This window comes from Erpetoichthys calabaricus, chromosome 6 (genome assembly GCF_900747795.2).
Source record: "Erpetoichthys calabaricus chromosome 6, fErpCal1.3, whole genome shotgun sequence".
Lineage (NCBI taxonomy): Eukaryota > Metazoa > Chordata > Cladistia > Polypteriformes > Polypteridae > Erpetoichthys > Erpetoichthys calabaricus.
The window spans coordinates 6,979,260-7,123,438 of NC_041399.2; the positions used below are offsets into that span (position 1 = coordinate 6,979,260).

The window sequence follows — 144,179 nt, forward strand, 5'->3', positions numbered from 1 at the left end:
GCCGTTTTTATGGGCTGACGAGGCACTGGGCTCCTGGCAGATGGCACAGCGGCCTCTCACGGTTCGGCATCCTCCTCCTTCAGCTCCTCCAAAGGTGTTTGAAACGCCTGATCCTCCGCTCCTTTCTTGTCTTTTTTTTTTCCATACTGGGAAGACTGGAGTTACAGGGAATATTAGATAGGCGGAGACTGGTCAGAAACCCAAGTGCTGGGATCATTGATAATGGATACCATGAGGGAGGCTGCACAGGGCCAAAGTGGGGACACTGCTCTACCCTGCCATGTTTAGTTATGGGTTAAAAGGACCTTTGAACACTTCCGGCACCATAAAAACCATTGAACAATTGGCAGTAGTCGTAATTATTATGATTTAGGAGTCCCGGAGTGTCTAACCTGCAGTACCACTGGTGCAGATCAGGTGATGCCCACAATGCCCTTTGAGTCAGAAAACCGTCACGCAACCAGAGGGCAACGGGGCTTTCCTCTTAACCACCGTGGCCAGTCGTGGCCAAAAGTTTTGAGAATGACCCAAGTGTTGGTTTTCACAAAGTCTTCTGCTTCAGTGCTTTTAAATCTTTTTGTCAGATGTTTCTATGGTATACTGAAGTAGAATTACAAGCATTTCATGAGTTGCAAAGGCCTTTATTGACAATGACATGAAGTTTATGCTGAGTCCATATTTGCAGTTCCGTCCCTTCTTTCTTTTTCAAGACCTCTGCAATTCGCCCTGGCATGCTGGCTGTCAATCCTGACTGATGGCAGCTGCCCATTCTTGCAAAATTAATGCTTGGAGTTTGTCAGAATTGGTGGGTTTTTGTTTGTCCACCCGCCTCTTGAGGATTGACCACAAATTCTCAATGGAGAGTTTCCTGGCCATGGACCCCAAAATTTCAATGTTTTGTTCCCCGAGCAACTTAGTTCTCATTTTTGCCTTATGGCCCGGTGCTCCGTCATGTTGGTCACCAAACTGTTCTTGGATGGTTGAGAGAAGTTGCTGTTGGACGATGTTTTGGTCCCATTCTTCATATATATATATATAGTGACAGATAGAGGGCGCTGTCGTCCTCTTGAACCATCTGACTTGACTCCAGACACCAGGTAAAAGTCCAATAATTATATTTATTCGGACAATACAGTGCACAAAGCACCCTTCTCTCCACAATACTTATATAATACACAAATAATCAATTAATACAATCCTCCACACTCCCAAACGCGTTGCCACCCTTCCACCCAGCTCAGCTCGACGTCTGGGATTTCCCATAGTCCTTTTATAGTCCTTGACCCTATAAAAACTCTTCTTCTTCACCCCGGAAGCACGTCATTCTTCCTGTCACTACGACTACGATGTACGTCCGGGTTATAGGGAACATAATAGTCTCTGGACCTTCCTGCAGCGTCCCCTGGAGGTTTCCCTGGTATCCAGCACGGCTGTGATGAAAAACTCCACTGTCCATGATGCCCTGCTGGAACCTCTATGTTGCATGAAGGGCTCCATCCTGGTGGCCTGAGGTTATTGGCCGGGATAAAAGGCCGGCCATGTCTCACAATATATATATATATATATATATATATATATATATATATATACAGTATATATATTGTGGAGTATGGCCCAGCCACAGACAGACGGACATCATTGGTTCACCCACAACACGTTTATTTACAAATATATACAATAAGGTGCACACACAACCCCCTAAACTCCCCCACAAGTCCAGGCCTCACAATCAAATGCCTCAATCTTCAGGCCACCTCCTTTCCTCCTCCAAGACCTTGTCTTCCTTCGCTCCTGACTCCAGCCCACAAATGGAGGGAGGTGGCCCCTTTTATGATCACCCGGATTTGCTCCAGGTGTCTTCTGATAAGCTTCCGCCGGCACTCCCTAGTGTGGCGGAAGTACCGGCTCTGCACCCGGAAACACTCTGTGTGTCCCTGATCCTCTTCCCCCCCGCACTTCCGGGTGTGGTGGAAGTGCAGAGGTCCAGGGTTCCGTAGGGATCGGGGTGCCCCCCTTGCGGTGAGCACGGGCCCCTACAGGGCTGAGCTTCAAAGCTCTGTACCCATGGTCTGCAATGCCACCAGGGTGGTCACACCTTCGTGGTCTGGAGGAGGCGTAAGCCCTCCTCCGGTCCTCTTGGTCGTCCCAGCTGGGTACCACCCCCAGCCACGTGCCACGTCACATTAGGACATTGCCAGGCAGGTGGTGGTGGCATACAAACTACTGAGTACGATTTGGAGTTGGTGCAATGAAATATCGACAAAATGGACTCGCCTGCCTGCCACATCATCATTTTTTACCTTTGAATTCAACCCTCTGTTGGTTGATCATTTTCATTTCCATCCTTTCGTTCCTCACACATCACCATATGAGTCCATAGCAGTAGAGATAGCCAGCAGGATTGAGATCTGATGTGTTTTCAAAGTGTTCCTTTTATTTTTTTGAGCACTTTAGACATTGGAATGTGGGGTCCTTTGAAAGCTGAAACACCCCACTCATTTAGTAAATGATAACAGTCTGTCTGTCAAATTGTACAAAATTAAATGAGGACATTGAAGAAAGCCAGGGGAATTTGTCTTGGGGCATGTGGCATCTTCGAGGGAAGAGAGAAATACATTGCAAAGTGATGTTGAGGTATGCAAAATGGCATTTTAACAGTAAAACATTGCACTTTATTTTAGTGAGAAAAGGAATTATTTCAAATAAATGTATTTTCTTAAAATTTTACATTAATGTCCTCCATCCAAAAAAATGGGGCTGAGCTTAAAGGGTTAAAACTGAAAGCGTCTGAAGTTTCTGCCTCTGAGGTTAGAATGCGGTAAATGAGTAACAAACACCCCTCCAGAAAGTGAGGATAAACTGATGGGAAAACCTATACATCCCTTCCTTCAGAGATTCATGGGAGGATCCACTAAAAACCGATCTTCTCAAAGTGGTGTTTGGAATAATTGGAGAATCAACGAGAGTCAGAAATGACCGGTGGCTTTAATTGATTGGAGGAGGTGATAAAGTTCTGCATTTTAAGAGTCAGATGATGTGATATATTAGATAAGGTGATGACAATTACTAAAACGTATAGACGGAGATGAATTGTTTAATTGATTGCTCACTCCGTGGACTGAGACGTGTCTGCAAAACTCTGTGCAAATAAAGAAATGTCCCACATTCTCTTCTGGACTCCATGACTGCCTTCTTTGAAGACAGAGGAAAGTTGTTTTCCACGACACCATCACCATACGTCATCACTGGAATGGCACCATACAAGTGGTGAGTCGCTCCTGGTTTCCTCCTGTGATGGAAACCGGGATGTCAGAGAGCCCCAATCCCCTAAACACGATGACACAGAGTCCCGGGTTCACATAAAGGATGGTCTATTAATCAAATTCTTCCACAAAGTCGCACAAGTAATTTCTCCTCACAATATCTCTGCCCTCCTCCAGTTGAGTGTTGCTCCATGTCCTCCCAGCTCTGACTTGCCTGGATAAGAGAGTGCAGTTCCTTTTGTCAAGGACCCAGGAGTGCTTCCGGTGCCAGGGTCACATGGAAGTCCCACTTATTAGGGAGTGCACCTCCCTGCAGAGCCCCCTCTTGCGGCACCCATGGTCCCCAGCAGGACTACATCTCCCAGCATTCCCTGCTGGTTCCCAAATGGGCTCTGACAGAGAGAGCTTCTCTCATCTCATGTCCTGAGGGAAGAAACCTGTCAACCTGTCCCCTGCAGCATCTTTCATTCCCAATGGGCTGTCCGTTCATCTCCTCCGGCTGTTACTTCCACGTCCGGCTTCCTTATTTCTCCTGGCTGGGATGCCCGTCCAACCCATATGGCATTTACACTTCACACACGATGCTTAGAATCATTGCCAACCAGTTCAGCGTTGGTTTCATCAGACCCAGGGAATTCTGTTTCTTATAATTCCAAAAGTCATTCAGATGCCATATATTGTTATATTTTTGGCAAACACCAAGTAGGCTTTAATGTGTCAAACGACTCCCCTGATGATTGGAGTGTTGCAGTGGTGTTTGTCCTTCCGGAAGTTTCTACCATCTCAACTTGGAAAGCTAGGGGGCACCACAGAGCCCTAAACCCCACAAACAATACACAAAAGGACTCCCAGGCTCAAAGCAAATAGGATTTATTATAAGAATTGCTCAGTATAACAATTGTACATGGCAACTCTGCTCTCCTCTTTTCTCCGCACTACTATTCCCCCAAGTGTTGCCCATCTCCACTCGCAGAAAAGGCAGTGCTGTCTTTTACAGAGAACCCGGAAGTACTTTAAGGGCCAGCACTGAAAGCATTTCCAGGTCATATGGAAATCCCAAAGAATAGAGAACGTAAGCACCCCCTAGCAAAACCAAAGGCCTGCTCTACTGGACTACAATTCCCAGCATTCCCTGTTGGTTTCTTAATGGCCACCTAGTGTATGGGAGAGAGACAATAAGCTGGATATTGTTGTTCTCCCCTATCCTTTCATATAATGGGCACCCTGACTAAGTAAGGATTTCAAATAAATTCCGGTTGGTAGGCCGGTGGTCCCAACGTGTTGTCCTTTACACTACACATTAGGTTCCTGAAGCTTAGCTAGAGTGATCATTAGGTTTTTGGTCACTTGTCTTATTAAGGTCCTTTTCTCTCAATTGCTCAGTTTGACCAGCTCTAGTAAGAGTCATGGTTGTTCTAAACTTCTTCCATTTACGAATCAAGGGTTCCACTGTTCTCTGGGGAATATGGTAGAAATGTTTGTGCTGCGTTCCCCAGATCTGTAACGCAACACAATCCTGTCTCCGAGCTCTGCTGGCAATTCCTTTGACCTTGGTTGGCCTGGATTTTGCTCACCTGTGGGACCCTCTAGAGAGAGGTGCGAGCATTTCCGAATCAGTCCAGTCAGGGCTGGCTGAAGGGTACATTGCACCCCTTGGTGGACTGAGTTGCAAGTGCCCAGAGAGAACCTTCCAGAAATAGAATTCTTGTTTAAGATCCCTACGGTCCAATCTATAAAAGAAATTGATGAAGATGAAGTGGCGGGGGGGGGTCCCCCTTTGGAGATCAGTATATGAAATCAAAGAGCGTTCCTCACGATTGCATATAATGGTGCCCCATTGAGCATGGCTAGAGCCAGCCCCAAGTCCCATAAGCTGAATAGACCCCAGGTGGACCCCAAACATGGTGTAGAAACATCTCAGTGATGATCAATAGAGGGGAATACGCCTGAGCCGAGCCATTTGTCAAGCATCATAGCAATGGGAGATTTTAGTTTTTTATTTTTAATAAATTTGCTAAAATCCCGTTTTCACTTTGTCACTCTGTTATATTGAGGATTGACTGATGATGAAGGAAAATGAATTGAAATATTTTAACAGAAGGCTGCAATATTAAAAAAAATGTGAAAAAGCGAAGGGGGTCCGAGTACTTTCTGAAGGCGCAATAGCTGAAGTCACACGCGTGTGCTTGGAGAGCAACCTAAAGGCTGGAGTGAGTGTAATTTACCTCCGAGACATGAGGGGGCGCTGCTTGATAACGTTTTCTCTTCTCCTATCCCTCCTGCAGAAAGGAAGATTGACACCTCTCCAACTGTGACGTCACTTCCGGGGTCAGACCACCTGGACCCGCCTCTTCCTCCCAGAATCCATCCTAAGAGAAAACGACGCCATCTTGTGGAAGACGTCAAAAGACGTCTCAACCTTTTGATGCCTTTTTACGTAACTTTAATCTTCGGGGTTTGCTTCCGGGGGGCCCCAGACCCCTTTATTTGTGCTCTTGTCTCGTTTACACTAATTTATGAATTTTTTTTAGTATTTTCGGCTCCTAATTTCAGCATTTGTTTTTCTCTAGTTTTGGTTTCTTTTAATTAATATTGATTCACGCTTCATTGAGGCTCTCATGGTCTTTTCCTTCGAGTCTGTCACGTAATCGTCGTGTTATGATGGCCCCCCTTGCTTAATTAACCACCCAAGTCAGACTTCATATCAGACTCACACAAAAAATGAAGTGTACGGCGTCTTCCTGTCTGCATCGTTTTATCAGATTCATCTCTTTTGGCCTTTGATATCTGCCAGCAGTTTACTTTTGGCACACAATACCAAACTGAACTGGGCATTCCTGCCATCTTATCAGGTGGATTTAGGCAAAAAACATTTAAAAATGCCCATGGCCTTGTCCCAGGGGTGGGCAGCACCAGTCCCGGAGTGCCTCAGTGGCTGCAGGTTTTGGTTCCAGCCCAGTTTCTTAATGAGAAGTTAATTATTGCTGATGAAGCACTTAACTGCTCAAGTGACATTTCGATTTCTATTTTTGTGGTCTCGCCTGTTCAAGTTCCCCACCCGTAATTGCTTTAATTGCCTGGAGACAATCCTGTCTGGGAGGTCTACAGACAATTCCTTTGACTTCATGCTTGGTTTGTGCTCTGACATGAACTGTCAACTTTGGGACCTTCTATAGACAGGTGTGTGCCTTTCCAAATCATGTCCAGTCAACTGAATTTACCACAGGTGGACTCCAATGAAGCTGCAGAAACATCTCAAGGATGATCAGGGGAAACAGGAGGCACCTGAGCTAAATTTGGAGCTTCATGGCAAAGGCTGTGAATACTTATGTACATGTGCTTTCTCAATTTTTTTATTTTTAATAAATTTGCAAAAATCTCAAGTAAACTTTTTTCACGTTGTCATTATGGGGTGTTGTGTGTAGAATTCTGAGGAAAAAAATGAATTGAATCCATTTTGGAATAAGGCTGTAACATAACAACATGTGGGAAAAGTGATGTGCTGTGAATAATTTCCGGATGCACTGTATATTATTTCATAAAATTTAATTTATTTAAAGTAGATGAGGACCTCATGATGTCCCTTTAGCACAGTCTGTCATCACTTTCAGTTTCATTGCCTGGTTTAGTGGTCTGACAAACCGAAACTCTAAAAAGCTCCATCAGATTACTAAGCCTGCAGCTAAAGTTTTTGGGACTGATGGAGATGATCTGGCAAGTGTGTGTGTGTCAGAGGACAACACTACAGAAACTGGAAATCATCTCAACTGACGACAGATGTCCATTACATGGCGAACTTCACTTCAGTACATCAGGCAGAAGAGTCGCTTTGAAAAGCCACCCAAGTCGCTCCTGAAGTTCTTTTCTTCCTCGTGCCATTTGACTTTTTAATAAGGAATATCAGAGATACTGCGGTGGGCTGGCACCCTGCCCGAGGTTTGTTTCCTGCCGTGTTGGCTGGGATTGGCTCCAGCAGACCCCCGTGACCCTGTGGTTAGGATACAGCGGGTTGGATAATGGATGGATGGATGATTAAGGTTTGATACGTATCCTGTAAAAATGCACTCTCAAACTACCTGAACTTAACCTGTCTTGTCTTATTGTGTTTTGTTTCATTTCTTTCTGTCTTGTTCTTCAATGAAGCTGAGATGTTTTCTTGTGTCAACCTGACTAAATAAGGCAGCCTTGAACGTTGAGCCTCCTGGGACTTCATGACATGACATGTTAGGGTAGCCAGACTGAAGTCTTTCCTGCCGTTTGTCAACTGGATTTCACTTCTCAGTCAGCTTTTCTGAAAGGTGGAACAGGGTTCAGTGGGACACATGTGAGGGACATTGTGAGTCTTGTATATCATTTTATCAAGTGGCCCTTTTGTTTAATAGCAGAAGCACTGCCTTTCACAAACTGGTTCTAGCCGGCTTCATTTTTCCTAACTGCTCAGCAGGGGTCATTAAAACAGAAGGTGGAAAAGCCCGGAGCAGAGCAGAACGAACTGCCGATTCCTTCATCCTGAGCTTGTTGTGTCAACACGCTTATCAGTGTCACTGCCAGCCGGTGCTGCGAATGCCAGGCCACCGATTGCTGAGAAACAGCTTCTCTACCCAAACTAGGTTTATCACGCTGGCAGGCCTGAGTGCTCCGAATTTTGGGCACATTGCAGCTACAAAAATAGAATTCTGAAAGCATTCTAACCCCTTCACTTTTAGAGATTTTGTCAAGTTGAACCCTTGTGCTGAAATCAACTACATTCTTTTTTTTATCCTCCCCATCATCAGACAACATTCATTACCCGAGAATGTGAGAAAACGAAATGTGTGTGTGGTGTCATGGTGAGCCTCGGGTAGGTCTTAATCAGCCTGAGCTTGGAAAAAGTATAATAAACTTAGGAAATGTGCAGATGATATGCAAATTGGAGTAATGGCAGACACTCAGGGGGCAGCAAACCAATTTGAAAAAAGACCCCGAAGAGCTCCAGGCCTGGGTGACCTCGTTGGAATTGAAATTAACATAGAAAATGAAAGCATGCGGGAAAAAGCAACCTTGAGCACGAGAAAGGTGCTATATAAATGAAATGCATTATTATTGTGTATATTATTATTATTACAGTAAGATGGGAGACCCAGATCTACAACTCTGAAAAGGATTTAGGGGTTTAGGATCCACACAACATTGACTTTCATCATCTAAGCAACATGCTGAAGCCATTAAACAGGCAAATAAAATGTTAGGTTATGTCATGAAAACTGGTGAATTTAAGTCAAGGGACGTGAGACCACCTGCAGTCCTGTGTGCAGTTCTGGGCACCACCATACAAAAAAGACATAGCAACACTATAAGCTGTGCAGAGGAGAGTAACCAAGTGCCTCATGGGAATTAAGGACACGTCCTACTGTGACAGAATTAAACCTGCTCAGTCTGAGCAGAGGCGACCTCATCCAGCTCTTCAAAATGGTCAAAGGCATCGATAAAGGACAGTCAGCAGCACTCAGTCATCTTAAAGTTGAAACCCACACTCAAGCCTGGAGGCTCCGTTTTACACAAAGAGCTGTGGGAATCGAGAACAAACTACCAAGATGTGGAGCTGAAGCCGAAACCTCAAGAACCTTTAAGAAGAATCAGAATAAGATGTTGGGACAACTGAACTATGAGCTAAATAAATGGGACTGATGGACTGAATGACTCCTCTCGTTTGTCAAATTTCTTATGTTCTTATGTTCTAATCCGGTGTCATGGTGAACCTCGATTAGGTCTTAATCAGCCTGAGCTTGGAACAACTCCTCTCTGATCCTACTGCTGTCACTAATGATAAAATAACTTAACCCTTGGCTTTTAGGGGAAAGCTCAGCTGTATTCTTTAGATAGATAGATAGATAGATAGATAGATAGATAGATAGATAGATAGATAGATAGATAGATAGATAGATAGATAGATAGATAGATAGATAGAATGTAATATTAATATAGTAGGCAGGATTAGATAGATAGATAGATAGATAGATAGATAGATAGATAGATAGATAGATAGATAGATAGATAGATAGATAGATAGATAGATAGATAGATATTAAATTTGGTATAGTCGGCAGGATAGTGTTATCTTCATGATAGATAGATAGATAGATAGATAGATAGATAGATAGATAGATAGATAGATAGATAGATAGATAGAATGTAATATTAGTATAGTAGGCAGGATTAGATAGATAGATAGATAGATAGATAGATAGATAGATAGATAGATAGATAGATAGATAGATAGATAGATAGATAGATACCCAAACACGCAGATATTTTTTAAACTTACACTTTTACTGTAAAACGTCAGTCAAAACAATATTTGGAATTAACTTTTCGTTAATATCGCTTTGAATTTTGATTCCGTGTTTGGACTTTCATCATGACAACACCACGTATAACTGCCCATGACTGAATTTCATTTCTTTCTCTCTAATAAATTAAATGACTTTTTCGAATGTTTGACCCTGTGACTTGTTAATTGTCAAAGCAACAGCTCTTCTAATGGGAAAATGCAAATGTCTTAATACGAATGGCATATCAAGATCTCCTTTGGTGTCCAATGTTAGATGGACTACATTACCTTTCTTGTCGCCTGTTAAAATTTTGCATGTCAGAATTGTTCGACCAATTTTGAATACAACTAATCTTATCCCATTGCATAGCCCATCACTCAGACATAAATTCCGCAATAACATTATGATACGTCCTTTTTTCTACAGTGGTTTGTGTGGTAGAAGACCACATGGTGTAAAAAGGTTGCAGATATTCTTCATGATATTGTAAGTTGATGTTTTCATCTCCCACACCATCACCACCAACTGTCGCAGTAGAGGCTATTGATACGCATTTAACCAATCTTACGTGTAACCGATTCAAAATTTTCGCGTTAATTCATTTGACTTCATCGTTTTTCGGTTCTAGGATTGCCTGTGTACTCATTTTTTTCTGTTGATAACCCTTTAGGATGAAATTCTTGAGATAAGAATAAAATTTTTCTGCACTGCAAAAAATGAAATCTTAACAAGCCAGACAATCTTGAAAAGAAATAATAGATCTTGTTTTTTTATTTTAAGAATAACTGACTTGAGTAGATTTGTATGTGTAAGATATATAATCTCATTTTTAGAAAATTTAACAAGTTAAACTTTCTCACTATATTGGCAGATATTTTTACTTGATTCTAATACCTTTTTCTTGTTTTTTATTTATTTTTTCTCATTTTTTCACACTGATTTTTTGCAGGTATTAGAATCAAGTAAAAATATCTGCCAATATAGTGACAAAGTTTAACTTGTTAAATTTTCTAAAAATGAGATTATATATCTTACACATACAAATCTACTCAAGTCAGTTATTCTTAAAATAAAAAAACAAGATCTATTATTTCTTTTCAAGATTGTCTGGCTTGTTAAGATTTCATTTTTTGCAGTGTGTTATCTCAACAAAACAAATTTTCATTTTCTTGACATCTCGATAAAATGATTCTGTTATCTCTAGTAGACAATTTAAAATAAAAATGTTATTGTCCATCATTTAAGAAGACACTTAGCAAGGCTTCAGCTGTATAGGCGTTGTCCTGATGCCAGGAGCAGGTTAAGTTTAATTTTCTCGAGATCACAATAACATTTTTATGTTATCTCAAGAAAACAAATTTTTGTTTTCTCGATATCTCGATAAAATAATTCCATTATCTCGAGTAGACAATTTAAAAGAATAACGACATTGCACGTCCTCTCTCGGCTTTCCGTACAAATGTTTGTATTTAGGTGATTTAGTTAGCTGAAGGTTGAGGAACCAAAGGCGCCAGGGGGGCTTGCCCCCCTATTAAATAAATTAATTAATTAATTAAATGGGACTGATCCTGATGCCGGGATTGTTTCATGTTTGTCATCTCAACTTCCCTTCTTGTGTTGAACCTGCTTTTGTTTTGTGCCACCCTTGCTGTGTTTGTGTGTCTTCGTTGCTCAGTCCATCCTCGGTTGTGACTATTGATATCCAGTTAGGAGGAGACAGGAGTATGCCAGCTGTGGACAACCCGGGCATCACAAGCAGATCGAGTTGCCCTCACCTTACAAGTGGGTGGCACGATGGCACAGTGTGTCTCTTGTATTTTGCTCCAGTTACCTCTCATTGACCTCAATGAGCACAGACATCAATGACGAGAGCCTGGGGAAGTTAGAGATCATCAGAGAAGCAAACCCATCTCCTGTAACCCGGTGTTACCCTGCAGACCACCGGACAATACGGACTGAAACGAGATATCATGGTGGGAAAGGTCTGTTCCCACATATCACCCTGTCACACGTGTCACTGCTTATCTCTCTTTCTGTGTATAAAGTGCCTGACGACCGCTTCACCATTTTTCCCACATAGACATCAGCTCATAGTAACGAGTTCCTCATTTGACTTCCCCTTCAGTCCATCCATTTGTGAAGGTCAGTGAGGCGGATGGGGATTTGAGCAACTGATTAGCACCGGGACCTCACTGTGCTTTGGTTCCCAGCTGAGATGCTGGTGTGTGTGTATTTGGGAGTCTGACTGTTACAGTTTCAGAATTTGGTCTTATCCAGACTCCGGTTGAATAAACACGACTTTATGAACCTCATTTCTGTTCTGTGTGTGTGATTCTCACCGCAAAAAAAAACGATTTGTGAAGATAAGTAAAAAAAAAAAATTAAACAAGAGCCGAGAAACCAAAATTAAAAAAAAAAAAAACAACGAACTCGAACCAAAACCCTGAAATCGATATTTGAGGTAACTGACACTACTGGGGTAGCTCCAAATTGGTGTCCCTCTCTCTCTCTCATTGTAATAACAAAAATGGGGTCCCCTACCTGAAATAAAGGTGTTAACAATGGAGTCCCCGATTTAACGTTCCCATCATAGGCTGCATTAACGATGAGGATGAGGACAGGAAGCTTGTTGTGGACTTTGGCTTGTGGTGCTCGAAGAACCCCCTGCGACTCAACAAAACAACAAAATGGGCATTTCTGAGGATGTGTGGTGTGCCAAAGGGGTACTGTGTGTTAAAGAGGAGGGAGAACTGAAACTCAATTTATAACTCACTACTGAAAAATTGTAAAAATGGAAGTTATATATAGCAAGTAGTGCTCTGTGAACAACACATTAGAACATTAGAACAATCTGGACGAGAGCAGGCCATTCAGCCCAACAAAGCTCGCCAGTCCTGTCCACTCATTTCTTCCAAAAAAAACATCAAGTCGAGTTTTGAAAGTCCCTCAAGTCTTACTGTCTACCACACAACTTGGTCGCTTATTCCAAGTGTCTATTGTTCTTTGTGTAAAGAAAAACTTCCTAATGTTTTTTTTGAAATTTACACTTCACGAGTTTCCAACTGTGTCCCCGTGTTCTTGATGAACTCATTTTAAAATAACAGTCTCGATCCACTGCACTAATTCCCTTCCTCAGTTTAAACACTTCAACCAGGTCACCTCTTAATCTTCTTTTTCTTAAACTGTAAAGGCTCAGCTCTTTTAATCTTTCCTCCTAACTCATCCCCTGTAGCCCTGAATCAGCCCAGTCGCTCTTCTCTGGACCTTCTCTTGTGCTGCTATGTCCTTTTTGTAGCCTGGAGACCAAAACTGCACCCAGGACTCTAGATGAGACCTCACCAGTGTGTTATAAAGGTTGAGCAGAACCTCCTGTGACTTGTACTCCACACATCAAGGCGCTATATAACCGGACATTCTGTTAGCCTTCTTAATGGCTTTTGAACACTGTCTGGCAGTTAATAGATTCAAGTCCACTGTGACTTCTAAATCCTTCTCATAAGCTGGACTCTCGATTTTCAGACCCCCATTGTGTGTTCAAACCTCACATTTTTACTTCCTGTGTGTAATTCTTTACATTTACTGATATTAAATTTCATCTGCCACAAATCTGCCCAAGCCTGTCTGCTATTCAAGTCCTTCTGTGATGATATAACGGATTCCAAATTATCTGCTAATCCACCTATCTTGGTATCATCTGCAAACTTCACCATCTTGTTACTTATATTCCTATCTAAATCATTTATATATATTAAAAATAGCAGCAGCCCCAACACTGACCCCTGCTGGTCACCACTCTTATCATCACCCAGTTCTGATGAGGTTCCTCACTCCATCACCCTCTGCTTCCTGCATCTGAGCCAATTCTGCACCAATCTAAAAACATCACCCTGAACTGCCACTTCTTTTAGTTTGATGCCCACCCTCTCATGTGGCACCTTATCAAATGCTTTCTGAAAGTCCACATCAATGATATCATCTGCTCCACTCTGGTCGTATCCTTTTGTTGCCTCCTAATAGAATTCCAGCATGTTAGTAAAACACGACCTCCCTCTTCTGAGCCCAAGCTGACTGTTCCTAATATCTCCTGTCCTTGCCAGGTCTTGCTCAATCTTATCCTTAATAATTCCTTCCATTAACTTTCCTGTGATGTTTCACGTTAAGCTTAATAATAATAATTGTTTGCATTTATATAGCGCTTTTCTCACTACTCAAAGCGCTCAGCAATTGTAGGTTAAGGGCCTTGCTGAAGGGCCCAACAGAGCAGAATTCCTTTTGGCATTTATGGGATTCGAACCGGCTTACTGGCCTATAGTTTCCTGGATCTGCCCTGTCACCCTTTTTGTATAGTGGGATGATATTTGCCATTTTCTAGTCCTTTGGAATCTCTCCAGGAGCAATATATTCGCACTAATCCGAGAAGGAGGCCCGAGGGGAGGAGGGAAGCGTGATGTCAGGAGTAGGGACCCTCTTCACTGTCCTGTTTCACTACTACATGGGCAGAGCCGTGGGGGACGGCTAGTATTGTATATATCCATTCATCCATTTTCCATCCCACTGAATCCGAACACAGGGTCACGGGGGTCTGCTGGAGCCAATCCCAGCCAACACAGGGCGCAAGGCAGGAACCAATCCCAGGCTGGGCGCCAACCCACCACATACTGTATATATTTATAATATATAATTTATACAGTCGCGGGGCTATCAGCTTGAGCAGAGATGCCCAGACTTCCCTCTCCCCGGCCACTTCTTCTAGCTCTGCCGGGAGAATCCCGAGGCGTTCCCAGGCCAGCCGGGAGACATAGTCCATCCAGCGTCTCCTGGGTCTTCCCCGGGGCCTCCTCCCGGTTGTTCGTGCCCGGAACACCTCACCAGGGAGGCGTCCAGGAGGCATCCTGATCAGATGCCCGAGCCACCTCATCTGACTCCTCTCGATGCGGAGGAGCAGGGGCTCTACTCTGAGCCCCTCCCGGATGACTGAGCTTCTCACCCTATCTTTAAGGGAGAGCCCAGACACCCTGCAGAGGAAACTCATTTCAGCCGCTTGTATTCGCGATCTCGTTCTTTCGGTCACTACCCATAACTCATGACCATAGGTGAGGGTAGGAACATAGATCGACCGGTAAATTGAGAGCTTTGCCTTATGGCTCAGCTCCTTTTTCACCATGACAGACCGATGCAGGGCCCGCATCACTGTGGACGCCGCACCGATCCGCCTGTCTATCTCACGCTCCATTCTTCCCTCACTCGTGAACAAGACCCCAAGATACTTGAACTCCTCCACTTGAGGCAGGATCTCGCTCCCAACCCTGAGAGGGCACTCCACCCTTTTCCGGCTGAGGACCATGGTCTCGGATTTGGAGGTGCTGATTCCCATCCCAGCCACTTCACACTCAGCTGCGAACCGATCCAGAGAGAGCTGAAGATCACGGCCTGATGAAGCAAACAGGACAACATCATCTGCAAAAAGCAGTGACCCAATCCTGAGTCCACCAAACCGGACCCCTTCAACGCCCTGGCTGCGCCTAGAAATTCTGTCCATAAAAGTTATGAACAGAATCGGTGACAATCAGAATCGGGCAGCCCTGGCGGAGTCCAACTCTCACTGGAAACGGGTTTGACTTACTGCCGGCAATGCGGACCAAGCTCTGACACTGGTTGTACAGGGACCGAACAGCTCTTGTCAAGGGGTCCAGTACTCCATACTCCCGGAGCACCCCCCACAGGATTCCCCGAGGAACACGGTTGAACGCCTTTTCCAAGTCCACAAAACACATGTAGACTGGTTGGGCAAACTCCCATGCACCCTCCAGGACCCTGCTAAGGGAATAGAGCTGGTCCACTGTTCTGCGACCAGGACGAAAACCACACTGTTCCTCCTGAATCCGAGATTTCCAAAAGCTTTCTGGTCTGGCCTGCCGGTACCTATTAGCTGCCTCCAGAGTATGTTGTGAAGGTCATTCCCAAATTCCCATCAACCCTGTGATCTTTTATGTCTCCACACATCATAGGCCCAGAACCAGACACATTGACTCCTGGTAGCAATACAGAAAAGAGATTCACTATGAACGGCACCATATAAAATCTTTGGAATCAATTCCCAGATGAACTCTCTTTGCAATCCTGAGTGAGCTTTTCAAGCTTCCAGGGATCACAATGCTAAACGTGGAGTTGTGGTTGCTATGGAAACCACTATGGAAACCACAGGATCAAATCCACTTAAGCCAGTTCAGGGTTGTCAGGTCATCAAAGGACAACCCTGGCAACACTGGGCAGAAGGCTGGAATCTGTGCTTAAGTATATTGTACCACACCATACAAGAAAGTCACATTCATATGACATGTTAAAAGAGAGGAAACCGACAAAAGAAGAAGGTCTAGGGTACAATGTGGCCCCACCTAATGTAAAACAAAGACAAAAAAAATAGATGTTGTTAATAAAGATTTTATCAGCATCGTTTCAGACACAAGTCCAATATAGAACTGAACAAAGATGGCCGTGTTCTGTCTTTGTGGGTCACAGGCAGGAAGGGGAAGGTCCAGGTGGGCATTACAAAGGAAGTGACATCAGCGGTGGAATGGCAGTTAACCTTGCTTTTTTGCAGAGGGAGGAAGAGAGAAGGCATTAGAACACAGCGCCAACCCCTGGTTCAGAGGGAATTACCATCACCAGAGCCCTGTATGTACTCTATACTCTACTCCAGTGTTTCCCAAACTCAGTCCTGGGGGTGCACTGTGGCTTCAGTTTTTGTTCTCCCCAGATTCCTAATCAGTGACAACACCTGATAACACTGAGCTCACTTCATTAGCTGGGATTATTTTTCTTTTATTCAACATTCAGAAAAGCACAGCAGCATGAGTTTTACATTTATAAGACATTTAAAAATATTTCTGCTTTTGCTGTTGATTTAAATGCTTAACTCTCTTTTGTTGATTTCATTCTATTTTGCCATTTCTCTGTGCAGTTTTTCCCCTTCGTTGTATCTTATTAATGACAATTGAAAATGAGCAGAGCAGACAGGCTGGCAAACAACACGGAATAATCAAAGGCTGCAGCTACTTTAGCGTCAGACCCACTTATTAGTAAATAATGGAGGAATTAGACAATTAGAACAACTAGAAAAGTAGAATGAAAATCAAGATGAAAAAATTGTTAAAAAGAAAAAAATATTACATTATTCCCATATAACTGCTTGGTACATTTTAATATTATATATATATATATATATATATATATATATATATATATATATATATATATATATTTCTTACCAAACTTAGTTTTCTAATTTCTATATTGTTCCCAAAGCACAAAATCTGGGAAATAACAGTTCACTTCATTAGCCCAGGAGTCCAATTAAAAACAGAAGCTGGTGTGAACAAAAACCTGCAGCCACAGTGGGCCCCCAGGACCGAGGTTGGGAAACACTGATCTGCTCTACTCTACTCTACTCTAACTAGCCACGGTACCTGTCAGGTAATACAGGTAATAGAATAATTTAAAAATATCTGTGTATCTCTTACTTTATGTCTACCTTCAAGTGCCTTTCCTGTGTATTTGTTTATTTCTGAATGTATCTTAACTGGCCGTCCCTTTCTCAAGTGCATTTCCATAATGCCTGCTTCTCAATTTCTTTATATTTTCAAGGCAACTCTCTCTTAACGTGTCTCATATGACTTTACTCCTCTTCTTTCATCACCAAAGCCAAATTGACTAATCACACCAAATCTAAACTGACCAATCAAATTGCTCAGAAGGACTGGAAACACAGACCTTAGTGTCTTATACTATACTATACTATACTATACTATACTATACTATACTATACTATACTATACTATACTATACTACAGTGATCCCTCGCTATATCACGCTTCGCCTTTCGCGGCTTCACTCCATCGCGGATTTTATATGTAAGCATATTTAAATATATATCACGGATTTTTTGCTGGTTCGCGGATTTCTGCGGACAATGGGTCTTTTAATTTCTGGTACATGCTTCCTCAGTTGGTTTGCCCAGTTGATTTCATACAAGGGACGCTATTAGCAGATGGCTGAGAAGCTACCCAGCATACTTTTCTCTCTCTCTTGCGCTGACTTTCTGTGATCCTGACGTAGGGGGATTGAGCAGGGGGGCTGTTCGAACACCTAGACGATATGGACGCTCGTCTAAAAATGCTGAAAGATTATCTTCACGTTGCTATCTTTTGTGCAGCTGCTTCCTGAAACGACATGCAGCACGGTGCTTCGCATACTTAAAAGCTCGAAGGGCACGGATTGATTTTTGACTGAAAAACAAACTCTGTCTCTCTCTCTCTCTCTGCTCCTGACGGAGGGGGTGTGAGCTGCCGCCTTCAACAGCTTTGTGCCGCGGTGCTTCGCATACTTAAAAGCCAAACAGCCCTATTGATTTGTTTGCTCTTCTCTATCTCTCTGACATCTGCTCCTGACGGGCACTCCTTTGAAGAGGAAGATATGTTTGCATTCTTTTAATTGTGAGACGGAACTGTCATCTCTGTCTTGTCATGGAGCACAGTTTAAACTTTTGAAAAAGAGACAAATGTTTGTTTGCAGTGTTTGAATAACGTTCCTGTCTCTCTACAACCTCCTATGTTTCTACGCAAATCTGTGACCCAAGCATGACAATATAAAAATAACCATATAAACATATGGTTTCTACTTCGCGGATTTTCTTATTTCGCGGGTGGCTCTGGAACGCAACCCCCGCGATGGAGGAGGGATTACTGTATACTATACTATACTATACTATACTATACTATACTATACTATACTATACTATACTATACTATACTATACTATACTATACTATACTATGCATTGGCATGACATGAATTGCAAAGTAAATACATTTTACTACACCACAATATACTATGCTGCACTACACTATGGCATTCCTTTTAATATTATTCTAGACTTGCGTTTTCCACCCTGTGAACAGCGGCCTATTAATGGGGCGTGGTGGCAATGGAGGTGGGCTAACAGATGACCCTAGACAAAGCACCACCCAGCCCCCAAAGCTCCGCCGATTCCACTTGATTCACCAAGGAGAACCACCCTAATTTCCCCACTCAGATATTCATGCTAAATTCAAAGAAAGGGAAAACATCCAGATGGGTTGTGAACACAATGGCAAGTGAAAAGCTGGGATGTGGCACCACAACAGGTTGGGACACACTGTCCTAGTCTTTTTATTCTTATTTCCTATCCTATCTTATCCTATCCTATCCTATCCTATCCTATCCTATCCTATACTATACTATGTTATGCTATGCTATAATCTACTATCGTGTCCTATCTTATCCTATACTATACTATGCTATCCTGTCCTATACTATACTATACTATCCTGTCCTATACTATCCTGTCCTATACTATACTATACTATACTATACTATACTATACTATACTATACTATACTATACTATACTATCCCATCCCATCCTATCCTATCCTATCCTATCCTACACTATGTTATGGTATGCTATACTCTACTATCGTGTCCTATCTTACCCTATACTATACTATACTATGCTATCCTGTCCTATACTATACTATACTATACTATACTATACTATACTATACTATACTAATAATTTTAATAATTTTTTAATAATAATAATAATTTTTTGCATTTATATAGTGCTTTTCTCACTACTCAAAGCGCTCAGCAATTGCAGGTTAAGGGCCTTGCTTAAGGGTCCAACAGAGCGGAGTCCCTATTGGCATTGACAGGATTCGAACCGGCAACCTTCCGATTGCCAGTGCAGATCTCTAGCCTCAGAGCCACCACTATACTATACTATGCTATGCTATGCTCTACTATCGTGTCCTATACTATACTATACTATACTATACTATACTATACTATACCATACCATACCATACCATACCATACCATACCATACCATACCATACCATACCATACCATACCATACTATACTATACTATACTATACTATACTATACTATACTATACTATACTATACTATACTATACTATACTATACTATACTATACTATGCTTTGGTATGCTATGCTATCCTATCCTATGCTATGCTATGCTATGCTATGCTATGCTTTGGTATCCTATCCTATCCTATCCTATCCTATCCTATCCTATCCTATCCTATCCTATCCTATCCTATCCTATCCTATGCTATGCTTTCCTATCCTATCCTATCCTATTCTCTCCTATCCTAACTATGCTATGCTATGCTATACTCTACTATCATATCCTATCTTATCTTACTATACTTTATTTTATCCACGACTCCTATACTATGCTACACTACGGAATTCAACTTTATAACCTGAAGTATGTTTATGCTGAGATGAGTTCACATGTTAGTGGGGTGCATTAGTGAGTTCAGCCTTCAGATTAAACCGCCCTAAAACTCCATCAGTATAACTCACAGGCTCAGCAGGGCACCCTTGAGGACATTTCCATTGCCCAATCACACCAACTGATCTTTGACAGTCATAACATGCTGTAGTTTTGTTTTATTTTGTGTGATACTGCCGGACCTCTTCACACTCGAGCAAAGTGCTCACCATGCCAGCATGTGACATTATACTTGAAGAATGTGCAGGAGTCATGTTGATGGTGGCACAGTGACCTCAGATCACCGAGCCCAAGTGAGCGGGCGTTCACAGCTTGGCCCAGTATCGAGTGTCAGTCTAATGCTATCACATTTCCCACCTTAGAAAGCCAAGGAATGGCATGAGCAGATATAATTATAAAAGATGGCGCTCAGCCACCGCCTCCTCCAGCTGCTGGGGTTGGATTGCCGCTCAGGCTTCCAGGTCACTTTGGGCTTCTGTTAATCGCCACTAAGGGTGTCAAGGCTATGGTGCCTTTATCAATTGGGTGAAAGGTTCACCAGTGGCACCCGTGCTTAGTCACGGTGCCCCACCAGACCTGCTGCTGTGTAACATGAAGGCTGATTTCATTTTGTCTTCCTTATACCCTTTTAGTATTTCAAACCTTGAATTACAGGTGACTGGACACAGCCCTGCAGGCTGGCATGTTGGCCTTTAGCAGAAAGTAGGCACGCCAATACAAAATGCTGCAGGCGGCTCCACGTGTCCCGTGTCTTTGCTTTGGGATTACAGCACCTCTTCTTTTTTTAGAAAGGATTTTGTAGGGTGTTGACTTGGGCATTAGAGCTGGGCAAACACGTCGCACTAAGGCTGCATGACTCACTTGGCATACTGAAAAGCTCGCCACCCTGCGGCTTAACAGCTCTGCCGTCCATTGTGTGAACCGCTTAAACTGTTTATGAAATCTCTCATCGGGAAAGAGACGGCACTGACAGTGGGACAACGTCACCTGCCGCTTGATGGCTCCAGCAGCTGACACATTAAACTCGGGGGCAGCACGGTGGTGCAGTGACTAGCACCGCTCTGTCACAAAACTTGGATTGTGGGTTTCAAATCCACACTCCACACATCGCCTTGTTCTCCATGGGCCTATGGAAGTTCATTCAAACTTGGGCAGATCTGTGCCACATGAAATTTAACGCAAACTGTAATTGTAAAGTGTTACATGTAGGAAGTAATAAATGTGAGATCTGAAAGTACAAAGTATGAGAAGGACCTGGGAGTCACGGTGGACTTGTCACTATCTACATCCGGTCAGAGCACAGGCACAATTTAAAAGGGCGGAAAGGATGTTACCCCTCATTTGTGAAGTGCAAATGGACCACCAAATAACAGTGAAGTACACACATGGGGGGTGAAATGACACAGAATTATGGAAGCCGAGGGAGGCCATGCAATAACGTTTGTCAATTTTCATTGTTTTTCCAAGATAATTGAGAAAAGCAGACTTAACCTTTGCTCCGGACAAGCTTGGCTAACCCATCATGTGAAGTACCATGATGAAACGCAACGTGAACTGTGCTCAGATGTCCCCATCATGCACTCCTGCTAGTGGTGCTATCTTGTTAGTTGGCTTGCTGCACGTCTGCTTGGCGTCAAACTGCACTGTTGGCACATTTTCAGTCCCGAGATCTCATCTAATTGTTTTCGGTCACTAACTCCCCTAATGAAGTGAGCTGCAGCAGCTTCAGCTTGATTCTTAGTGAAGTTCACTTGCTTCGGCGTGAGAAGCCATTGAAGCATCCATTTCACTCCAGTGCCTAACTAAGGGTGCGGGTTTATCGTAGCCATCCAAGTGACAAATGCAATCTAGTCTGCCTGTTCGGGGTCTTTTGCAGAATGCCCTCTGGGACCAAACGTGAGCAAACTTCATACACAAGGGTCTCTAGTGACCCACAACATGGACGTCATACGTGTCCAGTAAGCTAAACGTTAGGCTTAACTGTGAGTGGATCTTTAGGAAACATTTGGATGTTTTCGATAATTATTCCATTATCTCAAGATAAAGTAGGTTTGGTTTCTCAAGAACTAGAGAAAATCCTTCCATTATCTTGAGAAGACAATTCCATTATTTTAAGACAATATATGAAGACAAATTTTGTTTTTTCAAGATCTCGAGAAATATCATTCCATTATCTCCTTAAGACAAAGTCATATTTTCTTAAGATTTCTCGAAAATCATTCCATTATTTTAACAGGATAAAATTTTGTTTTCTCCCAAAAATCTTCAATCCAAAAATCTCAAGAAGCTAAACATTGTTTTGGTCCGGATCTTGAGAAAATCATTTCGTTATTTTAAGAAGACAAAATTTTCATTTTCTCAAGAAAATCATTCTGTTATCTCATGAAGACAGAGTACCGTTTTCTTAAGGTAAAGTTTTGTTTTCTTGAAATTTCAAGGAAATCCTTCCATTATCTCATGAAGACAAAATTAGTTTTTTATCCAGATCTCAAGAATACATCCATCCACCCATCCATTTTCCAACTCGCTGAATCCGAACACAGGGTAACGGGGGTCTGCTGGAGCCAATCCCAGCCAACACAAGGCACAAGGCAGGAACCAATCCCGGGCAGGGTGCCAACCCGTCAAGAATACAGTCATATGAAAAAGTTTGGGAAGCCCTCTTAATTCTTTGGATTTTTGTTTCTCATTGGCTGAGCTTTCAAAGTAGCATCTTCCTTTTAATATCTGACATGCCTTATGGACACAGTAGGACTTCAGCAGTGACATTAAGTTTATTGGATTAACAGAAAATATGCAATATGCATCATAACAAAATTAGACAGGTGCATAAATGTGGGCACCCAACAGACATATGACGTCAATACTTAGTTGAGCCTCCTTTTGTCCTCTAGACGCTGTCCTCCTATAGCCTGTGATGAGTGTCTGATTCTGGATGGAGGTATTGTTCACCATTCTTCATACAAAATCTCTCCAGTTCAGTTCAGTTTGATGGACAGCCTGCTTCAAATCATCCCATAGATTTTCGATGATATTCAAGTCAGGGGACTGTGACGGCCATTCCAGAACATTGTACTTCTCTCTCTGCATGAATGCCTTTGTAGATTTCCAACTGTGTTTTGGGTCATTGTCTTGTTGGAATATCCAGCCCCTGTGTAACTTCAGCTTTGTGACTGATGCTTGAACATTATCCTGAAGAATTTGTTGATATTGGGTTGAATTCATCTGACCCTCGACTTTAGCAAGGGCCCCAGTCCCTGAACTAGTCACACATCCCCACAGTATGATGGAACCTCCACCAAATTTGACAGTAGGTAGCAGGTGTTTTTCCTGGAATGCGATGTTCTTCTTCCGCCATGCAAAGCGCTTTTTGTTCTCACCAAATAACTCCATTTTTGTCTCATCAGTCCAAAGCACTTTGTTCCAAAATGAATCTGGCTTGTCTAAATGAGCATTTGAATACAACAAGTGACTCTGTTTGTGGCGTGAGTGCAGAAAGGGCTTCTTTTCATCACCCTGCCATACAGATGTGCTGAATTGTAGAACGATGTACAGATACACCATCTGCAGCCAGATGTTCCTGCAGGTATTTGGAGGTGATCTGTGTGTTGTCTGTCACCATTCTCACAATCCTGCTCATATGCCACTCCTGTATTTCTCTTGGCCTGCCAGACCTGCTGGGTTTAACAGCAACTGTGCCTGTGGCCTTCCATTTCCTGATTCCATTCCTTACAGTTACAGAAACTGACAGTTTAAACCTCTGAGATGGCTTTTTGTAGCCTTCCCCTAAACCAGGAGACTCAACAATCTTTGTTTTCAGATCTTTGGAGAGTTGCTTTGAAGATCCCATGCTGTCACTCTTCAGAGGAGAGTCAAAGGGAAGGAAGTGCAACTTGTAATTGACCACCTTAAATACCTTTATATCTCATGATGGGACACACTGGTCTATGAAGTTCAAGGCTTAACGAGCTCATCAACCAATCAGCATTGAGCAGTGACAGGCATTCAAATCAGCACAATGACAAGGGGACCCACATTTGTGCACAGCCAGTCTTTCACATTTGATTTCATTTCATACAACTAAATACTGCGTCACGAAAAATGTTTGTTCAGAAAACACCGCAGTACTCCTAGGAAATGAAAGACATACCACTGTTATCTTTGTAGTTGAAAGGAGAGTCAATTATTATGCAGGCTGAGAGGGGCTCCCAAACTTTTTCATATGACTGTACTTATGCTATGCCCAGCGTGCCCATGCGTTAGGTTGGCCCTGCCCACAGGGCAGCTTGATCAACTGAGTTGAATGCTTTACGAAAACCAACAAAGGCTGCAAAGAAACTCTGCCAATATTCGCATTTGCCCTCCATGAGGACCCTCAGTGCCAAGAGGTGGTCAATGGTAGACTCCTCAGGTGAAAGCGGTAGAAGGTGGAGAATAAATAGAAGACAGAGCAATGGGGAATGGCACTGATGACTGAGGTGGGCTGCGATCTAAAATTCAAAAAGCTGACCAGAGAGATATGAAAACAAAGCAAGTGTAGGAAATGCCCCCTGATTCCAGCAGAGTGTCTTCACAGTCCTGGTTTCACTTTTCACACCCTTTTTCTTTTCTTGCTCCCGTTCTGCTCTTTGTGATTCCTTACGACGCGACGCCTGCACTTATTAACCAGAGTGGGATACAAAGACATGTTCCCGTGTGAGCTGACCGTTCCTTTATTCACACGTTTTCAAGCTGCATTTCCTCCTTGCGACTTTTTCGCTTTTACCGTAAGCCTCACCTGACTCAAAGTGAGCAGCACAAGGCCTATCCTGCACCCTGTGCCCTGGTGACTTCTTGTCTCTCCGCTTAGCTGCCTGCCTCTTTACATGCTTATCTACAATAAAACCGCCACAAAGAAAAAATGTTTGTAAAATGATAGAAATCTACAAAGCTTAAAAATAGCAGAGCAGGAAGCCGCTGAGAGACTCTGAGCTCCTGTGCACAGAAGCCCTGTGGGGGGACGATGAGTGAAGTGGGCAGCCAGTGACAATATGTTCATTAAGCTGATTGTTTGTACGGCGAAGTCTCAGCCCTGTGTACGGGTAGGGATCAGCACACCGAGGAGGGACGAGTTGCTAACTCGGGGAAGTGGAGAGCCGGAGCCCTGGGTATGCTGGGAGGCAACGTGCCAGCGCTGATTATCTTCATTAACGGCCCTTTTCAACCCACCGCAGTTTTCCTTTTTAATCGCTTATAGGGACGTTGCATAGTGTAGCGCCTTTCACAATGCCATCTCTAAATGGCAAAACCTGTTTAAAAGACAATAGAAACTGCAGCTTGTGACAATTTAAATGAGATACGCTTAGTCAGTCGCTTGGGTTGAAATCACAGGGTGGAGGCTTTATAAAGTCGGTGCCTTTGTCAATATGCACACACGCTGTCTCTGTGTATTTATTACATGTATTGGTATTAAACAAATATTGTGCATATAAAAAAAACATTACATAGACATGTAAATATATATTAGGAGGAGAATGGGCATCCCGGATGAGTCAGGGAGAAAGGCGTCACCTGTGCAATGACACAGACAGATTAGCTGGTGGAACAAATAAATTAACACTTTGTACCCGGCCAATATATAATAATGGACGGACCAGCAGAAGCCAGGAGTCAGGAGTTCTTCAATTCCTCCATACGTCAGGTCGGCAGAGGTCCTCACTTGGGAACCCAGTTGTGACACCCACAGGGGTGCTTGGGATATGGAGTCCAGAAGTGCAGCCCTGTTACGTTCCAATAGGGGGTACTGTCAGAGATTGGGGGGGGGACCTCCCTACTTTCATTATGAACCAAAAGTGATTCCCAGAAGACGTGGTATGGTCTCGAAAGCATTCCCGGGTCTGGCATAAAAGGAAGCAGCAGAAGCCAGGAGTCAGATGTTGTTCAATTCCTACATACGTCAGGTCGGCAGAGGTCCTCACATGGGAACCCAGTTGGGACACCCGCAGGGGTGCTTGGGATATGGAGTCCAGAAGTGCAGCCCTGTTACATGCCAATAGGGGGTGCTGTCAGAAGGGGGGAACCTCCCTACCTTCATTATGAACTGGAAGTGCTTCCCAGAAGACATGGCATGGTCTCGAAAGCATTCCCGAGCCTGGCATAAAAGGAAGCAGCAGAAGCCAGGAGTCGGATGTTGTTCAATTCCTCCATACGTCAGGTTAGCAAAGGTCCTCACTTGGGAACCCAGTTGGGACACCCGCAGGGGTGCTTGGGATATGGAGTCCAGAAGTGCAGCCCTGTTACATTCCAATAGGGGGTGCTGTCAGAAGGGGGGAACCTCCCTACCTTCATTATGAACCGGAAGTGCTTCCCAGAAGACATGGCATGGTCTCGAAAGCATTCCCGGGTCTGGCATAAAAGGAAGCAGCAGAAGCCAGGAGTCAGATGTTGTTCAATTCCTCCATACGTCAGGTTGGCAGAGGTCCTCACTTGGGAACCCAGTTGTGACACCCACAGGGGTGCTTGGGATATGGAGTCCAGAAGTGCAGCCCTGTTACATTCCAATAGGGGGTGCTGTCAGAAGGGGGGAACCTCCCTACCTTCATTATGAACCGGAAGTGCTTCCCAGAAGACATGGCATGGTCTCGAAAGCATTCCCGGGTCTGGCATAAAAGGAAGCCCGCTGCCACCCGGCTCTGACTCGTCCATTCTCACTCAACTGGAGGATGAAAGCAGGAAGATTCATTGGTTCCTTGTGATTGGAATTGTATTGTTGGATGATTGACATCTGAGGTTTGACCTGCGCAAGGGGCAAGAAAAGGTGGGTAACACCTGATGAGCCCCCAATTAGTGCAAAACGCTTGTCATGTACTCTTTGTATTATTTGGCAGATACTGTATCACATTTCTATGATTTGCTTCTCACAATTGAGAGGATGTGGTGCAAGTCTGCTGACAGGCCAACCACCCACAAGCTTTATCTGGTAGGTGACCACCCAAATAATCAGATTGCAATTCAGATCTGTATATATATTGTCACACACGTGTGATTAGGAGACAACTAAAGGGCATGATTAATAGTAATTCCATGCCTGACCGGGGGAGGCGAGGTGCACTAACTGTCTCTCTCAATCCCTTACAGACCATTCTCGGGAAATCCTGCCTGGTTCCGGCTCCTCCAATGATGTCACTTCCAGTTCTGGTACTGATGACATCACTTCCTCCACTTGTCTTTAAAAGCCTCCATCTTAAGGCAGCAATTCAGATCTGTTTTGGACTCACATGAGTAAAGAATTCTTGACAGCCAGGATATGATATACGGGTAGCTGCCCCAAACCTTTTCATGTCTCATCATGCTTTTTGTGACTATATATATATATATATATATATATATTGTGATGGACGGCCGGTGTTTCAGTCCGGCTGGGACACCCCTCAACAGAAGAAACCAGCCTTTTCAAGACACTACATCCCCCGGGACGCTAGATGGCAGCTCTGCTGGATAGAAATGGTTCCTCGGATTCTCGCAGAGCAGTATGGGACATGGAGTCCGTCTCTTCAGCCCTGTTGGGTGCCATGGGTGCCGCCAGGTGGAGCTCACCTAGAACCCGGGGAATATTACCGTGACGCTAACCTGGAAGTACTTTGGAGTCACGAGGATGGAAACCGGGATACTTGAAGAAGGCGTTTGACCCAGAGAAGGAATACTTCCGGGTCATGGACTTTAAAAGGATTGTGGGAAGGAGTTGGGTGGTAGAGGAACAGAGCTGCTGGGAGGCGTCACTTCTTACCCAAGCAACCACAGCAAAGGAGCTCCTCAATCATCTGACGACAGACAAAGCAGTCATAGTTGTTCAACCCACAATATTTTGGTGGAAACAGTTGTGTTTCTTTTTCACGTCAGAATTCATCCCACATAACACCAGTCGATGCTGTCCAGCTACGCTATCTCCTGTCACCACCTTACAGTCCCTAATCTCTTTCACATTGCATCTCCTACAGAGGACACAGACCACCAATGTGCACCTTCCTCCACTCTTACATGTCACCCTGTGCTCCTCCTTCTTCTTATCATTTGTATTCACCGCCGCCATTTCCATCCTTTTTGAAAAGTCAGCCAGCATCTGACCTTCAACATCTCTCTCCTTAATGCCTTACCTCTCCATCATTTCCACATCACCTCCTTTCCTCTGCAACCCGGTGGCTCCCGATCCTGCCACCCCTACAATGTTTTCCCTCTTTTAACCTCTGAATCCCTTCTTTCTGATCTTTTCATTTCTTTCTGTTTTGTTCCTTGTCCCGTGCTCTCTATTATTCCTTGACTGTGCAGGCTCTCTTTATGCAGTCTGATTGGGTGCAGATGAGGCCGTCAGCCCACTCTGAAATGTAAATGAGACCCTTGACTGATCCACTTGCATTTGCAAATGCAGGCACGATCAGCCAGGCACCTCAATCAACCCCAGAGCAGCACCATCCTGTACCCACCTGCATCTGTCCTGAACCTGCAAGCTCTTTAGTTCAAAACCTGCCCTACGTCACAGACCACTGAGTTCAGACTCCAAGTACTATCAGCAGGCTGCAGCCAGTACTGTCCTAAAAACAGCTGATGCTGGTTTTGAAAGTTCAAGATATGTGGATATTATGTGAATTTCCTCTTGGGATTAATAAAGTATCTATCTATCTATCTATCTATCTATCTATCTATCTATCTATCTATCTATCTATCTATCTATCTATCTATCTATCTATCTATCTATCTATCTATCTATCTATCTATCTATCTATCTATCTATCTATCTATCTATCTATCTATCTATCTATCTATCTAGATATACAAGAGTGACACAACAATGACAGGCTCCTACCCAAACAGCACTGAGTGTGTGGCAGTTTCTCACAAAAAATGAGATGACAAATGCCTGCCCCCCCCCCCCCCCCCCCCCCCCATAGACCGAATGAAGAGGGACCTTAAAGGAAAACTTTTCAGGATTTAGAGGAGGTCAGGAAGCAAATGACGGAGGCACTTAAAGGCTATCAATCTGCAAGAACAGTTTTAAACAATGGAAAAAGCGGTGGAACAAAGTGTATTGAGTCTCAGGGAGAGTATTCTGAGGGTGGTTACATTTTGGAAATGTTCTGAGAAGTATCTGATTTTTTTAAAAAAAAAACATTCTAATTATTTTTGGGTCCCCCTCATATATATACGCTGCTCAAAAAAATTAAAGGAACATTTTTTAATAAGAGTAGATCATCAAGTCAATGAATCTTCTGGGCTGTTGATCTGGTCACTTAAGTACCAGAGGGGCTTGTTCATCAGTTTCAGCTGCTTTGGTGCACTAGAGGGGCCACAATGAGACGACCCCCAAAACAGGAATGAATGGTCTAACAGGTGGAGGGAGAACACTGACATTTTTCATTCCTCATCTGTTTTGTCACTCATTTTGCATTTTGCTCCAGTCAATGTCACTACTGGTGGCATGAGGACATACCTGGACCATACAGAGGTGGCACAGGTAGTCCAACTTCTCCAGGATGGCACATCAATACGTGCCTCCCATTGCCAGAAGGTTTGCCGTGTCTCCAAGCACAGTCTCAAGGGCATGGGGGAGATTCCAAGAGACAGGCAGTTCCTCTAGGAGAGCTGGACAGGACCCCTCGTAGAAGGTCCTTAACACATCAGCTGGACCCACCGGTATCTGTTCCTTTGGACAAGGAGGAACAGTATGAGCACTACCAGAGCCTACAAAATGACCTCCAACAGGCAGGCCACTGGTGTGAATGTCTCTGACCAAACAATCAGAAACAGACTTCATGAGGGTGGCCTAAGGGCCTGATTTCCTTTAGTGGGCACTGTCGAGCTCGATTGGCATTTACCATAGAATACCAGAACTGGCAGGTCCACCACTGGCGGGCGCCCTGTGCTTTCACAGGCGAGAGCAGGTTCACCCTGAGCACATGTGACAGACGTGAAACGGTCTGGAGAAGCCATGGAGAACGTTATGCTGCCTGTAACATCGTTCAGCCTGACTGGTTTGGTGGTGGGTCAGTGATGGTCTGGGAGTGAGGCATATCCATGGAGGGACACACAGACCTCTACAGGCTAGACAACAGCACCTTGACTGCCATTAGGTATCGGGATGAAATCCTTGGACCCATTGTCTGACCCTATGCTGGTTCCTCCTGGTGCATGACTATGCCGACCTCATGTGGCAAGATGATGAAGGCCCCCACGCTCACTCGCCTGACCTCAGTCCAATAGAAACCTCTTGGTGGGGCATTATGGGCTATTCTTGATAAATTTCAGTCAGGTTTTAGAATAAATCACAGCACAGAAACTGCACTCGTTAAAGTAGTAAATGACTTGCGGGTAAATGCAGACAGAGGCCATTTATCTGTTCTCATCCTCTTAGATCTGAGTGCCGCATTTGACACCATTGATCATAATATTCTTAAGAATCGCCTTAGTCAATGGGTGGGCCTCTCTGGCAGCATCATAATTGGTTTGAATCCTACCTGGCAGGGAGAAAATTCTTTGTTAGTTGTGGTAATTACAACTCAAGGACACATGATATTCTATATGGTGTTCCACAAGGCTCTATCCTGGGTCCACTGCTCTTCTCAATCTACATGCTTCCATTAGGTCAGATTATCTCAGGACATAACGTGAGCTACCACAGCTATGCTGATGGCACACAGCTGTATTTATCAATAGCACCTGATGACCCCCATTCTCTTGATTCACTAACACAATGTCTAACTTGTATTTCAGAATGGATGAATAGTAACTTTCTCAAATTAAATAAAGAGAAAACCGAAATCTTAGTGATTGGCAATAATGGATACAATGAGGCTATTAGAAATAAACTGGATGCATTAGGAGTAAAAGTCAAAACAGAGGTAAAAAGCTTAGGGGTAACCGTTGACTGTAATCTGAGTTTTAAATCGCATATTAATCAGATCACTAAGACAGCATTTTTTCACTTAAGAAACATAGCAAAAGTTAGACCTCTTATATCATCGAAAGATGCAGAGAAATTAGTTCACACGTTTGTTTTCAGTCGGCTAGATTACTGTAACGCACTCCTCTCAGGACTACCCAGAAAAGACATAAATCGTTTGCAATTAGTGCAGAATGCAGCTGCTAGAATCCTAACCAGGAAAAGAAAATCCGAACACATCTCTCCAGTTTTGATGTCACTACACTGGTTACCTGTGTCATTCAGGATTGACTTTAAAATTCTGCTTATGGTTTATAAAGCCTTAAATAATCTCGCCCCGGCTTATATATCGGAATGTCTGACATCTTATATTCCAAATCGTAACCTCAGATCCTCAACTGAGTGTCTCCTTAGAATTCCAAGAGCAAAACTTAAAAGAAGTGGTGAGGCGGGCGGTCTTCTGCTGTTATGCACCTAAAAACTGGAATAGCCTGCCAGTAGGAATTCGCCAGGCTAATACAGTGGAGCACTTTAAAAAACTGCTGAAAACACATTACTTTAACATGGCCTTCTCATAACTTCACTGTAATTTAATCCTGATACTCTGTATATCCAATTCATTATAATAACTATTCATTCAAAATCTGTACTAACCCCTACTCTCTCTTCTGTTTCCTTTTCTGGTGTCCTTTTGGTGGTGGCTTGTGCCACCACCATCTACTCAAAGCTCCATGATGTTCCAACAATGATGGATGGATTAAAAGCCAGAAGTCTGTATAACCATCAGCATAAAGTGACTCCGTGAGAACCCTAACTACAAAGAGGACTATTTCATTTATGTTAGGTAGAATGCCCAGAGGGGACTGGGTGGTCTCGTGGCCTGGAACCCCTACAGATTTTATTTTTTTTCTCCAGCCTTCTGGAGTTTTTTTTTTTTGTTTTTTCTGTCCCCCCTGGCCATCGGACCTTACTCTTATTCTATGTTAACTAATGTTGTCTTATTTTAATTTTGTATTTTGTCTTTTATTTTTCTTTTCTTCATTATGTAAAGCACTTTGAGCTACTTTTTGTATGAAAATGTGCTATAGAAATAAATGTTGTTGTTGTTGTTGTTGGGTCCATCTGACGCCTCACACTGTCCAGGAGCTCAGTGATGCCATGGTCCAGATCTGAGAGGAGATCCCCCAGGACACCATCCGTTGTCACATTAGGACATTGTCAGGCATGGGGTTGGGGGGCATACAAACTACTGAGTACAATTTGGAGTTGCTGCAATGACATTTCATCCAAATGGACTCACCTGCCTATCTATCTATCTATCTATCTATCTATCTATCTATCTATCTATCTATCTATCTATCTATCTATCTATCTATCTATCTATCTATCTATCTATCTATCTATCTATCTATCTATCTATCTATCTATCTATCTATCTATCTATCTATCTATCTATCTATCTATCTATCTATCTATCTATCTATCTATCTATCTATCTATCTATCTATCTATCTATCTATCTATCTATCTATCTATCTATATGTGTGTGTGTGTGTGTGTATGTGTGTATATAAATATATATATAAAGATAAGGGCAAAATGGATTGGCCACAGAAAGCAAGTTACCAAGATAACAACCCTCTCTTACATCTACCGTCCTTTGGTTATTTTAATTTATTATAATTTACAGTATTGCTGTTATTTAAGTTTATTATCTGTATATTTATGTGTATTTTCTGTATCAGATTATTGTTTGGTTTCTATGTGTGGAGGTCCCTTGTGTTTTGTGATGGCCTCCTCTTGCATGTTTCTAATATTTGGCTGGCACTTCTGTTTTTCTGCGCTTGCACAGATTCAAATCAAGGGGTGGCACCAACTGATTTCCTGGAATTTCCGTGATTAGATAAAAATAAATTTGCAAAATAAAAAAAATATATATTCTCCTAATTATTACAAGAATGAAGATCTGTACCAAGTGCAGGTTGCACTCCCCTCTGCCTTTTTGTATTTTTTTTTTTTTTATATTCTAAAACTTTGTTGTTTTTTGTAAAAAATACATTCTGATCTTATCTGACCAAAAAAAAAAGAAAAACAACATCATGCATGCAACCCAGCAGGTTCAGACAAGCAATCAGCGACGCCTCTCTGCTTCATTTACTCTCGCAGAACGTCTCCTCCCCAGAGCTGACGTGGAGGCCATTCTCAGTACTGGGTCTGCAAAGCAAAGGCTCACCCACCGCTTGATCTTCAGGCCCCGACTTGGTTTTACTTCACCTTTCTAGATGACCTTGGCACGTGGGGGACAATATGGCCCAAAAGCACCGTTTTGTGTAGCCACTTTGGTGATGTCTGTTCTGAAAGACAATGTATAAAAAAAAATCAAATAATGGAATAATGCAGTGTGTCCCTGTTGTCACACACATGCACATAGGGGACAGATTAAGAGCTCTGGTGATTGTAATTCCTCGCTGCTCCAGGGGTTGGCACTTTGTTCCAATGCCTTTTCGCTTCCTCCCTCTGCAGACCGAATGATTGACACCTGATGTCAATTCCCATGTCCAATCGCCTGGACCCACCTCTTCCTGCTGGAAGGACATACGACTATCCATTCGGCTATTTTAAAATTAGTTCACTTTGGAGCTCACGTCTGAAAAGGCGTTTATTCAACTATTGTTCTTTTTCTTGTTTTTGCTGCCTTCCAGTTATACTGTGTCACTCACATGCGATTAGGAGACAGTTATGGGCTCAAATAAGTGCATGCTCCCCCCAGATGTCCTCTAACTCATTATCCTCTCCTCATACAGAACAACTGATGAACCCTCAACCTAAGACCACCTATAATTCCCAGAAGGCAACCTAGCACTACTTTCTGTTTCGGTCCCAAGAACCCACCTTCTCCTGATGTCATATCCGGTCCGGAGATACCACTCTACCATTACATCACTTCCTGCTGATATGATTGTATATGTCAGCCATTTTGTCAAACTCTTCAGTTCTGATTCGGACTCCCGCCTGTAAAGACATATTTCATAACCAGCAGTTTTCAAGTATTCCCGGGTTGGGGAATCTCCAACTCTTTCACGTTGTTTTGTGTCTTTTCTCACAATGGGGTCACCAGGGAGGTGCCCCAACTCTTTTATGTGGTCTCTCTGATCTCTAACACCTGATTTGAGGAAGTGGAGTGTGAGACTCGGGTTCCAACCTTGGCCTGTGACTTCTAGTTTAACTGTGAGGACGTCACCTCACCCATCAGGCTTCACATGTCACAAGTGAGAAGGCACAATATACTGTAGGATCATACAGGTAAATATAACTTTACAGTCTTCACATCTGACTCGACAGAGTGACTCAGAGGGACAGATTAACCATTCTCGAAATATGAAATAATCTATCTATCTATCTATCTATCTATCTATCTATCTATCTATCTATCTATCTATCTATCTATCTATCTATCTATCTATCTATCTATCTATCTATCTATCTATCTATCTATCTATCGATGTAATCTTGCCTACTACACCAAAATTATCTATCTATCTATCTATCTATCTATCTATCTATCTATCTATCTATCTATCTATCTATCTATCTATCTATCTATCTATCTATCTATCTATCTATCTATCTATCTATCGATGTAATCTTGCCTACTACACCAAAATTATCTATCTATCTATCTATCTATCTATCTATCTATCTATCTATCTATCTATCTATCTATCTATCTATCTATCTATCTATCTATCTATCTATCTATCTATCTATCTATCTATCTATCTATCTGCAGTCAAATTAAAATGTATGTGAACCCTTTGGAATTATCTGGTTTACTGCATGAATTGGTCCTAAAAGGTAATCTGATCTTCATCTAAGTCAGTGGTTCTCAAACTGTGGGGCGTGCCCTAGGGGGGCGTGAAGTAAAAAAAAGGGGGTAAGAATGTTGCCATGTGTGGCTTAATTTTGCTATTCGTAGGAAAATTTTAAACTTGTAGCGGTGTATCGGCAGCAAAAAATAGAGGAATAAATTTTATTAGGGTTTCAAAAAAACGTTAGGGGAGCGCGATTAAAACTGTTATGAAAACTCGGGTCGCAAATACTTAAAGGTTGAGAAACGCTGATCTAAGTCACAGGTACTGATAGACACAATGAGCTTAAGCTAATGACACATAAAACAATCTACTCTTTCATGTCTTTATTTTACAAACACATTCAACGTTCACAGTGGTAGTGGAAAAAGTAAGTGAACCTTGGGATTTAATACCTGGTTGACCCTTTGGCAGCAATGACCTCAACCAGGCGCTTTCTGTAACTACAGACCAGACCTGCACGATGTGAAGGGGGGGAATTTGAGCCCATTCTTCAATACAAAACTGCCTTAATTCTTCCATATTCTTTGGTTGTCTTCTGTGTATGGCTCTCTTCAAGTCATTCCACAGCATCTCAATAGGATTGAGATCTGGGCTCTGACTGGGCCACTCCACAAGGCTGAGTTTGTTCTTCTGAAGCCATTGTGCTGTGGATTTCCTGCGATGTTTGAGGTCATTGTCCTGTTGCATCACCCAGCCTCTTCTGAGCTTAAGTTGACGGACAGACACCCTCACATTATCCTGGAGAATTTGTTGATAAACTTGTGAATTAATTTTCCCCTCAATGATGGCAAGCTGTCCAGGCTCTGATGCAGCAAAGCAGGCCCAAATCATGATGTTCCCTCCACCATACTTTATTGTAGGGATGATGTTTTGATGTTGATGTGCAGTGCCCTTTATACACCAAATGAAGTTCTGCTTGTTCCTCCCAAATAGTTCAATTTTGGTTTCATCACTCCACAAAACGTGTTCCCAGTACCATTGTGGAGTGTCCAAGTGCTCTTTCAGCAATGTTCTTTTTTGATAGCAGGGTCCGGCCATGGACTCCTTTCTTGTCCAATGTTTTGCATATAGTTGACTCATCAACAGAGATGTTAGCCAGTTCTAATGACTTCTTCAAGTCCTTTGCTGTCAGCGTCGGTGCACAGCCATTTTAAGATCTCTCCAGAGATGGTCAATCGGATTCGAGTCTGGGCTCTGGCTGGGCCACTCAAGGACATTCACAGAGTTGTCCTGAAGCCACTCCTTTGATATCTTGGCTGTGTGCTTAGGGTTGTTGTCCTGCTGAAAGATGAACCGTCGCCCCAGTCTGACGTCAAGAGTGCTCTGGAGCAGGTTTTCATCCAGGATGTCTCTGTACATTGCTGCAGTCATCTTTCACTTTATCCTGACTAGTCTCCCAGATCAGGGGAAACAGGATGCACTTGAGCTCAATTTTGAGCTTCATGGCAAAGGCTGTGAATACTTATTTACATGAGATTTCTCAATTTTTTTATTTTTAATAAATTTGCAGAAATCTCAAGTAAACTTTTTTCACGTTGTCATTATGGGGTATTGTGTGTAGAATTCTGAGGAAAAAAATGAATTTAATCCATTTTGGAATAAGGCTGTAACATAACAAAATGTGGAAAAAGTGATGTGCTGTGAATACTTTCTGGATGCACGTTATTAAGTTTATTACAGAGAGAATTCACAGCACCTGCCCTGCACATAGAGATTTCACTTAAAATTCTTTTTGCCGCCGATAGATGGCAGCACCTGCCCTGCATTCCAAAATGGCGGGTGAGATGGTTGTCAGTCGAACAGTTGCATAATTAGGTCTGGACCACCCTGTAGTTCTAGGAGACTGTGTTTGTTCATTATTGGGACTGACATGAAGATACGACCATGTTTTATATGGGGATTAGACATAAATATAGATCGTTGCTAGGGGTTCACATACTTTTTACTTTGACTGTATCTACTGTAGGAGTAGGCCACCTCTACATCCACTCCCGGTAGCTGCTCTTTAGTGTGGCGAAAGTCAGCCATTTTTTTTTGGCATTGCTGACGTAAAGTTGCAAACAATTCTAAAAGTCCTCCAACTGCCTCCTCTCCTCTATCTCATCTCCCAAATCGACAGACCCCATAAGTCATGTGGGAATGTCTGCAGGTGACGTGGCCTGCTCTTCCACTTCTAGTCGGAGGTGCAGTAGACAGGCCCGTTCCTCGTGGTGCTCCAGTGCTACTCTCACAGTCCTTGAGTCTTACACACTGCCATCCAGATTGTCCATTTTGTGGATCATCTGCATGCTGTAATAAGGCGCTATAAAGCGCCCGACCCGGCACAGACTGACACACAGGCTTTTTAATCTTCTCTTCAGCCGTGGGGCATGCCTTTCCCATGTCCCACAGGCCCAACACAGTCCCAAAGCACTTAAATACAACACAAACAAACACTCTTCCTCTAGCACCACCACTCCTCCCAGCCAACCTCATCCTCTTCCTCCCGCTTCTAGCTCCTGAGTGGTGGATGCTGGCCCTTTTTTTATAACCCACCCGGAAGTGCTCCAGATGCTTGATCACCTGTTGCTAATTACACTTCCGGGTGGGGCTGTAGAGGTGTCCATAAAGGCTCCGGGATCCATGCAGCACACCCTGGTGGCCACCCCAGGTCCCCACAGGGTTGTGTGGAGAACTCCATCTCCCATGGAGCCCTGCGGGAAACTGAGGCACCAACGTCACCCAGGGAGGCTGCCACCTGGTGTCCCCGGGGGAGGTACTGAGGAGCCCATGGTTGCTCCCCCCGGAACATATGCAGCGGGCATGGGACCCAGCCGTACGTTACAATGCTTATCTCTGAGTTGACCCCTTAACCCCTGATGATAAGTTTCCACTATGAAAGTCACTCTATTAAGCACCATGCCCACGTCCAGTAGTTCCTTAAGTTGCTTTTGTGATCCACAGTGTTCAGTTCACCTGCAGCTCCCCTCACTTAAATATTTTTCGCTTCTGGGTGTCTGTAAGTGACATGGCCTATCGGTCACACTGGCTGCCCATTGTTTTTGAAGCCACTGTGATGCACAATAAAATCAAATTCTTTCATTTATGTGGCACCATTGCACAGTGGCCAGCACCCCAGGCCACCTCCCGAGTCCTGATTTTTTACAAAGGGCACACAGGCAGGTGACGCGACTTTCTCAGCTTCACATAGAAACAAGAACATCGAGTAAGAACACCAGAGCCTTTAAGGCGGAAACAGCCCTTACATCAAACCAATTATTAAACAATTACTCCTGGTGGTGTCAAGAAAGCAGCGACCTAAAGAACAACACCAAACAGCCTACAGATGTAATTAATGGTGCAGATAAGGACCGAGTCGGCCGGGCCTTTGGCAGACACACCTGTGTAATTAGAGTCGTTCCTAGAAAGCTGTGGCTTGACTTTGGTGGTTTCACTGTTACAACACGCACAGCTGTTTTGCCACCGAGAGCAACGTTGCTACATGTTGACGATTTTTCATACTGGCCTTTTTCATTTGCCCCGTGGGGTGTAACAGAGACGTCCCCTCACGGCTCCCAAAACAGCTACGGGACGAGACGGCTCCTCGTTGGACAAATGATGACTAAGCCCGCCGGCTTCTGTTTATTTCTGCTGCAGACAACCTTTACAAAAAGCCGTTTTGTGAAACGGAGCGTTCACGTGGCTCTGATTCGTGTCCCAGTTACTGTACGGCGAGACGATAAATCAATGTGACGGCAGGCTGTATGGAAACCGGGGCACAGAGGGGAAGAGCTTTCAAATGTGTATATCTCGAGGAGAAACAAGAGAGAAAGTTTAGCAAACCATTAAAATAAATGGGTAGAATTAAAATGTTTGGTTCATATCGCAGCACGTCTCGGAAGTGCATATGTGTATATTGTCACACACGTGTGCATGAGAGACAGCTAAAGGGCTCAAAAGAGGGCAAGTCCAGAGGGTGGCAGAATGCACTGATCATTTCTCTTTTTACTCTCTGCAGACCAACTATGGGAAATTCTACCTGGGACCGATGACATCACTTCCAGATCCAGGGCCTGATGACATCACGTCTGGTTCTGAGGCCTGATGACATCACATCTGGTTCTGGGCCCGATGACATCACTTCTGTTTGTGGGTCCAGATGATGTCACTTCTGGGTCTGGGCCCGATGACGTCACTTCTGGTTCTTGGGCCTGATGACACCACGTCTGGTTCCAGGTCCAGGTGTCGTCACTTCCAGTTCTGGGGCCCGGTGACATCACGTCCTGTTCCGAGGCCAGGTGACATTTTGTCTGGTTTTGGGCCCCAGTGACATCACATCCGGTTCTTGCCCAAATGACATCATTCCCCCTGTTTGGTTTTAAACCGCCGTGTTCTGTCATGCTACCTCAGTTCGGTTTTGGAGTCAAGTCTGTAAAGGCTGAATTTTTCATAACTTACCTTTTTCTTCAAACCAATCTTCTGCTTCCCCAATTTTTTTTGTGATGTCTTTTTGCTTCATTTCACAATATAGAGTAGCTGCATGTGGGGACATAAAAAACCTGAAGACTCCCTAGTGGTCAGTTCTACTGCACTGGTGAACTTGGAGAGGCGTCAGCTAACTCTTAAGAATGACCCGGTGCAGAGGACTTGGGCCCACCTGTGCTTGCTGCCCCTCTGGCTCTCGTAAGAAGACACTGACAATGCCATATGAGTCCTGTTAATACCTCCAGATGGACAATGTTTGTAGGGAAAACATGAAGCCCATGATGCATGTTGTTGAGCCACGGCATTTGCTTGTCCTGTTCTGGGGCCTGATAACATCATATCTGGTTCTGGGCCCAATGATGTCACTTCTGGTTCCTGGGCCTGATGACGTCATTTCCAGTTCTGGGGCCTGATAACATCACATCTGGTTCTGGGCCCAATGATGTCACTTCTGGTTCCTGGGCCTGATGACATCACGTCTGGTTCCAGGGCCCGATGATGTCAATTCCAGTTCTGGGGCCCGATGATGTCATATCTGGTTCTGGGCCTGATGACGTCACTTCTGGTTCCTGGGCCTGATGACATCAAGTCTGGTTCCAGGGCCCGATAACGTCACTTACAGTTCTGGGGCCTGATGACATCACGTCTGGTTCCAGGGCCTGATAACATCACATTTGGTTCTGGGCCCAATGATGTCACTTCTGGTTCCTGGGCCTGATGACGTCACTTCCAGTTCTGGGGCCTGATAACATCACATCTGGTTCTGGGCCCAATGATGTCACTTCTGGTTCCCGGGCCTGATGACATCACATCTGGTTCTTGCCCAAATGACATCATTCCCCCTGTCCGGCTTTTAAACCGCCATGTTCTGTCATGTTACCTCAGTTCGGTTTTGGACTCAAGTCTGTAAAGACTGATTTTTCATAATTTACTATTTTTGTTCAAACCAATCTTCAAGTATACGGGGTGGCTGCCCCAAACCTTTTTGTGCTGTCTTTTTGCATCATTTCACAATATATATATATATATATATATATATATATATATATATATATATATATATATATATATATATATATATATATATATATATATATATAGTAGCTGCATGTGGAGACAAAAAACAACCTGAGGATTCCCTAGCGGGCAGTTCTACTATATTGGTGAACTTGGAGAGGTGTCAGCTAACGTGGTGCAGAAGTTGTGGGCCCACCTTGTGCTTGCTGCCCCTCTGGCTCTCGTAAGAAGATGCTCACAATGCCATATGTTAGCCATATCGCTCAGTCCTGTTAATCTTTGTCTCGAGAAAATCCCCCCAGGTAGACAATGTTTTTAGTGAAGCCTTGCCCTCCGTTGCTAAGATGTTTCACTTGCACGTTTCTGAGCTGCGACGTTTGCTTCCTTTCGACGTTGCATCTCTTCATCGGCGTCATTAGCACAACGACATTGTTGCACACAACGTCTGCTGCACACAAACATTTAAATGGGACTCGGTGCAAGTCAAATTCAAACACTAATGCTAACAGTGCCTGAGACGTGGCTCTCCAATGATATCCAGCACCATTCATCATAAGACATTTGGACATGAACCCAGCATATGCAAGTGTAATGGGCTACAAATCAGCATTTTAAAGAAAAGGCAAATTTCCTGGAGAATTCTGCTACAGGTTATTGTTGAGGGCGATCTACATACAGGACATGAATATTTACCTGTCAGGCAGAAGACTCGCCTGCTTTGAATAATCAAACTGCTTTGATTGGTATCTCACCCACACACAATGTGATGATACAGAACTGCCTCCCTTTGAAAATGAACAAGTTCTCATTACTTTGGTTTCTAATCAGGTACTTCTTGGAAGCTGACAACGATACTATTGTTGAGCCAAAGTAAATGTGTTTGTACTGTTGTTCCGCAGAGGGAATTGGCATGCATTATTGTTTAACTGACCGTCATGTTGCTCTATGCAGATATTGAAGCATTTATATATTTCTAGGTAAAGTAGAACAGAGAAGTCTTGTATGAGACTGGTGACTGCTGCCTGCTTCTATTATGCCTTTGATGGCATATCACTGTGCCTACACCCTGTACTAACAGTGGCTTGTACCTGACGCAAGAAGAACATGAACATAATACATAAAACTCTATGAGCAACACCCTCCGAACCCCACCTCATCAATCCCACATCCACCTACCCTTCCCTCCATTATCTGTCATATACAGTGGAACCTCGGTTTGCGAGCATAATTTGTTCCGGAAACGTACTCGCAGTCCAAAGCACTCGTATATCAAAGCGAATGACCCCCTTAAGAAATAATGGAAACTCAGATGATTCGTTCCACAACCCAGAACTATTCATATAAAAATGATTAATACAAAATATAAAGTAAAAATACATAAAACAAATTAACCTGCACTTTACCTTTGACAAGAATCATGGCTGGTGTGAGTGAGTTTCTAAACTCTTGTGGGATTCCACCCAACGGGACGACACGCGGAAGAGCGTCCCAAAGCAATCGCAGTCTCCCAGCGCTGAAGCGGTTCGCCGTAAAAGCGAATCCGAAAAGATCGCGGACATGCTATAAACGCCTGCCATCGATGGGTGATACAAGGAACAAGGAACATTATAAATGCGCAGGGCACAGTACTACTTGGTCACGGCCCTGCCTGACTGCTGTGTCTGTGTATAGGAGAGCGGCAGATCCCGCTACAACAAATAACCGCGCTGTTGCTGATTCAAGCTGAATAAAGCTGGTGTTGCTAAAGTACTGAGACTCAGCTTTGTGTTTTGGGGTGCAAGACGGGGACTCGCACATCACAGCACACACACACAAATTTCATGTTTTCCTGTGTAAACATGACTAAATAAAGAAACCTAACCAAACCTAACCTAACACACACACATACAGTCACAATGCTGTAGTAAACAGAATACGCTCGTATGAATGTTGACTATATGAGTGAGGCACGCTGACTGAGACCGAGAATGGGAGACGATTACCCACAATCCCACATCGAGAGAGAGAGAGAAGAACCACCAGCTCAGTTGTGATCACAGACTTTATGAACTTCTTCAATGAGAAAATTAAAAATATAAGATCCCAGATCTCTGCATCACACTACAAACCACATGCTAGCTTAGCAGATCTTGCCTCACATTGCATTCAGCACTTCAGTAATTTTAATCCTGTAACTGAGCAGGAAGTCTTAACTTTAATTTGTAAAATGAAGCCCACTACTTGTTCCCTAGATCCAGTGCCAACAAAACCAGTAAAAAGTGCAATGGATGTTCTTGCAGCGCCAATTCTAAACATTACAAGTAAGCCCGCGATTCGCTAGCGAATTGGAAATCCAAGAATGGCAATCAGATTCTGTTCCGTCCGTTCTGGAGGGTGGGTGCGTCTGGAGAAATGTCATTTAATTACATACGCATATCTGTAGTAAAGCAGTCTTGTTTTGTAGAGACGTGATTCCGTTGGCTTTGCTGACACCGACTCCCAATTAGTTTTACTGAATCAGCCCGCAATCTAGCAGTTATCTTTGACTCTAGCATGTCATTTAAAGCACATATTACAAAGTTGTCCATATCATGTTTCTTCCATCTTAAAAATTTTAGAAAATTAAAGCGCTTTCTAAATAAACAGGATTCTGAGAAATTAATTCATGCATTTATTTCTAGTAGGATTGACTACTGCAATGCAGTGTTCACTGGATGTTCGAACTGTTCTTTATACAGTCTCCAGTTAATCCAAAATGCTGCTGCAAGAATTATTACAAGAATAAGAAAATACGAACACATAACTCCAGTTCTTAAATCCTTACACTGGCTCCCGGTTAAGTTTAGGGCAGATTTCAAAACATCAGAGCTGCTGATTAACTGTACAGACTGCATCTCTGTTGTTAGTCATTAGCACTAAAACATAAGTAATATGAGAGTTATAATTTGTTATTAACCCTCACCTATTGTGTTTCTCTTTTCGGTACTCAAATGTGGCACTTGGTGCCACGGCACACCTGCCAAGATGTTTTGCCTGCCTAAGGTACTGTACTAACCCCTACTCTCTCTTCTGTTTCCTTTTCCGGTGTCCTTTTGGTGGGGGCTTGCTCCACCACCATCTACCCAAAGCACCATGATGTTCCAACAATGATGGATGGATTAAAAGCCAGAAGTCTGTATGACCATCAGCATCAAGTGACTCCGTGAGAACCCTAACTACAAAGAGGACTATTTCATTTATGTTAGGTAGAATGCCCAGAGGGGACTGGGTGGTCTCGTGGCCTGGAACCCCTACAGATTTTATTTTCTTTTTCTCCAGCTTTCTGAAGTTTTTTTTGTTTTTTCTGTCCCCCCTGGCCATTGGACCTTACTCCTTTTCTATGTTAACTAATGTTGTCTTATTTTAATTTCTTATTTTGTTTTATTTTTCTTTTCTTCATAATGTAAAGCACTTTGAGCTACTTTTTGTATGAAAATGTGCTATATAAATAAATGTTGTTGTTGTTGTTGTAAGATAAGGTCATCTCTAATGGAGGATCACAGGAATCGTGGGAAAGAGGGGTCCTTTCATCGGATTGGCTGGCCCAGCGCTGTTTCAGCTGTGGAATGGCCAATAGGGGGAGGCAGCTTGATGGCTGAGGTCTCCAGGACTCTAAACAAATCCAAATCCTATTATGTGATGTCATCTACTGTTAAATTCTTCTAAAATTTTTATTTTTATACTGTATTGAGGATTTGTTCTAGTCTGTGTATTGTATTGTATTGTATTTACCCCATTCTTTTTGACACCCATTATCATGTCAAACCTACCTGGAAAGGGGTCTCTCTTTGAACTCCCTTTCCCGAGGTTTCTTCCATTTTTTTTCTCTTCTTAGAGCATCAAGGCTGGGGGTCTGTCAAAAGACAGGGCCTGTTAAAGCCCATTGCGGCACTTCTTGTGTGATTTTGGGCTATACAAGAATAAATTATATTGTATTGTATTGTTATGCCTGCATTTTTATCACTCTTTAATTTAATATTGTTTTTTATCAGTATGCTGCTGCTGGACTACAGTATGTGAGTTTCCCCTTGGGATTAATAAAGTCTATCTATCTATCTATCTATCTATCTATCTATCTATCTATCTATCTATCTATCTATCTATCTATCTATCTATCTATCTATCTATTATATAGTGCCTTTCATATCTATCTATCTATCTATCTATCTATCTATCTATCTATCTATCTATCTATCTATCTATCTATCTATCTATTATATGGTGCCTTTCATATTTATCTATCTATCTATCTATTATATATAGTGCCTTTCATATTTATCTATCTATCTATTATATAGTGCCTTTCATATCTATCTATCTATCTATCTATCTATCTATCTATCTATCTATCTATCTATCTATCTATCTATCTATCTATCTATTATATAGTGCCTTTCATATCTATCTATCTATTTATCTATCTTTTATATAGTGCCTTTCATATCTATCTATCTATCTATCTATCTATCTATCTATCTATCTATCTATCTATCTATCTATCTATCTATCTATCTATCTATCTATTATATTGTCCCTTTCATATTTATCGATCTTCTATATAGTGCTTTTCACATCATCAGTCTAAATGGAGGTTGTAACCAGTGACTACTCAGGACCCCTGACACCTGACTCCCTACATAAAAGTAAAGGAAGGCTCGGCTTGTCAAAATCAGAATTAGAATAATTTATTTATCACCAGGGAAAGTATTGAAATCATTGTCATTGTCATTGAGTTGTATCGCTTTCAGCGCCGTGGGGTGATCATATTTCATTCTAAGAAGGGAGGTTCTGCAAATACGTGGAAAACTTTGCAGAGTGTCAAAGAGATGCCCTGTGGCTTACCTTCACTTAGTTTGATTAGCTTGTTGACAAGAAAGCGGGCAACATGAGGAAAGCGTGCGAGGTGATCCTGTAATTAGTGTAGGAGATAAAGGCGTAGGCCGTGTTTGTCTTTGTTCGAGTCACCTTTGTAATTAGGATTGTTACACAGATGAAGAGAGTTGGGTAACTGGCTTGGCAGTCTGGGAACAAGTGGTTGGGATCTTCAGCCTAATCATTAGAGGAGTGTTTGTACAGTTGTGGTGGCCTGATGATCAGCGTTACTGGCTTTCGTAGTATCAGAGAGCCAGTCACGGCTCACACGGTGCATTTGGGTCATTTTAAGATTATAACAGATGATACTAATGAGGCATTATGGTGACACAGTTATTAGCATCTCTGCCTCACAGTTCCAAAGTTGTTGTTTAAAATGCTGTACCTCGTGGTTTTCTTATCACATCTCCAACATATTCACTTTTAGTGAAAGTGGCATCTTAAACAGCCCAAGTAAATTTTAAGTGTGTCATGCATTGGGTGTGCAGCCCACTAGTGCCACAAGAATGTCTCAGGTCAGGTTGGAGAGCAGGCACTGGTACAGCACATCACTGCACCCACCATACAATAAAACAGCTCAGAATCACAGTTGGCAACCACCCAGGCAAAGTCCCACCCTACGGAAATGACCATCTGTCTGCCACAGCCAGGTGTTACGTGGGCATCCCCTTGGCCTGGTCCAACTGCTTAAGCCCTCAACAATGAGGATCATGTGAGCCGGATCACCAAATCACACCACATGGCCAAAATGCTGTAAGTGATGCTCCCTCACAATGGAGGTCATGTGCCTCATTCGGGACTCTGTGAGCAACACAAAGGCAAACCAGTGGGAGCCAAGGATTCTCCGAAGAGACACAGTAGCAAAGGAGTCCAGTCTTCATCTCAGGTCACTAGATAGCGTCCATGTCTCACAACTATGTAGCATCCAGGACTCTAAAGACTTGGATCGTTGGCCTTTAACAAAGATATCAGGAGCGCCACACACTCCTTTCCAGTGACCTCATGACCCCCCATGCTCTCCCAATCCGTCTACTGACTTCTTAGGAAGAGTCACCAGAGACATGAATGTCACCACCGAGGTAAGCAAACCTCTTGACGAGGTCGCCACTCTCTCCGCAGACAGATACACTGCTGATGGCCGTGCCCAAGGGGTCACTAAAGGCCTGGATGTTGGTTTTTATCAGGACTCTCGCCAGCCTAGACATTCAGACACCTTGCTCAGTTTCTCGAGAGCCCCGCTCAGAGCAGCTATTGACTCACAGCATCGTCAGCAACGTCAAGATCAGTGAGTCTCTCTTCACCAACAGATGCCCCCCAGCTGCTGGACCGCACGACCTTGCCCAACACCCAGTTCATACAAGCACTGAACAGAGTAGGAGCAAAAACACACCACTGACAAGCCCCAGAATTAACTGGGAAAAACACAGAAGTTCTGCCTCCACTCTGCACAGCACTCACAGTAAGCAGTGTACAGGCCAGCCATGATATCCAGCAACCTTGAGGGGATCCCGCGAACCCTCAGGATGTCCCACAGGGCAGCTTGATCAACTGAGTCGAACGCTTTACTAAAATCGACAAAAGCTGCAAAGAAACTCTACCGATATTCACATTTGTGCTCCATGAGAACCCTCAGTGCCAGGATGCGGTCGATGGTGGACTTCTTAGGCGGTACGTGAGCAAGTGGTCACGGATCCTATTGAGGATGACTCCCTGGCACAGAGAGCAGTGTTATCCCCTTGTAGTTGCTGCAATCCAGCTGATCACACTTCCCTTTCCAGATAGGGACAACAAGTCCCGTTTTCCTGTCAGTTGGGTAGACGCCTGTCTCTCAAATGGAAGCAAAGATTGCTTGCAATGCCAGGAGGACAGTCTGACCACCAGACTGGAGAAGTTCACCCCAGGTATACCCCAGATCCCTGCAGCCTTCCCTCCCCTCAGCTGGTTCACCACCTGTGGAATCTCAATGAGACTGGGGGTTTCAGAGCTGATTGGAGGATCGGCCTCAAGAACTGTGGACTCAGAGATGTCCCAACGTCCTAGCCAGAGGATCAGCTTTGAACAAGTGCTCAAAGTAGCCAGCACAGCAGGTCACAACTGCAGTGTCATCCACAAGGACCGTTCCATCAGCCGCCCTGACAGCAATTCTCCGAGAATCGGATTCAGATGTGCGTAATGCTTCGATTCCTCTGTAAGCAGGATGTGGGTCACTAGACCACAGATGGTGTGTCACTTGCTGACAGATTCCTCTAACAAACGCCTCTTTATCTGCCCTCAGACCCCTCACAGCTGTCCTTCTCAGTTCCAGGTACAGAGTTGCCATCAACCCATGCAGTGCAACTCCTCTCGATGACATCCAGAGTGCCCAGCAAGATTAAACACCTCCTTCTGGGAACACCGGTAACACCAACACAACCCTCAGCAACCTTCAGGGTCTTGTCATGAAGGGTCTCCCACATCACATTAGGACAGCGGTTCTCAAACTGTGGGGCGCAAATGTTGCCATATGTGGTGTAATTTTGCTATTCGTAGGAAAATTTTAAACTTGTAGCGGTGTATCAGCAGCAAAAAATATAGGAATAAATTTTATTAGGGTTTCAAAAAAATGTTAGGAGGGTGTGATTAAAACTGTTATGAAAACTTGGGTTGCAAATACTTAAAGCCCGAGAAACACTGCATTAGGATAAGCAGTCGCACCCAAATCCATAAGTTCCTGTGTGGAATCTCATTAGAAACAGCCTGATATTTGAATCTGGTCAGGCCCAGCCTCATTCTTCAACTAGGTCGTAGCTTGCTGGACCTAAGATGGTAGCAACAACAAGTCTGTGGTCAGAACTCACTTCTGGAAACCCTGCAGTTCTGTAGGAGCCTCCAGTATCTACCCACGTGGATATGATTGATTTCCTTCACCACACCACCAGTATTGGAGTACCAAGTCCAATGATGCGGCTCAGGACGCTGGAACCAGGAACCAGCGATCCACAGCCCCTGACTCTTTTGCAAAGTCAAGGAATGTCTTGAATATCTTGGGGTCCATTCATTGTCAAATGTCTCATGTTTTATATCTAAGGGATTTGGAGAGATCAAGCAACATGCCGAGGAAATCTGCACAGGCACAAAACACCACAAGATAGGAATTGAACACGGGGACCCTGGAGCCATGATGAATCGATTCTAATCAATGAGCCTTTCCATTTCTACAGCTGACCCAACCAATAAAACAAATTAATTACTTTCTAAAATTATGCCTGTGAGCATTCAAAATGACCTGGCAATTGAGTGGAGACCTCTGGAGCTCTGAGCCTGTCAACGCCAGCCAACTGGCTCAACACGTAAGAAAGCCATGCAGGTGCCTGGAGCTGTGATGGAATTATTACAGCCAATGAGCCATTCTGCAATCATTCACAATAATATAATATAATATAATATAATATAATATAATATAATATAATATAATATAATATAATATAATAGTGTGTTCACTTCTTTCTCATTTTGCTATGCTGCAGCCTTATGCTAAACAACACATCATACAACACTCAACACCCCAGAATGACAAAGCAAAAATAGCATTTTAGAAGTTTTAACAAATTTATGAAAGAATAAAAATATGAAATCTCTCAACCACACACACACACTCTTCTCTCTGTACTTTGTTGAAGCACCTTTGGCAAACATTATGACCTGGAGTCTTATTACTTATGGTGGGACAAGCTTTGCACATTTGGATTTGGAGTTTTTCTCTATCATTTTTTGCAGGACCCCTCAAGTTCTGTCAGGTTGGACGGAGATCATCTGAGGTCAACTACTTTTAGGTCTCTCCAGAGATGTTCCAGTCTGCATTCTGGCGGGGCCACTTAAAATACACAGAGTTGTCCCTAAGCCAATCCTGTGTTGTTTTTGTATTATAATTAGGCTCATTGTCCTGTTAGAATGAGAACCTTCAGACCAGTCTGAGGTCTGCAGTGCTCCAGACCAGGTTTTCATGAAAGACTCTCTGCACTTTGCTCAGTTGAACTTTTCTCTAACCCTGTCTAATGTCCCAGTACCTGATGCGACCACCACCCTGCTTCATTATTAAAATGATATTTCACAGGTGATGATGAGTGGTGCTTGGTGTCATCAGTCCAGAGAATGTCATTTCTCATAGTCTCAGAGTCCTGGAAGTGCCTTACTGCAAAGTCCAAGTCAGCTTTCATGGGTCATCTGACCGCTCTGCCAAAAAGCCCAGGATTGGTAGTGGTGATCGTCCATCTGGAAGCTTCTCCTAGATAGATAGATAGATAGATAGATAGATAGATAGATAGATAGATAGATAGATAGATAGATAGATAGATAGATAGATAAATAGATAGATAGATAGATATTGTCTACCCAGACAAATGGATCAATTGGGAGAGAATGGCGTTGGTAACAGAGGTGACCAAGGACCTTATGGCCACTCTGACTGAGATCCAAAGATGGAAATGGAAGAAACTTCCAGAAGGACAATCACCACTGCAACACTTCACTAATCTGGGTGTAATGGAAGAGTTGCCAGGCATCACATAAAGGTCAACTTGTAGCTTACAAAACAGAACCTAATGGACTCTCAGACTGTGAGAAGCAAGATTTTGGGATCTGATGAAACCAGTATTGAATTATTTGGCCTCAAGTCTAAGCAAAAGGTCTTGAGGAGACAGTGCTCATCTCCTCATCAACACCACTCCAACAGTGAAGCGTGGTGGTGGTGGTAGCACCCAGCTCTGGAATTGTTTCTCAGCAGCAGGGGTTGAGAGACAAGGTAAGGAAAGCTGAACAGAGACAAAGTACAGAAATATCCTTAATGAAACTTTGGACTGGATTATCATTTTTATGCAGATGATACTCAACTCTATTTCAGTGTTAAAAGTGGAACTTCATCAGAGCTTTCTCAGTTCACAAGTTGCCTCAGTGAAATTAATACCTGAATGGAGCAGAACTCTTTAAATTTAAATTGCAACAAAACAAAATACCTGCCTCTACTGCAAAGAATCTTGGTGTCATTTTTGATTCCTCCCTCTCTTATTCCGCCCACATAAATCACATTAAGAAACTTTCTTACTTTCACCTCCGTCACGTATCTCGTGTTCCCTCCTTCCTCTCCTTCTCTAATGCTGAGAAACTTCTCCATGCTTTTATCACATCCCTCATCGATTATTGTAACTCGCTGCTGGCAGGTGCCCCTTCTAATCTCATATCACAGCTCCAGCTTATTCAAAACTCCGCTGCAAGAGTCCTGACACGGACCAGCGACAGTGAGCACATCACACCCATCCTGCTCCACCTTCACTGGCTCTCTGTGTCTTACAGGATTAAATATAAAATCCTACTAATAACCTACAAAGCCTTAAACGACCCTGCGCTAAACTACATCAGTGACCTTCTCCATCACTATGTGTCTGTCCGCCCACTAAGGTCCTCTGATTCTGGTAATCTTGTTGTGCCCCTCACTAATCTACACTCCATGGGTGACAGCAGGGCCTTCAGCTGTATAGCGCCCAGACTCTGGAATGACCTACTGAAATCAATCAGGTCAGCTGACTCCATTAATTCTTTTGAAAAACAACTCAAAACTCATCTGTTCAGTTTGGCTTTTAGCTCGACTTGACTTTATTACCCTTCTCTCAGTTTACCTCCATGTCATGATGCTCATGTAACCTGTGTGTGTGTGTGTGTGTGTCTGTGATAGACCATCAATTATGTTGTCTGTTAGGCTTTTCTCTGAATTTACTATTTTACTCTTCTTTATTTATTTATCTGATTTAGTACAATGCTATATACTGTATACCCTGCCATACTTTCTTAAACTCTGTGAAGTGCCTTGAGCATGGGAAAGGCGCTATATAAATTAAATGTATTATTATTATTATTATTTAGCTTTTAATTCTTAATTTATTTACCACCACTAGGGGTCAACAGTCCTAGCAGTAAAGCCCATTCGTCTCTTTCCCCAGCCACACTTCCCTACTCATACTGTGGGGTCCCAAGTCATGCCCAGATGATCTGGGAGATACAGTATAACCCTCCCAGCGACCTCTGGGTCTTCCCCGGGATCTCCTCCTAGCGGGTTGCGCCTGTCAAACCTCCAGAGGATGGCATCCGTATCAGATGCCTGAACCACCTCAATTGCCTCCTCAGCTTTTTATATATTTAAACAATTTGCAAAATCTATTTGTAAATAATGGCCCAGTGGCCCATTGGTTGTCATAATGCCATCAAAGTTCCAGTCACCTGAATGGCTGTCCTACGTCCTCAGCTGTGTAACTTCTGCTCATCGCTTGAATGCAACATTCTGCAAAGTGTTTTTCTCACGAGGCCGCCAATGAAACCCGCGTGGATTTGCAGATGCAAATATTGAAGAAGTGGCAGAACTGCAATGCCGCCACATTGTCTGGATTGGTTGGCACAACCGAAATCCAAAACAGCATGCATCCATTCATCCATTATCCAACCCGCTATATCCTAACTACAGGGTCACAGAGGTCTGCTGGAGCCAATCCCAGGGTGCAAGGCAGGAAACAAACCCATGGCAGGGCGCCAGCCCACCGCAGGGCACACACACACCAAGCACACACTAGGGACAATTTAGGATCACCAATCCACCTAACCTGCATGTCTTTGGACTGTGGGAGGAAACCCACACGGACACGGGGAGAACATGCAAACTCCATGCAGGGAGGACCCGGGAAGCGAACCCAGGTCTCTTTGCTGTAAGGCAGCAGCGCTACCACTGCGCCACCCCAAAACAGCATCTGAAGGCAATTTTTTTTAACGGGCACAGCAACATCCCACATTAGTCACTCTGAGACCAGTTCTACCCGTAGCGAGCAGCCCGCTGAAGGATTTTGCATACAGCCAAAAGGCAGGTAACCCACAGGTCTTCATCAGATGATGCAAAAATATGAAAGATCTCGTCAAAATAAGCAAATGGGATGTCTGGTCTCTTTAATCATGACAAATGACAATTATAATAAGCCACTGGCACTCCACAGTTAGGTCAGGTGTGGTGACGCTCCCCAAAGTGCCACAAAGGAGACATTGAAGATGAGCTGTAGTGTGGAAACTGTTATGTGGGAATGACCAGAAATAGTTGGCAAAGGGTGTTGGGGCACCAACCGGACAACCCCATTACATACAAAAAGTAAAAAAAAAAATATGGAGTGTATTGCTGTACGACAAAAAAAAAAAGCCATACGACATGCATGTCAGAAGAGGTCGCCCACCTGAAGATAAGCATCTCCGGCTCTGGCAGGTTCTTGGATGGGAGAACATCTTGGAAAAGCTTGAGTTGCTGCTGGAAGAAGTGTGGGTGAGGCCAGCTGGGGGCACTTACCCGGTAGTCTGATTGTGGATCCCAATGCCCCCCAGTGCAGTGACGGGGGACACTGTGCTGTAAATATGATGCTGTCCTTCAGATGAGGTCCTGACTCTCAGTGGTCATTAAAGATCCCTGGGCACTCCTCGCAAAAATAGTAGGATATGTCCCGATGTCCTGGCTAAACTGCCCACCATAGGCTAATCATTCTGCCCAAACAATCATCCCCTGTCTCTAATTGGCTGTCTCTCTCTCACCTCTTCACCCCCTAACAGCTAATGTGTGGTGAGCATAACTGCTGGGAAAATGGCTGCCGTCGCATCATCCAGCTGGATTCTACATATTGTTGATGGCTGAAGTGGCTCCCCACTGTGAAGTTGTGACGTCGTTCATTTTCCAACTCCACACCGAAAAATGGTCAGGGTCGTTTTGTAAATACTTCTCTTGTCCTACACTGAGGTGGGGCCAGTTCTGATCCCCTGGCTCAATTGTCCTCCATGACCTGCTCATTCTGCCCCCCTAATCATCCCCTGTCTCTAACTGGCTGTCTCTCTCACCATGTAACACCTAATAGCTCATGTGTGTGTGGTGAGCATACAGGCGCGAAAATGGCTGCTGTCTCATCAACGACGTGGACGCTACTGGTTGAAGTGTCTACCCACTCACTATGAAAAAAGCACTATATAAATATAACTGCCATTAAGAAGGCTAACAGAATGTCAGGTTATATAGCGCCTTGATGTGTGGAGTACAAGTCACAGGAGGTTCTGCTCAGTCTTTATAACACACTGGTGAGGCCTCATCTGGAGTACTGTGTTCAGTTTTGGTCTCCAGGCTACAAAAAGGACATAGCAGCACAAGAAAATGTCCAGAGAAGAGCAACTAGGCTAATTCAGGGCTACAGGGAATGAAGATGTTGTGTCTTGTCTTCATGTTACAGATGAGTACCCATCCCAGAAGAGATGCCAGCTCATTGGTGTTTTCTGTCACTTTATATAAATGAAGGCCAGTACTGACAATATCTGGAAAAACTTGTGTAACGTATAGAGTACAAGTCCAAGGAGGAACACACTGGTGAGGCCTCATCTGGAGTCCTGTGTGCAGTTTTGGTCGCCAGGCTACAAAAAGGACATAGCAGCACAAGAAAAGGTCAAGAGAAGAGCGACTAGCCTGACTTGCACATCAGACAGAGTTGGGCAGATTTGTGGCAGATAAAAGTTAATGTCAGTAAATGTAAAGTATGTGGACGATAGAGGTGCTGTTGCCCCATGAAACCCACCAGACAGACGTCCAAGATGCACTTATAGAAAGCACCAAGAAGAATTTTAATATCTTTCTTCAGATACAGTGCACAAAGCATCACACTCGCCACAATCCTCCAATAATCAATACAATAATCAATACAATAAATCAATCCTCCACTCCCAGCAGCTTAGTCACCCAACCTCCCAACTCCGGCTCTCCTTGATGGATCTTCACCAGTCCTTTAAATAGTCCATGAACCGGAAGTGTTCCTCCTGGGTTAAACGCCACATCATCCTTCTCAAGCAGCCCAGAAGTACTGCAGGCTTCCGTCCTCGTGACTCCGAAGTACTTCCGGGTTGTCGGAACCGTAGTAGTCCCCAGGTTCTTTGTGAGCTCCCCCTGGCAGCACCCACGGCACCCAACAGGGCTGAGGACATCCCAGGATGCTTTGAGAGAATCCGGGGAACTGTTGCCGTCCAGGGGAGCTTGCCACCTAGCATCCCGGGGGATGCAGTGCCCTGAAAAGGCTGCCTTCCTCCATTCTTTTCTTTCATTCACATCCTGGCTGGGCTGAACCGCTGGCTGTCCATCACAAGTATTACACATGAAACGTCCAAATGTGAGGTTTGAATACGCAATGGCAGGTCTGAAAATCAGGATTTAGGAGTCGCAGTGGACTCTAAGCTATCGACTTCCAGACAGTGTTCAGAAGCCATTAAGAAAGCTAACAGAATGTCAGATTATATAGCGCCTTGATGTGTGGAGTATAAGTCACAGGAGGTTCTGCTCAAGCTTTATAACACACTGGTGAGGCCTCATCTGGAGTCCTGGGTGCAGTTTGGGTCTCCAGGCTACAAAGAGGACATAGCAGCACAAGAAAAGGTCCAGAGAAGAGCGACGAGATTGATTCAGGACTACAGTGGATGAGTTATGAGGAAAGATTAAAAGAGCTGAGTCTTTATAGTGATGAAGGGGAGACCTCACTGAAGTGTTTAAAATTATGAAGGGAATTAGTCCAGTGGATTGAGACGGTGACTTTAAAATGAGTTCATCAAGAACACGGGGACACAGTTGCAAACTTGTTAAGGGTGAATGTCACACAAACATTAGGAAGTTTTTCTTTACACAGAGAACCACAGACATTTGGAATAAGCGACCAAGATGGTAAGACATTAGGGACTCTCAAAACTTGATTTTTTTTTGTAAGAAATAAGTGGACAGGACTGGAGAGCTTTGTTGGGCTGAATGGCCTGTTCTCGTCCAGATTGTTCTAATGTTCGAATGAAGAATTATTATTACTATTATTAGAGTGACTTTTACGACAATTTCTAATTAAAATTTTAAGACAAATGAATTCATAACGGCAGTAATTTCCAACGGGTTAACATCTTGCCATGTCTTCCTGCCACGATGAGGAAGTCACACGTGTCAGACCTGCCTCTTATTTATTTTACGCATATAACGTTCATTTTCTCACTCTTTCAGGTGAAGCCAGAGCTAGTCAGTCATATATTAGATTAGACTGGACAAACTTTATTAGTCCCAAGGAGAAATTCGAATGTAGCAGCAGAAACATCAAATACAAGGATACAGACCCGGAGGGTGGATAATACAGCCAATCAATAAATAAATAAAGAAATAAATAAACTTAATGAGTTCATCGTGAGGAAGCATTGAATTGCTTGATAGCAGTGGGCAGAAAAGACCCACAGAGGGGTCCTCTTAGCACCTCGTGGTGGAATGAGCCTGTGGCTAAAAGTGCTTCAAGTGAGAGCGCTCCCTGGAGGGCATTTCTTATGATGGCATGAAAGTGTTGATGTTAAAATATTATTCAGTGCACCTTAGTATTTAGTACTTTGTAAATCCTTACACTGGCTCCCGGTTAAGTTTAGGGCAGATTTCAAAATCCTCCTTTTAACATATGAAGCCTTAAATGGCCGAGGTCCGGCTTACTTGTTTGAACTTATCATGACTTACAAACCAGAGCGCACATTCAGATCTCAAGATGGTGGTCTGCTTATGATTCTGAGGATTAACTCATTCAGGGTGGATGTCGACTTTTGTCAAAAGGAGGAGTTGACGGTGATACTCAACTGTAAATGGTGACCATACCCACCGTTATCTTATATTTGGACTCTCTTTGTTGGAAAGAAAGTTAGCTTCATTGGTTTGACCGAGTCTCCCTGCACTCACGTGAGTAGTGAAGGGCAAACAACTGCAAAATTGGCATCGAGCAAAATACTCCGTGGACAACGTTTTGCGTATTTTCACTAAATTGGACTCTGACTTGTCAGACTCTGATTTTTACACAAGTAATCGAAAACGAACATGAGGTATCACAGCAGCTGATCGGTCCCCAGCTGGGCTTGGTGCTGAACCCTGTTGTGTAGCTGATGGGGCAACATTTGCCTGGGAAGACCTCCACTTAAAATGACAAGAGGTACAAACCAGATAGTGTTGCACTGTGACTGTGACTGCCGTGAATACAGCTTGCCATGCATTCCTGCCAGCTATCGTGCCGCCGGTGAGCGGTTTGTGCCACTGGAGACTGCAAACGGGTGGCCACAGCACACAGCAACAGACATTTTGTGTTGATTTCTGTGCAAAACCATTTATTTGTGTGCTTTTCTGAAAAAATATTCAGCCCTCAAAGAGTTAATAAAATAACAGGGGGAGGTTGAGCTTTTAGTTACAGGACCCCCTAAACTGTGGAGTGGTCTGCTTGCTACTATAAGAGATGCCCCTTCGGTCTCAGCTTTTAAATCCCAGCTGAAGACTCATGATTTCAGTTTAGGACACCCTGAATAGAGCTGCTGATTAAATGTACAGACTGCATCTCTGTTGTTAGTCATTAGCATTTGTTGTGATGTCAGATTTTACATATAACTTGATGAATATTTTGTACTGTATATCTTTATTTGTAATTTAGACAAAGCAATGTAATTTAGTGTTTACCAATTAGGAATGGGTCTGTTTGAATTTTACGACAGGATTTGGGGGATGTGTGTTTTAAACCAGTTTGGCAAGTGTTTCCTTGCTAAAGTCATTTCTACCCCCACAAATGGGCTAAGGTGTACTTTAACATATGGTTTGGGGCAGGTGTTAAGATGTTCTATTTCCCAATTGGTCTGAGGTATGGCTGTTTGGAATTGGCTTGTCTCAGAGGCCTTTAAGTACCATGATGTCCTATTGGCTCTCGGGGTTGGACAGAACATCTATAAATGTATGTGTTTAACCTCAGTATCTCTCTCTTACCAACCAACATATGATGAAGAAGCATCTCTCTTGCTAACCTGTGATGATGAAGAGAACACAATGAACAGCACAGCTCAGCAGCCATTTTGAACAGACATGTGGCTGAAAGCTGAGCATCAATGATGCCTTAACTAGAGACATTTAAGTAACCAGAAGACTGTGTGCTGCCTGAACTACACATCACCATTTAATCAGGTTGTATGGTTTCCAGTATTCAAATGTACTTTGCATTTTGTTATTATTAATGAATATTATCTTTAATACATTGTTTAAACTGTAACTTAACTTCTGCTTGCCTTTTTACTACATCTAATTGCCTGAGGTTATAGATATAGAAGGGAAGGTGGGGATAAGTTATATATAATAGTACCTTATAAACAGTGGTAAGTCTGTGAGATTAGGCATTCTAAGGCTACATATTAATAATACAAGAGGGGAAAGTAGAGCAATATATATATTACTCTACCGAGACAAAACAGCATTAAAACATAAGTAACATGATAGTTAGAATTTGTTGCTAGATAGATAGATAGATAGATAGATAGATAGATAGATAGATAGATAGATAGATAGATAGATAGATAGATAGATAGATAGATAGATAGATAGATAGATAGATAGATATGAAAGGCACTATATCATAGATAGATAGATAGATAGATAGATAGATAGATAGATAGATAGATAGATAGATAGATAGATAGATATGAAAGGCACTATATCATAGATAGATAGATAGATAGATAGATAGATAGATAGATAGATAGATAGATAGATAGATAGATAGATAGATAGATAGATAGATAGATAGATAGATAGATAGATAGATAGATACTTTATTAATCCCAAGGGGAAATTCACATACTAACCCTCACCTATTCTGTTTCTCTTCTCAGTTCTCAAATGTGGCACTTGGTGCCACTGCCCACCTGCCAAGTTGTTTTGCCTGCCTAAGGTAAAGTCATCTCTGATGGAGGATCGCAGTAATCGTTGGGTAGAGGGGTCCTGTCATTGGATTGGCTGGCCCAGCGCTGTCTCAGCTATGGAATGGCCAATAGGGGCTGGCAGCTTGATGGCCGAGGTCTCCAGGACTCTGAACAAATCCAAATCATATTATGGGATATCATCTCCTGTTAAATTGTGCTCTGTACTTGTAATATTTTTATTGCTCTATTATACTGTATTGAGGATTACTTGTGTTCTGTTCTGTGTGTTGTATTGACCCCCCTGTTTTTTTGACACCCACTGCATGACCAACATACCAGGAAAGGGGTCTCTCTTTGAATCGCCTATCCCAAGATGTCTTCCATTTTTCTTTTGGGAGTTTTTCCTCGTCTTCTTAGAGAGTCAAGGCTGGGGGGCTGTCAAGAGGCAGGGTCTGTTAAAGCCCACTACAACATTTTTTGTGTGATTTTGGGCTCCACAAAAATAAATTGTATTGTATTGTATTGTACTTTGAAATGTAATGCAAAAAATAAATTTGAAAAAGATTAAAATTATGGATAAGGTCTAAGTTGAGTTGTGCACACGCACAGGCCAAGTAGCTCAGCTATTAAAAATAAGAGGCCTTGTCTACGCCATGGCGTTTAGAGAACAGGAACCGATTATTGCCTAAAACCAATTAAATTGTATTCAAAATGATCAGATAAACCTCCAAGAGCATTAGATAGAAGAGACAAAACACAGCATTAAATCAAGTCGGACATAATGGATGTAATTAGAGGGGTGAGCCTATCACATTAAGAACGATAAAAGTGATGACCTGCTTTGTGTCACATTTCAGTTTTAGCTTAACGCCCAGAGCATGAAGCCCAGGTGCCAAATTCAATAAAGCTTGTGGAAATTCCGTGAAGCATCAGGGAAACCTATGGCAGTGGGATTTATTCTACCTCTGTGATATTGGGTGGGATTGGACTTCAAGCACTTTATTAGCCGACTGTGCTTATACCCCAGATACAAGGAATTTGACTTTTTTATGCCAACTCATTAAAGACTTTGGCATGTGCCAGGGAGAAAAAAAAACATCTGCAAGGTCGCTGTCTGAAATCCTGAGGTGAGCGGCGATATTTTGGTTACAGCCATACAAGTGAAACTTTACTGTTTTACTTTCAGTCTTAATAAATGGCAAAGGAGAAATGAACGGTGGCTACTAAGACTTGGCATCGTAAAATTATTTGGGTTAGTCAGTCATTTGTCCAGAACAGAATCACAGGGGTCTGCTGGAGCCTATCCCACCTTGCACAGGGCACAAGGCAGGGATCAAACCCTGGACAGGGTATTAAAATCATTTGGGTTCTTCATTGAATTCACTGATTCTGAATGCTTTAAAATCATTTGTTTCTTTTTCCAGTGCCTTCTGACAACAAGAAAAGTCCCAAGTATGATAAACCGTTTCAAATCATCTCTGCATCTGGTTATACAAGTATTTTGGGGGGGTCCCCCATATGTTTGGCTCTCAAAACCCAAAAACCAAGGAGGAGTTTGTAAAAGGTACTTTTATACAACAAAATCGTCATTATTTGAACCCATGACTTGTGTTCCCCCTATGAGAAAACTGGAAACCGAGTCACACAGGTGGCTGTTCAGTCCCAGAACCCCCAGCTTGGTGAGCAGTCTGTGGGGGGCAAGTGTATTGAAAGCTGAACCATAATCAATGTTGACTTGGACTTCGAATTCCTCAGATCTCAATCCAATCGAGCATCTGTGGGATGGATGCTGTAAAAACGAGTCCAATCTACGCTGCTAACGTCTTGGGGCCACCGGGACACCTTCAGAAGTTTTGTGGTGGCCATATCAGAGCTGTTTGGGTGGCAAAAAGGCAAGCGGTTTTAATGTTGTGGATGACTGGTGCATATATATATATATATATATAACATAGTTTACTGTCAAATAATGCAAAGAGTATGCGACACGTGTTTCTCCCTTATTTGGGCTCATCAGGCATACGCACTCCACTGCACCCTCTTGGGGATCGAACCTTGGACGTCAGCATCAGAAGCGAAGCCTCTTTACACTGCGCCACGGCATGTGGTTCATTTATTTGACAGCCTGGAGATTGGAGTAATTACATTCGTAGCATTCGTAGTCTGAATCTCGATCTGATTGTGTATATATATATATATATATATATATATATATATATATATATATATATATATATATATATATATATATATATATATATATATATATATATATATATATATATATATACACAGTGCATCCTGGAAAGTATTCACAGTGCATCACTTTTTCCACATTTTGTTATGTCACAGCCTTATTCCAAAATTGATTAAATTCTTTTTTTCCCTCAGAATTCTACACACAACACCCCATAATGACAACATGAAAAAGGTTTACTTGAGGTTTTTGCAAATTTATTAAAATAAAAAAATTGAGAAAGCACATGTACATAAATATTCACAGCCTCTGCCACGAAGCTCCAAATTGAGCTCAGGTCCATCCTGTTTCCCCTGATCATCCTTGCGATGTTTCTGCAGCTTCATTGGAGTCCACCTCTGGTAAATTCAGTTGACTGGACATGATTTGGAAAGGCACACACCTGTCTATAGAAGGTCCCACAGTTGACAGTTCATGTCAGAGCACAAACCAAGCATGAAGTCAAAGGAATTGTCTGTAGACCTCCGAGACAGGATTGTCTCGAGGCACAAATTTGGGGAAGGTTACAGAAAAATTTCTGCTGCTTTGAAGGTCCCAATGAGCACAGTGGCCTCCATCATCCGTAAGTGGAAGAAGTTCGAAACCACCAGGACTCTTCCTAGAGCTGGCCGGCCATCTAAACTGAGCGATCGGGGGAGAAGGGCCTTAGTCAGGGAGGTGACCAAGAACCCGATGGTCACTCTGTCAGAGCTCCAGAGGTCCTCTGTGGAGAGAGGAGAACCTTCCAGAAGGACAACCATCTCTGCAGCAATCCACCAATCAGGCCTGTATGGTAGAGTGACCAGACGGAAGCCACTCCTTAGTAAAAGGCACATGGCAGCCCACCTGGAGTTTGCCAAAAGGCACCTGAAGGACTCTCAGACCATGAGAAAGAAAATTCTCTGGTCTGATGAGACAAAGATTGAACTCTTTGGTGTGAATGTCAGACGTCACGTTTGGAGGAAACCTGGCACCGCTCATCACCAGGCCAATACCATCCCTACAGTGAAGCATGGTGGTGGCAGCATCATGCTGTGGGGATGTTTTTCAGCGGCAGGGACTGGGAGACTAGTCAGGATAAAGGGAAAGATGACTGCAGCAATGTACAGAGACATCCTGGATGAAAACCTGCTCCAGAGCGCTCTTGACCTCAGACTGGGGCGACGGTTCATCTTTCAGCAGGACAACGACCCTAAGCACACAGCCAAGATATCAAAGGAGTGGCTTCAGGACAACTCTGTGAATGTCCTTGAGTGGCCCAGCCAGAGCCCAGACTTGAATCCCATTGAACATCTCTGGAGAGATCTTAAAATGGCTGTGCACCGACGCTTCCCATCCAACCTGATGGAGCTTGAGCGGTGCTGCAAAGAGGAATGGGTGAAACTGGCCAAGGATAGGTGTGCCAAGCTTGTGGCATCATATTCAAAAAGACTTGAGGCTGGAATTGCTGCCAAAGGTGCATCGACAAAGTATTGAGCAAAGGCTGTGAATACTTATGGACATGGGATTTCTCAGTTTTTTTATTTGTAATAAATTTGCAAAAACCTCAAGTAAACTTTTTTCACGTTGTCATTATGGGGTGTTGTGTGCAGAATTCTGAGGAAAAAAATGAATTTAATCCATTTTGGAATAAGGCTGTAACATAACAAAATGTGGAGAAAGTGATGCGCTGTGAATACTTTCTGGATGCACTGTATATATATATATATATATATATATCCACACCTGTATATGTACACTGTATAGGGTATCCCAAAAGTCACTATACACTTCCTTTTTTTCTATTTTGTTCAGTATATATTTGTTCTATTTTTGTTCTATGCTTTAGTTGCCTCACATTTTTATGCAATCATTTTGTTCACCCCACTGAATTAAAGCTGAAAGTCTGCACTTCAACTGCATCTGAGTTGTTTCATTTAAAATTCATTGTGGTAATGTACAGAACCAAAATTAGCAAAAAGTTGTCTCTGTCCAAATATTTATGGACCTAACTGTAAATTGGAAGGCTAACTAGATCACTTAGATAGCCGGAGTTTTGCAGTAGCTCACGCTTTTGATCGTGCGTGTGGGATGACCAGTGTGTTAGAAGAGAAGAGATCTCAGACTGGCTGCCCTGAATGTCAATCAAGTGGCAAATGCCATAGGGAAGACAGATGATAGATAACATTTAAAAAAAAATTTTTTTTGAATGCAACGCGATCTACCTGCACTACCTTTCCGATCTACCGGTCGATCGCGATCGACGTATTGGGCACCCCTGATATAGCAGGTTGGATAATGACTGATTGACTGAATGACTAAATAAATAAATATATATATTTAAAATTGGCTAAAAAAACTGCTTAAAAAAGAGATTTGCCACACAAGGGTTCAAACAGATTGCCCCCCTCCTGGCTGATATTGCTATTGCAGTTTTAAAAAAACCCTTAAATTTCCATCCATCCATCCATTTTCCAACCCGCTGAATCCGAACACAGGGTCACGGGGGTCTGCTGGAGCCAATCCCAGCCAACACAGGGCACAAGGCAGGAACCAATCCCGGGCAGGGTGCCAACCCACCGCAGCCCTTAAATTTACATTTTCAAAAAAATATATTTACTTAATAAATCTAATAAAAACGTCATTCTAGGGATGACTAGGGTTATAAATATTTGTTTAAAAATTAGGGATTTAAAAAACTTTAAAAAAAGTACTATGTACTATGATAACTACTATAGTTAACACTTCCCTTACTACAGGCACGGTCCCCCTCTCACTAAAAACAGCCTCAATTACTCCAATTCTGAAAAAACCTGGTTTAGACCCTAATATCCTTAACAATTATCGGCCGATTTCAAATGTTCCATTCATTTTCTAAAGTTCTCGAAAAGATAGTTGCCTCCCAACTTCAGTCCCATCTTTCAAAAAAATAACCTCTTTGAACAGTTTTTTCAGTCGGCCCTTCATTCCAAACACAGCTCAGAAACTGCCCCGGTCAAAATCACAAATGATCTTCTCCGGGCAGCTGCCATGGTGACTTTTATCAATTCTTGTGCTTCTTGATCTCAGCTCCACCTTTGACATCGTACCTCATCAGATACTTTTGAAATGTTTAGCTAGTTTTGGAGTCTGTGACCTTGTCCTCCAATGGTTTTCTTGATACCTCTCTAATAGGAGGTAATTTGATGAAATAAAGGGCTTTAAATCTGAGAATGCAGTTGCTACTCAGGGAGTCCCGCAGGGTTCTGTTTTGGGGCCGCTTATTTTTCTCATTTATGTTGTGGTAAAGGCGCTATATAGGCGTCGACCCGACATAGACTGACAACGGTGGCACAGGTAAAAATAAACAAAAACATTTATTATTTTTGTTCTTCAGCCTTGGGGCATGTCTCCCCCATGTCCCACAGGCCCTACACAGTCCCGAAAACACCCAAAAAACAAATGTGAGGTTTGAATACACAATGGGGGGTCTGAAAATTGAGAGTCCACCTTATGTGAAGGATTTAGCAGTCATAGTGGACTCTAAGCTATCAGCTGGCAGACAGTGTCCAGAAGCCATTAAGAAGGCTAACAGAATGTCAGGTTATATAGCGCCTTGATGTGTGGAATACAAGTCACAGGAGGTTCTGCTCAAGCTTTATAACACACTGGTGAGGCCTCATCTGGAGTCCTGGGTGCAGTTTGGGTTTCCACGCTACAAAAAGGACATAGCAGCACTAGAAAAGGTCCAGAGAAGAGAGACGAGGCTGATTCCAGGGCTACAGGGGATGAGTGATGAGGAAAGATTAAAAGAGCTGAGCCTTTACAGTTTAAGCCAGCGGTTCTCAAACTGTGGGACGCGCCCCCCCTAACAAAAAAGGGGGCACGAATGTTGCCATATGTAGCATAATTTCGCTATTCGTAGGGAAATTTTAAACCTGTAGCGGTGTATTGGCAGCAAAAAATATAGGAATAAATTTTATTAGGGTTTCTAAAAGACGTTAGGGGGCGCAATTAAAACTGTTATGAAAACTCGGGTCGCAAATACTTAAAGGTTGAGAAATGCTGGTTTGAGCAAAAGAAGATTAAGAGGAGCCCTGATTGAAGTGTTTAAAATTATGAAGGGAATTAGTCCAGTGGATCGAGACGGTGACTTTAAAATGAGTTCATCAAGAACACGGGGACACAGTTAGAAACTTGTTAAGGGTAAATTTTACACAAATATTAGGAAGTTTTTATAAGAGAGAATTAGAGACAAAGTAGTGTGGTGGACAGTAAGAATTTAGGGACTTTCAAAACTCGACTTTGGAAGAAATAAGTGGACAGGGCTGGCGAGCTTTGTTAGGCTGAATGGCCTGTTCTCGTCCAGAGTGTTCTAATGTCTTAATGTCAGGCAATTCAAAGATACTCTGCCCATAGCAGGTAGTCACCCACAGTTTGCCCTTCCAGGTGTTCAAGCCCACACCAGTGTGTCTCTCTATAGTTGCTGGGATGCCCGCCCAGGTGTTGCTGCTGCCACAGCATATCTTTCTGTGTCGATGTCCTGGCACAGGATGGTAATATCGCCAACTGCCCCAATGACCTTCCTGGTTAGAAAAGGGAGACAGAGACGCTGGATGGTCCCTCACAATCCCCTTTTTAATCTTTGTGTGTTTGTTTCTGCCTAAGTGTATCTGTGTACTGATCCTCCTTAGAGTGTTCCTGTAAAGCCTCTTTGGTCTTCCTCTGGCTATAAAAATACAAGTTGAGGTAAAAACAAGTTTTTCTATTAAGCACACATGCTGATCTGGATGTGTTCGAGTTTCCACTTGCATCTGCCTCATGCGTTCAAATCCAGCCGGTATTTTCTGAAATTGTTTCCACCACAGTGCCTGTGGCCCATAACACCAGATGAGACTCTCCACCTTGGGCAATTTAGGAAAGGTCAGCGGTTTCTGCATTTGTTTTCAGAAAATCAATGACATTGACTTTACCGCAGGCACATAAAGAGTACAGGATATATTTGAGGTCTAAAAAAGCCCTTGAAGATGTGAAAAATAGTCCTGACAAGCATGAAGCATGTCTTACTGGAGACACACACTACTGGCCACTTTATTAGGTACAACTGCTTGTTAACGCAAATATCTAATCAGCCAATCACACTCGTGCACATGGGAGGCAACTAAAGAGCCTGAATAAGAGGAATTCCATGCCAGATCAGGTGATGGCGGAGTACACTCACTCTTTCTCTCACTTCTCTGCAGACCGGGTATGGGAAATTCTGCCTGGCCCTGACGACATCACTTCCGGTTCCAACCCCAATGACGCTACTTCCAGCTCCGGCCCCAGAGATGACATCACTTCAGGTCCCGGGCAAAAATAACATCACTTCTGGTTTCCGGCCCCAGAGATGATGACACTTCCCCTGGTCTGCCTTAAAACCACCATCATAATGAAGTGCTTCGAAAGGGTTAGTCATGTCACACATAAAGACTAATCTCCCTGCTTCCCTTGACCCTCTTCAGTTTGCATACCGCTCAAACAGGCCAACTGAGGATGCCATATGCTCTGCCCTTCACCTCTCCCTGACACATCTGGATAAAAAAGACACGTGTGTCAGGATGCTTTTCATAGACTTTAGCTCCGCACTTCAACACAATCATCCCTCAAAAGCTGGTTGTAAAACTGAGCAGGTTGGGCCTGAACACCAACCTCTGCAATTTGGGTCCTGGACTTCTTGACAGAGAGGCCCCAGTCAGTTTGGATGGGCTGCAACACTTCCAGCATCATCACACTGAGCACTGGAGCGCCGCAGGGCTGTGTGCTTAGTCCACTGCTGTTCACCCTGCTGATTCACGACTGCACAGCCACGCACAACATCAACTACATCATTAAGTTTGCAGATGATACAACGGTGCTGGGACTGATAAGAAGGGATGATGAAACAGCATACAGAGATGAGGTGGAACGGCTATCCGCATGGTGTGAAGACAACAATCTATCTCTCAATGTCGACAAGACAAAAAGAGGTAATCGTGGACTTCAGGAAATCACGTCCTGCCCTCATCCAACTCAGCATCAACGGTTCAGATGTGGAGACCGTTAGGAGTACCAAGTTCCTCGGTGTGCACATAACTGAGGAACTTACAGTATGTGGATGCATAACACCTCATCACTAATCAAGAAAGCCCAGCAGAGACTACACTTCCTGAGGCGGCTGAAGCGAGCAAGTCTTCCCCCTTCCATCCTCACCATGTTCTATAGAGGCACCATTGAGAGTGTTCTGACCAGCTGCATCACTGTCTGGTACGGCAACTGCAACATATCCGACCGCAAGCGCCTGCAAAGGATAGTGAAGACAGCAAAGGACATGATTGGGGTGCCTCTCCTTTCACTACAGGACATATTTCACAAACGCAGTGTCCGCAAGGTCTGCAGCATTGAGTAGGACCCCTTACACCCCTCACATGGACTTTTCACACTTCTGCCATCCAAGAGAAGATACTGCAGCATCTGCAGGCTGCAGGAGAGTTTCTACCCCCAAGCTGTCAGACTCCTTAACACCATGCTGCCCCTTGGGACCTTCCACATGACCTCAACCACATCTAAAAACAGAACTTTTATTCATGCGAGCCACTGTCCTGTAAAGACGAGTGTGCAGGGAGAGAAGAACTGAAAATCTCATACTGACCTTTAAGGATTTGGACACTCTTGTTATCCTTCTGCTGTGAAACATTCTGACCTGTCATTGTCTACACATGTCCTAAACAACTATTATCATACACTGATCACTTCTGTATTATCTATATCTATTAATTATTATTTATTTATTATATTACATATCTTACACATCAATACTGCTGCTACTTCTTTGTCTTGTCTTTGCACAAGGTCTTGTCTTGTGTTTTAATTTTAAATTTAAATTTTAATTCTATTTTTAATTTATCATTTTCACGTCATGTTGTTACACTGTGGATCCTGAGCTTCGCAATTTCGTCTATCTGTATACGTGTATATGGCTGAGATGACAATAAAGTTCACTTTGACTTTGACTTTGGCCATCTTTTTGCCAGCGAGTCAATTCTGTTCTGGACTCTGATCGATATACATCTCTTCTTCTTCTTTCGGCTGCTCTCGTTAGGGGTCGCCACAGCAGATCATCTTCTTCCATATCTTTCTGTCCTCTGCATCTTGTTGTGCTACCCCCATCACCTGCATTTCCTCTCTCACCACATTCATAAACTTTCTCTTAGACCTTCCTCTTCTCCTCTTCCCTGGCAGCTCTATCCCTAGCACCCTTCTCCCAATATCCCCAGCATCTCTCCTCTGTACATGTCCAAACCAGCGCAATCTCGCCTCTCTGACTTTGTCTCCCAACCGTCCCACCTGAGCTGACCCTCTAATGTTCTCATTTCTAATCCTGTCCATCCTCATCACACCCAATGCAAATCTTAGCATCTTCAACTCTGCCACCTCCAGCTCTGTCTCCTGTGCCACCGTCTCCAGCCCATATAACATAGCTGGTCTCATTACCATCCTGTAGACCTTCCCTTTCACTCTTGCTGATACCCGCCTGTCAAAAATTACTCCTGACATTCTTCTCCACCCATACCCATCTCTCAATACGCATCTCTGGTGATCATTTATTCCATTTTGTAGCCAGGAAATAATATAAGGGTGATGGTTGCCCCAAACAGTTTTTTTTTGTGCGGCTCATTGTCAATTGTGTGACACAGCCAATGACAAGGCAGCAACTCAATGCATTTCAACCTGTAGACATTGTCAGTACGACCGGCTGAAGGTCAAACTGAACATCAGAATGGGGAAGAAAGTGGATTGAAGTGGCTCTGAATGTGGCCTGGTTGTTGGCGTCACTTTTGGCCTGAGTAACCCACAGGATGGAACTCCTCTAAAGCCAGACCCTTAAAATCTGCTTCAAAACCACCTTGAAGGGGCACGTTCTTACGCATGTTATTTACATTCTCTTTTTCTTAATTTATTTTCTAGTCCTGTGATGAATAAACGGGATGACCGACTTGATGTACCAAACTTTCTTGGCAGTCTAGTTATTTTTGTCACCACTGCATAGGTATATTGTATTGTATGCACACATTGTGCTGTCTTCGGTATTGTCTATATCATACAGGAGTTGTGGTATTGTATGAAGAAGTCGGGAGTGGCAGAGAAGTATGTAAGAGTTGTACAGGATATGTACGAGGGAAGTGTGACCATAGTGAGCTCTGTGATAGGAGTGACGGAGGTGGGATTACATCAGGGATCGGCTCTGAGCCCTTTCTTATTTGCAATGGTGATAGACAGGTTGACAGACGAGATTAGACAGGAGTCCCCGTGGACTGTGATGTTTGCTGATGACATTGTGGTCTGTAGCGATAGTAGGGAGCAGGTTGAGGAGACCTTGGAGAGGTGGAGATATGAGGAGGAGAGGAATGAAGGTCAGTAGGACCACCAAGACAGAATACATATGTGTGAATGAGAGGGAGGTCAGTGGAATGGTGAGGATGCAAGGAGTAGAGTTGGTGAAGGTGGATGAGTTTAAATACTTAGGATCAACAGTACAGAGTAATGGGGATTGTGGAAGAGAAGTGAAGAAGAGAGTGTAGGGAGGGTGGAGTGGGTGGAGAAGAGTGACAGGAGTGATTTGTGACAGACGGATATCAGCAAGAGTGAAAGGGAAGGTCTACAGGACGGTAGTGAGACCAGCTATGTTATATGGGCTGGAGACGGTGACACAGGAGACAGAGCTGGAGGTTGCAGAATTAAAGATGCTAAGATTTGCATTGGCTGTGACGAGGATGGACAGGATTAGAAATGAGGACATTAGAGGGTCAGCTCAGGTGGGACGGTTGGGAGACAAAGTCAGAGAGGTGAGATTGTGTTGGTTTGGACATGTGCAAAGGAGGGATGATGGGTATATTGGGAGAAGGGTGCTAAGGATAGAGCTGACAAGTAAGAGGAGAAGGGGAAGGCCTAAGAGAAGGTTTATGGATGTGGTGAGAGAGGACATGCAGGTGATGGGGGTGACAGCACAAGATACAGAGGAAAAGGAAGAGATGGAAAAAGATGATCTGCTGTGGTGACACCTAACGAGAGCAGCCAAAAGGAGAAGAAGAAGAACACAGGATTAAAAGTTGCGCTCACTTTTCTGACTTTTGATGCCCTTTACAATTCCACACTCAGGTAAATCAATAAACTCATTAGGTTCCATTTGCGCTGCACACTAAACCCCAACAAAATTCCTTAACTGCCAATTACGCACAAAGTACCATTTCAGAAGGACGCCATCCATCTTTAATTAGAGTTAAGCGTTGAATTAGACCAGTTGTGCCCAAAGCACATTGCTGAATAGCCGACACATGGAATGACTTCCCAATTTATTGCCCACCCTGTCAGCAGCAAGATGCTGTTTCACGCCCCATTAAAGGGACTTGTTAATTTGTCCTAATGGACTTGCATGTTTTGTCTCTAAATTACTGATTTAGTTCCCATTTTTAAACTTAAAGAGGAATTTTGAAATTCTCATAATGTGAGCAGAGCTTAAAGGAACCAGTCAAGTGTGCAGAATTGAGGACTAAAGAATGTAAAACAGCACAGGAGGTAAAAAGGGTTTTAATCATTAACATTTGGCATTGGGGTGAACTAGCAGAGAACGCAGCACACAACACTTCTCCAGCTGAGTAGTTGCCTAAAGGACACATTTGAATAAATGTCTGGGTTGCAATCACTTAATTAAATAGGAGTTAGCTGATAACTTGGTAATGATATATTAGATTAATAAGTAATTAACAGGCCGTTAGTCTGCACAAAGGCGTTTCCTGTAACCTGCCACCCTGAACTGGAAACAGCAGGCTCAGGAAAAAAGGAGTGGATTCAAGGATGCACTTTTCTGTAAGTTTAGAAACTCCTTTTCTTAAGATAGTAAGTACCCTCCGTAATGTTTGGGACGGAGACAAATCCTTCCTCAATCTCCTCCTCTGCTCCACAGTTTAAAATTACAAACCGAACCATTCAGACTCGTGACTAAAGTGCATAGTGCAGACTTTCATTTAAGGGGATTTACACACATTTTGGTCACACGTTTTTTTCTACATGGTCCCCTCGATTTCAGGGCACCATAATGTTTGGGACACAGCAATGGCAGGTCTGTTAAAACTGTCATAATTAATTCATATCCCTCATGTGCTTGTGAAATGAAAGTCTGAAATGTGCACTTTAATCACAAGGCCTGAATTGTCTGATTTGTAATTTTAAACTGGGGAGCAGAGGGGGAAATCAAAGAAAGAAAGGGTTTTGTCCCAAACATTATGGAGGCCACGGTTAAGAATATAGTGACTTTCATATATGTCCATCTACATGATATAGAACCTTTCATCTCTCATATTTATTTGTCTAGATAAAAGAATTTATTGCCTCTTATACCTAATAGCATTTTATACTGCCTTGAATTTTTTCATTTCTATTTGCATCACATAGATCCTTATATAAAAACTATATAATAGAGAGATAGATATAAAGGCATTATATAATAGAGAGATATTTTAGTGTAGTTGGCAGGATTTGAGATAGACTGATATAAAAGGCATTATATAATAGATAGACAGATAGATAGATAGATAGATTAGTGTAGTTGGCAGGAGTAGATAGATGTAAAAGGCACTATATAATAAACAGTTAGATATAAAAGAATTATATGATAGATATTTTAGTGTATGCGGTGGGTTGGCACCCTGCCCGGGATTGGTTCCTGCCTTGTGCCCTGTGTTGGCTGGGATTGGCTCCAGCAGACCCCCGTGACCCTGTGTTCGGATTCAGCAGGTTGGATAATGGATGGATGGATGGATAGATATAAAAGGCACTATATAATAGAGAGTTAGATTTAAAAGCATTATATGATAGATATATATTTTAGTGTAGTTGGCAGGATTAGATAGAGATAGATAGATAGATATAATAGGCACTACATAACAGAGAGATTGATATAAAAGCATTATATAATAGACAGATATAAAAGATACTATATAATATATATTTTAGTGTAGTTGGCAGGATTAGATAGACAGATGTAAAAGGCACAATACAATAGATAGATAAATAGATATAAAAGACACTACATAATAGATAGCTATAAAAGGCACTGTATAATAGATAGATAGGTAGATATTAAAGGCACTATATAATAGATAGTGTGGTATATGGCCGTTCATCCCGGCCAATACCCCCACGCTGCCAGATGGAGCCCTCCAGGCAACATGGAGGTGCCCCGATTTCCAGCAGGGCATCATGGACCTTGGAGTTTTTCTTCACAGCCCTGCTGGATACCGTGGGGGCCTCCAGGGGATGCTGCAGGGAGGCTCAACGATTTATATTTGCACTATAACCCGGAAGTACGTCCTAGTCACAGGGACAGAAGAAATGACGTACTTTCGGGATGAAGAAAAGAAGTTTTCACATGACCCAGAAGTGTTATGAGGTCACATGGACTCAGGGACAGAAACACTTCCGGGTCAAGGACTATAAAAGGATTATGGGAGATCCCAGCAGTGAGTCAAGTTGGGAGGAAGGGTGACTGAGCTGCTGGGAGGTGTGGAGGATTATTGTGCATTGGATTATCGATTGTTTATTGGAGAATTGTGGAGTGGAGGGTGCTTTGTGCACTGAATAATTATAATAAAGTCAATATTTGGACTTTTATCTGGTGTCTGGCATCTGATCTGAGAGTTCAAGGGGACGACAGCGCCCTCTATCTGTCACAATAGGTATATATTTTAGTGTAGTTGGCAGGATTAGATAGATATATAGATATAAAAGGCACTATATAGTATATAGATATTTTAGTGGAGTTGACAGGATTAGATAGATATAAAAGACACTACAGAGTAATCTATAAAAGGCACTATATAATAGATAGATAGGTAAATATTAAAGGCACTATACAATAGATAGATAGGTGCTTATTCATGAATTACTGAAGACATTTAGAGATCAGCCTTAATGACCATCAATGGCTGTGCTCCTTCGGCTGACCTCCATGAACCACCTCTCTGTGAAGCGCCGTTTATCACAGAGGGGCATCGAGGAGGTGTGCTTACTCAACAAAAAAATCGCCTTCCTGTCACCTTGCATGCGGCTCAGAAGATGGATGGCAGAGGCGAGCGGCTGCAACATGCAGCAGCAGTCTCATGTATCAGCAAGGTATTTGAGAATAGGAAGATGGCGCTGCTCGGCCCCATGCTGTTCACTCAGCTGGCACAGAGGCAGCCCCTACCCAAGGACACCGCACATTTGCGGAGCGCCTGTACACGTGTACACTCACGTATGAGCGAGGCCTCTGTGGGAGCTGAGAGCAGAGCCGCCTGTAATTTCTTCTGCATGAGTAACGACACTTGAAGTGAAAAGCTGAAAGGTTGAGGTGGATGCAATGCTTCACTCAATGTAATGACTAAGTGGGACACATTGTGCCACATGGGTTAAAGTTTTCTTTTCCTGTTCCTTTTAATTTTTTTCAGCTGGACTGATTGCCACAAAGAGGTCAGTGGCTGCCGTTTCTTGCCCGCTCCCAGCAGGAGCCATCGCTTGCCTTTCTTTAGCTGTAAAGGACCCCACGCTGCCCCACTTCAATCCAACACATCGACTAACAGCCGACTTCACTTTCTTTAAGTCAAAACATTACTTAAGTAAAAACGTCATTTTCCTGTGTCACTTCAGAAATTGCATTGGTGTTGTCTGTACGGGATATTTAACATAATAATCAATTTATCACTCATTTATTTTAATTCCCTCCATAATCTGCCATTTAATCTTTTACAGCCAAACTATGTATCTTGATTCTAAGGGTAATAAATTCAATTTTCGCCTTATTTTACTTATTGAAACAAGTTGTGTGAGGTCTTAAAGTTTTGCTGTGTTGAACAAACCCTCATTCACACTTCTGCGTTTGCACACGGCTGCGTAACATTGCAGGTTGGCTGCACGCCAGTCAAACCAGTTCTATTTTTTGGAGTCATGATCTCCAAAGATGAATCCAAAATGCCCCATCATGTACATTGCCACGTTTTCTTCATCGGGACTCACAACTGCCTTATGCCCATGTAGGAGTATACTTGTAGCAGTGCTACCGCTGGAAGGACTCCATTTCCCAGCAGCACCCGAAGTGGATTGCCTTCATTGGATGTTTGAAACGGGCACAGGGGCTGCTGGGAACAAGAAGGGCCAAAGGGAAACTTGAAGAGGGGGGCCGGCAAAGCAGCAAGAGAAGGAGGTCTGTGTTTCTGTGTAACCCGTGAGTCCCGTCTGACGTAACCACTGTGAAGTCATTTGTAACCCAAGGATGGCTGGACTGTCTCGTACCTGCCTGTTGTGTGAATAGCGATGGATCGGTCATCGTGTGTCTTCGAAAGGAGCGCTCACACAAATCTCACCCCTTGTCGCTCAGGACTACCGGTTCAACTGTTACATTCATTTCTTTCGGAAGCTGTTCCCGGGACCGCCATCGTCCTCTTTATTCCATAACATTTCATCCGTTTCTGCCGCATTGGAACAGTGATAAGGACATTGTCGTGAGGGTTTATTGTCAGGGTTGATTGTTGTGTGTAATATTTGTATGGTCGAAGGGGAAGGGGAGGGTTGTCTGATTTTTGTGGTTGTTAATTGATTTTGCACTCAATATATTTCACACATTTGTCTGATTTGTGTCTCTGTCTGTGAGTGTGTGTGTGTGCAGGTCAGGCCAAGGCTGGGTGCGTTCCTGGAATCCCCACCGAAAAAAAGAAATACAGTGCATCCAGAAAGTATTCACAGCGCATCACTTTTTTCACATTTTGTTATGTTACTTATTCCAAAATTGATTTAAATTCATTTTTTTCCTCAGAATTCTACACACAACACCCCATAATGACAACGTGAATAAAGTGTGAGGTTTTTGCAAATTTATTAAAAATTTAAAAATTGAGAAATCCCATGTCCATAAGTATTCACAGCCTTTGCTCAATACTTTATCGATGCACCTTTGGCAGCAATTCCAGCCTCAAGTCTTGTTGAATATGATGCCACAAGCTTGGCACACCTATTCCTGGCCAGTTTCTCTCATTCCTCTTTGCAGCACCTCTCAAGCTCCATCAGGTTGGATGGGAAGCGTCGGTGCACAGCCATTTTAAGATCTCTCCAGAGATGTGCAATCGGATTCAAGTCTTGGCTCTGGCTGGGCCACTCAAGGACATTCACAGAGTTGTCCTGAAGCCACTCCTTTGATATCTTGGCTGTGTGCTTCGGGTCGTTGTCCTGCTGAAAGATGAACCGTCGCCCCAGTCTGAGGTCAAGAGCGCTCTGGAGCAGGTTTTCATCCAGGATGTCTCTGTACATTGCTGCAGTCATCTTTCCCTTTATCCTGACTAGTCTCCCAGTCCCTGCCGCTGAAAAACATCCCCACAGCATGATGCTGCCACAACCATGCTTCACTGTAGGGATAGTGCCAGGTTTCCTCCAAACGTGATGCCTGGCATTCACACCAAAGAGTTCAATCTTTGTCTCATCAGACCAGAGAATTTTCTTTCTCATGGTCTGAGAGTCCTTCAGGTGCCTTTTGGCAAACTCCAGGTGGGCTGCCATGTGCCTTTAACTAAGGAGTGGCTTACGTGTGGCCACTCTACCATACAGGCCTGATTGGTGGATTGCTGCAGAGATGGTTGTCCTTCTGGAAAGTTCTCTTCTCTCCACAGTGGACCTCTGGAGCTCTGACACAGTGACCATCAGGTTCTTGGTCACCTCCCTGACTAAGGTCCTTCTCCCCCGATTGCTCAGTTTAGATGGCTGGCCAGCTCTAGGAAGAGTCCTGGTGGTTTCGAACTTCTTCCACTTACGGATGATGGAGGCCACTGTGCTCATTGGGACCTTCAAAGTAGCAGAAATGTTTCTGTAACCTTCCCCAGATTTGTGCCTCGAGACAATCCTGTCTCGGAGGTCTACAGACAATTCCTTTGACTTCATGCTTGGTTTGTGATCTGACATGAACTGTCAACTGTGGGACCTTATATAGACAGGTGTGTGCCTTTCCAAATCATGTCCAGTAAACTGAATTTACCACAGGTGGACTCCAATGAAGCTGCAGAAACATCTCAAGGATGATCAGGGGAAACAGGATGCACCTGAGCTCAATTTGGAGCTTCATGGCAAAGGCTGTGAATACTTATGTACATGTGCTTTATCAAGTTTTTTATTTTTAATAAATTTGCAAAAATCTCAAGTAAACTTTTATCACGTTGTCATTATGGGGTGTTGTGTGTAAAATTCTGAAGAAAAAAATGAATTTAATCCATTTTGGAATAAGGCTGTGACATAACAAAATTTGGAAAAAGTGATGCGCTGGGAATACTTTCTGGATGCACTGTAAATTACCCTCCCATCAATGGTGTGAATTTGAGCACTACCAGACCGCTACATACTGCCCGTGACACATATTTGTAATTTCAGCTGTGGAGTAGCAATGGATTGTGCAGATTGTGCAAAGTGCAAGGGCCTACAAGCTTGGGTGGCCGAATAGATTTAAAAAAAATTGCAGAACTTAAATCACTTACACAGTTCATTGTGTTATTAATTCACAGGCAAATCCAATCCAATCCATGATGATATGGTGTATTCGGCAGGCCTACAGTGTACACGAATTTAGACTTCGGGGTTTCGGAGACTCGGAGCCACAACACATCTTAGTTTGCTTTACAGAGAAGAGCACATTCCTAAATTTGGTGACCTTTGGTGTGCCATAGCAGACGTGAATGGAAGAAGTTTTGAAGGACGTCACATGAATAGTGTAAATATACATTATTTGCGTAAATAATTGTTACTTTAACTCTTTGAGGGCTGAATATTTTTTTCAAAAAAACATAGTTTCTGAAAAGCACTGGTTTCACACAGAAATCAACATTAAACATCTGTTGCTGCATACTGCGGCTGCCAGTTTGCCAAGAATGTGCGGCAGGCTTGCTGTCAGGCTGTCTTTGTGTGGCCGGGGCGGCAGCAGCAGCAGGGGTCATGGTCACAGTGCATTGCAACCTGGTTTCTACCTCTTACCATTGTTAAGTGGCAGTCTTCCTGGCGAACGTTGCCAACTACATGAACCTGTTCAGCACCACGATTAGCTGGGGACCAGTCAGCTGAAACTGGAACCTCACATTCGTTTTCGAATGTGTATCAAAATCGCAGTCCGGAAAGTCGAAGTCCGGTTCAGGGATAATAGGCAAAACTTCGTCCACGCGGTATTTTGCTTTACGTTTTCGCTTGTATCTCTCGCCATTATATCAGTTCCATTTTTGCTATTGTTTGCACCTTACTACTCACACGAGCCCAGGAAATCTCGGTCAAACTAATGAAGCTAACTTTCCAACTAAAAGGTAACAGTAGGTTTTGTCACACTTTACAGTTGATTACCATCGTCAACTCCTCCTTTTTGACAGAAGTCGACATCAGTACTGAAAGAGTTAATGCTTTGATTTGATGTCAACAGTTTTCAAAAATTCAAACTCGTAAACGATAAATCATAGTAATTCTGTTAAGTTTGGTCCCCGTTAGTCGGCAAACGGCGAATATTTGAAGAATTTGACTCTTTTCATGCTTTTGCCATACGACGCCACGTTGGCCAGTAGCAGTGGATCTGGCAAACATTATAAGAGTGGCGTTGCTGACAACAACAACAACATTTATTTATTTCTAGAGCACATTTTCACAGAAATGATGGAGCTCAAAGTGCTTTACATGATGAAGAAAGAGAAAAAAGACAAAATAAATAATTAAAATAAGAGAACACTAATTAACATAGAATAAAAGTAAGGTCTGATGGCCAGGGGGGGACAGAAGATACAAAAAAAAAAATCTGCAGGAGTTCTGAGGCCACAAGCCCCCTCTCGGCATTCTACCTGACATCAATGACCTCAATCAGTCCTCATGGTGTTCAGGGTTCACATGGAAGAACTTGATGATGACGATCACGTGGACTTCCGGCCTTTATTTGCTTTATTACAGCAACTGTAAGTTAGCAAAAATTAAATCAATTGTTGGTGTGGGTAGTCGTAGTAGTACATAACAAAAATGAAAGATGTGGACCCTCTTACTTTTCTGAGACAACTTTGTGAAGGAAGATGATTCAAATGTAATGTAAGCTAGTAAGTAGAAACTGTTCTGTGCTATAAAATGAAACCGTTTCAGTTTGCAACAAAATAAAATGACAACACCGGCTGACAGGATACTACGACGCCATCGACAAGTTCTGAGAAAATGGACGTCATAAAGTGAGATGCCAATGGTTCCAAGAAATTTGCCTTTTTGGTAGGAAATTAATAATTCATTACATTTATATAGCACTTTTCTCAGTACTCAAAGCACTATCCAAACAGGGAGGAACCGGGAAGTGAACCCACAATCTTCTACAGCCTCCTTACTGCAAAGCAGAAGCACTACCTCTGCGCCACCTGTGAGGACATTGCTTGTTCATCTATTTTGCTTGTTTGTCTTTTGTCGTTTCTCCATTTTGAACGGTTTCAGCAGACAGCATCTGATCTGAAGCCGTTGTATCACTACTTGCAGACTCAGCCATTTCACTCGCTGCACTGTCTGCATAACCTGCTTGCGGCCGTTGTGACGGTTCACCAGCACCAGCGTTCTCAGTTCCTACCGCTGGCCCTCGCTCAGTTTTGAGAAATAGAGGTAGAAATCGTGGTAAGCTCAGCGCTCTTCAATTCCTGTTGCAGGGTGCCTTACGTTTAGCATTCACACTGGTTACCTGTGTCCTTTAGAATTGACTTTAAAATACGGCTTATGGTTTACAAAGCCTTCAATGATCTGCTCCATCTTATATTTCGGAATGTCTTGCACCTCACACTCCGAATCGTAACCTTAGATCTTCAAATGAGTGTCTGCTTAGAATTCCAAGAGCTAAACTTAAAAGAAGTGGTGAGGCGGCCTTCTGCTGTTATGAACCTCAAATCTGGAATAGCCTGCCAATAGGAATTCCATCCATCCATCCATCCATTGTCTTCCGCTTATCCGAGGTCGGGTCGCGGGGGCAGCAGCTTGAGCAGAGATGCCCAGACTTCCCTCTCCCCGGCCACTTCTTCTAGCTCTTCCGGGAGAATCCCAAGGCATTCCCAGGCCAGTCGAGAGACATAGTCCCTCCAGCGTGTCCTGGGTCTTCCCCGGGGCCTCCTCCCGGTTAGACATGCCCGGAACACCTCACCAGGGAGGCGTCCAGGAGGCATCCTGATCAGATGCCCGAGCCACCTCATCTGACTCCTCTCGATGCGGAGGAGCAGCGGCTCTACTCTGAGCCCCTCCCGGATGACTGAGCTTCTCACCCTATCTTTAAGGGAAAGCCCAGACACCCTGCGGAGGAAACTCATTTCAGCCGCTTGTATTCGCGATCTCGTTCTTTTGGTCACTACCCATAGCTCATGACCATAGGTGAGGGTAGGAACATAGATCGACCGGTAAATTGAGAGCTTCGCCTTGCGGCTCAGCTCCTTTTTCACCACGACAGACCGATGCAGAGCCCGCATTACTGCGGATGCTGCACCAATCCGCCTGTCGATCTCACGCTCCATTCTTCCCTCACTCATGAACAAGACCCCGAGATACTTGAACTCCTCCACTTGGGGCAGGATCTCGCTACCAACCCTGAGAGGGCACTCCACCCTTTTCCGGCTGAGGACCATGGTCTCAGATTTGGAGGTGCTGATTCTCATCCCAGCCACTTCACACTCAGCTGCGAACCGATCCAGAGAGAGCTGAAGATCACGGCCTGATGAAGCAAACAGGACAACATCATCTGCAAAAAGCAGTGACCCAATCCTGAGCCCACCAAACCGGACCCCCTCAACGCCCTATTCGCGATCTCGTTCTTTCGGTCACTACCCATAACTCATGACCATAGGTGAGGGTAGGAACATAGATCGACCGGTAAATTGAGAGCTTCGCCTTGTGGCTCAGCTCCTTTTTCACCACGACAGACCGATGCAGAGCCCACATCACTGCACACGTCGCACCGATCCGCCTGACGATTTCACGCTCCATTCTTCCCTTACTCGTGAACAAGACCCCGAGATACTTGAACTCCTACACTTGAGGCAGGATCTCGCTACCAACCCTGAGAGGGCACTCCACCTTTTTCCGGCTGAGGACCATGGTCTCGGATTTGGAGGTGCTGATTCCCATCCCAGCCGCTTCACACTCTGCGAACCGATCCAGAGAGAGCTGAAGATCACAGCTTGATGAAGCAAACAGGACAACATCATCTGCAAAAAGCAGTGACCCAATCCTGTCCATAAAAGTTAAGAACAGAATCTGTGACAAAGGGCAGCCCTGGCGGATTACAATTTTGTCATTGTATTGTATTGTATTGCATTTAATATATTCCACGCTTATTTTACTTATTAGCTTCCATTTGCTAGTCTTTAATCGTCGATTGGGGAGGAGGGAAAATTATTATTTGTTAGAGGTACGCTTGGTATTGATAGGTTTTCTCAGAAATTCATCCAGGCCACAGGTCCTGGTAGTGTGGCTGCCGGCTGGGTAAGGCGTCGGCCGTTACAAGGTGAGAGGCATTCTGAGATAGAGGATGGAGCAGATTATTGAAGGCTTTGTAAACCATAAGCAGTATTTTAAAGTCAATTCTATAAGGCACAGGTAACCATTGTAGTGACATCAAAACTGGAGAGATGTGCTCAGGTTTTCTTTTCCTAGTTAAGATTATTTAACGACAAGATGCCATCGTTCCTCAACATGCTCCTCTGCTCAGCTTTTTAGCTTCTTTCTCAAGTAAAACTTGGAAGAAAACAGAAGAACAATCTGACTTGCTATTCAGGTTCTGAGTATCCTCAGGCATTTACCTCAACTTCATACTTTGTGTATTTGATAATGCAAAGTGCGCTACTTGAACACATTTGGAAATTTTTTACCAGAGGGCAAATTTGTCAGATATGCTGTGAACACTTGCACCTGTCAGAGTCAACTGACTGTTAGGGTTGGTGGGAAGTTGGCACAACCAGGGCACAGAAAGGGTTAAAGAGGACTGTCACATTTCTCCCCTGGCTGGAGTTCAAAGAGGTATTCCTAGTTTTGTGTCCCTTACTTGTATTTGTTTCTTTTGTTTACTATGTATATGTTACGTTGGGTTTATTTGTAATTGGAAGTCGCCTAGGCTATGCCCCATGTGTCTTGTGGGTGGTTCCCCAAGGGGCGGGGCCACCTGCCAATCACAGTTTAAGAGCCAATAATTTAAGGAGCAAGTCTGGTTCAGCCTGTTGTCTTATGGAATTGATTGCCTCTTTCATGGAGATGCCACTGGCTGTTTTTTTTTCTTGTGTACCAAGCTTTGCCCCCACTGAACACCCTATTTGTTTTCTCCCTTAGGAAAGTATACAGCACGTTCAGAAAAAAATTCGGACCCTTTCACTTAACATTGCAGTCTTATGCAATAAACATTTTGTCTCTCATCAAACCACATTCAATATCCCATAATGACAAAGCAAAAAATAGGACTGTAGAAAAAAAAAATTAAATAATAATATTAAAAATATTATTTATATATAATTAATATTAAATAATAGTAAAAATAAATTGAAATATCATATTGACCCAAATACTCAAACTCTTTACTTATTGAAGCCCCTTTGGCAATGAGAGTCCAGCCTGGAGTCTTCACACACCTGGATTGGAGGATTTTCTTCCATTTTTCTCTGTAGATCCTCTTAAGCTCTGCCAGGTTGAATGGAGACCTTCGGTGGGCCACTACCTAGATAAATAGACAGTGTGATAGCAGCCCAGACACAGACAGACGGACATCATTACGTCACCCAACACACGTTTATTATTTACAATATTTACAGTTCAGTGTACAAACCCAGTGCCTCCAGCACCAATCCCCCAAAGTCCAGGCCTCTCCTTCCAGTGCCTGCTTCCTTCAGGCCGCCTCCACTCCTCGCCTCCAAGACTTACGTCCACTTCCACCTGACTCCAGTCCTCGTTTGCAGGGGGGCGACCCCTTTTATACACACCCGGATGGGGTCCAGGTGCTTCCCGACACTCCTCCGCGGACACTCCCCTGTGTGGCAGAAGTGCCGGCTGTGCTCCAGGAAGCCCTCCGGGTGTCCCCAGTCTTCTTCCCCCCAGCACTTCCGGGTGTGGCAGAAGTGCTGAGGTCCAGGGTTCTCCAGGCACTGGGGCTTCCCCTGGCGGTGACCACGGGCCCCTACAAGGTTGAGCTTCCCAGCTCTGTACCCGTGGCCCGCAAAGGAGCCAGGGCGGTCGCCCCCTCGTGGTCCGAAGGAGGCATGAGCCCTCCTCCTGTCCTCCTGGGTGTCCCGGCTGGGTGCCACCCCCAGCCGCATGCCACAACAGATAGATAGATACTTTATTAATCCCCAAGGGGAAATTCCCATACTCCAGCAGCAGCATACTGATAAAGAAACAATATTAAATTAAAGAGTGATAACAATGCAGGTATAACAGACAATAACTTTGTATAATGTTAACATTTACCCCCCCGGGTCGAATTGAAGAGTCGCATAGTGTGGTGGAGGAACGATCTCCTCAGTCTGTCAGTGGAGCAGGACGGTGACAGCAGTCTGTCACTGAAGCTGCTCTTCTGTCTGGAGATGATCCTGTTTAGTAGATGCAGTGGATTCTCCATGATTGACAGGAGTCTGCTCAGCACCCATCGCTCTGCCACAGATGTCAAACTGTCCAGCTCCGTGCCTACAATAGAGCCTGCCTTCCTCACCAGTTTGTCCAGGCGTGAGGTGTCCCTCTTCTTTATGCTGCCTCCCCAGCACACCACCGTCTAGAAGAGGGTGCTCGCCACAACCGTCTGATAGAACATCTGCAGCATCTTATTGCAGATGTTGAAAGACGCCAGCCTTCTAAGGAAGTATAGTCGGCTCTGTCCTCTGTGGCACAGATCATCAGTATTGGCAGTCCAGTCCAGTTTATCATTCAGCTGCACTCCCAGGTATTTATAGATCTGCACCCTCTGCACACAGTCACCTCTGATGATCATGGTCCTCCTAAAATCCACCACCACCTCCTTGGTTTTGCTGGTGTTCAGGTGTAGGTGGTTTGAGTCGCACCATTTAACAAAGTCCTTGATGAGGCTCCTATACTCCTCCTTCTGCCCACTCCTGACGTAGCCCACGATAGCAGTGTTGTCAGCGAACTTTTGCACGTGGCAGGACTCCGAGTTGTATCAGAAACCTTCAGGTTTCTCCAGAGATGTTCATTTAGATTCAGGCTCCAGGCTCTGACTTGTCCGTTCCAGAACTTTTCCCAGAGTTTGTGTAGACAATGTGGTGTTCACGCTTTGGAACTCAAACCCTGAGTTTGTGGGGTCAAATAATACTGCTTTGACACTTCCTGGCCGATTTCGCTGTACGCCACCATTGGTGTATGTGAGTCGGAGAGCATGTCAACCTCAAATCACCCTCAGACCCCTTCTGGCACACAATTTACACAATATCAACAGAATGATGATGGAAAAACAGACAAGGCGAAAATAATTTGGTTGAATTAATCTCATAAAACTGTAGGAGACTAAAAAACCCGGCTAAGATTCACACCATTGATATTTTTTCGGTGGAGACCCCAGGAACGTGCCCAGCCTTGACCCGACTCACACACACTCCCTCATAGAGACAAACAGGCAACCGGTAATAAAACAGAAATTAAAGAATGCATTAAACAATAATAAACAAAATATAACAATACAGTGCATCCAGAAAGTATTCGCAGCGCCTCACTTTTTCCACATTTTGTTATGTTACAGCCTTATTCCAAAATGGATTAAATTCATTTTTTTCCTCAGAATTCTGCACACAACAGTATAGACGCTCTCTATAGCGCGTCTATACAAACTACAACGATCCCATCCCAGTTCCCTTCTGGTAATTATACAATAAACACGAATTCAACAATAACAAACGACTAACAATAACCACCACAATGAAGTCCATGAATAATGGCAAATGATGAAATGAAATGATGGAGGAAGATGAATGTAAAGACGGTCCTACCGGTATTTCCTGATGAGATAATGGTGTGTGAATGGGATCAAGAGTGTTCCTTTCTTCGCAGGACGACAACAAATCCTCAGGTGCTCCTCATGCAGCAGGAAGACACCAGACAGTCCATACACCCAACATAGGAGATGACCCATGACAAAAACAAGAATCCACAGGTAGCAAAACGGGAAGGCAGACAGACAGGCAATTCCAGACACGAAACAACAAAACAATTCTCTCCCTCCTTCTCTGTATAACTGGCCCCTTTTTAAATGTCGCACAGGCCTCCTTGTCCCCAGCAGCCCCTGCACCCTTTAGCAGATGACCAATCAGAGCCACTGCAGGGACTGCTGGGAGTTGGAGTTTCATTCCCCAGTAGAGCTGCTACAAAACTATACAAACATAAATGGCAGCAACCAAACACATGAACACACTTCCCACTGTTCCCCAACTAATTCAGTATGTAAATAAAACATTAGAACACTCAAGACGAGAACAGGCCATTCAGCCCCACAAAGCACGCCAGTCCTCACCACTTATTTCTTGCAAAAAATCATCAAGTCGAGGTTTGAAAGTCCCTAAAGTCTTAATGTCCACCACACTACTTGGTCGCTTATTCCAAGTGTCTATTGTTCTTTGTGTGAAGAAAAACTTCCTAATGTTTGTGTGAAATTTACCCTTAACTTTCCAACTGTGTCCCCGTGTTCTTGATGAACTCATTTTAAAATAACAGTCTTGACCCACTGGACTAATTCCCTTCATCATTGTAAACACTTTAATCAGGTCTCCTCTTCATCACTATAAAGGCTCAGCTCTTTTAATCTTTCCTCATAACTCATCCCTTGTAGCCCTGAATCAGCCGTGTCGCTCTTCTCTGGACCTTTTTCTTGTGCTGCTGTGTCCTCTTTGTAGTCTGGAGACCAAAACTGCACCCAGGACTCCAGATGAGGCCTCACCAGTGTGTTATAAAGCTTGAGCGGTACAGGAAAGAAAGAAAACCCTTCGACACAGACAACCCAGAGAGGAATGAAGGTCAGTAGGAACATCACGACAGAATACATGTGTGTGAATAAGAGGGAGGTCAGTGGAATGGTGAGGATGAGGGAGTAGATTTGGTGAAGGTGGATGAGTTTAAATACTTGGGATCAACAGTACAGAGTAATGGGGATTGTGGAAGAGAGTGCAGGCAGGGTGGAATGGGTGGAGATGAGTGTCAGGAGTGATTTGTGACAGACAAGTATCAACAAGAGTGACAGGGAAGGTCTACAGGACGGTAGTGACACCAGCTATGTTATATGGGCTGGAGACGGTGGCACTGACCAGAAAGCAGGAGACAGAGCTGGAGGTGGCAGAGTTAAAAATGTTAGGATTTGCATTTGGTGTGACGAGGATGGACAGGATTAGAAATGAGGACATTAGAGGGTCACCTCAGGTGGGACGGTTGGGAGACAAAGTCAGAGAGGCGAGATTGCGTTGGTTTGGACATATGCTGAAGAGAGATGAGGGGTATACTGGGAGAAGGGTGCTAAGGATAGAGCTGCTAGGTAAGAGGAGAAGAGGAAGGACTAAGAGAAGGTTTATGGATGTGGTGAGAGAGGACATGCAGGTGATGGGTGTGACAGCGCAAGATGACGAGGACAGGAAGAGATGGAAAAAGATGATCTGCTGTGGAGACCACTAACAGGAGCAGCTGAAAGAAGAAGGATAATATTAGTCTATTCTCCTTGTTCTCTTTTCCCCCAGAGTCTCCAAATGTACTACCCCAGATAAGCGAGGATTGCTCTTAGTTCACCCACGTTAATTTCTCCTGACTGTCCCATCTGTTTCTTCTTCAGAGTGGAATGTCTTCAAGGTGGTCACCACCATAATCGGGTGAGGTGATCCTTCCTCTGGCTGTGGATTGTCTCCGTTTTCTGTTTCTGTCCCGTTTTAGCAGTTGGTATTGAAAACCTTTGTTCTTTTTTTTTCCTGGCATCCTTTCAACATGACAACCCTTGGAAGCTACAGCAACAATGCTGATTGGTTGTAACCCCAAATTTGTTGGATGAGCTCGTTAAGCCTTGAACTTCATAGACAGGTGTGTCCAATCCTGAGATATAAAGGTATTTAAGGTGGTCAACTGCAAGTTGTGCTTCCTTCCCTTTGACTCTCCTCTGAAGAGTGACAACATGGGATCATCAAAGGAACTCTCAAAAGATCTGAAAACAAAGATTGTTGAGTCTCCTGGTTTAGGGGAAGGCTACAAAAAGCTATCTCAGAGGTTTAAACTGTCAGTTTCAACTGGAAGGAATGGAATCAGGAAATCGAAGGCCACAGGCACAGTAGCTGTTAAACCCAGCAGGTCTGGCAGGCCAAGACAAATACAGGAGTGGCATATGAGCAGGATTGTGAGAATGGTGACAGACAACCCACAGATCACCTCCAAAGACCTGCAAGAACATCTTGCTGCAGATGGTGTATCTGTACACCATTCTACAATTCAGCGCAATTTGCACAAAGAACATCTGTATGGCAGGGTGATGAGAAAGAAGCCCTTTCTGCACTCACACCACAAACAGAGTCACTTGTAGTATGCCAATGCTCATTTAGACAAGTCAGATTCATTTGGGGACAAAGTGCTTTGGACCGATGAGACAAAAATTGAGTCGTTTGGTCAGAAAAAAAAGAGCGTTGCATGGCGGGAGAAGAACACCGCATTCCAAGAAAAACACCTGCTACCTACTGTCAAATTTGGTGGAGGTTCCATCATGCTGTGGGGCTGTGTGGCTAGTTCAGGGACTGGGGCCCTTGTTAAAGTCGAGGATCAGATGAATTCAACCCAATATCAACACATTCTTCAGGATAATGTTCAAGCATCAGTCACAAAGTTCAAGTTATGCAGGGGTTGGATATTCCAACAAGACAATGACCCAAAACACAGTTGGAAATCTACAAAGGCATTCATGCAGAGGGAGAAGTACAATGTTCTGGAATGGCCGTCACTGTCCCCTGACTTGAATATCATTGAAAATCTATGGGATGATTTGAAGCAGGCTGTCCATCAAATTGAACTGAACTGGAGAGATTTTGTATGAAGAATGGTGAACAATACCTCCATCCAGAATCAGACACTCATCAAAGGCTATAGGAGGACAGCGTCTAGAGGACAAAAGGAGGCTCAACTAAGTATTGATGTCATATCTCTGTTGGGGGCCCACATTTATGCACCTGTCTAATTTTGTTATGATGCATGTTGCATATTTTCTGTTAATCCAATAAACTTCATGTCACTGCTGAAATACGACTGTGTCCATAAGTCAGCGTTTCTCAACCTTTAAGTATTTGCGACCCGAGTTTTCATAACAGTTTTAATCGTGCCCCCCTAACACTTTTTTTTGAAAGGAGCCCACTAATACCGATTTGTTATTTTTAAATTAATGATATATTATAGATGCATATTTTATTATGCCTACTTAACTTTTATCAACATTTATCTAACTCTGTATTTATTTTTCTAGTATCAGAGTATAGTTTAAGTTAATTTGTTTTGGTTTCAATAGATGTATTTTTCATATTTTCGATTCTTGTTTTCTTTTTTCACACCCCTTTTTGTTACTTCGCGCCCCCCTAGGGGGCCCCGCCCCATAGTTTGAGAACCACTGCCATAAGGCATGTCAGATATTAAAAGGAAGTTGCTACTTTGAAAGCTCAGCCAATGAGAAACAAAAATCCAAAGAATTCAGAGGAGTTCCCAAACTCTTTCATATGACTGTAAACGGCTGGCTAGTGATTCTCTTCTTTATTCTATCTGTGGGTACCTGAATACCTTCAAAGGCTTTTGACAAAATTCTTCTCACAAGTATCACTCGGTTTTAATCTCTTGGCCAGTACATTTTGACTAAGTTTGTCTCACGCGTTCATTTTGGTTGCTATGTTTTGACCTCCCACCTTTGACCCTTCTTCACATGCATCTCCTGATTTTGCTCAAAACTTGGCCTGCCAGTTTACTGTCAACACATTTGTCCTGCTGAAAGTTTCTCTCAAGACCACAAGGGTTCTCCAGAGTTCGGCCATAGTGACCATTAGGTTTTCATGGTCACCTCTTTTACCACGATTGCTCAGTCTGGTGTCACACATGTGCGCATGGGAGGCAGCTAAAGGGTTCGAAGGAAGGTAATTCCACACCAGACCAGGGAGGTGACGAGGTGCACTGATCCTTTCTATGCAGACCCATTATGGGAAATTCCGCCTGGTCTCCATGACATCACTTGTGGTCAGGAGCCCAAATGACGTCACTACCGGTCCAGAAGACACCCTTTCCTGTCACGAGCCCGATGATATCACTTCTGGTCCACAACACACCCCTTCCCATCACAAGCCTGATAACATCACTTCCGGTCACTAGCCCGATGACGTCACTTCCAGATCTGGTCATAATTGCCTCACTTCCTCTGCCACACTTTAAATACCCACTATCTCAACCTTACCAGTTAGTTCTGTTTTGGACTCGAACCTGTACACATCTGTACTAAAAAACTCTTCCATTTGCAGCCAGGAAGCTTTATGCGGGTGACTACCCCAAATCTTTTTATGGCTCTTGTCTTATCTTTGACACTGGCCACAGAAGAACCGTGGTTGATCCGAACTTAGTCCATTTAACAATTATGGAAACCATTTTGCTCTTGGGAACCTTCAACCTGTAGCTTCACACAATCCTAGCTCTGAACTCTGCTGGCAATTCCTTGGATCTCATGGATTGAATTTTGCTAAATCATGGGACCATCCTAATCAGTCCAAACAATTGAACTGACCACTGTCACACACGTATTCATGGGAGGCAGCTAAAGGGTCTAAATGAGAGTAATTCCACACCAGACCAGGGGGTGGTGGAGTGCAGTGACCTTTTTTCTCACTTTCCTGCAGACCGTTCATGGGAAATTCCGCCTGGCCCTGATGACGTCACTTCTGGTTCTGAGCACTTGGATGACCTTACTTCCGGTTAAGAACCCATGACCGAAGAGATTTCCTGTTCCGGCCCTTTTGATGACGTCACATCTGGGTCCGAACCTATGGAAGGTTTCCACCCTCGATGACTTCACTTCCTTTTCTGGCCTTTAAAGCCTTCATATTTGACTAACTGTTTTGGACTTCATTCTGAGCACATCAGTGCTAGCAATTTACCCATTTGCTTCCAGGGAATATTAGACGGGTGGCTGCCCCAAACCTTTGTACGACTCTTGCAACTGTTTTTAGTGACACCACACGTGGACTCTAAACAAAGTGTAGAAACATCTCAGTGATGATCAATACAAGGAGAGGCACCAGAACTAAACCAAATGGCCTACTCGTATCAATGGGATATTTCCATTTTATATTGTGAAAAATTTGAAGAAACTCCTCATTCTGTTTTGCCGTTGTCGTTCTGTGGTTATCGGGAGATGTTTGCTGAGGGAAGAACAATAACTTGAAACAACAAGGCTGCAACATAATAACATGTTGAAGATGTTCTCCTTAGCCTTCTGAGAACATCCTGACAGGTGTGACAGTTTATAGCGTCATATGGTGTGACCCTCCGAAACAGAATTGTGACAGGCAGATGAAATCAAGAATGACAGGAATGTAAGGGGCGCACCTAAAAAAATGAAGTCTGACAGGTCAAGTTGGCGCACACAAAGTAAACACGGCTGTCAAAACCAAAGCTCGTTTGTTTTATGAATGTCGAAAACCAAAAATGCGAAAAAGTAAATTGGTCCAACGGGTTCTTTCGTGCCAAGGTGTGTCTTACTGCAGACACCGATGGAGTGTTTTGGTTTTTTTAAAGAAATTTTCCACCCCAGCATGTTTTATTTTTATTTTTTTTTTGTATCTGTTGCTTGCTCCATGTTGTTAGTATGGCCATGTCCGCACTAACGTGTTTTCATTTATAATCTGTCTACGTTTTTGACTTTCGTTTACAATATCCCATTATTTTCGACCCCTTGAATGTTACTCTCCACAGCCAGATGCTTCTGAAAATGTAGTGTCAGTGCTTTGGTGTGGATGGGCGTAAATGAGGTTTTCCCAAAACAATACTCCAGTCACACTCTGATTGGTTCTTCTTATTTTGTGGCTTTTCCCTGATTGGATCCTGTTAATTACTACAGCTCATTCCCTGACTGGTCAACCTTCACGGAAGAAAATACATTTTCCAACGTATTGGGGCTAAAAGAGTTGCTTTCGGTGATACTTGTTGCGCTACTTCCCAGTATGCATTGAAATTATATTTTGAAAGATTGCCCACTGCATACGTTAAGAGACGATTGAGTTTTTACGATGAATCCAATGACAGGCTTCTTCATCTTTGTAGAAAGAAATTCAGAGCCTTGTAAAAATTGTGGATAACTCAGTCGCCAGCCACTATCAGCACTTAAACTTAATCTGTTGTCATACATGCATGTATGAGGAGAAACTTCATTGCACATTAGAAGTATGTCATACCACCCCAGGATAAGAGGGGGCGCTGTCGCTAACAGTTTCATCTCCCTTTCTCTCCACAGCTCCAAGAATATAAAGCCTGGAAGATTTCATCTGTTGTTGGACTGATCTGACCAAAGGATGGAGCTCTGTCCTGATTAAGAGGACCTGCTGAAAGAATGGCGAACATTTGTTAATTCATTCTATCGCCTTTTCCTTTGAGCCTTAAGAAGGAGCTTGTGACATCGTGAGCTGTTTTTGTTTTTATTCAATTCAATTACATTAGAAGACCCGGATTGCAACCCAACATTTTGTATCTCTGGCCTGTGCTATTCCGCTACTCAATGACGCTGTTCAGAAAGGAGATTCGCCTTTCACAGGACAAATGAATAACGAGGCGCTTAACAAAGTGGACGGGTGTAGAAGGCAGCTGAGCTCACAATATGAAATGACAGAGAGAGAGAAATGCGAAAGAACAATGCACAAGTGATGATGTAGACACATTGATCGATATTAAAACACTCTAGACGAGAACAGGCCATTCAGCCCAACAAAGCTCGCCAGTCCTATTCACTTATTTCTTCCAAAAAAACATCAAGTCGAGTTTTGAAAGTCCCTAAAGTCTTACTGTTCACCACACTACTTGGTCACTTATTCCAAGTGTCTATCGTTCTTTGAGTAAAGAAAAACTTCCTAATGTTTGTGCGGAACTTACCCTTCACAAGTTTATAAATGTCTCCCCGTGTTCTTGATGAACTCATTTTAAAGTCACCGTCTCGATCCACTGCACTAATTCCCTTCATTATTTTAAACACTTCAATCATCCATCCATCCATTTTCCAACCCGCTGAATCCGAACACAGGGTCACGGGGGTCTGCTGGAGCCAATCCCAGCCAACACAGGGCACGAGGCAGGGAACCAATCCCGGGCAGGGTGCCAACCCACCGCAGGACACACACACACACCAAGCACACACTAGGGCCAATTTAGAATCACCAATCCACCTAACCTGCATGTCTTTGGACTGTGGGAGGAAACCGGAGCGCCCGGAGGAAACCCACGCAGACATGGGGAGAACATGCAAACTCCACGCAGGGCGGACCCGGGAAGCGAACCCGGGTCTCCTAACTGCGAGGCAGCAGCGCTACCACTGCGCCACCGTGCCACCCCACTTCAATCATGTCACTTCTTGATCTTCTTTTGCTTAAACTGTAAAGGCTCAGCTCTTTTAATCTTTCCTTATAACTCATCCCCTGTAGTCCCCACAATCAGACTAGTTGCTCTTCTCTGGACCTTTTCTAGTACTGTTATGTCCTTTTTTTAGCCTGGAGACCAAAACTGCACACAGGACTCCAGATGAGGCCTCACCAGTGTATTATTATGGTTGAGCAGAGGTTGATTGATTGATTGATTCTTTAATTTCCTCTATTGAGTTAATTTTACAAATGTAGCTTTGTACAACATACACTCCAATTGCTGCGAACTGCTTATACAGTCAAGTCCATAAATATTTGGACAGTTTTACACCACAAAGGATTTGAAATGAAGCAATCCTCATGTGATTGAAGTGTAGACTTTTAGCTTTAATTTAAAGGGTTTACCGAAAATATCATATCAGCTGTTTAGGAATGACAGCCATTTTTTTGATGCCATACCCTCCCCTAATTTTCAGAGAGTCAAGTGTTAATGAGAGTTAGACTGAGAGTCTGTTTCATACCCAGGTGTGAGCAGGTCTCTCATTATTTTATTAACTATTAAAAAGGTAAAGGTCTGGAGTTGATTCCAAGCTGTCACTGGGAAGTGTCAATATGAGGTCCAAAAAGCTGTCCATACAAGTAAAAACATTAGGGTGAGAAAACAAAACAAACCCTTTAGAGACACAGCAGAAACACCAGGGGCCCCATGCATAACACTGTGCATAGAATTCAAACTAAAACATAGCGTACAGACAAAAGTGGAAATGCGCGTATGCACAAAATAATCCAGCTGCATAAATCTGTGCGTTCGCTAACTTCCACGTTCTTCTACTCAATAAATACCACTCAGCATGAAACATAATGCACGTGCATGCGCCTGCTGCCACTCCCCAAACTCCTCCCAGAATTTCGCCTCTTTGAATATGCAAATCAATATAAATACTCCCTTAAGCTCAGCGTTCTGTGAAAAGGCAATGGCAAAAGTGTGTGTGTTTGAAATAGAAAAATTTCAGCGAATAACAAGTGGAGGCAAAGAATAATGTACTATTTGTTGATTTAAGCAGTGATATAAACAATGAAATGAAGTTGATCGAGTGACATAGAGTGTTGGAGAAACTCGAAAGTTCAAGTGGTCAGATATCAAAGTCACCGTGAAAAGGCAAGTCGTAGCCCACTGTCTGAATGGTCAAATGGAAGCTTATTAGGGTACAGAAAAAAAATAGACACACAGTGGGGAAAAAAGCTCAAAATGTTAACTTTGATCTCAAAATTTCCACTTTAATCATGTAGATTATTTTGTCATTAAAGTAGAACATCATAAACTTCATCTTTAAATCGTTTAATTTACTAGCTTCTCAAATCCTATCGTAACTAAAGTAGCATGTTAAACGATTTGTTTTGTATTTGATCTTCTATGTGCTCTATGTGTGTGAATCACTATGTGCTTCTTAAACGGGCTTTATCTTCATCCGACAGGACACAGAATCCATTACATTCGTGATATTACAGCTCTCTGAACAATTTAAATACTGAGACGTATACTTGATATCATTTTCATGATGATAGGAGTTAAAGCATGTATTAAACATGGGAAGACGGTGGTGCAGTGATAGTGATGAGCTGGCGCCCCGTCCAGTGATTGTTCATGCGCCCCCCCCCACCCCTTCCGCAAGATGCTGGCTGCGCCATGCACAACTTTCGATGAAATAATTTACTGCAGCAGTACTGTCTCTTTCAAACATAGAAACCCCCAATTCCTGACCTTCCTTTTCTTTCTCCAAGTAACCAATCGCCACACAATCGGCTCTGTAATGGATGATAAGCCATCTGTAAGTTGAGAACGACGATTCTTTAAAGCTTTTAAGGAACATTGAAATATCTTCGTAGTACATGTTTAATTATTCTATCCATCTATCCATCCAGTGTCACGCCAATCCCAGCAAGAATACAGTGCGAGGCAAGAACAATCCGTGAACAGGGCACCAGATTGCCGTTAGTGCTCAGCCACCATGTCCTCACATGTTTAATTATTAACAATACAGATTATTTAAAAGGGGTGGCATGGTAGTTAGGAGACCTGGGTCCTCCCTACGTGGAGTTTGCATGTTCTCCCATGACTGCGTGGATTTCCTCTAGGTTCTCCGGTTTCCTCCCACGGTCCACAGACATGCATGTTAGGTGCATTGGCAATTCTAAATAATCCCTAGTGTGTGCTTGGTGTGTGGGTGTGTGTGTGTGTGCTCTGTGGTGGGCTGCCTTGTGTTGGCTGGGATTGGCTCCAGCAGACCCTCCATGCCCATGTATTAGGATATAGCGGGTAGGATAATGGATGGATTATTTAAGTGATGTTAACATTTTATCTGTATAATGTAATAAACATATTTTGCTGCATTTCATCTTAAAAATGATATCGTCATCATATGTAAATACGCGCTTTATAAAGTGGCTCAGGTATTGTAATATTATAACTGTATCGCAAGTTTACAGTGAGGTGATTGTACTTATAAGTACTAACAGTTCTACAAGGAGCAAATCTCTTTGAAGGGAGTAGCAGGAACTCGCCCTGAACGTGACACTTACTCAATTTTAACCACTTAAGAGTTTATTTACACAAAGGCAAGTACGCGCCTGTCCTTACTGTATATGAAAAATTCAGGAATCTTCCCCTTAAAGAAATGTCAAGAGGAGTTTGTGCTTGTTATAACAGTGTGATAGGAAAGTTGAGGATTGTACACAGCCAGGGCATGAAGGTCTTTGTTTAAGGGAAAAGCCAGAAGAATATCCCCATAATTTACTTGCAGCCATTTGCTTAGGAGGTTGATGTGTCGAGCCTACGCCACAGGTTCTGGTGTAACTTGCATTGTAGGCTATGGCGTCAAAAGCAATTTATACTTCTGCATAACACAGCTCCATAGGCACATGCCTGAATGCTAGTTGGCACTGTTTGCAGCACACAAGAAAAATGAAAGCTCCATTAAAATTCAGCCATTTGTGCCTCCCAGGATCTCCGCTCTTCTTCCCACACATTTTCTTCCACAGGTGAATGCATCTGTCCACACCATTTTTCAACTTTTTAACACATTCACTGAGGTCCAGACAGATGTTAGCCAATATTTATTCACAGCAAATTTCCAAACACATTTCTGTGTTCTTATTGGAAATATTCCTTACATCCAAGGTGCACTGTTTTAGTTGTGTTCGTACTTTTAACACTTCAATTATGTCTCTGGTTGCTTAAACTGAAATCGCTTAACTCCTTCCATCTCTGCTCAGAGTTCAGTTTAGCTGGGGAATCAGCCGAGATGCTCTTCTCTGGACTTTCTCTAGCGCTGCTGTCTTTTTATGTAGCAAAACCTGCAGATGTGGCCTCAGTAGAGTGTTAAATCACTTCAGCAGAACCTCCTTGGACTCATACTGCACACATTGCAATATAGCACCTTTATAAAGTACGCAGACTCCTTCATTTTTTACATGTTTTAGTTCCATTGCAGCCTTGTGCTAAAATTCAATTCTTCCCTCATCAAGCAAAACTCAACACCCCAGAATCACAAAGCAAAAAACAGGATTTTAGAAATGTTTGCACCAGCTGTTGAAAGCTAAATAATAATCAATGTAGACCTCAGCCTTAACATTTGCAGTTCACCCTCCATTGCAATGTATGATGTGATGAAATGCGTTGTATTTGTCATTCCAACAGATGGAGCATCACACAGTTTCTAGTAGTAAAATGCATTGCTACAGCTGTCTGTGGTGCACCATCTGTTGGAATGAATGTACTGATTTGCAAAATCTACCCAGGCTCAGATGTTTTTCTTCCTTAGAAAGGTCCTCCATCTTGATCCTCTGCCCCCATAGCCCAGACTTATGAAGGATACGGGAGATTGTCGTCACATGTAGGGAGCCACCAGTACTCGTCAGAAAGTCCCGCAGCTCCTATTTGAAGCCTCCCTGACCCGTGTTCTTCATGCCTTCTCACAATTCTCAAGGGATGCCCTGCTCTTGGTATGGGTCATCACTGTTGGGTCATATTTTCCCCCACTTGTTGATGATGGTGCTCCCCGTGTCCCATGCTGTATCTAAAGCACCGGATATTCTTTAAAGCCCGTTGATCGATGAGGTGTTTCGAAAGTTCATTGCAGGCCTCAGCTTTTGTAGTCGGATGCCACCAAGAAGTTGTCAGGAAGAGCTGAACTTTATCTGGAGGCAATCGGAGTCACTTTAGTTAATGGCAGGTGTATACTAACAGCTATTTAATATGTGATTCAATTTAAATTAGTTGATTCTGCACACAGTTGCCAGGTTTTTGCCCATGTTTTGTGATTTTATTTTGTCTATTCCTAAACAGTTTCTGTTTTGTTGTCACCTTTATTGTACAGGCTGACATTCCACCATTAAAGTGAAAGGAGTCATCACATGAATGATCCCGGTCTCACCGTTTTTTACATCACAAAATTCTGCCATTTCAACCAGGGTGTGGAGGGTTGTTATATGCACTGTGTGCTGTGGTTGTTCTAATGGTACGATGCCCGCTTTGCCAATTACAATGACAATCTTGGTGACTGCAATTCAGTGGTGTAGCCGGCTTGCTGAAGGCTCCTGGGCAGACCCCTGAGGTGGGTGGTCCCCTCCTGTCTAGCATAACTCTTAGTAATTTATTCTCCACTAGATCCTAGGGGCCGGCGGGGCAGTGGCATCCAGGACCGCGTCACTATCATAATCACACGCTGGTGACAAACAAAACGGCTCTCCAAATGGAATTTGTAATAACTTTTTTTTAACTCTTTCAGGGCGGATGTCAACTTTTGTCGACAGGAGGAGTTGAGGGGCATGACATCCAGGGGTAGAGGGGCGACAATCAGCTGGTAATGGCGACAGAACTCATTGTTACGTCACAGGCATTCCCTCTTTGCTCGGAGAAAAGTTAGACTCATTGATTCAGCATCTAATTCTTACGTTTGTGTGAGTTGCAAAATGTAAACAAGTGTAAACAAAGGCAAGATGGCATCGACATCTCACGAGGGAGCGAAGTGAGTGCAGAAAAGAAAATGCTCAGCAAACGATGTTTTGCTCATTATCGCTGAGTCGGACTCTGATTTTGTTGACGGCGATCAGGAGATCGAGCAGGAGAGTGAGGAACTGGCATCAGCTGATCGGACACCAGCCGATGCCGACCCAGCTGATTGGCTGCCAGCTTAGCACATTCGCGCAGCCGATGCACCAATGGCAAGGTTCGTGTGGAAGAAATATCCAGAGATTGATCCGTGGGAGCCAAACTGGCTACGGGACTTCACAAGACGGCATGGCTTGCTGTTGGACTTGACAGATTACCTGCCGCTGGACTACTTCAGGCTGCTCTCTCCTGATGCTGCTTTTCAGCTACTGTCAGACGAGACAAACGGGTATGCGGAGCAATTTTTTTGAACCGCGGGCTGCGCTTGCGCCGCATTCTCGTTTTTCAAAGTGGAAACCCACAACAAAAGATGAGATGAAGTGCGCAGTTGTAGCGGTCAGGGGCCGCTAAGATTCACACCGTCAAAGATGATGGTGATTTATTTATTTTAATAGAAGAGATCCCAGGAACGTCCCCAGCCTTGGATCGACCCACACACCCTCACAACAGAGACCAAAGAACACTGGGAAAGGCAAACAATTACAAATATAATGACCCAAAAATAATTAATAAAAACAGTAATACCACCCCTGACCCCTTTGGCGATATTACATTTAACATATAAACACAAATAACACACAGCAAAGTCCATATAAACCAAACCGGATGAAGATGAGAAGTGACAAAGTTAAGTCCAGCGATCTGTATGTTGAAAGGGTGAAGGAAAAATACAGTCCTACCGGTACTTACTGAAAGGATGAAATCAGATGGATGATTCAGGAGCGCTCCACTCTTCCGGAAAACCAATGAATCCAATACAGTCCGCAGTGCACAGGTAGACAGACGATCCAGACCCCAACAAACGAATACAGTCCAGGACACAATGATTAATTAGAGTTCCAATAACAGCAGGCAGCAACGACAGATAAACGCAACACACAACGCACCAAACAAAACAAACTTTTTTCTCCTTTTGCCCTCTGCCCTCTTTTAAACCTCCTTTGACCACCTTTGACCCCAGCAGCCCCTGCAAGGACTGCTGGGAGATGCAGTTCTTATAAAGTAGCACTGCTACACAGTGGCATTGCAAATAGAGATGGGACTGGACTGGTGATAAAACTTCAGGGAGCATTGGTCCAAACGTGCTTTGTCCCCTGGTGGCTTTGGACAGGTTATGCCGCGTGATGATAGGTACGTGATGCTGCAAAGTTATATTCACTTCTGTGATAACCAGAAGCAAATCCCAAGGGGTGAGCCAGGCTATAACCCCATGTAGAAAGTTCAGCCCCTGCTAGACATTGTGGAACCAACATAGAAACAATTTTATCAACCTTGCTGTGATTTGTATGTGCATGAATCTATGATAAAATACAAGGGACACCTTTTTTTCTGGCAATATATGCCAGACAAGCCCACATAGTATGGCATAAAGGATGTTGTACTGGCAGAGGCAAACACTGGTTTCTGCCTGAAAGTAATTACATATACAGGAAAAAAGAGAGAACTGTCCCTTGACAAATCAGGTTGTGCTGGAGCTGCTTCAGGGCTATGAACATTTGGGTCATGTTGTGTACATTTGGACAATTTTTATACATCACCAGAAGTGTTCATGGAGCTACAGAGCAGAGGAATTGGAGCTTGTGGCACAGTGAGAGTGAACAGGAGACACAGGCTGAAGAGGAAAAGAGGTGACAATCCGGTTTTCATGCGGGCGGATAACTTGGTGGCATTGGCATGGCACGATGTCAAACGGGTGACTTGTCTCTCTACAGTACACAATAACAATATATGTGAGAAAGTGCAGCAACAGACAATTGAAAAGTAAACACCAGTGCCACACATATTGTAAGCAGTGCAACGTGGCAATCCATGCAATTGGCTGCTTTGAGCGAGATCAGACTGTGCCGGACTTGGCTGTGTAACATGTATGTGATATCATAGAGTACGGAGGCTCATACAACATGCCAGACAGTAACATTGGTCAAAAGTAAATATTTTTTGCTGATTTGGTATGTTAAACAATTGCTTTGTGTTCTTTTTTAAAAAAAAGTTTCTGGAAAAATATTCAGCCCTGGGAGAAAAGAAACAAAAAAAATTAAAGAGTTAAAAAACTCATCATTTTAACACGGCTTTCTCATAGCCTCACAGTCCTGATGTTCTGTATATGCATTTAATTTTATTCATGGTGGCTCCGTAAATCCGTACTAACCCCTACTTTCTCTGCTGTTCTTTTTCCGGTTTTCTGTGGTGGCGATCTGTGCCCCCACCACCTGATCAAAGCGCCAAGCACCCTACATTGATGGATTAGAGGCCAGAAGTCCACATGACCATCATCATCATCAAGTTCTTATCTATCTATCTATATGAACCCTGAATACAATGACAACTGATTGAGGTCATTTATGTTAGGTAGAAAGCCTAAAGGGGGCTGGCTGGGTGGTCTTGTGGCCTCGGAACCCCTGCAGATTTTATTTTTTTTCTGTCCTCCCTGGACATCGGACCTTACTTTTATTCTATGTTAATTATCCATCCGTCCATCCATCCATCCATTTTCCAACCCGCTGAATCCAAACACAGGGTCACGGGGGTCTGCTGGAGCCAATCCCAGCCAACACAGGGCACAAGGCAGGAACCAATCCCGGGCAGGGTGCCAACCCACCGCAGGACACACACAAACACCAAGCACACACCAAGCACACACTAGGGCCAATTTAGAATCGCCAATCCACCTAACCTGCATGTCTTTGGACTGTGGGAGGAAACCCATGCAGACACGGGGAGAACATGCAAACTCCACGCAGGGAGGACCCGGGAAGCGAACCCAGGTCCCCAGGTCTCCCAACTGTGAGGCAGCAGCGCTACCCACTGTGCCACTGTGCCGCCCTCTATGTTAATTAGTGTTCCCTAATTCTATTTTCTTATTTATTTTGTCTTTTTTCTCTTTCTTCATCTTTTAAATCACTTTGAGCTCCATCATTTGTATGAAAATCCATCCATCCATCCATTATCCAATCCGCTATATCCTAACTACAGGGTCACAGGGGTCTGCTGGAGCCAATCCCAGCCAACGCAGGGCGCAAGGCAGGAAACAAACCCCGGGCAGGACACCAGCCCACCACAGGGCACGCACACACACACCAAGCACACACTAGGGACAATTGAGGATCACCAATGCACCTAACCTGCATGTCTTTGGACTGTGGGAAGAAACCCACGCAGACACGAGGAGAACATGCAAACTCCAGGCAAGGAGGACCCGGGAAGTGAACCCAGGTCTCCTAACTGCGAGGCAGCAGTGCTACCCACTATGCCACCGTGCCGCCCCTTGTATGAAAATGTGCTATAGAAATAAATGTTGTTGTTGAGAAGCAGTGGCCGTGCCACACCAGGTCCAACAAGGTCCCAGCAGCAGGTAAAGGGGACGTGGACACAGCACTTAGAAGAGCATTTCAATTGGATGCGTCTCCCAGCTGCTGTAGCCCATTGGCTTGGAAATGTCACCACCAGTGATGCCTCGGGTTGGACACTGGATTTGCACAGAGCCAGAGGAATGGCGTTGCCTTTGACCCCACGGGAGGCGGAGCTCAGTGTTATGTATGAAAGGACAAAGGGACAAGCAGCTGGCAGTGTGACCTGAAGACCTGAGGAGCATGTCCCTCAGAGGTCTGGTCCCACAGCTCGCTACAGTGTTGTGTGATGCTTGTCTATTTATGTGTTTATGTTGCACTTCTATTTCCATGGTCTGTGTTTAAATAATGTATAAGGTGCTGGACTCACAAGTGGAAGAGATCTTAATAAGAATAAATTGAATTGAATCGACTCATCACAGTTCATGTCGCTGAACTTCTTACATTATTAAAGAGTCATTAACTTGAATTAAGAAACCGTAGAAGAACATCACTGACCATTTATTGCATTTGCTTTCAGTGTTAGTTACTCTGGTCTAGACTTTTAAATCATAAAGCAATGCAGACTGAGACACTATGGAGCTCATTTGGTAGAAAAAAGTATTGAGACCCTTTCACTTTTTTCACACTTTACTGTGTTGTTGATCTAATTTTAAATGAATGAATTTGCCGTCTTTGCCCATCAATCTACATTCAATAACCCATAACGATAAAGTGAAAACCATATTCTCAGAAAGGTTTGCTAATTTATTAACAAAGCAAAAAGTGAAATCTCTCGTTTATAGTCATGTGAAAAAATAAGTGCACCCGATGAAATGTTTCCTCTTTTTGAACATATGGGGGACACATCAATATTTGATCATTTAAACCATTGATTCTTAACAACCCATTTTTATACTTTGTGATTCACTAAGGGGTAAACCAAGTGTGATCATCAGAGGGAGGGCAGGGGGTTCCTCCCGGTGAATCAGAAGTGATACTCTTTGGTTAATCAAGATGGGATCATTGTAGTGAAGGGGCCACCCCCTTGGTAAACCAAGCACGATCATCACATCATGGGCAAGGGGGTTCCCCCCAATGAATCACCGAATCGGGTATAAATAAACTTCTATCTACCTAATTGAGCTTGATCCACGACTGTCAGACACTCACTCGGTGAATAGAGCGTAATTGTTCGTGTTCCCCAATTATGACTCTAACATGATCATCAGAGACCCCCTTGGTGAATCGAGTGTGACTGTCATTTACAGTATATGGTGCCTTTTCTTCTATCTATCTGTCTTTCTTTAATATAGTGCTTTTCCTATCTATCTATCTATCTATCTATCTATCTATCTATCTATCTATCTATCTATCTATCTATCTATCTATCTATCTATCTATCTATCTATCTATCTATCTATCTTTTATATAGTGCCTTTCCTATCTATCTATCTATCTATCTATCTATCTATCTATCTATCTATCTATCTATCTATCTATCTATCTATCTATCTATCTATCTATCTATCTATCTATCTATCTTTTATATAGTGCCTTTCCTATCTATCTATCTATCTATCTATCTATCTATCTATCTATCTATCTATCTATCTATCTATCTATCTATCTATCTATCTATCTATCTATCTATCTTTTATATATTGCCTTTCCTATCTATCTATCTATCTATCTATCTATCTATCTATCTATCTATCTATCTATCTATCTATCTATCTATCTATCTATCTATCTATCTATCTATCTATCTATCTATCAAATACATGATAAGCCACAGAATGTTTGATTGGGTTCAAGTTCTAGCTAAAGTTTTATTATAAGGCAGTAACACTATAAAATGTGACAAAAATGATGGAGTCTGAATGTTTTCTGAATCCACTGCATGTGAACCTCTAGGCTCATCAGTTCATTTGTTCATCAGTTAAAGTCATATGTTTCAGTGAAAGAGATTCCATTCAGTACAGTGCAAAGTTTGTCAATGGAGATTACATGGCTAGGAGTTTGATTTGATAAAAACGTAACACCTGAGCTCAATCATTCGCAAGGGTGTCCACATACTTTTTGTCATAGAGTGTTCATGTTAACCCTTGTATATGAACCTTGGGTCACTAGCAACCCTGATAGATAGATAGATAGATAGATAGATAGATAGATAGATAGATAGATAGATAGATAGATAGATAGATAGATAGATAGATAGATAGATAGATAGATAGATAGATAGATAGATAGATAGATAGATAGATACTTTATTAATCCCAAGGGGAAATTCACAATGTCATATTTCCAGCTATCACAGGGTCATACAACATATGACACGTTGTGGACACAGCTCCCCTGTATTGCCTCATTCATCTGTAACAAATTACTACCCAAAATATGCCAACATAGTTAAAAATTATTTTTAATGTGATCATTTATTTTCCTTTAATGCATAAGGTCACGAAAGACCCTGAATGCGTAAAAGTGTTAGTTTGTTCACATGCGTACTTTCAGTGCTGTGTTTGTAAACAGGATTTTAGCGTTCATCTATATGTTCACTGCAGCGGCGTTTCTGTTTTGTTACATTTTATGTAGGCATTTATGAATTTAGTTAGGTAAGAATAAAGAAAGGAATAGTGCAACGCTTATTAGTATAGCAAAAGCTACAGACGGTGAGCATTGTTCATAATGGCACTCAGTTTTGCCTTCATTCTCTCCTTCTTCATCTATTATATGGTGTCTATCTATCTATCTATCTATCTATCTATCTATCTATCTATCTATCTATCTATCTATCTATCTATCTATCTATCTATCTATCTATCTATCTATCTATCTATCTATCTATCTATCTATCTATCTATCTATCTATCTATCTATCTATCTATCTATCTAACCCTCGATGAACTGAGCATGATCCATGATTGTCAGAGACTCATTTGGTGAATCAAACACGATCATTCCAGCTCCCCAATGATGATTCTAGCATGATCATCATAGGCACCCTTAGTGAATCGTCAGAGTGTTGGGTGGGATCAGAGTTCGATTTCTTCCACCGGTGAATGAAGCCTTGATCGATGATTGTTGGCGACTCGTTTGGTGAATGTAGCACAATCGTTGGTGTTCCCTCTTGGTGAATCAAGTGATATCATTGGAGGAATTACCTGGTGTGTGCTACTTTGGGACACACTTCCGACTTACTGAGACCCTTCACAACCCCTCTGTGACCCACTACTTTTATAAGCCATATCAACTCATGATCCAAAAGAGAGTCATGATCCAGTGGTTAAGAAACATTGATTTAAACAGTATGTATAGCTGAGCGTAAGATGTAATGTAATGAGCATCATACCACATTTACATTTTGTAGTCCATTATATAATTTAATTAAACATAAATGCAAATTTCACATGTGGCTGAGGTAAGTTCACCCCTACATTTCTCACTACCTCAAAAACATCAAATTTGAATTAGAGGTTCTTGTCTGACTCAGTCCTTTTATTTGAGTTCTCACAGCCACGTGCCAATGCCAAATGGTCATCTGGTCATGTACCCATTCTATGACCCTCTATGTTTTATTTTATTTTGATTTTTTTTTTGAATGACCCACTGTCTTTTTCACTGTTAAGCTCCCCTCCCATTTAACTACCCCACCACTCAACCCCACTTCTATCTTTAAGTTCATGATCGTAGATGAGGATAGGGACACAGATCAGTTGACAAATTGAGAGCTTTGCCTTCTGGCTCAGCTCCTTCTTCCCCACTACAGATTGGTAGAGCTATTGCACAACTGCGTTTGCCACCCCAATTCATCTGTCAATCTCACCATCCCTTTGCCCCTCAGCGCTATATAAATGTAATGGATTATTATTATTATTAACTCTAATCTAACTACTCTTTCCCATAACTTCATGCTGTAGCTCATCAATTTTATCCCCCTGTAGTTACTACAGCTCTGCACATCCCCCTTATTCTTAAAAATCAGCACCAGTACACTTCTTCTCCACTCCTCAAGCATCCTCTTATTTTCCAAAATTCTATTTAACAATCTGGTTATAAACTCCACTGCCATCTCTCCTAAACATTTCCATGCTTCCACAGGTATGTCATCTGGACCAATGGCCTTTCCATTTTTCATCATCTTCATAGCTGTCCTTATTTCCAACCATTATCCAACCCGCTGAATCCGAACACAGGGTCACGGGGGTCTGCTGGAGCCAATCCCAGTCAACACAGGGCGTAAGGCACGAACCAAGCCCGGGCAGGGCGCCAACCCACCGCAGGACACACACAAACACACCCACACACCAAACACACACTAGGGCCAATTTAGAATCGCCAATCCACCTAACCTGCATGTCTTTGGACTGTGGGAGGAAACCAGAGCGCCCGGAGGAAACCCACGCAGACACGGGGAGAACATGCAAACTCCACGCAGGGAGGACCCAGGAAGCGAACCCAGGTCCCCAGGTCTCCCAAATGTGAGGCAGCAGCGCTACCCACTGCACCACTGTGCCGCCCCTGTCCTTATTTCCTCCTTGCTAATCTATTGCACTTCCTGATTCACTATCCCCACATCATCCAACCTTCTCTCTCTCTCTCTTTTTCTCTTCATTCATCAGCTTCTCAAGGTACTCTTTCCATCTGCTCAACTCAGACTTTACTATCAATCTTATTTTCTATTATTCCTTGTTATGTTTGGTATTATTCCACGCTGCTTTTGATTTTGCTTTGTCTTCATATTTAGATTGATTGAGGTAATAAGGTAATCTTTATTAAGAGCACATGGGGCAGTAGGAAGTTTGCCCTACGCTCTGATCTGCAAGGATTATTAAGGCTGAGGGTGTGAGCTCCACCCCATAGTAAAGAGACAGTACATAAAGGCAGGCATTCTGGATTGATAAATGGCCTATAGCCAAAGATGTTGAGCCTTTGTATGTCTCTCTATTATAATAAAAAAATCTTGGGAAGAGAGACGAGACCTGACTTTCTCAGAGAGACACTTTCACGTCCCACAAGACGAGACTTTGTGCCAAGAGATTTAACCAGAAATAAAAGACAAAGAGTAGATGGCAAAGTAGAACGTTGTAAAGAGGTTCAAAAACATTGGCAAGGTACACTTGCAGAGCAGGTTAAAGATAATAGATGTCTGAAAATTTGAAAGTCTCAAAAAAGTAATAGTAAAGATCGCATTAGCACAAGGAAACAGTAAAATAACGAAACAGTGAAAAGAGATTGAACTTATTGTTTGGATTTAAACTTTAAGTTGGAGACTTGTAGATCATCTAATTCAAGTTGCCATGAGGGAAAAGTAGTGTTTCTTCCCAATGAAGAGGCGCATCTGCGAGATTTAAAAGATTTGCGATTTGGTGAAAGTGAAATCCACATACGTGAGTGGCAGAGACGTGAAGTGGCTGGCGTATAGCGCAGGCAGGGGGGTTGGCGAGCTAAGCCCCCTAGTTTAAATATATTCCTAGAGATCAAAGCAATATTTCGGTCTGAGATATATCTAAAACATCGTATATTGTTTGTGCCGATAATAAGTAAGTCTCTTGAAGCGCTAAGAGAGTGACGAGTTGTTCATAGGACACTTGTGTGGTCTGAAGTGCTAGAGGTTAACCAGCTGTGTGTGTGTCATTAATAGGGCACTGTTGGGGTCTGTGTGTGTGTTAATCTTAGGGTGTGACAGCAGACCAACTCAATAATGAACCTGATGAGAACACTTATCCCTGAAGACAACAGGTAAAGGGTAAGTACAGTGCATCCAGAAAGTATTCACAGCACATCACTTTTTCCACATTTTGTTATGTTACAGCCTTATTCCAAAATGGATTAAATTCATTTTTTTCCTCAGAATTCTACACACAACACCCCATAATGACAACATGAAAAAAGTTTACTTGAGATTTTTGCAAATTTATTAAAAATAAAAAAACTGAGAAATCCCATGTCCATAAGTATTCACAGCCTTTGCTCAATACTTTGTCGATGCACCTTTGGCAGCAATTCCAGCCTCAAGTCTTGTTGAATATGATGCCACAAGCTTGGCACATCTGTCCTTGGCTAGTTTCGCCCATTCCTCTTTGCAGCACCTCTCAAGCTCCATCAGGTTGGATGGGAAGCGTCGGTGCACAGCCATTTTAAGATCTCTCTAGAGATGTTCAATCAGATTCAAGTCTGGGCTCTGGCTGGGCCACTCAAGGACATTCACAGAGTTGTCCTGAAGCCACTCCTTTGATATCTTGGTTGTGTGCTTAGGGTCGTTGTCCTGCTGAAAGATGAACTGTCGCCCCAGTCTGAGGTCAAGAGCGCTCTGAAGCAGGTTTTCATCCAGGATGTCTCTGTACATTGCTGCAGTCATCTTTCCCTTTACCCAGACTTGTCTCCCAGTCCCTGCCACTGAAAAACATCCCCACAGCATGATGCTGCCACCACCATGCTTCACTGTAGGGATGGTATTGGCCTGGTGATGAGTGGTGCCTGGTTTCCTCCAAACGTGACGCCTGGCATTCACACCAAAGAGTTCAATCTTTGTCTCATCAGACCAGAGAATTTTCTTTCTCATGTTCTGAGAGTCCTTCAGGTGCCTTTTGGCAAACTCCAGGCGGGCTGCCATGTGCCTTTTACTAAGGAGTGGCTTCCGTCTGGCCACTCTACCATACAGGCCTGATTGGTGGATTGCTGCAGAGATGGTTGTCCTTCTGGAAGGTTCTCCTCTCTCCACAGAGGACTTCTGGAGCTCTGACAGAGTGACCATCGGGTTTTTGGTCATCTCCCTGACTAAGGCCTTTCTCCCCTGATCGCTCAGTTTAGATGGCCGGCCAGCTCTAGGAAGAGTCCTGGTGGTTTCGAACTTCTTCCACTTACGGATGATGGAGGCCACTGTGCTCATTGGGACCTTCAAAGCAGCAGAAATTTTTCTGTAACCTTCCCCAGATATGTGCCTCGAGACAATCCTGTCTCGGAGGTCTACAGACAATTCCTTTGACTTCATGCTTGGTTTGTGCTCTGACATGAACTGTCAACTGTGGGACCTTCTATAGACAGGTGTGTGCCTTTCCAAATCATGTCCAGTCAATTGAATTTACCACAGGTGGACTCCAATGAAGCTGCAGAAACATCTCAAGGATGATCAGGGGAAACAGGATGCACCTGAGCTCAATTTTGACCTTCATGGCAAAGGCTGTGAATACTTATGTACATGTGCTTTCTCAGTTTTTTTATTTTTAATAAATTTGCAAAAACCTCAAGTAAACTTTTTTCACGTTGTCATTATGGGGTGTTGTGTGTAGAATTATGAGGAAAAAAATGAATTTAATCCATTTTGGAATAAGGCTGTAACATAACAAAATGTGGAAAAAGTGATGCGCTGTGAATACTTTCCGGATGCACTGTAGAGGGAAATATCACAATAACACACTGCTTTTAGAAACATTTTTCAATGTTCACCCAGGTAGGCCGGTTGCCCCCATCAAAGTAAGTATCAAAGGAGGAACTTTCTCCCTTCCTGGTGCCAGCTTCTTTTCTTTGCCTGCAAGAGGGACAGTGACCTTATTTCTATCACATGGGTTTTTCACATAATTCTTTGCTACATGCAAGTTGCCAACAGATTGCCGTGTTTTGTTTCTTCAACCCTCTGTTTCCCTGCTGTACGCGGAATCTTCAGAGAATCTGAAGGATTAAATGGATGAATGGATGGCTACTTGGGATTCTGCATGAGGTAACGATGAAGAGCCATTGGCCAGACTGAGAAGCGTGCCTGACGTTGACATTCTCTAAACCAGGATAGAGAGCCAAGCTTACCCTCGGGCTCAAGGCTGGCAAAGTGTGTAGTGCAGATGACGCGTGCCAGGCACATGCCCTCCCCCAGAGACGCCGTCTTTGCAGCTTACCAGTGGACGCCCAGGCAGATTTACAGATAAACACAGCTGGCAGGGTCTCTGTGTATCTGGAGCGAAATGAAATCAGCAGCCGTGGCCCTTCCTCAGCTTGACACAGTTTTAGTTTGGATTTTTCCCAGAAGGGAGTTAAAGTGACAACAATCATTTGTGTTTGTTGTTTAAGTAGAAAACGTGAAATGGAGGCAGCACACCCCGCTGGCCCATTGTCCTGGGTTCAGATGCATCGCCTTGGTTGCTATCTATGTGGAGGTTCTTCTTGTGTCCCACCCAGATCTGCAAAGATGGGCAGGTTAGCTGGTTCCTGCTTTGCTATACATCAGCATAACTGGGTGGTTAACCAGTTAGGTTTTGGTTTTATAAGAGCCTTAATGGATTATACAGTGTGATGGATGGCTGGCGAGAGTTTCCGGCCCTCACCCCCAGGCTGCCAGGAGGAGCTCTCCCGACAGCATGGACGTGCCCCGAATTCCAGCAGGGCCTCATGGACATTTGTAGTTTTTATACACAGCCCTGCTGGATACCTTGCGGACCGCCGGGAGTTGCTATAGGGAGGCTCTGGGACTCTTACGTGCCCTATAACCCGGAAGTGCGTCATGATCACCTGACAAGAAGAAACGACATGCTTCCGGGTTGAAGAAAAGGACTTTTTACCCTGGCCAGGAAGTAATAAGGACTTGTGGGTTGTGGAACAGGAACACCTCCGGGTCAGGGGGTATAAAGGACCATGGGAAAGCCCAGACATTAAGCTGAGCTGGGAAGAAGGATGGCTAAGTGTCTGGGAGCGGAGGAGAAAGAGAGAATTGTGTTTAGTAGAGAATTGCTTTATATGAGTAGTGTGGAGTGGAGGGTGCTTGGTGCATGTAATTATTCCAAAATAAAGAAGTCTTGGACTTTTACCTGGTGTTTGGAGTGGTACCTGAGGGTTCAAGAGGTGGATCAGAACCTCTACTGCTACACCAGGTTCAATAATGGTACCGTTTATTTAATTGCAGGGTGACATTTATAGCACCGTCCAGTATGACAGCGTTTCTCAACCTTTAAGTATTTGTGGCCCGAGTTTTCATAACAGTTTTAATCGCGCCCCCCCCCCTAACGTTTTTTTGAAACCCTGATAAAATTTATTCCTAGATTTTTTGCTGCCGATGCACTGCTACAAGTTTAAAATTTTCCTACCAATAGCGAAATTACGCCACATATGGCAACATTCGCGCCACCTTTTTTGTTACTGGGCGCACCCCACAGGTTGAGAACCGCTGCACTATGACACCATTACCGATGGGCAATTCACAAACGATACGTTCTTCTAGAATAAACCTTTTGAGTGATTCGTACTTGTAGCGGGTGTCACATGTGCTATTGTCCTGATGTCGGTTTGCGACTCCTTAGGGTGCTCATCAAGAACTGGGTTACTGAGAGTTTGCCAAAATTGGGGAAATAATGGAGGACACAATGCAGACAGGATGGTTGGGGCTGAAGACCCTTTAACCAGAAAAGAAGGGGGAGACAGAGAGAGAGACATTGAGCGGTGGAGCGAGGAGAAGCAATGAGTTATTGCCCAGAATCCACCTACGGGAAGAAGGGTTTATTTATTTACTCGGCGATACAAGGAAGACAAACTTTTTTTGGTTTCCTTTTCAGACTGGTAGGAGAGAACATTTTTTGTTATCAGCTTGGCTGCAGGCGTACTCCGTGAGGCTTCCAACATTAGACCTTTTTCGGGAACTGTAAGGACAGCGATTCAATATGGGAAACCGGGTTATCTCAGGCGAGAACATCTCGCCTCCTAATCTGTAAAAGGTTGTTTTTCATTTTTGTTATGTACTTGTTTGTTGGGGGAAATTTTTTTGTTTTTCTGTCAATATGTAAACATATCTTTTTCTTTTTTTTTTCCTTTCATTGTTGCAATGCTGATCTGGGGCATGTGGTTAGGGGTTCAAAAGAAAGGACGAGCGTAGGTCACGTTACCCAGAACGATTTTAATAACGAACTGCTTTTCTCTAACGGTATTCAGATCGTGCAGTGACCCAGAGTTTAGTTGTTCTCCCGGGGCAGCGGTACAGTACAAATGGACTCACAATCACAATCAGCCGAGCTCAACAGGACTCCTGCAGTGCATAGGTGATGTAGCCATTGTCTTTCATTTTTGCTTAATTTTGTTCTTGAATTAAATCATTACCCAAGAAAGAGTCAAAAGATTCTCTTTTCTTTGATTCTCAAATTTTACCTAAGATCCTTCTTCTTCTTTTGGCTGCTCCCGTTAGGGGTTGCCACAGCGGATCATCTTCTTCCATATCTTCCTGTCCTCTACATCTTCCTCTGTCACACCCATCACCTGCATGTCCTCTCTCAGCACATCCATAAACCTTCTCTTAGGCCTTCCTCTTCTCCTCTTGCCTGGCAGCTCTATCCTTAGCACCCTTCTCCCAGTATACCCGGCATTTCTCCTCTGCACATGTCCAAACCAACACAATCACACCTCTCTGACTTTGTCTCCCAACCATCCAACCTGAGCTGACCCTCTAATGTACTCTGTAGAATCTTTAACTCTGCCACATCCAGCTCTGTCTTCTGCTTTCTGGTCAGTGCCACTGTCTTCAACCCATATGACAGAGCTGGCCTCACTACCGTCCTGTAGACCTTCCCTTTCACTCTTGCTGATATCCGTCTGTCACAAATCACTCCTGACACTCTTCTCCACCCACTCAGCTCTATCCTTAGCACCCTTCTCCCAATATACCCAGCATCTCTCCTCTGCACATGTCCAACACAATCTCGCCTCTCTGACTTTGTCTCCCAACCATCCAACTTGAGCTGACCCTCTAATGTCCTCATTTCTAATCCTGTCCATCCTCGTCACACCCAATGCATATCTTAGCATCTTTAACTCTGCCACCTCCAGCTGTATCTCCTATGCCACTGTCTCCAACCCATATGACATAACTGGTCTCACTACTGTCCTGCAGACCTTCCCTTTCACTCTTGCTGATACCCGTCTGTCACAAATCACTCCTGATATTCTTCTCCACCTATTCCACCCTTCCAGCTCTCTCTTTTTCACTTCTCTTCCACAATCCCCATTACTCTGTACTGTTGATCCCAAGTATTTAAACTCATCCACCTTCGCCAACTCTACTCCCTGCATCCTCACCATTCCACTGACCTCCCTCTCATTCACACACATGTATTCTGTCTTGTTCCTGCTGACCTTCATTCCTCTCCTCTCTAGAGCAGATCTCCACCTCTCCAGGGTCTCCTCAACCTGCAGATCACAATGTCATCTGTAAACATCACAGTCCACTGACCTTCATTCCTCTCCTCTCTAGAGAGGAATTTTACCTAAGATCCAATTGTATGATTTTCATCCATCTGAGTCCCAACTGAATCATTACCCGAGGATGAGTCACAAGATTTTTTGTTAGTTTTTCTTCTAAATCGATATCCAAGAAAGAGTCATAAGATTCTCTTTTGTTTGATTCTCAAATTTTACCTAAGATCAAGTTGTATGATTTTGATTAATATGATTGAGCCGAGCTCAGCAGGAGTCGTATAGTGCATGGGGTAATGTACAGTAGCCATTGTCATTCATTAAATGGATGGATTTTTAACATGCATGTGCAAGTATTGCACTTGTTCTCAGCTTAATCTTTCCTCAAGAATCGCTATTGACTTTCACTCATTTGATCCCCAAACTGAATCATTACCAGAGAACGAGATCCAAGGTTCTTATTCATTTGATTCTCAAAATGAACCGTTACCTGCAAATGCATCACACAATTTGCGTTCATTTGATTTCGCAAACGGAATCATTCCCCAGGAACAACTGACAAGATTCTTCTTCTTTTCATTCCCGCACTGAATCATTAACCAAGAACCAGTCTCATGATTTTTGTTCATTTAAATCACTGAACTGAGTCATTACCTGAGAACGAGTCAAAGGATTTCTTTCACTTGATTCTCAAACGTCATCATTACCTGAGACACAATTGTATGATTGTCATCCATTTGATTCCTAAAGTGAATCATTACCCGAGGATGAGTCACAAGGTTCTCTTTTGTTTGATTCTCGAACTTTCCCCAAGATCCAGTTGTATGATCTTCATTAATATGATTGAGCTGAGCTCAACAAGAGTCGTATAGTGCATGGGTAATGTACAGGAGCCATTTTCTTTCATTTAGTGGGTAGAAATTTAAAGCACATGTGCAAGTATTGTCACTCCTAACGAACAAGAGCTCTATCACTGCTTGATTCTTGTGATTATTGAACAAGTACAGTATAGTAAAAATTGAGGAGGGTGGAGGTAGTAAGTAAGAACCCGGAGAAAAGTTGGGGTGTCAACCGTGCCGCTCTGTTTAGTCTCCACAAAAAAAAAAAAAAGACAGAAATAAGCACACAGTGGCGCAACTGAAACACAGCTTTAATATTTGCCAGTTTAGCCTCAATGCCTTGACTAAATGTTCAGCTCTCTCAAGGAGGTCAGCATCAGGAATCTCAAGTATTTGGGACGAAGTTCTGGTAAATGAGACGCCATCCCCCAAGTCCTGTCAGCTTTATACTATCCCAACCCTAAAGGGCGTAGCTTATATGTGTGGAAGTGTGGCTGAGTTGCCCTCCATGGGTGGTTTCTCTGGTCTAGAGACGAGAAGAAAGAATATACAGTTAGCTTTGGCGCCCCCTCCTGTATCGGGAGGTTATTGTGTGCCTTGTTTGAGCCTGGAAAGTGATCCTCAGGCGCCCATGCATGACACAGTCCATTAATATTATAATGTATCAATTTCTGAAATGGTTTCAAACAGAAAAAAAAAAACATTACATTAAACTAATGAGTCACTAGATTCTCAAATGGAATCCTTAACGTATCTGAAAACCACTCACAGGGTTTTTGTACATTTGATTCCGGAATGGAGATTTTTACCCAAGAATGAGTTCCATGATTCTCGCTTATTTGATTTTTGAACTGAATCATTACCGGACAATCAGTCATGCAATTTTCATTCATTTGATTTCCAAACTGAATCATTACCCGAGAACGAGTCACAAGATTTACTTCATTTTATTCTTGAACCCAAAGATTAGTTTCTATGATTTTCATTAATTTGATTCCCAAATTTAATTTTTATGAGTCCCACGATTCTTGTTAATTTTATTCGTGATCTGTATCATTACCCAAGGACCAATCACAGGATTTTCATTCGTTTGATTTCCAAACTGAATCATTACCCAAGAATGAGTCACAAGATTCGCTTTCATTTGATTCTCGAAACCAAGGACAAGTTTGTGTGATTTTCATTCATTTGATTGCCAAATTTAATTTTTATGAGTCCCACGATTCTTGTTAATTTTATTTGTGAACTGTATCATTACCCAAGGACCAATCACAAGATATTCATTCATTTGATTCCTCAGTTAAAACCACATTACCCAAGAATGAGTCACAAGATTCACTTTCATTTGATTCTTGAAACCAAGGACAAGTTTGTGTGATTTTCATTCATTTGATTGCCAGATTTAATTGTTTATGAGTCCCATGATTCTTGTTAATTTTATCCTTGAGCTGAATTATTATCTGAACCAGTCACAGGATTTGAATTACTACTTGAGAACATACTCACAAGATTCTTGTTCATTTGATTCTCAAACTTCAATCTTTATCCTTGAATAAGTTGTCTGATGTTTGTTAATTTAATTACCAAACTGAATCATTACCTGAGAATGAGTCACAAGATTCTTATTAAGAATTACCCAAGACCATGTTGTATGATTTTCAGCCATTCGATCCCCAAACTGAATCATTACCAGAGAACGAGCTCTAAAATTCTGGTTCACTTGATTCTCAAAATGAATTACCACCTGCAAATGAGTCGCACAATTTTTGTTCATTTTATTCACAAACATAATCATTCCACACGAAATAAATGGCAAGAATATTCTTCTTTTGATTCCCGAACTGAATCATTAGCCAAGAACACGTCTCATGATAAATTACCAAACTGAATCAATACTAGAAAACAAGTCAAAGGTTCTCTTTCATTTGGTTCTCAAATGGAATCATTACTCTAGACCCAGTTGTATGATTTTCATTCGTTTGATTCCCGTATGAATCATCACCTAAGAAAAAGTCACAAGAATCTCGTTAATTTTATTCTTGAACTGAATCATTGCCTGTAATATAATAACCAGATTTTTGTTTCTTTTGATTCTGGAAATTAATCATTACCCGAGAACGAGGCACAAGGTTCTTTTTTATCAGATTCCCAAACATAATCATTACCCGAGGTCTAGTTGTTAGGATGTCACTCATTTGATTCCCAAACCGAAACAGTCTCTGGGAACAAGTCAGAAGATTCTAGTTTACTAGATTCTCAGATTTATTGGCTTATTATTCATGAATAATAACACTGCACAACAAAGTTTTTGCTTTTTGAACACCGTTGGGTGTTTCTTATAGATTTTTGGGTGCTGATCACGAATATCACATCAACATTTACCCATCACGTACCGTTTCAGTTTTATCCTGATTTTTTCTTCTATTTGTATCCAAACATTTTCGCTCCCGTAAGTGACTTATCAACAACGGTTTGTGCAGCCTGGGCATGTCCAGCCATGGAATCAGAGGGCAGGTTGGAAGCTGTTCTGTGGAAGTTGACATCCTGGGCAGGTCTGAACGAGCTTGACGCTGTCTCAGTGTGCTATAAAGGTGGCTTGCATACAGCGATCCTGCTCATTTGGTTAATATCGATAGTCCGTGTGTATGTAGAGTATCAGTATAGTAAAGTAGAGTATCTGTAGCAATAGAACAGTAAGTAAGCTTGATGCTATAGACATTTTGGTGTCTCGTCAATGTCATAACAGCTGCGATACATTCTGTTATATCTGTGGCGAATATACACTTGCACCTCAGAGACGTTGGCTGACTGCTCTTGTGAAGAAAGCTTATCATCTGTATTTTGGCTGGTGATCAATACAAGGAATGGGCGCCTCACATTTGCTGTGTGACATGTGCTGTCAGTCTGAGAGCCTGGCTCAGAGGCACTCGAAAGACGATGGCATTTACTGTTCCGATGATATGGCGAGAACAGAAAGACCATGTGACGGACTGTTACTTCTGTTTGACGACTGTGTCTGGTTTCTCTGCCAAAAAGAAGAAGTCAATTGAATCTCCTAATCTATCTTCAGCAATGAGACCTGTGCCACATGAAGACAGTCTTCCAATTCCGAAACCACCAGAGGATTGGACCTTAGACGAACCAGATGAAGAAACTGCAATGCAGGGTACTGACAGTGACATTGACCTGGATTTTGAACCGTGCTCAACGCCTTCAACACCATCCAACCTCTGCTCCTTAGGGACAAGCTGACAGAGATGGGAGTAGATTCATACCTGGTGGCATGGATCATGGACTATCTTACAGACAGACCTCAGTATGTGCGTCTTGGGAACTGCAGGTCTGACATTGTGGTCAGCAGCACAGGAGCGCCGCAGGGGACTGTACTTTCTCCGGTCCTGTTCAGCCTATATACATCAGACTTCCAATACAACTCGGAGTCCTGCCACGTGCAAAAGTTCACTGACAACACTGCTATCGTGGGCTGCATCAGGAGTGGGCAGGAGGAGGAGTATAGGAACCTCATCAAGGACTTTGTTAAATGGTGCGACTCAAACCACCTACACCTGAACACCAGCAAAACCAAGGAGCTGGTGGTGGATTTTAGGAGGACCAGGCCCCTCAAGGACCCCGTGATCATCAGAGGTGACTGTGTGCAGAGGGTGCAGATCTATAAATACCTGGGAGTGCAGCTGGATGATAAATTAGACTGGACTGCCAATACTGATGCTCTGTGGAAGAAAGGACAGAGCCGACTATACTTAGGCTGGCGTCCTTCAACATCTGCAATAAGATGCTGCAGATGTTCTATCAGACGGTTGTGGTGAGTGCCCTCTTCTACACGGTGGTGTGCTGGGGAGGCAGCATAAAGAAGAGGGATGCCTCAGTTTGACATCTGTGGCAGAGCGATGGGCGCTGAGCAGGCTCCTGTCAATCATGGAGAATCCACTGCATCCACTGAACAGGATCATCTCCAGACAGAGGAGCAGCTTCAGCGACCGACTGCTGTCACCGTCCTGCTCCACGGACAGACTGAGGAGATCGTTCCTCCCCCACACTATGCGACTCTTCAATTCCACTGGAGGGGTAAACGTTAACATTATTCAAAGTTATTGTCTGTCTGTATAACTGCATTGTTATCACTCTTTAATTTGATATTGTTATTATCAGTATATTATTAATTACTAATATTTTCTTTATCAGTATGCTGCTGCTGGAGTATGTGAATTTCCCCTTGGGATTAATAAAGTATCTATCTATCTATCTATCTATCTATCTATCTATCTATCTATCTATCTATCTATCTATCTATCTATCTATCTATCTATCTATCTATCTATCTATCTATCTATCTATCTATCTATCTATCTATCTATCTATCTATCTATCTATCTATCTATCTATCTATCTATCTATCTATCTATCTATCAGGCGATCCACATCTGATAACACATTCCGAATTGAACGATTTGGTCAGAGATTTGGGTCTGTCAAAAGCAAAAGCCGAGCTGCTGGGTTTGAGACTGTAGAAATGGTGTTTGCGGTCACCAGGTATGAACATTTTCTGTGTTTCGAAGCCGACATCATGATATAACCACATTTTTTGCACAAGTCCACAGTCTCTGTTTCTTTTGTGTCATTGAAGGATTGTTCTCGGCCTTGGGTTGTGATCACATCCTGGAAGAGTGGCGTCTCTTCATTGATTCGTCAATGTTAAGCCTGAAAGCTGTTCTGCTACACAATGGCAACGTTTATCCTTCAGTACCTGTTGGCTATGCAGCACACATGAAAGAAATGTATGAGAATATGGAACTGTCGCTGAAGCACGTCCAGTATAGCAGGTACAACTGGAATATCTGTGGAGATCTTAAAGTCGTTGCTCTGTTATTAGAACTGCAGCTCAGCTATACAAAGTACTGTTATTTCATCTGTGAATGGGACAGCCATGCCAAAGAACAGAACTGGCCACTCTGTAAAAAGTTAGTTCCAGGACAGAAAAATGTGGCACATGAATCGCTTGTCGACCCGGCAAAGATATTTTTCCCTCCTCTTCACATAAAATTGGGACTCATGAAGAATTTCGTGAAAGCACTGAACAAGGAAAGCGACGGTTTTCGTTATTTAAGACAGATGTTCCCACAAATAACTGATGCCAAGATCAAAGAAGGGCATTTTTGTTGGCCCCCAGATCAGACATGTTATGAATGACAAGCAGTTTGAAGATCTGTTAGTTGGGCCGGAAAAAATTGCCTGGAAATCCTTCAAAGACGTTGTTGACAATTTTTCTGGGCAATTACAGAGCCCCAAACTCCATTCAGCTGGTAGACAAACTTCTCAAAGCATACAAGACAATGAAGTGCAACATGTCACTCGAGATTCATTTCCTCCACTCACACTTGGACTTCTTCCCAGCAAATCTCGGTGCTGTCAGTGATGAACCCGCTGAAAGGTTTCACCAGGACATTGCTACGATGGAGAGATGATACCAGGGCAACTGGAATACGTCAATGCTTGCTGACTACTGTTGGACACTGCAACGTGATGCACCAGACATTGCATACAAAAGATAATCAGGAGCAAAACACTTTGAATTCTGTTGTATTTAATAGCTTATGTGAAACATAAACGTGACTACATACGTTACTGTCAGTAAACATATAAATGTCTATTTCTCAGAGTTCCTACATAACACAGTAAAACCAAAACTAGATTTGTGCATACCCAGTAGGTACCTGTCATAACCAGCAAAAATTTTTCAGGAAGCCAGACATTTCAAAAATATTGTTGTGCAGTGATCAACCCATTCCCCCATTAGTGCTCCATCTCTCCTGCACACTCCTACACTCCTGTAATTTGAGCCGCGCTGTCTCAAAAAACCCACGCCACAGTGTTCTGCCACTAACTTAATGACACGTCCTACCCATAGGGGGTCCAGGAAATGCAATAATCTCTTAATGCTCAAAAGGAGTGCCGCAACAAGCACCTTCAGAAAGTATTAAGACCCTTGCACTATTTTCACATTTTGTTACGTTGCAGACTTGTCCTAGAATTGTTTCAATTCATTTTCTTTTCTCTCATCCAGCAACACTCAATATTTGCAAATTTATTAAAGATAACAAAAACAGAACTATCAAATCGACTCAAGTAATCAGACCCTTTTACTTAGTACATTGTTGAAGCCCCTTCAGTAGCAATTCCAGCCTGGTGTCTCCTTAGTGTGACGCTACCCACACCTGATTTAGAGATAAATGTGGGGCTTGTCCGCCCTTTTCTTCTCTGCAGATCCTCTCAGGTTCCGTCAGGTTGGTGGGAGTTCCATCAGTGGACAGTAAATTCTCAGGTCTCTCTGAAGATGTCTGAGTAGGTTTAAGTCCAGGCTCTGGTTGGGCCACTCAAGAAAATTAACATGGTTGAGGACCTCATTGTTGAGGACCCGAGTGGCAAAGAGGATGCTCACCTAACACCTGGCTGTGGCAGATAGATGGTCATTTCCTGAGGGTGGGACAGGACCACGTGTCTGCCTGGGGGTTTTTTGTCGTGTGGTAGGTGCAGCAACATGCTATATCGGTGCAAGCTCCCCAACCTGACCTGACCAGACCTGTCCCTCCTGTGTTGTCTTTCTACTTAGGGTCATTGTCCTGTTAGAAGATGAAGCTTTGGCCCAGAATACTCTGGAGCAGCTTTCATTGAGAATGTCCAATCTACTGCAGAGCCCACTTATGAAGTTACATTCTCACACCTGCTAGAAAGAGCTGGTGTCTACTGTGACAGCACTGTGTGAGAACCAACCCTCTACCAAATGCCAGGCCATCTCAGGCCCCAATTATAATATGGTGGGGACACGGTGGGGTTGGTGCCTTTTCTGGCAGCGTTGGGCAGAAAGCAGGACACAATGCCAGTCCATCACAAAGCAAACTTAAAACAAACTTACTTTAGGCACTTTGGAGATTTAGGTGGGTAGCGTGAGAGGCCAGTGCCTATTCTGGCAGTGTCGGGCACAAAGCAGGACCCAATGCTGAAGACACAAACATAGCATTTACAAAGCAGCTTTGTCCAGTTCACTAATACAGGGTGGGATTATTCTGTCAGCATTGGTCATATGGCAGGACCCAGCACTGCATGGGATGTCAGTTCATCACCCACTCATGATACATTACATTTTTAAAAGTGACTATTAAATCAGGAACAAAAGAAAAATAAAGTGAGGTGTCTGCTGTGCCATGGCAGCACTGGGCACAAATCAGGGCACCAGTTCATTTCAGAGCCCTTTTATATACTGTAGTTATAATTTCAAACCTGCTTTATCTGTAGTGAGAGGGCAGGGTGAGGAGACGGTGCCTATTCTAGCAACACCGGGCACAATGCAGGAATTAACACTGGATGGGATGCCAAGTCATCCCAGAGCTAAATTATAAAGTAACAATTTTAGACCAAAACAGATGCTCAGGTTAAAGTAAGGGGTCAATTCTGATTCTGGCAAAAGACAGGGGCTAAACCATGGATGAGATGCCAGGCCACCTCAGAATCTACTCCTAATATAACATATTCAAACCTGTGTCATTCAGTTAGGGGCACAAGGGGAGTAAAGTGAAGTGTCTATTCCAACAGCACTGGGCACAAAGCAGGGCCCATCTCTGGGTGGGATGCCAGTCCATAGTAGAGCCCACTTATAAAGTAAAAACCTTTTTATACAGTTCCGGGTCACTGTTGGGAGTGAGGACCAGAGCCTGTTCTGGCAGCTCTGGGCACAAGCCAGGGTCCAGCTTTAGATGGGATGCCAGGGTCCAGCCCTAGATGGGACACCATTCCATTCTACATCTGACTTTCTTCATGTAATTTAAGGATATAGAGGGGTAAGGTGAGGGCTGGAGTTCATCCTGGCAGCACTGAGCACAAGACACTAACCCACTCTGGCCAGGATGCCAGTTCATCATCACTGTGCCCGCTCATAGTCTTTGTTTTTTTTTAATCATGAAGGACTTTTATAAAAAGAGATGGCACTGTGCAGGCAGACACCGACTCGTTCTGCTTTTCCCCTTCAGTGTGTTTTTTATGGCATTGCCACAAGCACAGCCTGCGTTTTATTGCCATCTTAATTCTACACGACCCACTTCACTGAGCTTCCCAGAAGACCGAATAAGACATGACAGTCTGACTAAATGAAATTAATCACAAGCGTTACATAACCTTGCCCGGGCAGCAAAAGACTCCTTGAGAAACCAACGTAATAGCGCAGGGGAAAATACAGAGTGTGACCCAACCTCCTCTTGTTATCGCCGCTTGGCAGAGCTGTGGAGGCCACCGCTCCACTCCTGGCTCTTTATTCTTCACTTCTTCACTGAGGTCGCTGTCCTCCATGACACATCCTCTAAGCATTTCCAACCTGACGCTTCTAATTGTAGGCTGCGATCAAACCTTGTCATTCTGCCGTCTGCCTTCCCGGAGCTGAAAAGGGCGTCCTTCAAAGTAGGTCAGCCGGGGAAAGAAGAGTTGGAAAAAGCAGAAAGGTGTGGGCCAGCAGCCATGAGAGGAAGGCCATGTGAGTGTGTGGGACTTTCATGATTAAGGGTGTGACCACATGTAAGAATTCGGACCCCTTCACTCTCTGTACACTTTACTGTGTTGGAGATTTAATTTTAAATGGATACATGTGCCATTTTTGCCAATTCTATAATCCATAATAACAAAGTGGAAACATTTTTTCATGAAACTATTCCAATTTCTTAAAAATCTAAAACCCAAATCTCTCCCTTCTATCAGTACTCAGACACAACAAATTGTCAGCACGGGGCACCCTGATTGATTTTATTCTCCTTGGGATGTGTGCAGAACCTGACTGGAGTCCACCTGTGCCAAAGCTGAATTGATTAGACATTGTGACCGGAGGACAGACTGGCACGAGTCGCTTCAAAATGTTGGGGCACCAACCGGGTGTCCCCATTTAATTAAGTCAAATGAAGCAAAATCAGGCGCGATGGCCCCAACAAAAAAGGCAGAATCTTCAGCCCAATAAACAGAACCACTTCAAGCTTACGGACGCCATAACAACACCCTGAAGCTTACTGCAGGATGGAGTCTTGGTCCAGTGGCAGACACCATTCTCTGAGGACCACTGGGCGCTGTGGTCGGTGGCATCTTGGAGGACAAAGAGAGACAGTTAGCCAGAGTGCCACCTCTCGTCCCGGAGTGGCACTGCTAACCTCCACAGAGCTAGAAAGAAGCAACATCCTGTAGTAAGGCACACGTGTACCTGTTGTGATAATTGCCCGGACACCACCAGTCGGAGACCACATCTTTATCCACAATACCTTTATTGTCTTCTCCACAACACACAAGTCAGTCCTGCACAACTCCCACAGTGCTTCTAGCCCCAGTCTCCTTTCTCCTGGGCCTTCTCTCTCCTTGTCCCTGGGCCACCTGCACTCTCTCTCCAGGAGCTTCGTCCTGCTCCTGCTCTCGACTCCAGCTCCTTGATTGGAGGGAGGCGGCCCCTCATATCCTCACCCGGATGAGCTCCAGCTGCTCTCCATGACATCACGTCCTGGTGTGGCGGAAACGTCAGGAGAGCACCCAGAAGCACTCCAGGTGACCCTGGAAGGATCGTCCTCCATATGTGTGGCGGAAGTAAATAAGTCCCGGGCTTCATGAGGCTTGGGGCGCCCCCTGGCAGTGACCAGAGGCCCCAACGGTCTTGAACCTCCCTGCTCTCCTTCTGTGGGCCTCTTCTACTCCAGGGCGGTTACCCCCTCGTGGCTTGGAGGACAAATATGCCACAACCTAGTCCTTCCAGGCGTCCCGGCCCGGTCTGACCCGCAGCCATGTATGACACTGTGTATTATAGAAGGTCCCGCAATTGACACTGCATTTCTGCACAAAAAAGTGAGCCATGAAATCGAGTCAAATCAAATTTTATTTGTCACATACAAATTATACATACAGTACAATATGCAGTGAAGTGCTTAGCTACTCATCTCCAGTGGCTGTGCCTTGAGATGAATGTAAAGTTACAATAACAATACAGAACTTTATCAATTTAAAAATTCATTAATAGAATTATAATTATATAGTAAATAATACTCATCTCCAATGATTATACCTTCAGATGAATATAAAGTTTCAATAACAATACAGAACTTTATAAATGTAAAAATTCATTAATAGAATTATAATTATTTAGTAAATTATACTCATCTCTAAAGATTATGCCTTCAGATGAATATAAAGTTACAATAATAATATGTAACTTTATACATTTAAAAATTCATTAATAGAATAATAATTATATAGTAAATAATACTTGGCTCCAACAATTGTGCCTTGAGATAAATATAAAGTTACAATAACAATACAGAACTTTATCAATTTAAAAATTCATTAATAGAATTATAATAGTAAGTAATAATAATAATAATAGTAAGTAATAATAATAATAATAATAATCATAATAATAATAAACTGTGATGGGCTGGCATCCTGTCCAGGGTTTGTTCCTGCCTTTCGCCTTATGTCAGCTGGGATAGGTTCCAGGCCCCTCCCCGTGCACCTCCTGACCATGATCTGGATTAATCAGGTTAGAAAATGACCAGACATAATGATTAATAAATAAATTAAAGAGACCATCAGCCACCGAGTGTCCATAGGGCGTGCACTGGCCCCAATGGCATATCTTGAATGTCACAACAGGGTTGGTACATACAGTACATGTATTGGGTGCTTTGCCAACAGCTGGCTGTTCTGACAGCGGACGAGTGGCATGAGTGTACACCAGATGTAGTCATTGACACTAGAGACAGTGTCGTCATGTGGGACTACACCGCTCCCACAAACCTCATAGGCAGGACAAGAATAGCAAATTGCTGCTTCTTCATCAAAGTGATGATCCTGCATGATAACAACATCCTGAGCAAGGAGGCCGAGATGATCGCCAAGTATGAAGACCTTGAGATCAAAGTCAGATGCATGTGGAGCGCACGGACATCACAACATTAGAGCAGTCTGGACGAGAGCAGGCCATTCAGCCCAGCAGGGCTTACCAGTCCCGTCCACGTCGTTTTGCCAACGTGCTGGCCTTGGTTTTGTATTAGCGGCTAAGTGAGTTTGTTTCCTCGGAGGTGTAGCCCTTACCACCCCGACTCCACCGCTCACTTCGAGGCTGGACACGTTTATATATAAGATGTGTATGGACTGTGGACAGAAGCTCCTCCTCAGTCTCCCAGCAATGACGTTTTACCTGACCGTAGCACAGAGAAGGGGTCGTTGTTGGGATGGCTGGTATGATTGATAATTTTCCTTGTCCTGGTTCATCATTGCTTGGTGTAGATGTCATCAAAGTTTGAGAGTACAGACCCAGTGATGAGTTCTGCTGGCCGCACCACCTTGTGGTCCTGATGTGTGTTGTTCCCCAAACCAGGAGGTGAGACTTTCTGTCAGAATACTTTCAATGGTGGATGTATAGAAAGTTCTTTGGTATCTAGGAGGGCAAAGTAAAATCCTGAGGCAACTGAGGTGGTGCAGACGTTGCCATGCCTTTGTCACCAAGGTTTTATCCTCTATAATGTGTACACCGAGGTATCTGACTCTCTACACCCTCAACACCTAAGGGCTGTTCATAATGAAGGGGTGGTGGTGTCTCTGAGGTTTCCTCCCAAAGTCCACAATCATCTCCTTTGTCTTGCTGTCGTTCAGTAGACTGTTGTCATGGCACCAGTGTGACAGACTGTCCACTTCATCCAGGTAAGCCTGATCATTGTTGTTAGATACCAGGCCTGCCTTAGGTGTGTCATCAGAAAACTTGACACTGATGTTAAGAGTCATGTAGAGCTGTGCAGTCCTACGTGAAGGGGGAATATGACGGTGGACTCAGCACACAGCCCTGTGGAGCCCCCATGTTGAGAGTGAGAGATGATGAAGTGTGGTCACCCACTCAAACCACCTCGGGGTATGCCTGTCAAGAAGTTAAAAATCCAGGTGCATAACAAAAATGCTCAATCATCTGTCCCCAAGCTTGGTGATGAGCTTAGATGGGTTTATTGTGTTAAATGCAGAGCTGTAGTCTATAAATAGCATTCACTGATAGTGTGAATTCCAAGGAGTTATCTGCAGATGTTCTTGATCAAATTTTGGTGAGTCATAGATCAGGGTGAGAAGATAAAACCATTTCTAAAGCTCTTTGCGGTCTACAGAGTACAATGGCCTGAATAATTGTGAAATGGGAAATGTTTAGAACAACCAGAACTCTTCCAAGAGTTGGCCATCCTGTCAAGCCGAGTAACTGGGAAGGAAGGGCCCTGGTCTGGGAGGTGACCAAGAACCCATTGGTCACCTCCAACAGAGCTTGAGAAGTCCACTGCTGAGATGGGAGGACCTGTTGGAAGGGTGACCATCTCAGCAGCTTTCCACTAGTCAAGGGTTCGAGGTAGAGTTTCTAGATGGAAGAAATTCCTAAATAAAAGGCACATGGCAGCCTGCATGGGGAATGGTCCAGGCTGGTGGTGTCTCTTCCTTCCTTCCTTCCTTCCTTCCTTCCTTCCTTCCTTCCTTCCTTCCTTCCTTCCTTCTACAGAACAGACTGCTTGATCCTAATCTGCTCACTCTAATTGGCTGGCCAGAGCTACCAACATGTCATCTGTGCTCATTCTTCTAAGTCGCTCCTCTTTTTTCCACACAATCAACCATTTGATCCTCCTTGCCACCATCTCTGACCTTGGCATCACTAGGCACTGCCCTTGGTTGGCTTCAGTCCTCTCTCTTGGGCAGATCCTTCTGTGTGTCTTGTCAAGGGTTCACCAAGGAAGCCCCAAGGTTCTGTGCTGTGTCCTCTCCTCTTCTCTATATGTACCTCCTCACTAAGTCCCATCATCCAGTCTCTTGGTTTGTCCTATCAGTGCTATGCCAATGACACACAGCTGGCACCTGTCATTCCTTCCAGAGGATCACATGGTATCAGCTAGAATCTCTGAATGTATTTCAACCTGGATGAAAGAACTCCATTTCCAGCTCAGCTTGGCAAGGATAAACCTCTTTGTTATGCCAGCTCATCTGTCTATTCAGCACCCATACCTCAGTTCTGCTTGGCTCATTGCTGCTAACATCCACAAAGTTGGTATGAAACCTTAGGGTGGCGATCCATGACCATCTGTCCTTCACTGACCATGTGGCAACTGTCTCTTATTCATGAAGATTTATTTCCTACAAGATCAGGCCATACCTAGTAAAATAATACAGCTCAACACCTGGTCCATGCTATGCTCTTGTCACATCTGGACTGCTGCAACTCTCTGATGGCAGGAGTTACAGGCATGTGTCACCAAGTCACTAAAGGTGATGCAGCAGCAGTTCTGGTGTTCAACAAACTGAGGTGGGCACATGTCACTTCTCTTTTCAGATCACGCCATTGGCTTCCTGTTGTGGCATGAATTAACCCTTAAACTGCCACATACTTGGGGGTTAATGCACCCCTGGACTCCAAATACATTTTGCTGCACTTTTTAAGTAAATGTCACAATTCACCAAGAAAAGGTGAAATTATGGAACACATATTTTGTTCATGCAAAGAGCATCATAATTACTGCAACACTGATCATTTTACACACTGCTAATGAACTGTAAAAACTATAAAATAAAACTACTGCAACAATCTATTATGATATGTACAAGGTGCAACTGACGCCATTGATGAAATTCAGTAAATCACCGACTGCGCCAACTGCACTTGAACTGGCTGCACGCGAGCACACAGAGGTAAGCGCTGATGCTGGCAGGCAAGTCTAGTGCAGCGGCTGAATCCCACAACAAGGTTGCGGCGTTCAAGGAATGTACATTGTCGAAAATACTCGGCTCTGGCGTGCTGGCAAATTGCATTGGGAACTGACTGTAGCCAGTTCCGGCAGTTTAAGGGTTAATTTGAAATCCTTGATATTCGCCACCAGAGTAGTCAACAGGTTAGCACCTTTGTATGTGGTGACAAGTGTGAAGTCCTGTGGTCCTTCTCAACCAATCAGATCTGCTGATGAATGGCGTCTGGTGATGTTACCTCTGCGTGGCATCAAATCTCAATCTAGACCCTTTTCGTGTGTAGTTCTTAGGTGCCCACCTTCTTCTGGACTGTTGACTCCCTCAATGAGTTCAAGAAGCATTTGAAGATTCTCTTTAGAACATTAGAACAATTTAGATGAGAACAGGCTTTTTTTTTTTTTTTTTTTTGTAAAATGGAGACCAAAACTGACGACGCTACTCGAGGTGAGGCCTCACTAGTGTGTTATATAACCTCACTTGACTTGGCGCTATATAACCAAACACGCTATTTGAACATTAGAACACTCTTCAGCCCAACAAAGCTCGCCAGTCCTGTCCACTTATTTCTTCCAAAAAAACATCAAGTCGAGTTTTGAAAGTCCCTAAAGTCTTACTGCCTACCACACTACTTGGTCACTTATTCCAAGTGTCTATTGATCTTTGTGTAAAGAAAAACTTCCTAATGTTTGTGCGAAATTTACCCTTCACAAGTATATAAATGTCTCCCTGTGTTCTTGATGAGTTCATTTTAAAGTCACCGTCTCGATCCACTGGACTAATTCACTTCATAATTTTAAAAACTTCAGTCAGGTCTCCTTTTCATCTCCTTCTTCTTAAACTGTAAAGATAGATAGATAGATAGATAGATAGATAGATAGATAGATAGATAGATAGATAGATAGATAGATAGATAGATAGATAGATAGATAGATAGATAGATATGAGTGACACTATAAGATAGATAGATAGATAGATAGATAGATAGATAGATAGATAGATAGATAGATAGATAGATAGATAGATAGATAGATAGATAGATAGATAGATAGATAGATAGATAGATAGATAGATAGATAGTGTGGGGAACAGCCCGGACACAGACAGGTAGACATGATGATTTCACCACACACACGTTTATCATACATTATTATTTACAAGGTTCAAGTGCACAAACCCAGTGCCGCAGCACCAATCACCCCTTCAGTCCTTGGCCACCACAATGCCTTCACTGTCTCTGGTCCACCTCCACTATTCTCCTCTGAGCTCCATCCTACTTCTACCCGACTCTTGCCAATGAATGGAGGGAGGCGGCCCCTTTTATACACCCCCGGATGGGCTCCAGGTGCTTCCTGAGGAGCCTCCGTTAACACACCCCTGTGTGGTGGAAGCTCTGGCTGCGTACCCAGAAGTCCACCGGGTGTCCCCGATCCTCTTCCCCCTAGCTCTTCTGGGTGTGGCGGAAGTGCTGAGGTCCAGGGCTCCCAAGACATTGGGGTGCCCCCTGCTGGTGACCACGGGCCCCTACAGGGTTGAGCTTCCACGCTCTGTACCCGTGGCCCCCAAAGCAACCAGGGTGATCGCCCCCTCGTGTTATGGAGGAGGCACAATCCCTCCTCCGGTCCTACTGGGCATCCCGGCCGGGCATGAACCCCAGCCGGGTGCCACAATAGATAGATAGATAGATAGATAGATAGATAGATAGATAGATAGATAGATAGATAGATAGATAGATAGATAGATAGATAGATAGATGTGAAAGGCACTATATGATAGATAGATAGATAGATAGATAGATAGATAGATAGATAGATAGATAGATAGATAGATAGATAGATAGATAGATAGATAGATAGATAGATAGATAGATAGATAGATAGATAGATAGATAGATAGATAGATACTCCACATACTCCAGGCTCAGCTCTTTTAATCTTTCCTCATAACTCATCCCCTGTAGCCCTGGAGTCAGCCTAGTTGCTCTTCTCTGGACCTTCTCTAGTACTGTTATGTCCTTTTTGTAGCCTGGAGACCAAAACTGCACACAGAACTCCAGATGAGGCCTCACCAGTGTGTTATAAAGCGTGTTCTGTGAATTTCTATCTATGGAAGTGTAGCTGGCATTTTGTTCTGAACTGTTCACTTCTGATGATCAATTTCACACCCTTGTCCTGTCACACTTGTTCCCAAACAGTCCTCCAGAGTGATGTTCACTTGGTTATGTGTACCTATATGTACAGTCGTAACCAAAATTGTTGAGAATGACCCAAGTGTTGGTTTTCACAAAGTTTGCAGCTTTGGTGTTTTTAGATCTTTTTGTCAGATGTTTCTGTGGTCTACTGAAGTAGAATTACAAGCAGTTCAGAAGTTTCAAAGGTTTTCATTGACAATGACATGAAGTTTATGCACAGATTCCATATTTGCAATGTTGGCCCTTCTTTCTTTTTCAATTAGCCCTGGCATGCTGTCAATCAACGTCTGGACCAATCCTAATTGATGGCATCTGCCCATTCTTATAGAATCAATGCTAGGAGTTTGTCAGAATTGGTGAGTTTTTGTTTGTCCACCCGCCACTTGAGGATTTGACCACAAGTTCTCAATGAGGAGTTTCCTGGCCATGGACCCCAAAATGTCGATGTTTTGTTCCCCAAGCCACTTAGTTCTCACTTCTGCCTTATGGCCCAGTGCTCCATCATGCATTGTTGGCCACCAAACTGTTCTTGGAGGGTTAGGAGAAGTTGCTCTCGGAGGAGGTTTTGGTCCCATTCTTAATTCATGACTGAGTTCTTAGGCCAAATTGTGAGTGTGACCACTGCCTTGGCTGACATGAATGGTCTCAGGATGCTTTACGGTTGGCCTGACACAGGACTGATGGTAACGCCACTCATTATTTATTTTTTCCGGATAATCCAAACAATCAGAAAGGGGATTCATCAAAGAAGATGACTTGACCTCAGCAGTCCTCATCAGTCCAATCCCAGAATATCCGTCTGTCCCTGATGTCTTTCTTGGCTTCTTTGCTGCCCTTCTTGACACCCACCAGGCTGTCCTCCAAAAGTCTTCACCTCCCTCACACCTGCCTGCTGCCATTCCTGACTAATAATAATAATAATAATAATACTGTTTTAAAAGCATATTTGTGCATTTTCCATGTTCTGTAACAGTCTGTTTGAGGCTTCAGGAATTCCTTTTTTAATATTATTCACCATACTGTGCCCATTAAGTCTGCTCATAAGGTGGTCTCAATTAGTACGTGACTCTGATCCCCTTCTCCACCTCCAAGAAGCCCACCGCCAGGGTCCTTAGTCTGAGTCCTGGTCCTCTGTTAGTCCACGGCTCTGGGGCACAAAACAGCAATATGAAATATTAGTCTCGTTACCGTAAATACGGACTGAGGCCACAGCAGCACGGGGTCATCCTGCACTTACAGCACTCTGTGCTGACCTGTAATGTCTGAGACGCCCCCTGGTGGTCACACTGGGTTGGTTTGTGTCTGAGGGGGTGTCACCACTGCTACATACAGTATGTGTTAACTGATGCTCTGCCACATGCCACTTCATTTAAGCATCACTGAGTGTCTCAAAATGAATTCACTTGCCAGGGACGCTCTATAAAGCGCCTTACATGAGTGCCTGCTATTTAAGGTGCTTTAATGAGAAGTTGAGCAAAATTACCCCTTTATTGGCTAACTATAAAGATTATAATATGCAAGCTTAATAGGCAACTCAGGCCCCTTCTTCAGGCAAGATGTAATATTAGGGGTCTTAGTTGCCTCGAAAGCTTGCATATGATAATCAGTTCAGATAGGCAATAACTAATAGTAAAGTGCTTTAATAAAACCAAAAGACTGGGCAGGATGTGGGTGCCATGAGGATGCAACATCAATAAATAGAAAAACACAGAACAGGGGGCCTCGGTCTCTCTCTACATCAGAAATGGGACTCGAGCGTTCAGCAGTGTGCTGACATAAAAGAGGAAAACACGTGAGGAGCAGCGTGGTGGCCTTCCCAGGACAGGACTTCCTCACACCTTTAAAGTTTGTTTAAAAAAGGCCGCTGCTGGTCACATTTACAACTTCCCTCTTCTCCTCAAAGTTCACATAATAAATCAGAGCTCAGCGGTGTGAACACAACTTCCCTCCTCGCACTCCTTCTCGTCTGACTCATCAAACTGATTTATAAGCCCTTAATTACCGATACGCGCAACCCCTGGGCTTAACCATCCCATGTGAAATACACTCCGATCCACAAGGCCGTGCGAAAAATCACACACAGAGAGAGCCGACGGGAGCAACTGGTAGAGGTGGTCTTCAGCCGGAGGGTGGGACCTTCTGAATAAGGGGGCAGACGGAATGTGTTGGATTTGCAAATACTGTGTTAGGGGAGATTCATGGGTTACTAGAAACATATGATAGAACGAAAAGATGATTATAAATAAATTTAAAGAAAAACATGAGAAGTAACAAAATACAAAGAGTCGTTTATTAAAGAGGGTTAGATAGATAGATAGATAGATAGATAGATAGATAGATAGATAGATAGATAGATAGATAGATAGATAGATAGATAGATAGATAGATAGATAGATAGATAGATAGATAGGTGAAAGGCACTATATAATAGATAGATAGATAGATAGATAGATAGATAGATAGATAGATAGATAGATAGATAGATAGATAGATAGATAGATAGATAGATAGATAGATAGATAGGTGAAAGGCACTATAATAATAGATAGATAGATAGATAGATAGATAGATAGATAGATAGATAGATAGATAGATAGATAGATAGATAGATAGATAGATAGATAGGAAAGGCACTATATGATAGATAGATAGATAGATAGATAGATAGATAGATAGATAGATAGATAGATAGATAGATAGATAGATAGATAGATAGATAGGTGAAAGGCACTATATAATAGATAGATAGATAGATAGATAGATAGATAGATAGATAGATAGATAGATAGATAGATAGATAGATAGATAGATAGATAGGTGAAAGGCAATATATATAATAGATAGATAGATAGATAGATAGATAGATAGATAGATAGATAGATAGATAGATAGATAGATAGATAGATAGATAGGTGAAAGGCACTATATAATAGATAGATAGATAGATAGATAGATAGATAGATAGATAGATAGATAGATAGATAGATAGATAGATAGATAGATAGATAGATAGATAGGTGAAAGGCACTATATAATAGATAGATAGATAGATAGATAGATAGATAGATAGATAGATAGATAGATAGATAGATAGATAGATAGATAGATGTGAAAGGCACCATATAATAGATAGATAGATAGATAGATAGATAGATAGAATAGATAGATAGATAGATAGATAGATAGATAGATAGATAGATAGATAGATAGATAGGTGAAATGCACCATATAATAGATAGATAGATAGATAGATAGATAGATAGATAGATAGATAGATAGATAGATAGATAGATAGATAGATAGATAGATAGATAGATAGATAGATATGTAGGTAAGGTAGATTGGCATTGCCACCTTGATCCGTGATGTGGGTGTGTTGTCCCTATGATAGGCTGGCACTGTCTCTATGGTTTGCGGCTGCCATGTGTCCAGTGCTTTCTTGGTAAGCCCCCCCATCCTCCACTCCCCAGCTCTGAATAACTGCATTTACAACATGGATGGATGGATCACTGGACTGTTGGTTGGTTTTCCACAGCTTCTTGAGTTTTCAGTGTCCAGCCATAGGTGGCTCCTTCTTATTGAGGCTGTCATTTGTATAAAACAGATGGCATTTGGATGCTCATATGGATGGCGGTGGGGGCAGCGCTGGGAATTTTATTAGGATATAGATCCCTGGTTTTATGAAATTGTAAGATCTTGAGCTATAACTATGGTGCTTCAAACCATTGGTTTCTTAACAAAGATGTATTAAGCTGAAGCTGAGGCAGAACTGTAATGCACATTTTCTGACAGTGTCCCCTGTTTGTTGTGCCGTCACAGGCAGTTTCACTTTAGATGAGTTGTCATGTCACTCAGAATAACCGGTTTATCTGATCTCAACCTGCTGGCTTTCCTTATCTCATGAATGGCACTCTGTTCTTTATTTTCCTGGTTTATGGATGCCCTTCAGCACATGATAATCTTTAGCAGAAGAAAACAAAATAAAAAAATGATGGTCAGGAAAATAAACTGTCATGATAAAGGGAGTTTACTGAGCACAAGGGGAGGACCAGCCTGCCAAATGAAAATCTTGTTGATTTACTGGCAGAGCTCAAATACACACATCAATCAGTCCATTCTTAGCATATGACAGCACGGATCATCAGAAAATACTTTTTAAAGCAAACACATGCATACATTCTCACACCGGCTTAATCCAGTTCAGACTTGCAGAGGCAGAGCCTATCCTGGTGGCAGGCATCCATCGTGGGGCACCCAAGCAAACTCCCCAAAGAACTCCTGCTGAGGCCACTTCAGCGTTGCCATTTAACACACAAGAACTAGCTTATGTATGAAAGAAACACCAGAGGGTATGGAATAATACAATGGAGACACAAGAAGAACAGGCAGATGTCACACAGGCAACAAGATGTGCAAACTCGGGGATTACACTGAGTGACTTATTATCTGACTTTATCAAATATCCTGACCTCATCTCTTATCTATCTATCTATCTATCTATCTATCTATCTATCTATCTATCTATCTATCTATCTATCTATCTATCTATCTATCTATCTATCTATCTATCTATCTATCTATCTATCTATCTATCTATCTATCTATCTATCAGGTAGTGGATAAGCCACAGAATGTGTGATTAGGTTCAAGTCCTATCTACAGTTTTATTATAAGGCAGTAACACAACAAAATATGGCAAAAATGATGGAGTCTGAATGTTTTCTGAATCCCCTGCATGTGTACCTCTAGGCTTATCAGTTCATTTGTTCATCGGTCCGAGTCATATGTTTCAGAAAAAGAGATTTCATTCAGGTGTGAGAGAAGCATGCAGTAGGGGAGACAAACGATGAACAACAGTGTAAGGCAGTGCACAGTGACACTTCTGATGCCATCAGGTTATGATTATGTAGACATTTTGCTGACCACCACACATATTCTGGTTGTATGATTCACCAAATTGCCAATCATTATAACAATTTTGGAGATCGCAATCCTAAATATAAATCGGAGACAGAAATGAAATTTGCAGTTCCATGGCAGCTGGAACTGGCAAATTCAATACCAACTCCAATGTCTTCCGCAGGAATTGTAAGTTACAGAGTGCTACCACATAGGGGGCACCTCTGAGCCCACTGACACAGTTCCAAGTCAAGCCAAAGTTTCTGTATTTTCCACCTTAATAAACGCCTACGTATCATTCTGATTGTCCACCAGCTGCTATCTTTTTTCTGTCCAACAGATGGCGCATCATAAACATTTGCACTGCTTTTACCATATGGCATGCAACTGGATAGCCACACTGCAATACAAACGTCAATGCTGAGGTCAACATTGATAAGAACATTAGAACAATCTGGACGGGAACAGGACATTCAGCCCAACAAAGCTCTTCAGTCCTATCCACTTAACTCTTCCAAAAGTTGAGTTTTGAAGGTCCCTAAAGCTCTACGGTGTACCACAGTGATTGCTTAGATTTCAAGCCGTATTAGCCCGGTAGCATCATGGCCAGTATTTTATGACGGTACCTTAACCAAATGTTTATCCATTTCCTTCCACTATTCATAACTGACCCGTCACCCTCTTACTCTCAACTTTTGTCTCCTCGAGTGAGGGGAGAGGACTCCTTTTATGTTGGACCTGACAGAAGTCTTGCGGGATATGGAAGCTGCACTAAACAGGGAGGTCCTCTTCCTGCAGGGCCCTCTGGTGACTCCTAAGGATCCCAACAGGCAATCAAGTCCCAGGAGACCTTGCAGGTGTCGGAAGTAGGACCAAGAACGAGGGGCAATGCTACCTTTGGTACTGGGGGATGAATTGCTTTTGATAAGAGTGTCTCCCCCTGTCCATCCATTATCTTTCCACGCAGACAGGATAATGAGGGAGGCAGCTTGATGGATGAGGTCTCCAGGACTCTGAACAAATCCAAATCATATTATGGTGGGATATCATCTACTGTTAAATTCTGCTCCATACTTGTGCTATTTTTATTCTTCTACTGTATTGAGGATGACTTGTGTTCTGTTCTGTGTATTGTATTGTATTGACACCCACTGCACACCCCACCTACCTGGAAAGGGGTCTCTCTTTGAACTGCCTTTCTCGAGGTTTCTTCCATTTTTTTTCTCTTCTTAGAGAGTCAAGGCTGGGGGGCTGTCAAGAGGCAGGGCCTGTTAAAGCCCCTTGCTGCACTCCTTGTGTGATTTTGGGCTATACAACAATAAATTGTATTGTATAAGAACCATAAACCATCCCAGCCAGATTTGCACTTCCATCTGTGTTGTCCTTTCATTATGAGCAGGAAATTGGGATGCCAGTCTATCCATTATGGCATTCTCAGAGGGATGTACAGCTTTCCTGTTGTCATGCATGAACATCTGGAGGGGTCCCCAGACAAGCACTGCTGAGGTGCGCAATACAATACAATACAATTTATTTTTGTATGGCCCAATATCACACACACAATACTACTCTGGGGGCGAGAGGGGGCGCTGTCGCTGACAGTATCCTGTCCTTTCCCCACAAAGGAAGATGCCCAGTGAGGGGACTCTTACCTGGCCGTGACATCTGGAGCAAGTCCCACCTACTTCTAAGCTGGTCTGCCATATATACAGTAAATAGATGGCACAGAAAGGTGGCATCTTGATGCTCCACTAAGAGCCAGAGCATGACAAAATGCCAGAAAAACTGGCATTTTCTATGCGGGAGACCACCTGCAAAATGGAGTTTCAAATCAGAAACCCACCTCATTATAGTTACTGGGAGTTGGAGACCAACCACGAGGAGACACCACTGGGCACACACACACTCAATCGTTCATCTGTCTATCCACATACCCATTTTAGGAATCATCTTTACAGGCTTCTGAAGTTGATGCCTATCCTGGCAATATTTGAAGCAGTGCCACAGGCAGGATGGCACTCCAGATCAGGGGACACATGCCTACTTGCCATCATTGAGTTATGTAGAACCAAGCACCAGGAGAAATGCCACCTCAGGTACTACGGGATGAATTGTTCTTGATAAGAGTGTCCCCTCCAGTTTATCCATTATCTTTCCGCCCTGACAGGGAGAAGAACCATAAACCATCCCGGCTGGGTTTGCACCTCCATCTGTGATTGTCCTTTCATTATAAGCAGGAAATTGGGATGCCAGTCTGTCCATTATGGCATTCTCAGGGGAATGTACCACTTTTCTGTTGTCATGGAGGTGTCCCCAGACAAGCACTGCTGAGGTGCGCAACACAATACAATGCAATTTATTTTTGTATAGCCCAATATCACACACACAATACTACTCCGGGGGCGAAAGGGGGCGCCGTCGCTGACAGTATCCTGTCCTTTCCCCACAAAGGAAGATACCCAGTGAGGGGACTCTTACCTGGCCGTGACATCTGGAGCAAGTCCCACCTACTTCTAAGCTGGTCTGCCATATATACAGTAAATAGATGGCACAGAAAGGTGGCATCTTGATGCTCCACTAAGAGTCAGAGCATGACAAAATGCCAGTGGGGCTGACCTTAAGAAAAACTGGCATTTTCTATGTGGGAGACCACCTCATTATAGTTACTGGGACCTGGAGACCAACCATGACTATCCACTTATCCAGTTTCTGAATCCTCTTTACAGGTTTCTGAAGTTGATGCCTATCCTGGCAATACTTGAAGCAGTGTCACGGGCAGGATGGCACTCCATACCAGGGGGCACATTCCTGCTCACCATCAATGAGTTAAGGGCACAAGGAGAAGACACAGACTTGACCGTAGCCAGGTACTGAAGCAGCATCTCAGAGCAGTGAGGTGGCAACATTACCTGCCTTGCCATCTTATCCATCTTCAGGTCAGATAATAAAATAAAAAAAAAAATCAAAAGGCGGGCTCAAGAATTGCATATTTTATTCACAAAATCTTGCTAAGGCAATCAGAAGGAAGTAATCAAAAATAGTTGAAAGATAAAATAATTCTTTTCTAATATAAGTGACATTTTCTCTTCTTTTCAAAAATTTCTCACACATGCAAAATCCCCAAATCCATGACCTACATGACCTCCATTGGCCCCCCACCAAGCACCAAATCCCATAATAAGGCTTTTCTGTGCATCATTAAGACAGATAATTATATTCTAATGAGGAAAAAAGCAGAAAAAAAAAAAAACAGGAAAGGGGTGGGAAAAGGCAACATTAAAAGATGAGCGCGGGGGCTGCAGAGGCTGCCATCAGCTGAGCAGACGGACAGGTGAGTTGTGCCTGAGGTGCCCGCGGCCCAGACGGCAGACAGGTGTGGCGCGTCGTCTCTCTCTCTCCTCAGACTCGCTGAAAGTTGCATCTGATGAAGAGGCGGGGCTTGTGATGGAGATCAGCTGGGGAAAGTGGGAGGGGCTTTGGACAGACAGGTCCTGGGGCTTCTAAGGGTAGACACGGACCTTCCTGTCCTTCAGGGGCTGAGGAGGGCGGAAGTTGTTCTGCATGTGACATGGGTGCTGACCTTCTTTTGTGAATAGGAGGCTACGGAATTTGGCCATCTGTCAAAAGGAAGAGAAAGAAATTTGCATGAGTAATCGGCGACAGGGGTAAAAGAATTTTAAACCTGAGGCACTCTGGGTGGTAGACCCTCAAAGCCCATGGGGCCAAAAGTTTTGAGAATGACACAAGTATTGTTTTTCACAAAGTTTGCCCCTTCAGTGTTTTTAGATCTTTTTGTTAGATGTTTTGTCAGAAGCATTTCAGGCGTTTCAAAGGCTTTTATTGACAATGACATGAAGTTTATGCAAAAGAGTCCATATTTGCAGTGTTGGCCCTTCTTTCTTTTTCAAGACCTCTGCAATTCGATGGCAGCCCATTCTTGCAGAATCCGAATTTGTGGGTTTTTGTTTCATAAACCCGCCTCTTGAGGATTGACCACAAGTTCTCAATGGGGAGTTTCCTGGCCTTGGACCACAAATTTTGATGTTTTGTTCCCCAAGCCACTTAGTTCTCACTTTTGCCTTTCTTGGATGATTGGGAGAAGTTGCTCTCAGAGGATAGTTTATTCATGGCTCGGGGATCGGGGGGGCACCACCAGTGCAGAGCTGGCTCAGAAATGGCAGCAGGCAGGTTGGAGTGAGGCAAAGACTTTTGGAGGATGGCCTGGTGGGTGTCAAGAAGGGCAGCAAAGAAGCCAAGAAAAACATCAGGGGCAGACTGATATTCTGGGATTGGACTGCTGAGGTCAAGTCATCTTCTCTGATGAATCCCTTGGGGCATCCAGAGAAGAAAAGGTGAGCGGCGCTACCATCAGTTCTTTGTCACACCAACTGTAAAGCATCCTGAGACCAATCATGTCAGCTAAGGCAGTGGGCACACTCACAATTTGACCTAAGAACACAGCCATAAATAACGAATGAAACCAAAACATCCTCCGAGAGTAACTTCTGCCAACCATCCAACAACAGTTTGGTGACCAACATGATGGAGCACCGGGCCAAAGTGAGGACTAAGTGCCTCAGGGAACAAAAACATCGAAATTCTGTGTCCATGGCCAGGAAACTCCTCATTGAGAACTTGTGGTCAATCTTCAAGAGGCGGGTGGACAAACAAAAACCCACCAATTCTGACAAACTCCAAGCTTTGATTATACAATAATGGGCAGCTGCCATCAGTCAGGATTTGGCACAGAAGTTGATAGACAAACAGCCTGCCAGGACGGATTGCAGAGGTCTTGAAAAAGAAAGAAGGGCCAACACTTCAAATATTGACTTCTGTGCATAAACTTCACGTTATTGTCAATAAAAGCCTTTGAAACTTTTGAACTGCTTGTAATTCTACTTCAGTATTCCAGAGAAACATCTGACAAAAAGATCTAAAAACACGGAAGTGGCAAACTTTGTGAAAACCAACACTTGGGTCATTCTCAAACCTTTTGGCCCATACAGAACAAAACCAGTAATGTCTCACCTGTCCATAGTGAATACCATAGTGAATACCATCCTGAGGCATTTTGCAGGCACATAATGTTATGGGCGGCATGGTGGCGCAGTGGGTAGCGCTGCTGCCTCGCAGTACGGAGACCTGGGTTTGCTTCCCGGGACCTCCCTGCATGGAGTTCTCCCCGTGTCTGCGTGGGTTTCCTCCCACAGTCCAAAGACATGCAGGTTAGGTGCATTGGCGATCCTAAATTGTCCCTAGTGTGTGCTTGGTGTGTGCCCTGCAGTGGGCTGGCGCCCTGCCCGGGGTTTGCTTCCTGCCTTGCGCCCTGTGTTGGCTGGGATTGGCTCCAGCAGACCCCCGTGACCCTGTTGTTAGGATATAGCGGGTTGGATGATGGATGGATGGATAATGCTGTCATTGTTCCTTAACCTGAGGACTGGCATGAGGAGTGTTGTACTGGCATGGTAGGGTCTGACCCTTTTGACATTTATTTAGCACCTTTTAGGTTGACCTCCATTGCTAAGCTCCACATACATCAGCCCTGGCAGGTGAGGTAAGCTGGTCGAGGTCAGACAGGGCATCAGTGGGTGATCGTATTTATTCCTATTTATCACCTTTCCTATCATCCTATTTATAAATACGTGAAGTGAGCTGGCCGAAGTCGAACAGGAAGTCAGCGGTGAGCAGTCATATTTATATTTATAACCTCTCACGTGAGAAAGTAAGTATGCCACATGAGATATTTGATCTTTCTTAACTTAGGTGGACATATTAAGATCTGATCTTCATTTAAACAGTATCTACAGATACAGGGGATATAATAAAACAAAATCTGAACAAGCATAAATGCTAAATTTGCATGTGGGAAAGGTAAGTCCACTTCCACGTTTCTCACAACCTCAGATACCTGAAATTAGAATCCGGTGTGCCGGATCAGAACTTCATTCGAGGGGATCTCATCTGAAGCAACTTATTGAACATTTAGGTTTGGTTATTCTTTGCCATTGACAGTTTGTGTTATCACCATGCCAGGGTCAAAAGAGCTCTCTGAGGCCTTCAGAAAGAAGGATGTGGAAGTCTGGGATTAGACTTCTAAAGTCAGATTTCCAAACAACTGGAAATCAACCATTTTGCTGATCCTCTTGTCGTACATGGCTGGGGGGTCAGACCCGGACGGGACGCCTGGAGGGACAGAGAGGTGGCATATTTGTCCTCCGTGCCACAAGGGGGCAACCGCCCTGGAGCAGAAGAGGGCCACGGAAGGGGAGCAGGGAGGCTCAAGTCCGTGGAGGCCCGTATCCACTGCCAGGGTGCGCCCCGAGCCTCATGGAGCCCGGGACTTATTTACTTCCACCACACCCATGGAGAACGATCCTTCCAGGGTCACCTGGAGTGCTTCTGGGTGCTCTCCTGACGCTTCCGCCACACCAGGACTTGACGTCAGGTAGAGCACCTGGAGCTCATCCGGGTGAGGATAAATGGGACCACCTCCCTCCTATCAATGAGCTGGAGTTGGGAGCAGGAGCAGGACGAAGCTCCTGGAGAGAGAGAAGGCCCAGGAGAAAGGTGACTGGGGCTAGTGGCACAGTGTGTTGTGCGGGACTGTGTTGTTGTGTTGGAGAACTGAGAAAAATAAACAAGTTTTGTATAAAGATGTGGTCTTCGACTGGTGATGTCCGGGCAAATACCACACTTTACAACTTGTGTAGGGTTGTGAGCACAAGATACCCCTCAGACATCACACAGCTGAGAGACACCTGCATAAACACTTGGTATCAGTGGAGGTTAGAGACAGCTAGACAGTGACAGGAACACGAGCTTTTTGTTACACTTAGGATGGGCGTACTCTTTCCACAGACAGAAATGATGGCATGTCCATTTCATTTTTTGTGAAGTGTTCAGTCCGGCTTTCTACAATCCCATCACCTTTTCCTGGAGATACGGTTGAAATGAAGATCAAATCTCGGTGTTTCCACCTAACTTAGAGGCAAAAACCATTGTGCATGGGGAGGGGGGCACTTACTTTTTCACAGGACTGTAGCATGTTTCACGCTGAGCACTTTAAAATATGTGAGTACAGACAGGAGAGGTGAGCTGGCTGAGCTCAAACAGACACTCGCTGGTAGACAATCATACACCTATTATCATATAGCACCTTATAAAGCAATTACCATTGCTAAGCACTGGCAGGTGAGAATTATACAGATACTTTTATATAGCGTAAGTTGGTCAAGGTGAAACACACCATCATTTGTGGAGAATCAGTGTTTATTATATAGCGCCTTTAAGAACAATTACCACTGCTAAGATCCTAAATATACTGTATTAGCCCTGGCAAGTGAGGTAAGCGAGCGGAGGTGAAGCAGGCAGTAACTGGTGGAGAATCATAGTTATTTGTACATAGCGCCTTTTAAAAACAATTATCATTATGAAGATCCTAATACAGGGCGGCATGGTGGCGCAGTGGGTAGCGCTGCTGCCTTGCAGTTAGGAGACCCGGGTTCGCTTCCTGTGTCCTCCCTGCGTGGAGTTTGCATATTCTCCCCGTGTCTGCGTGGGTTTCCTCCCACAGTCCAAAGACATGCAGGTTAGGTAGATTGGCGATTCTAAATTGGCCCTAGTGTGTGTGGGTGTGTTTGTGTGTGTCCTGTGGTGGGTTGGCACCCTGCCCGGGATTGGTTCCTGCCTTGTGCCCTGTGTTGGCTGGGATTGGCTCCAGCTGACCCCCATGACCCTGTGTTCGGATTCAGCGGGTTGGACAATGGATGGATGGAAGATCCTAATACATTAACACTGAGAGTTGAGGGAAGCTGGCTGAGCTAAAACAAGCAGTCATTGGTGGGAGAATCATACAGATATTTATATATAGCGCCTTTTCAGGTAAGTTGGTCAAGGTGAAACAGGCCGTCATTGGTGGAGAATCAGTGTTTATTATATTTCCATTTCTACACTCGGAATACAATCGGCCCTGGCAGGTCATGTAAGCTGGCTGAGATGAAACAGGTAGTCACTCACAGGTGGAGAATCAGTTATTTTTATATAGTGCCTTTTCAAAACAATTACCATTGTCCTAACGCATTAGCACTTGCAGTTGAGTGAAGCTGGTTGAAGTGAAACAGGCAGTCACTGGTGGAGAACCAAGCAGACATTTTTATATTGTGCCTTTTGAGGTAAGTTGGTTAAGGTGAAACAGGAAGTCACTGATGGAGAATCCGTTTTCTTTTATAGAGGCTGTCCCAAAATTCACACAATATTTGAATTTGGTGTGTTGCCAACGAAAAAAAAAGACAGCGTGACAGCTCACAGTTCAGCGCTATTAAAAATAGAGCGCTACACGAAAGAACCACGCGGTGTTGAGAAACAAATGCATCCACAATTTGTCACTGTTTGGTGTGGATTCTGGGCTGGAGGCATCATCGGACCATTCTTCTTCGAAAATGTGGCTGGTCAGGCAATAACAGTTAATGGTGCTCGCTATCGAGACATGATAATCCAGCTTTTTGTGCCTAAATTGCAAGATATGAATGTGGGCGACATGTGGTTTCAACAAGACGGTGCCACATGCCATACAGCCCGATAAACAATTCAATTACTGCATGAGTCATTTCCTGGTCATGTAATTTCCCATTTTGGTGATCAGAATTGGCCGCCCAGATCATGCGATTGAACGCCGTTGGACTTTTTTTGAAGTCTAAGGTTTATGCCATCAAGCCCATGACCACCCACGCCTTGAAGGAGGAAATTGAGCGCTGTATCAACGAAATTCAGCCACATTTATGCAAAATGGTCATGGAAAATTTCTACAAAAGAGTGCGTATGTGCCAGCAAAGCCGTGGAGGCCATTTACCTGATATGCTATTCCATACATAACCCTATACGGTATACTTTATGAATCAATTTTTAATTAAAAACCTGTGTTCTCTATCAAAATTACTTCTTGCGTGAATTTTGGGACACCCTGTATAGAACACCTTTTAAAGCAATTACCATTGGTAAGCTCTGAATACATCAGTCGTGGCAGGTGAGGTAAGCTGGTCAAGCTAAAAATCGAGCAACCTCTGGTAGATAATCAATCAGAAATTTTTATATAGTGCCTTTTGAGGTAAGCTGGTTGAGGAGAAACAGGCAGTGAGTCACAGGTGGAGAATCAGTGATTTTTATATAGCGTCTTTTAAAAACAATGACCATTTCTATACTCTGAATACGTCAGTCCTGGCAGGTTGAGGTAAGCTAGTTGAGGAGAAACAGGCAGTGAGTCACAGGTGGAGAGTCAGTTTTTTTTATATAGCGCCTTTTAAAACAATGACCATTTCTATACTCTGAATACGTCAGTCCTGGCAGGTGAGGTGAGCTGGTTGAGGTGAAACAGGCAATTGGTGGTGGGAAACAATGATTTTTATTCTTATATAGTGCCATACAACTACTCTGTAAATGGAGTACATATTGATAGGCGCTATAAAAATTAAAATTGGCCAAATAACTGGATATGACACAATGTTTGAAATGTGGACCCCCTACTCCTGTATAAGGAGACAGAAAAACACTAAAGGGCAGTGAAAGAGAAGCAGAGAGACTCCAAGCTTAGAAAGAGACAGAGACCACCACTAGGGGGCGCTCTCTGTGAGGCTTGAAGAGATCAGCATTACATGTTCTAAAGTGGACTTGCGAAGTGGCAAAGCAGAAAACACAATGGTGACAGGAGTAGTAAAGCCTGGCTAGTTTTATAAAAATAAAAAGGCGACAAGGCTGAAGGTTATGGGATGGGAAGTGGTCTCACTAATTTAGGTTAACTTAATGACTCTTTATCGGCTTGGCCCGAGCGGAAAGCCCAAATGATGTCTGAGTGTAAGGTCTTCAGCAAAGAGAAGGAAACTTATCTTAGAAAGAAAGGAAGGAAAACAAATACACTGCTAAAAAAATAGAAACAAAGGAAATTAGATAAATAAAAACAATAGAAAAAGGAAAAAGCCCGAAAACAGATCAACAGAACAGGTCTGGCAATCCTCTGTGGATGGAGCTGAAATGGGGTGGGGGGGACTTAACATGTTAGTTTTCTCTTTGAATGAATCTTGAACTGGAATCGGGCGCCACTAGGGAGCAGCAGACAGGCTATGCGTACTTGGGGGGTCCGTGTTATGTTCACCAGCGTCATTGACGGACTTTGATATTAGAGAGTGTGGAATCGTATAAACCCGCCTAACCTCCTTGGCATGACTTCTACGTGATTATCGTTAACCACGAGTCAGACTCAGGGTGGCACGTAATGAACTCCGCATGCGTTCTGTAGATTTGAAAAGCAAAATGAGCATGTCCTTTGGCAGATGTAATGGGAGATGTTGCAGGCATACGGAGGGACTGGGCTGCTCTTGTACGCTAGTCGTAACCCTATATGAACATACAGGGCTGAACACTTGGCGTTAAGGCAAATTCGGTCACCATGGGTGTCCACTCCTGTTTGTGGTTTTCATGGTGGTTTACTGAGGATGGCCATCCTTGGCTTAAAAGCATTTTGACGCAGCACCCATAACCACCCCCTCCCAAACACACACACACAGATGCACTAACGCCACCTGCACGACATCCCTGGAGATCAAAGATCTAACAGGAAAATAAAGAAAGAAATATATGGGCACTTGTTAAACAAATGTATGCTGCTTATGAACGGCAGATAGGAAATCAAAGGTTTCAGTTCCTCAGGACCCCAGATGTGTCTCTTTGTTCAATTTATAAAACCACTCTGCATTTGAAAGCCATTTTAATAATCAGTTACAAGAGGAGAAAAAAAAAAGATGGCATGTCATGGCATTAAAAATAGAAAGACTGCTGCTTGAGCCATCCATCCTTCCATTGAGCAAACTGGCACACCAGCCAGCCAGCCAGGAGAGTTCATATGTTGGTCAGCAGTGGGTACCTTCTCAAAATGGGACAATTGTCCCACTTGGAAGTGTGTTCTTCATTTTAGACTTTCTGGTTTTGACCCTTGCCTTTGCTAGACTTGCCTTTGTTTTTCATATATATGTGTATACAGTATATCTTTTATATATATATATATATATATATATATATAAATGTGTCGGTCTGTCTGGCCCAGAAGTGAAAGGTGGACTCGGGGTAAGGTCTCCACCTCTGAGGATACACAAGCGAGGCCAGCACGTCGGCAAAACGACACCTCTGAAGAAAGAGACACTCGCTTAGCGGTTAATACAGAAGCAAGGCCAGCACATCGGCATCCCTTGAACTTTTCCTCCTTCCGATAATACACAAGTGAGGTGAGCATGTCGGCAAAACAAATCCTCCTAGGAGGGAGACACCCAGAGCACCTCCCTTCAATTACCTGACATCTCTACATTTCAATTTTTTTTTCTGACAATTGCAATAGTTTCTAGGACCCAGAGATTTTTACAACACGGGCTTACACAGCTAGTAACACATACATATATATATATATATATTCACGGCATTCGTAGTCTGTGTCACAATCTGATTGTATGGGTGGTTACCTACCAGGTAACGCTTGTTGGCGCTGACGTCCGAGGTTCGATTCCCGAGAGGGAGTGCAGTGGAGTGTGTACACCTGATGAGCCCAGAATGAGGGCGAAACACGTGTCGTGTACTCTTTGCATTTATTTGACAGTAAACTATTTCAACCATTCTATGATCTGCTCTTCACAAACTGAGGGCACCGTGGCGGATGTTAGCAGATTGCTGGCCAACCACAAAGCGTTACCTGGTAGGTAACCACCCATACAATCAGATTGTGACACAGACTACGAATGCCGTGAATGTAATTACCCCGATCTACATGCTGTCAAATAAACAAACCACACGCCGTGGCGCAACGTTAGGGGCATCGCCTCTGACGCTGACGTCCGAGGTTCGATTCCCGAGAGGGAGTGCAGTGGAGTGTGTACGCCTGATGAGCCCAGAATGAGGGCAAAACACGTGTCGTGTACTCTTTGCATTTATTTGACAGTAAACTATTTCAACCATATATATATATATATATATATATATATATATATATATATTGTGACAGGGGGGGCGCTGTCTTCCCCTTGAACCCTCAGACGACATGTCAGACACCAGGTAAAATTCCA

The 144,179-nt window shown here is 43.4% G+C and overlaps 1 protein-coding gene across 2 annotated transcripts in view; it reads right to left on the minus strand.

Moving 5' to 3' along the window:
* Positions 1 to 135,056: 135,056 nt before the first annotated feature.
* Positions 135,057 to 144,179, minus strand: part of LOC114642997 (carbonic anhydrase-like) — a 67,039-nt gene continuing 57,916 nt past the window's right edge. For both annotated transcript variants that reach the window (XM_028791722.2, XM_051929303.1), the window contains one exon: positions 135,057 to 135,698. In XM_028791722.2, coding sequence (XP_028647555.1) covers positions 135,582 to 135,698 — 117 coding nt within the window. In that variant the 3' untranslated portion in view covers positions 135,057 to 135,581. The remainder of the gene's footprint in view (positions 135,699 to 144,179) is intronic.